General features: G+C 58.2%; 6 protein-coding genes across 10 annotated transcripts in view; 1 reads left to right on the forward strand and 5 right to left on the reverse strand.

Annotated features, from left to right (window-relative positions):
- Nucleotides 1-4,767, forward strand: part of NR2F6 (nuclear receptor subfamily 2 group F member 6) — a 15,351-nt gene extending 10,584 nt beyond the window's left edge. For all 3 annotated transcript variants that reach the window (XR_015747579.1, XM_087955164.1, XM_087955170.1), the window contains 2 exons: nucleotides 1-468; nucleotides 2,933-4,767. The exon at nucleotides 1-468 is cut by the window's left edge and continues 60 nt beyond it. Coding sequence is in view for 2 of the 3 variants with exons in the window: in XM_087955164.1 (XP_087811290.1) it covers nucleotides 1-468; nucleotides 2,933-3,207 (743 nt within the window). In the remaining variant the exon portion in view is untranslated. The remainder of the gene's footprint in view (nucleotides 469-2,932) is intronic.
- A 3,512-nt stretch (nucleotides 4,768-8,279) lies between these two features.
- LOC113428890 (occludin-like) lies at nucleotides 8,280-25,772 on the reverse strand. The gene is made up of 10 exons (XM_087954521.1): nucleotides 25,527-25,772; nucleotides 16,773-17,607; nucleotides 16,218-16,309; nucleotides 15,810-16,003; nucleotides 14,466-14,624; nucleotides 12,411-12,555; nucleotides 11,964-12,147; nucleotides 10,556-10,727; nucleotides 10,104-10,145; nucleotides 8,280-9,467 (listed from the first exon to the last, which is right to left on the reverse strand). The coding sequence occupies exons 2-10, from the start codon at nucleotides 17,471-17,473 to the stop codon at nucleotides 9,366-9,368; spliced, it is 1,791 nt and encodes a 596-aa protein (XP_087810647.1). The 5' UTR covers nucleotides 17,474-17,607; nucleotides 25,527-25,772; the 3' UTR covers nucleotides 8,280-9,365.
- Nucleotides 25,773-26,169: 397 nt separating this feature from the next.
- On the reverse strand, nucleotides 26,170-44,472 carry OCEL1 (occludin/ELL domain containing 1). Its single transcript, XM_087954528.1, has 6 exons — nucleotides 44,293-44,472; nucleotides 31,109-31,789; nucleotides 30,063-30,259; nucleotides 28,400-28,571; nucleotides 28,220-28,270; nucleotides 26,170-26,650 (listed from the first exon to the last, which is right to left on the reverse strand). The coding sequence occupies exons 1-6, from the start codon at nucleotides 44,470-44,472 to the stop codon at nucleotides 26,531-26,533; spliced, it is 1,401 nt and encodes a 466-aa protein (XP_087810654.1). The 3' UTR covers nucleotides 26,170-26,530.
- A 3,378-nt stretch (nucleotides 44,473-47,850) lies between these two features.
- Nucleotides 47,851-72,265, reverse strand: KCNN1 (potassium calcium-activated channel subfamily N member 1). 3 transcript variants are annotated; one of them, XM_087955145.1, is made up of 10 exons: nucleotides 72,026-72,265; nucleotides 61,382-61,507; nucleotides 56,074-56,536; nucleotides 55,730-55,825; nucleotides 54,405-54,823; nucleotides 53,215-53,356; nucleotides 51,504-51,614; nucleotides 50,970-51,097; nucleotides 49,812-49,881; nucleotides 47,851-48,686 (listed from the first exon to the last, which is right to left on the reverse strand). In XM_087955145.1, exons 3-10 carry the CDS (start codon nucleotides 56,131-56,133, stop codon nucleotides 48,405-48,407), a joined length of 1,308 nt encoding a protein of 435 aa, XP_087811271.1. In that variant the 5' UTR covers nucleotides 56,134-56,536; nucleotides 61,382-61,507; nucleotides 72,026-72,265; the 3' UTR covers nucleotides 47,851-48,404. The 3 variants fall into 3 exon arrangements, with proteins under 3 accessions (XP_087811271.1, XP_087811262.1, XP_087811280.1); XM_087955136.1 differs by lacking the exon at nucleotides 72,026-72,265 and adding an exon at nucleotides 63,695-63,873 and having other exon boundaries at nucleotides 48,270-48,686; XM_087955154.1 differs by lacking the exons at nucleotides 55,730-55,825; nucleotides 61,382-61,507; nucleotides 72,026-72,265 and having other exon boundaries at nucleotides 48,270-48,686; nucleotides 56,074-56,227.
- A 2,786-nt stretch (nucleotides 72,266-75,051) lies between these two features.
- Nucleotides 75,052-82,411, reverse strand: CCDC124 (coiled-coil domain containing 124). Its single transcript, XM_026691825.2, is given in 6 exon segments — nucleotides 75,052-76,210; nucleotides 76,449-76,560; nucleotides 76,764-76,838; nucleotides 76,841-76,949; nucleotides 78,939-79,115; nucleotides 82,305-82,411. Coding segments are annotated over 5 exon segments (660 nt in total). The 5' UTR covers nucleotides 79,098-79,115; nucleotides 82,305-82,411; the 3' UTR covers nucleotides 75,052-76,005.
- A 2,423-nt stretch (nucleotides 82,412-84,834) lies between these two features.
- Nucleotides 84,835-101,788, reverse strand: SLC5A5 (solute carrier family 5 member 5). The gene is made up of 15 exons (XM_087955127.1): nucleotides 101,302-101,788; nucleotides 95,099-95,164; nucleotides 94,680-94,731; nucleotides 94,112-94,179; nucleotides 93,796-93,950; nucleotides 92,408-92,548; nucleotides 91,166-91,295; nucleotides 90,467-90,555; nucleotides 90,267-90,379; nucleotides 89,023-89,093; nucleotides 88,381-88,467; nucleotides 87,804-88,015; nucleotides 86,766-86,869; nucleotides 86,099-86,169; nucleotides 84,835-85,103 (listed from the first exon to the last, which is right to left on the reverse strand). Exons 1-15 carry the CDS (start codon nucleotides 101,674-101,676, stop codon nucleotides 84,903-84,905), a joined length of 1,935 nt encoding a protein of 644 aa, XP_087811253.1. The 5' UTR covers nucleotides 101,677-101,788; the 3' UTR covers nucleotides 84,835-84,902.
- Nucleotides 101,789-116,412: the final 14,624 nt, after the last annotated feature.

Below are 116,412 nucleotides of genomic sequence, written 5' to 3' on the forward strand. Positions count from 1 at the left end.
GCGGGGACTACTACAATGGGCAGCCGGTCTCGGAGCTGATCTCGCAGCTGCTGCGGGCCGAGCCCTATCCCAGCGCCCGCTTCAGCTCCCAGTACGCCCAGCAGGGGGGCAGCGTGATGGGCATCGACAACATCTGTGAGCTGGCCGCCCGGCTGCTCTTCAGCACGGTGGAGTGGGCGCGCAACATCCCCTTCTTCCCGGAGCTGCCCGTCTCGGACCAGGTGGCGCTGCTGCGGCTCAGCTGGAGCGAGCTCTTCGTGCTGAACGCCGCCCAGTCGGCCCTGCCCCTCCACATGGCGCCCCTGCTGGCTGCTGCCGGCTTCCACGCCGCCCCCATGTCCGCCGACCGGGTGGTCTCCTTCATGGACCAGATCCGCGTCTTCCAGGACCAGGTGGAGAAGCTCAGCCGGCTGCAGGTGGACTCGGCCGAGTTCAGCTGCCTGAAGGCCATCGCCCTCTTCACGCCAGGTCAGCGCTCCCCCCACGGGCATCGGGCATGGCGCAGGCTCTCTGCGCGGTGGGTGGGGGAGAGAGAGAGAGACCCCCTCCCTCCCGGGCCAGGCTCTGCGCTCCCCCAGCAGAGCTAGTCCTCGACTTACAACCGCCGTTGAGCCCGAAATTCCCATGGCTAAGTGAGACAGTTGTTAAGTTGGAGTTTCGCCTCACTTTACGACCTTCCAGCTCCTCCCCCCACATCAACTTCCCAAAAGGGGATCGCAGAACCCCAGGAGCCTGCGACTGTTGTAACGGTGAGTCAGGTGCCAGGGGCCTGGATTTCGATCACGGGAAGCTGCAGCGGTTGTAAAGTGTGAACAGCGGTCATTGGTCGCTTTCTTCAGAGCCCATGAACAGTCGCTAAATGAAGCCTGTTGTAAGTCGAGGACAACCTGAGAGCCCGTTGGGCTTGGGCTGGCCCTCCGCCAGAGGAGGAGAGGAGGGGCCCGCCTCGGCACCTGGCGAGGGAAGGCAGGCAGGCTCTCCTCCAGGAGGAGGGCGGGTATTCCTCGACTTATGACCCCAAGGACTGGTCATAAAGCAGGTCACTTCATGAGTCAGCAGGCGCCTGGGCAGGGCAGGCTGGACGATTGAAGGCCTGGAGACAGAAACAGAGGAAAGGCGGTTTCAGGGATTGAGTCTGGCAGCCCAGAGGAAAGGAGGATTGGGGGGCGGCAGAGGGCAGCCTTTGAGGGGCTGCCCCAGAGGGGAGGGGGAGGGGGGTCAAAGCACCCGAGGGCAGGATGGAGGGAAGGACGGAGGGAAGCCAAGCGAGGAGCGGAGCCACCTGGAATGAAGCAGGGACTTCCTCACAGGGAAGACAATGCACCGGTGGAACTGCTGGCCACCAGAAGCTGAGGGTGCTCCATCCCTGGGGGGGGGGGTGTTTCCAAAGGGACTGGAGAGCCACCTGTCTGAAATTGTACAGGGGCTGGACTAGAAGACCTCGAAGGTCCCTTCCACCTCTATGCTGATTGGTTGGAGAGGCCACAACCGAGTTTGGCCGGTTCTGAAAAGGAGAAGCCTCAACCTGCAGCCCTCATTTTTCAGTTTGCACTTTGCTTTAGCTCAGGGGTCCCCACACTTGGCCACTGTAAGACTGGTGGACTTCAACTCCCAGAATTACCTATGCTGGCTGGGGGATTCTGGGAGTTGAAGTCCACCAGTGGCCAAGTTTGGAGAGCTCTGGTTGAGCTGAAAGCCAAAAGAAAGGAGGGTCACTCTGGGGGGGGGGGGGGGAGGGGGAGCTTCTTTGGGGCTTCCTCAACCTCCCCCCATGGGAGCCTTGGACCCGGGTGGGGAGGAAGGGAATGGGGTGTGCAACAGCGACACCCTGTGGCCAAAGGGAGGAGGTGCACCAAGGGTTTCTGCCAAGGCCCTTCCGCCCGCCGAGAAGGTGGCCAAGGTTTGGGGGCTTCTCAAAGGTCTTTTCCAGCCCCCAACTGTTCTTCGGGCAAAGACAGGGGCAGCCCGGGGGAGGATTCCTGGGGGGTTCCTGGCTTTGTCTTGGCATCTTCCTGGGCCCTCCTGCCAACCGCAGTTCTCTCACCCCACTGCAGCATAGAGGGTGAAAGGCAGTCCTGGGGGCGCCCTGCCTGCTTCTCCTTTGGTTCCCCCTCCCCAGCTGCTCTTTTCCTGCTGCATCGGAGGCTTTGGGGGGCCCGAAGTGAAGGGGGCAGCCTTCCCTGGCAAAGACCAGCCAGCGACAGCGACCGGCTCTCCTCCCGCCCATCCGCTGGGCACCCTCCTTGGCAGAGGCAGCTGGCGCTTTGGGACTGGCACCGGCAACCCCCCCCACGCCCCCGCTTTGCTCTTCCATCCCAGGAAGGCAGCCGTGGTGGGCAAGGCCTTGGTGCCCCTGGGCTGCCAACGCCACTCCAAAAGCCCCGATGGCCGAGCCGCCTGGGTTGCCGTTTTTCTCTGGCAGGAAACTGGAGCGTGTCGTTCTCAGCAGTGCCAGCCGTGTGGAAGGCCGGCCTGGCCCGGTCCAGCTCTCTGGAACGACCGGGAGGCAAGCGGGCGCTGGATTCCGACATGCCACCAAGGCCAATCTCTCCGTTGGGCATTCAAGCAACGGAGGAGACTATTTAGAGCTCAGGGGGCAACGGTGGGGTGCCTGGTGCGTTCCGAGCCTGGTGGTTTTCTTGCAGGCATTTCATGACCCAGCTAGGTAACGGCATCAGTGCTAGGAGGGAGTGGGGCCACCTAAAGCAAACACCCCTCCTTACCGGCACTGATGCTGTTCCCTAGTTGGTTCATGAAAGGCCTGCAGGAAAACCACCAGTGTGTCCGAAACGCCAGGGACCCCCGACTCTCCCGCCTTCTGCCAAAGGACCAGGAGGACCCGAACGAGGGCCGGGGGGGCCCTGCAGAGGGGGCGGTTGGGGCAGGTGGGGACCCCCGCGGCTGCCGGCTGACTCCTTCCCCTTTCCTGCAGACGCCTGCGGCCTCTCGGACCCGGCGCACGTGGAGAGCCTCCAGGAGAAGGCGCAGGTGGCGCTGACGGAGTACGTCCGCTCGCAGTACCCCTCCCAGCCGCAGCGCTTTGGCCGGCTGCTCCTGCGGCTCCCTGCCCTGCGAGCCGTCCCGGCCTCGCTCATCTCGCAGCTCTTCTTCATGCGCCTGGTGGGCAAGACGCCCATCGAGACCCTCATCCGGGACATGCTGCTCTCCGGCAGCTCCTTCAACTGGCCCTACGGGACGGGGCAGTGAGCCGGTGGACGGACGCTCTGCCCGCGGGCTGCTGCCCGGAGGTCCCTCGGCCCCCACCGAGACTTTGGAGGAGGGGCGCTTGGGCTTGCCTGGGACCCCTTGGGGAGGGGCCAGGCTGAAGAGGACCCCCTCCCCTGCGGCTGAGAACGAAGCCCGACCACCCCCAATGCCAAGAGAGACCCTCCCCCCAGAGGTTGGACCCCTTGGCTTCGTCTGGTTCTCCCAGGTTGCACCACGCCGGCTGTCTCTGTGCCATACGCAGCCAGAGGAGGAGGAGGAGGAAGAAGGCCTGGGGGGGGGCAAGGGGGGCTCTGGACCCCTCCCCCTCCTGGTTGGCTCTTCCCAGCATTCACATCAGCACCTTGGAAGGGGCTCAGGGGTGGCTCCCTGGCTGTCTGGGCGGCCCTGGCAGGAGGGTCCGCCGTGTTACTGCCCCCCACTCATTTCTGCCCTGGGGGTGGGGGGACGAGGGTCCTTTGCCCACACAGGTGGGCAAGTGGAGAGCGCTTGAAAAGGCCCCCCGGGTGGGAGGAGGGAGGGGGGCAGCTGCAAAGGGCCTCTTAAAGGAGGGGCCCCCTCGTGCCAGGCCCCCCCACTTGCATGCTTTCCTCATGCAGTTTCTGGCCCCAGGACCCCCGTGCCCCCCCCTCACAGATTGCCCTCCCATCCCTGGAGGGGAATCAGCCAAGAGAAGGGGGCAAATCGGGCCTGGCACTCGGGTCTTGGGGCAGCCAGGGGCATCGGCAGAATTGTGGCCCCTGCAGTGCTGGGTTTGGGCCCCCCGTCAGCCAGGGCCACACGGAGAGACGGTGCTGGGAAGCGGGTTGCCGAGAGAGGCGGGAGTGCCCTGGCACGTGCCCCGGCCTGGATCCTGGCCTTCCCCAGCGATGCCCCTCCTCCCTCCCCCGGGGCCACGGGGCCTGTTGGGCAGGTTGGTTGCCCCCATGGGCGAATCCCCTGAAGAAAACCCGGGTGGGAAGTGGGCCCTGCAGATTCGAGGCTTGCTGCTCTTCTTCCTCGCCTGACCCCTGCCCGCATTTTAATTTCTGCCCCCCAAAAAAGAGTCAGGCTGTGCCAGCTCCCACGTTTGTGAAGATGCTATGCAAAACGTTGGCCTGCATGCGCCTGCCATCCACACGTGGCCGCCCTCTCCTCCCCCGCCCTGGTGTCCCCGTGCCCACCGGATGTCAGGTCGGCTCACATCTGTTTGATCACTTTGTGGCCTTTTTTCCTCCCCCCTTTTTTTCTTTCTGCTCCCCCTGCTCTCCCTTCTCCGTGTGTGTGTGTGTGTCTGTGTGTGTGTGTGTGTATCCGACGGTCTCTTCAAAGAGCACGTGATGGAGATTCGCCATGAAACCCGTTTTGCGGACAGAAGAAACTGAGGCCACACGGCCGGCTTTTCTTGTCGCCGAGAGTGGTAGGACTCGATCTCAGGTCTCGGAAGTCTAAAGTACCGATTGTAATCTATGCAAACTTTTCCTCTCTCTCTCTCTCTCTCTCTCTCCAAATTCCAGATCAAGGAAGCGCCACTTCTGTGCTTGGAATAAAACTATTTGGGTATTGGATGTGATTTATTTTAGCCTGGTTTGGGGGGGGGGGCTCTCCAGTGGAAAGAAGGGGGGTGGGCCCTACCAGAAGGGGACGGGGGCTATAAGGGCCACCTTCAAAGGCCAGTTGCCTCCCCCAGCCCATCTGTGTTTTTTTTAATTGATTTTTAAAAACAAACAAACAAAACATAAAACATAAAAACATAGAGCATCTTTTTTGGAAGCAGCATAATCCCGGGTTACATCTCTTCATACAGACACAAATTCAAGTTCATGCTCATTTTTATATTCCATTCCATATCTTATTACTATTCTACATTTTCTATATAGCTTCTCCCCTCTTTTAACTTTCTTAATTTTATTTTATTTATTTCATCTCAATTCAAATCCTTGTACATTATATTCTTTGTCTGTCCTGTTTCAACTGTCTACTATCTTTTCTCATTAAACAAAATTTCTCCTGTAATCACTGATTGGAGTATGACGCCTTTATATCTTTCCCCTAAAATTATAACACTTAATATAATACATAACTTCCGCTCGGATTCTGCTTGGCACTTTCTAAAACTACAAACTGTATTTTAAAAAAAGAAAAAATTATAAATGTATAATATAATAAAAACAACAATCCATACCAATTCAATTCTGTCATTAATATTAATATTCATTTAAATCTTAACGTTTTACACATTACTTTTCAGATAAGTGTCATACTTCTATGGGAACACTTATAAACTTTCCATAGTTAATTCCCCCCCACTTCACTTATATTTTATAAAACATTGAGTAATTAAAATGTTCCTGTTCCTTCCTAATTCAATTCTCTCATTTATTTTATTTCATTTATTTTGTTCACAAAAGTTTCACTAAATTACACTGACTATTTTATCCCACTTTTTAATCATACTTTGTTTCCAATTTTCTAACATTATTTCTATTACAAATATAACAATACAATCTTGTGTACCTTCACAGAATCCCTTTTTCAGTTAAATTTTCACCCATTATCTCTGAATAAATCCTGTTTCTTTACATCTTGCTCCAAACCTTTGTAACTTCTCTTCCTTTCCTTTTTCCCTTTCTTCTTCTCTCTCCCCTTTTTACCCCCCTGTCTCTCCACCTCCATTTCCCTCTTCTGTATTCCCTTTTTCTGTTGCTTTCCAATTTTATATCCACTTTTCAAATTATTTTTCCCTTTTTTGGCTGTTTTTTTAAGTCTTAAATTCTCCATTCTCTTCCCCCCCCTTTCCCCTTTCTTCCCCAAATAGAGTTACTTGTTCATTAAAGATGGCTTCTTCTTTGTCCCAATCTTCTAGTTGCGCAGTCTTTTCTTGTTGTTTCTCGTAGATGCAGATCGCCATTTCTAAGAATTGAAAAATGGAGCCAAAGAAGCCCTTCCCTTCTTGTGTCTCTTCTTTATATTTTTTAAATTCCATTTTCAGTTCATCCATAAGTGATGCCATTGTAGAATTCTTTTTAAACAGCCACCCAATTGTTTTTAGTCATTCAAATATAATATCCAAAAATCCCAAAGTCACCAAGCAATCCAAATACACACAAGCTGTTTCTTTTTACACTTTCTTCACTTTCTCTTCCTGGGGTTACTATTTAGTTCCAAAGTTCCAGTTAAAATGTATCTTTTAGAAGTCTTGTTAAGATTTAACTTTAGATTCTTTTGAAGTCCAGGCAGTCTCCTCCTTCCAAATCCTGCCCTTATTCTTTTCCTCTCCCTTCCTCCTTATAGAAAAAAAGGATTTTTTAGTGTCCAGAAATCTTTATTGTCCCTTTGGCATTTAATTATATTTTCAGCTTAATTACCTATTAGTGCCAAAGCGGATTTTTCTGATTTCTTGTTCAGCTCTCTTCGTTGTCAATGTGAGGAAGGAGAGTGAAGAAAAAAAAAACTTTCCCTTTATTTCGCTGCTTCCGACTCTTCTTTGGGAGCGATGTTATCTTTTATAAAATTTAAATTCCAGGGTACCTTAGTTGTTGCTTTTTATCCCAGTCAGCCAAAACTCACTTCTTATTTTCCTCCTGCACATTCTTTTCCGGTCGAGTTCTTCTTTGAGGTGGCCATTTCTGACCACCGCTCCTACCGCCTTCGGGAAAGGGAGTTTGGCCAGCTGAGGAGGAGAGATGCGGCTCCCCTCGACCCTGCTGGCGATCTCCCCCCTCTTCACCACCTCTACGGGGTGGCTTAGCCCCGAAGCCAGCTGGCTCGGGGCACTCCAGCGGCAAGCCCAGGCAGAAACTGCGCACAATCGCGGATTCCTGCCTGCCGCCAAAGCCCTGCAAACCGGAAGTCCCCCCAGCCCATCTGTTGTGGGACTCCAGTGCCCATCAGCTCCACGGGAGATGGTTTTTGTGCTCCCCCTTTTAGGGTCCTTGATGACGGGGGAGGAGACGTCCTTGTCCCTCCCCAGCTGCATCATCAGCTGGGGGGGCTTTTGTGCTCCAGTTGGGAGGAAGGATGCCAGCCTGGCATCCCTGCGTGGGGGGGGCCCCACACCTTCCCATCTTCCATTACCATCCCGAGTCCGACCTTGGCACTTGCTGCAGCTGTGTGGGACTGCTTTCTCTTCCGGGCTGATAGATTACAAAAACGATGGTTCTGTAGTTTTTGTCCAGGGGGGCGCTGAGGGCCCCTGCCTCCCACCCTGTGGGGCCCATCGCCAGACCTGCCCTGCAGCCCCAGCCAGAATGAACTCCGGGCTGGGCTCTGGAGTTCGCCCTTCAGAGCAGCCATGCCCGGTGCTGCCTCCTCCTCGCCTTGCCAGGTGCCAGTCAGGTTCCCTTTCCTGGAGCATGCCAGCCTGGCACGGCCTGATCCTGCCCGCTGGCCTTCTGTGCCAGAGGCCCCCTTTGGGGCTCCCGAGCCGGCTTGGCTCTTCAGGCGGGGCCTGGCCTGGCAAGAAGGCTTACAACCCAAGCCTTGAAAGGCTGCCAGGCTCCCTCGCCATCTTGTGCCCAGGGAAAGCAAAGTGGTTCCTTTCTCGCCCTGGTCTCTCCCCTGAGCCTCCCTGCCCCAATCAGCCCAGGGCTCCCCCCCACCACCTGCCACTGTGGGGGTCTCAGTGGCCCAACCCCGCCAGCAGCAGAGGGAGTCGGGCCAGAGGTTGGCACCCAGGCCTTAAAACCGCCGGAGGTTTTCAAGAAGAGGCGGGAGAGGCCTTCGTCTGCAATGCTTCTGGGTTCTCCTGCTTGAGTGGGGAGGGGGGGGGGTTTGACTAGAAGACCTTCAAGGGTCCCTTTCAATTCTGCTATCCTGTTATTCCTTGCTCTGTTCTCCCAGCTAAGTCCAGAGGCTGCCCGGGGCCTTTGGCAGCTTTGCCCCATGTTCCTGGGTGCCAAGGGGGCCCCTCGGGAGCGAAGGGCCTGGAGCAGCTGGCAGGCAGGCGCAGGGGCTGTGATGGGGCAGCCCGCAGGGAGGTAGCGATGCCCAGCATCCTCCAGGCTCCCTGGCAGAGAACGCAGAAATTCTGGGGGCCCGTTTCTCACGTTGCCAACAAAGAGACAATCCAAAGGGAAATTTCCCCACGTTTATTAAAGGAATAGCTTCACTATATGTATTTTAAAAAAAAAAAGGTCTGCCCCCTCCCCATTTTCACAATATATATATATATATCCCCCAATGGACGGAGATCCTGTTGGGCTGGGACTTTTGGGGAGGGTCTCAAGAGCGGCTGCCTCAGCTCCTGCTTGGCTCCAAAAGCAGAAATCCCCTGGGGGGGTGGGATGTTTTGCTTGGGACCCCCTCCCTCCCTCCCCAGGAGAGCTCTCTGGACCCCCCTGGCTGGCTTTTGGAAGCAACAGGAAGCAGAGATGGCATCCAGGGTGGCAGTGCCAAGCTGGAGCAAGTTTCCAGCTGCAGAGCCTCTTGGGCAGCAGCGTTTGCCAAGCAGGCACCAGTTGGCACAAGGGAGGGAGAGGAGGGGGAGGGAGAAGAAAGGAGGGAAGAGGGGGGAGGACAGGGGAGTGCTGTGCGTGTGGCTCTTCCCCCTCCCCAGGCGACCACCTGCTTCCTTTTTCAGATGCCACTTTTGGTGAGCAATTCCCTCCCCCAAATCCAACAGGCAGGATTTGACCCCGAGACCTTCAGGGCAAAAGCTTTGGCAGAAGGGGCTCTTTCCATTCTGGGCCTTGGGGGCCTGTCCCCTCCCTCGCTGCACATACTTCTTTTGGGGGGGGGGTCTCCCCATCATGATTTGCCCCATGGCAAATCCGCTGCCATGAGTGCCCAACCTCCCCCCCCACCCCCCCACTCCGGAGGCCACAAAAGGAGAGAGATTTGGGCCGGTGCCCACCGTCCTCTCCGCCTCCAAGCATTTTGGCACAAAACAGGAGAAAAAAGCACGAGCGTAAAAATAAGGAAATGTACAACATGAGGCACACACGGACTCTCATCCTCGTCTCTTGGAATGGGGGGCACACAGGCACACACACCCCCGAGTCTCGGCTGGCCTTCGCCAAGCGTCCCCAGGCCCAAAGGGAAGGAGGTGGGCCTTGCTTGGCAGGTTGGAGTCCGTCCTTCTGCGCCCGGGGGACACGCCGGGCCTCGGCCCTCTCTCGGGGAGTGGGGTGGGGGCTCAGTGCCGGGGCCCCTCCCCAGGCTCAGCCGCGGTGCTTGTCGTATTCGCCCACCCTCCTCTTGATGTGGAAAAGCTTCTTCCGCAGGGATTTGGTCTCCATTTTCTTGCTCTGGTACTCCGGCGTCTGGAATGGAGGGGGGCAGAGGAAAGCTTGCGTAAGCAGAGCTGGCCCCCCCACTTGCAGCCCCGGAGGGTGCTGGACTACACCCTACATCATCCCCAGCCGATTCAGGAAGCCCCTTAGAGCAGGGGTCTCCAACCACGGCCCCTTTAAGACGCGTGGACTTCAACTCCCAGAATTCCTCAGCCAGCTTTGCTTGGAGCCATTGATCAGCTTCGCTGGCTGAGGAATTCTGGGAGTTGAAGTCAACACATCTTAAAGGGGCCGCGATTGGAGACCCCTGCTCTAAGGGGCTTCCTTTGCAGATGTGAGGATGGGGGGGGTCTCTTGATCCCTCCAAAGGTCCTTCTGCTGCCCCCTCTGGGTCCCAGTTCTGGAGGTGGGTTGGGGGAAGGAAAGAGGCCCGGGGGTCCCGGGGGGAGGAGAGGTTGATAAGGGGACGGAGCTGTGCCTCTTCCCTCCCCACTGCCTTTCTATTGAAATGAGACCCCCACACACGCACACACATAACGGCTCCCTTTCGGAGCCCTGCTTCCAACCTCGGCATTTCTCACAGGGCTGGACCTCCCATCATCCCGACCCAGGCAGGGTGGCTGGGCTGATGGGACCTGGGGGGGGCAGCTGGGCACAGGGACTCACCCGCTTCAGCTCCTTCAGGCGGTTGTACTCCTCTGCCACGCCCTGCCAGAGAAACACTGGAGTTGGGAGAGGAACAGGCCAGGGCCCCCAAAATGGAGCCTCCCCATTCAGGAGCAGTACACCTCAGGGCAAGGAAAGAGTCTCCTCGGGCAGCTGTGGGGCTGTTGAACTGGACTGCAGCACCCACTGGGGGAGAGGGTCTGCTGGGGGGGGCATGCCCCAGACACGGCCCTCGAAGGCCCCTCACTCAGCTGGCAGCTGCCATGCCACAGAACAGCCTTTCCCGCCATGCCCGGGAAAAGGCGGGCACACCTGGCAGCTCAATTCCGCAGGCAACGGGGCCGACCAACCCTGGCCCTCAGGTTGGGTTGCCTGGGGCCCCAGGGGATGTCTTGGGCGGGGGCCCCTCCCTTTTCCCTGCTCCCCAGGGCCCCCTTTGGCTGGCTGCCCACCTGGTACTGGAGCGTGTCCTCCGGCAACTGGTCCAGCTGCCTGCTGAGCTGGTTGATCTGGTCGTTGGTGGCGTCCATCTCGCCACAGAGCCGCTTGTAGCGCTTGAGGTCAGTGTCAAAATCTTGCTTGTATCTCTGGCGGGCATCGTCGGACATGATGGGCGGGTAATGGCTGCGGGAGGCGGTGGGAGAAGCTCAGCCACGGGTCGGGGGCCCTGGGGCACCCCGAGACACACGCCCACCCCTAGTCTACGGCTGGCAAGGGGGGGTAAGTAGAGGGGAGGGGAGGCAGGGGCCCCTCTTGACGCCCTTTGCGTGTCGAGGGGTCTGGGGGAGGGCCAGGACAGAGGGGGGGGGCTCCCTGCAGGACATGGTCTGCCAGCTCTTGAGTGGGAGGTGCCCCAGCAAGACCCCCAATGGGGTTCCTTCCACAGGGCGATTTAACAGGCACCCCAACATTTAGATCGCCCACAAACTGTGAGCTGTCCGATTCCCTGCCCTCTTTTGGTGCCAGCCGGACATCCTCCACCAGCCTGGGCTGCCCTCCGGGCCCCTGCTCCCTAGGGCCCTTCCCGGGGTCCCTGCTCAGCTCAGTGGGATTTGGGGGGACGACCCCCCCTCCCTTAAGGAGACACTTTCCTTCTCTGGGGGGCTGGAAGTGGCTCTGTGGGCCCCAAAGGCTGGGCTGGCTGGGGGCAGCTGCTCAGGCCGGAGACCCACACGGGGTGGGGGGGAGGGGTCTCCCACTCTGAGCCCCCCCTAATTTCTCACCCCAGGACGTTTGATCGGAAGGTTTGTGCTTCCCTTGATGACTAAAAAGGGAAAATCCATCCTGATGATAAGGGCTGTTGTGGCTCCCTCCTGTCCTGTCCCTGTCTTGTCGTTCTGTGTCCTTCCGCCCCGTCCCTCCCGGTCCCCCCTTGGAGGGAGAGGCCAGGGGACACCAGGGGCCGGGCTGATTCCTCTGAATGGTTCATTATATAGGGAGTCCTCGACTTACGACCACAACGGAACCCACAATTTCTGTCACCGTGAGACGTTTGTGAGTTTTGCCCCGTTTTTCGACCTTCGTTGCCACCGTTCTTAAGTGAAGCACTGCCATTGTGGAGTTAAGTGACACAGTCGTTAAGTGAATCCAGCTTCCCTGTTGACTTTGCTTGTCAGAAGGTGGATCCCAAAGGGGATCGCAGGGTCCCAGGAGGCTGCGACGGTTGTAAGTGTGAAAAGCGGTCACAAGTCCCCCTTTTTTTCCAGGGCCGAACTATGGTCACTAAATGAACGGTCGTAATTCGAGGGCCTCCTATAACGCAGCCTGTGACGATGACGGGCCAGGCGTCTTTTGCGGAGGGGGGGGTCTGGCTTCAGCCTCTCCCCCCCCGGGCCCCTCCCCTCCGGGCCCCCCCCTCACCTGTCCCACTCGTCCGGCTCCTGCTCGTCGCTGGACTCCACGGCCGTGGTGTAGTCTGTCTCGTAGGGGGCCTCCTCTGGGTCGAGGTTCCCCGGCGAGCCCTCCGGCTCCTCTGGGCGGGGGCCTTCCGGGGGCTCCTCCCAGGTGCTGGAGCTCAGTGTCCGGGCGCGCTTGTCCAGGGGGGCTGGAAGGGAGAGCTACGGGGGAGTCAGGCCGGAAGGTCAGCTGCACCAAAGGATGGGGGGGACCGAGGGGGATTATTCGGAGGACCTCTGACTGCGCTGACCCTCCCCCCAGCGAATCCTGGAACACCAGAGTTGGAAGGGGGCCTTGAGGTCTTCTAGTCCAGCCGTGGACCCTTGTCATGGGGTGGCGGGGGTCTGCCTGATCCGATTCCAAGCGTTCTCCGACTCCCAGGAGCCAGGAAAGCCCCCGTCCTGCTCTCACCTGATCCGGGCATCCGCCCTGGAGAAGCCATCCTTCTCGGTGTAGCCGGGGGGCTGGCGGGGGCCTGGACGGGGCTGGTGGGCTTCTCCGAGTAGGCCAGGGTGGCCGTGTCGGTGGGGCTGGCTCGCCCATCCACGTTCTTCACCTGCAGGGGGGCAACAGGCACTCCTCAGCCACCCCCACCCCCGAGGTCGGGGCCCATAACCTGACCTTCTGACCTCCGTCCCTCCTGGTGGAACTACGGAGCCCAGAATCCCCAGCTAGACTGGCAGCCGCAGGCTCCCTCGGGGTGTCCGCTGTCCCCAGGTGGAGTTCCCCCCGTAGGAGGCCCAGGCTTAGCAGGCCCCCTCCCCAAAAACGACTCCCCGCCTTGCCTGCCCACCCCCAGCTGGAAAACGGGGGCAGGGAGGGGGCCAAGAGCTCAGGGCAGCAACATCTGCCAGGCCAGACTCAGCCCCCATCTGGGCTTTCCAGACGCCCACCGCAGAAGATCCCCCGAGATGCGGCTGGTGCCCTCCTGACCAGGCTGGCCCCTCCCTCCCCTTGGCTGTTGCGCCCACCCCAGCTCTCCCCTTATCCACCCCGGCCCCCAGGCCCCCCCGTGCCTGCAGTCCCACAGCTGGAAAGCAGGTGCCAGAGGGGGGTTGTGCAAGGCCAGGCCCTCCCCTTCCTCTCCTTCCGGCTTGGAGCCAGTGTGGGACGCCCCCCCTTCCTGGTTCAGCCCTTCCCTGCCCTCTTGGAGCAGCGGGTTGGACTAGAAGACCTCCCGGGTCCCTTCCAACTCTGCTATTCCCTTATTCTGCCCACCAATCAACCCCCACCGGCTGCCCCTTTCCCGGAGGGGGCAACGGCACCGCTTGCTGGGGTCCAGATGTAAGAAGCAGCTCCCTGCTTTGCCCCCCACCCAGAACGCTGCAGAACCAGGTATTCTGGGGGCATTCTCGCCCTTCATCTCCCCCTCCTCCTCCCTGTCAAATCGCCCCCTTCCCAAAGGCCCAGCAGGAGGCCAGAGTCCCCTCCCCCCATCCCGGTCGGCCTCCCGGGACAGAGGCAGCCCCTGAAATGGGGGTGGGGGGGCAAACGTCCACCGGGCTGGCAGGCTTCTGTGGGGGGAGCAGCCCACCCTGCCCCCCGCTCCAGCCAGGCCCCACGGCCACCAGTCCGGCCACATTGAGGCGGCAGCTCCCAGCCACATTGGCTCCTTTGGCCTCCGTGGTTAATCATTGATGCAACCGAAACCAGAGGAGCGATAAACAGCCCTGTGCGCTCTCGGTTACACACACACACAACAAACACACACCCCGGGCAGAGGGAAGGCTTGTGTTGCTGTTGTTGCAGATCGGGAAGAGAAAATGGGGGGGGGGATTATGGGGGAAAATGCCGGGAGGGGTTGGAAGAGGGAGATGCCTAAAGCCAGGAGCAGGGAGATAAAGGGCCGGAATATATCTAGGCCGGCCAGCCAGAGGCAAGTGAGGGGGGGTCTCCCGGGGGTCTCCTCCTAGCCAGGGGGCTGCCCAAAGGGCCGAGTGGGCGCTGCAATGCCCCCAAAAGGCTCGGCTGTGGGGCAGACCTGTGGCAACAGAATAGTAGAGTTGGAAGGGACCTTGGAGGTCTTCTAGTCCAACCCCCTGCTCAGGCAGGAGTCCTTATTCCATCCTGGACAAACAGCTGTCTGGTCTCTTCCCAAGAGCCTCCAGTGATGGAGCCCCCACAACTTCTGGTGGCCAGGAGTTCCGGGGGTGAATTGTTCTAAGTCAGGCAATTCCTCCTTAGTTCCCGGTTGCTCCTCCCCTTGGCTGGCTTCCAACTCTTGGGCGTTTCCCTCCCTGCCTCGGAGGATCAGCACCCTTCAGGGTCCCAGAGGAAGCCCCCTCCCCAAAACGATGGCCCTGCTGGTGAGGGGAGAGGCGTTGCCCCCGAAGTGCCCCCCCCCTTGATCCCTTCCTGGCCCGGCCCAAATTCCCAGCCTGGCTGGCGGCTGGCACTACCAGAGCAACCAGGGCGCCCAGGGCCGCTGCCTCCCCCGGGGGGCTCCTTTGTCCCTGCTCCACTCACCCATTCCTCCACATTGGGGCCCCCCTCCAGCGCTGGGGGCCGGTCCCAGTAGATGTTCTGCTTGCCAAACTGCCAGATCTTCTGGCGCGTCTTGTGGGCGAAGAAGCAGATGACGCAAAGCAGGACCACCAGGAGGAAGCCACAGACGATGGCCACGGCCTGGGCGGGGAGGAGCAGAGGGGGGGGCAGTTAAACCCGGTCTCCCTCCCGTCCCCCAAATTCCCCAGAGGAGGAGGGGCTCTCTCGGCTGGCGTTCGGGGTCTCCATGGAGGAGGGAGGGTCTCAGTCTCTGCCGGAGAACCTCCCCGCACAGCAAGAAGAGACCCCCCCCAAGCCCCCCCACCCCAGCCAGGCCTCCAAGGCGAGCCACAAGGAGGTTGTGCACATCCACAGGGGACAAATTAGGCAGGCCACGGCATCGTGGCACGTGGGAGGTCCACGGCCTCCTTGCAGAACGCCCCACAGCTGTGCCCTCTGCCCCAAAGTCCTCAAGATGCCCCCCCCATTTCATCTGGGGACAGTGAGGACGCCTGTTTTGGGGGGTGTGGGGGGGGCACCATTCCCTGTGCATCACAGCCACGAAGCCTTTTGGGATTCCAGGGCACACAAAACAGAGACTCAGCAGTGCTTGCTGGGGGACACGAGAATTTGGGGAGGGGGATAACTGAAGGGGAGATGGAAAGGCAGGAACAGGGAAGGGGAGCCTGGGAGAGCATTCCCCCAAAACCCCACCCCCCCCCATGGCTGGATGCAGCTCAGCCCCCGGAGGTCCTTCCCCCAAACCTTCTTTCCCCCCAGGCCAAGAGACCCCACCCCAAACACAGTCTGAGCTGGTCAGTCCTGGGATGGGACACGACCAGGAAACCCGTGGCGTTTAAGTGAAACTAGGGGTCAATGAGGAAGGTTCAGTTACACGATGTCTCCTTTAATGACCACGTGCGTGGTTGGTCCCAATTGCTTTATTAAGCGAAGACTAAGTCTGTTGCAATCCTAACGTTGGCAGAGAAGCCCCCCGATGCCTCCCAACCGAGGCTCCACGCGGGGCCCTGAGGAGGGGTCTCCAGCAGAGGTGGCCCAGCAGGGCAACGGCAGGACTTCCGCTCCCAGAATTCCTGAGCCAGCTGAGCCCACCTGCCCACCCTGGCCTTGAGGAAGCAACAGCCTCACACCTGCCCACCCAGGTGATTCACGAGCCCAGCAGCCACATCCGCAGGCCGGCCAGGCAAGGCGGCTGGGCTGGACGCCTCCTCCGCGGGCTTATCTCGTTTGCTCAAGGGGGCCGTTCCAAGGGTGCCACTGCCGGCCGTGCCCGGCCCACTGATAAGCCTCCCGGGTTGTTCTCACCTGAGCCCGAAACCGGTTTCCTGATAAGCCCCTCTGCTCCCTCGGGCACAAAAGCCGCTCCTGCTTCCTTCCCCCCCCCCCTTGGGGACTTCCAGGGCTGCCTTTTCGGGACAAGCAGGTGACAGAACGAGAGGGGGTGAAAGGCCGTGCCAGGCAGGAGGCCCTGGGGCTGCCCCACTGGGTGAAAGGCCAGCCTCACCCACAGCCAGCACAGTCCTGCCCGAGGCCGAAGGGCTCCTGTCCCCTGGCACGACCATCCGGTCGCTGGGCCGGCTGAGCCAGAGGCAGAGGGGGGGCAGAGGAGGGGGGGCGAGACCAAGTACGGGCACGGCTGAGTCCCATCCTCTGACGTGTAGGTGTACAATAACCCATAGTGTGTGGCTGTAGTATTACTTATCCTTCTATCACCTTCTTCCGCTTCTCCTGGTGGTGCCCTTTTGGCATTGTTGTTGTAGTTCTTGTTGCTGGTTACTATTATTATCATTACCATTCGTATTATTCTGCAATTAAGTCTTTCTGTACCAGACACAGATTCCCTGCGTGTCTACCTACACTTGGCCCAATAAAGCTTTTCTCTTCTGTATTCTAGAATAAAGATGTCCTGACCACGAGAACAGCAAACAGGGGCTTCCCTCCAGACGTTGTGGCTGCTCCAACACCAGGAGCTTTTCAAGGAGAGGCTGGACAGCCATTTGTCTGGGGTGGCTTAGGGTTTCCTGACTGAGCAAGGGGTTGGACTAGAAGACCTCCAAGGTCCCTTCCCTTCCCTTCCCATACTTCTGTTCTGTTCTCATTCCTATTCTATTCTATCATTCTGTTCTGTTCCGTTCTACCCCACCCCATTCCATTCCTAGCCTGGGCCACGGCTGCTCCCCCACCCGCCAGCCGTGGCCCCAAGAGGAAGCAGGACCACCAGGGCAAGGCAGCCCCCCACCTTGCCCCCCACCCCCACCAGACTCCTACCTCCTGGGGTCCACCATGCAGTAGTGGTAGAGGTACTGGTTGTAGGACGCTCCCCCGGTGTAGACCTGGTTGCACAAGGCCAGCAAGGGGTTGGCCGAGTAGTAGCTGCTCCCCATCTGGGCCTGGGGGTTGACCCCCACGATGTAGACGATGGAGGCAATCAGCATGACGAAGGCCAGCAGGGCGCAGACCACCAGGGCCACCAGGTAGAACCGCCTGGACCGGGCCGCACCGGACTTGGTGAGGCTGACGACAGCCAGAGCCAGCAGGGCGATAAAGCACAGCACCGACATGGCGAGCATGAAGCCGCTGGCTGCCCGGGGGTTGGTCATGCCCCCGTAGTAGCCCCCCATGCCATAGCCGCCGTAGTAGCCGCCCAGGCCTCCGCCGTAGCCCCCCATGCCGCCGTAGCCCCCCATGCCGTAGTAGCCGCCGCCTATGCCTCCGCCGTAGAGGCCCCCGTAGCCGTAGTCCCAGGCCAGGGTGGAGGCCACGCAGGCGAAGATGGCCACGCAGAGCAGGACGCCCAGCCCCTCCAGGACCCTCACCACGCTGGGCGGGGAGGTCCACTTGTAGAAAAGCTGGGGCTCGTCCTCGATGTAGTAGGAACCCGGCGGGGGCAACTTGACGGGGTACCCGTAGTCCTCCCCGGGGGGTCCGTACCCAGCGGGAGGGCTGTCGTAGGGCTTCGGGCTAAACATCCTCGGCGCAGAAGCGAGGCAGGGCCGGCGGAGGAGCCCCAGGGGCTACAGCTGGAGGGGGGAGGACCCAAGGGGGGAGCCCCTTTGAGATCCCTGGAGCGGCCGAGAGGCTCCTGCGCTGCGTCTGGCTGGCACTGCCAAAGAGAGGGGAAAGTGAAAGTCAGTGTCCTCCCCGCGGCACTTGGGCAATTCTTGCACCCCCGCCCAGTGGCGGTTGAGGGAAAGCGACCGTCTCCTGCAGCGGAAGTCACGGGGGAGGGGAGGAGAGTCAACCAAGACCACTCCACCTCCCCCCTCCCCTGAGTGCCCAGGAGAGCCGAGGATCTGAGGACCACCCGGGCACCGGAACCATCCACTGGCCCAGGCCAGGCATTTCTTCCTACGTTGTTGGCCCATCTAACGGTTGTGAAAAAGAGGGGCAGCTGGAGGGAGACACCCATCCCTGGGTGGCTGTGGGGTTATACCCTTCCCTGGGTTTCAGCCAAGAGGGCAGAGATGCCCCCCCCCTATGCTGCCAAATAAGAGAGGCTCCTTCAAGTTGACCTTGGCTCCGGTAACCTCCCGGCCTCACTCTGGGTTTGCTGGACTTCCTGGGTGAGTCTACGGCCCCGGGGCGACTGCCCGGCTCCCAGTCAAGCTCCAAAAGCGAGCAGATAAACAGATAACAGGTAATCAGGGTTGGAAGGGACCTTGTAGGTCATCTAGTCCAACCGCCTGCCCAAGCAGGAGACCCTACACCATTTCTGACAGGTGGGAGTCCAGGCTCTTCTTGGATCCCCGATATTTAACCCCGAGAACAGGAGGAAGCGTCCCAAAGACCCACCGGAGGGCAGGTGGGACCCAGCTGCTCTTCCCTGCTGCCAAAAACCCGCTTCCCTCTCATGCAGGGGGTCCCCAACCTTGGCGCCTTTAAGATGTGTGAACTTCAACTCCCAGCTTTGCTGGCTGAGGAATTCTGGGAGTTGAAGTCCACTAGTCTTAAAGGGGCCAAGGATGGGGACCTCTGCTCTAATGGCTTCCGGATGTTTTTCCCCAGCAGAGGGAATCCAACCGTCAGAATCTGATGACAACATGACAAATGGATCTCCATTCGAGTCTATTAGATCTACGGCCGACCTCAGGCCTGCGGCTGCTTGCCCAGTGTTTATAAACTCTGGATTGCAAACAGCCTCGCTGGCTGTCACCTACTTGTCACACGGCTGTCAAAGGTCAGTTTGTAATGTTGTCGATGCTGTCATTTGGAGGGCTGAGCACCCCCTGGCCGCCCGAGACTCTGGGATCTGCTGCCCCCTTCGTCTTCCTGAACTGGAGAAAGGGGGGGATGTATTACAGTTGCAGATGAGACCAGTTGGGGGGGCTAGACTTTGAGATTGGTGTTTCTTGGCCACTTTAAGATGTAGGAGCTTGACTTCCGGTGGCGTTTCCGTCAATGATGGATCAGAAACCGTGATCGTGCGCGGCTTTGATCCGTGTTTCCCTTGTTGGAAGGGTCCCCATGGAACCGGAGTCATCTGACCCTCCTTGGAGGGGTGGGAGAAGAGGGGGAGACCACCAGCTGGGTCGAGGGGAACCGCATCTCCCCTCCCTAGCTAGGTATTACTCCCCTGGAAGACAGGGAGAAACGGCAGTCTAAATTGGCTGCCCTGAAAACGGAAAGCTGCCGGGACCCTAAGTTTTGTGCTGGAGCGGTGAAGTGGTGAGCTACATATAACCAGATAAAAGAACTGATTTTTTTCTTAACAACCCCGAGAAGTTGAAAGAAAGTGCCCTCGTGAAAGAGTATCACAGCGGCAAACAGAAAAGAGGAAAATACAAGGTAAACAAAATTTTATGGAAATTTACTGGACTCATAACTGTTATGAAACAAAAGATAAATAAAATAATAAGAACCCCAGAAATGTAAAAAAAAAAAAAAAAAAAGAGGGAGAAACTACTAAGAGGATATACAAATGCAATTTCCTGGGACCGTTGGGTGTTGATTGTGAAAGAGACAGAAGGATTAACAAGAGAAACAAAGGTAAAAGGAGACTTTTGGCAAAGATTGCAATAAAAGACTTTGAATATTAATAACTGATTATAAAAAAATGGAAGAAATAAGCAAAGACTTTAATTGGAATTGCAAACCGTAAGAGGAATGCTGAAAGAAAGAAGGGAATTATTGGAAATATTGGAAAAGAAAATAATGGCGATGCCAGAAGAACAAAGAAATTCCAGTGAGGCAGAGCTAAAGGAAGAAGAAAGAGGCTCAAATAGTCACGGAGAACAAGAGACACTGCCAAAAGACACTAAAGGAATTAAAACTATGACATTGATGATAGAGTCAATAAATAAAAGAGAAAACGCTTCCAGGATTAAACAATAGAAGAAAAAATTATACAAAAAGAAACTTCGAAAAAGAGAACAGGAAAGGGGTGGGGAGAAGATAGGTGAAATGTTAGAAAGAAAGAAGGAAGATCGGGGAAATTTAGAAAAGGGAAAGTTGGCTAAAATTAAAAGAAATAATAAAGTCAAAAAGTTCAGAGATAAGGGTTAGGGATTCTATAAGGGGGATACCACATGGAATATATATTGGTATTTAGTTTAAAACTTGTTAGGAAATACCTTGGGAATGTATAATTACATATATATATATGAATATGAACTGTATATAAAATGTGTTGTTATGAACCCTTTTCTTTCTTTGAGGCTTAAAAGAAGGGAATGGAAATGAATTTTAAAAATATGATTATTAATGATTATAAATGAAGATAAAATGAGAGATATTAAGAAGTTATTTTAGTGATTCACTGGGGGGATATATAGTTGACTGTATATACAGTTGATTATTTAATGGATATTAGAATTGTACAACGAGAATATTTTATTCAGTGAATATTTTATTCACGTGGAAAATGCCATGTGGATCTGAAATATTGGTTTTATTATATTTTTACTCTTTTTAGATTGTTTATTATATATTGGCTTAGAGAAAATTAAGGACAACAATGATGTGTAATGTAAAATAAAATAGGTGGTAAGCTGAAAATGGAAATAATAGGGGATAAAGAATTGGAAACGTATGGATGAAATTATATTGATATTGAATTAATGAACTGAAATATGAATTGCAAATTTATTTAAAGATGAGTGAAATGGATAATAATATGAGTTAATATTATATAAGATTAATGGAAATGAAAATATGACTATGAACAAGTGTTATAATCTGGAAATATGTTGCTCACATGGAAAGATGCATAAAATTAAAAAAAACAAAAAACTTTTTTACAAAATAAAAAGATGTGGGAGCTTCTCTCTGACCCCATCAACCCTCTCCAGGGTGCCACTGGGGGGGTGGGTGGCTGCTGAAAAGCATTGCCCTCACTGGGGGCACAAGATCTGCCCTGGAGCGGGGCTGCTGCCCCCGCAGGGTGGGCACCAAGGTGGCGCAGAAGAGGCCAGAGGACCCTTCTCGGTGAAACCTGCCTGGAGCTGCTGCTGGTGGTCAGAGGTGGCTGAAATGCCCAGCAAGCACAGCCTCTGATCCCTGGGTCTCTCGGCTGCCCTGCATCCCCTCCCCCCCCCCCGGGACTGGGGGAGGGGCCACCTGGCAAAACGCACCCGGGTCCCTCCAACCAACCAAAGCCGGTGTGCCCACCGGGAAGCCGTAACTGGGATGGGGGGACCCAGAGGCTCCTCCTGGGGGGCTGCCCAGATTATGCCGCCTCCTCTTATTTTGGGGGATGCCAGACTCGAAGGGAAGGCTGTGATTTGGTCGGGGGGGCATGGTAGCAGAATTCCAGTCTTGGAGGGGCTGCCCCAGAGAAGGGGGGGCCAAGCTACTCTCCAAAGCACCAAAAGGCCAGACAAGGAGCAACAGATAGAAACTCATCCAGGGCAGAAGCAACCTGGAACTCAGGAGGAACTTCCTGACAGGGAGGACAGTGAACCAGGGGAACAGCCTGCCACCAGAAGTTGTGGTTGCTCCATCCCTTGATGTCTTTAAGAAGAGTCTAGACCGCCACTTGTCTGAAAGGGTATAAAAGGTCTCCTGCTTGAGCAGGGGGCTGGACTAGAAGACCTCCAGGGTCCCTTCCAGCTCTATTCCAATTTGATTGATTGATTTGGGTGGGCAAGGAGGAGGAGGAGGGTGGGTGGGTGCAAATCCCTGCCCTCAATTCCCCTTCCCTGATTGGAAGAGGGGCAGAAATCGGCCTTGCCGTCCTCCCCCTCCAGTGCCAGTCCCAGGAGACTGAGCAGGGCACATTCCCCCTCCCCCACACATCCCTGGGACCAGGAAGCGGCCCACCCCCTCCCTTCTACCCCAGGAGCCCCGCTTGGCTGCTCCCGCCCCAGGGCTGCTCCGCCCTTGCCAACCGGCTGGTTCCCAGGGGATCCCGCTGCTGCTCCCCACCAGAACGGCGGCTGCCTGCCAAGTCCCTCCAGGCGGCTCTGCAACTCCGGATTTCAAGGTTGTTCCTGGGAGCCAGAAAGGGGAGGCCGAGGTCCGGCCTCTGGCTGGCTCACAACCAGGGAGGGTGGGTTTCAGCCGGGCAGCTGCCCAGGAGCCCCTTGGGCCTCCCTCCCTTCCCTGCGGCTCCCATGCCCGCGAGGGGGGCTTCCTCTGCCCCCAGCCCCTGCCCAACCACCGTGGCTTGAACGGTTCAACCCAAGAGGCGAGGCGGCTGTTCTGCGGCAAGGTGGGCAGCCAAACGCACCAAGGAAGGGATCTGGCTGCCAGCCACCAGCACAGCCAAGGACGAGGTGGCCCCACGGAGCCAGGAAGGGAAGGGACCCAGGGCCGGGCTTGGTGGTTTCCACCCGTGGGGCCCCGGCTCCTCTGGGGCTTGGGGGAGGCAGCCTTGAGATCTGCACTGAGGCCGGAGTCATCGCTTCCTGGGCAGCTTCTCGGGAGTCTCTGCCCGCCACCCCCAAGGCACGGAGGCTGGGCAACCCCCCACCCCACCCAAGGGAGGGAGCCTTGACCACCCCCACTTATCCCCCCATTGCAGATTCTCCCCCACTGTCTCCATCTCTGGGTGGCTCAGGAAGCACCACCAAGGTTACAAGCGAGTAAATACAAGCAAGGTTGCCTTTTAAATTTAGGCACCCATAAATTGGGCTCCTTTGCTTCTGCTCGATCAATCAATCAGAATAGAGCTGGAAGGGACCTTGGAGGTCTTCTAGTCCAACCCCCTGCTCAGGCAGGAGACCCCCAACCATTTCAGACAAGCGGCTGTCCAGTCTCTTCTTCAAAACCTCCAGGGACAAAGCACCCACAGTGTCTGGTGGCCAGCAGTTCCACTGGCGAATTGTCCTGCCTGTTAGGAAGTTTCTCCACCATTCCACGCTGCTTCTCCCGTGAGGAGTTTCCATCCGTCGCTTCTTCTCCTGCCGTTGCTTTGGAGAATAAATTGACCCCCCCTCTTCTTTGGGGCAGCCCTCAAATACGGGAACGCTGCCGTCAGCCCCCCGGTCCTTCTTTTCTCGAGACTGGCCAAACCCCAATCCTGCCACCGTTCTTGATCTGTTTTTCCCTCCAGGCCTTTAATCCTCCGCGTTGCTCTTCTCTGCCCTTTTTCCAAAGTCTCAACCTCTTTTTTGTGATGTGGTGACCAAAACTGGACGCAGGATATTCCAGGTGTGGCCTCACTAAGGCTTTACAAAGCGGCCCTAAGACTTCGCATGCTCTTGATTCTACGCTTCTGTTCATAAACCCAGGATTGTTATATTACACAACCGAGTATCTATCCAGGTTTTCTTCTGGGTGCCTGGGAAACAGGCTCTGAGGGAGGCGGCCAGAAGGAAAAGGCCGGCCTGGGAGCAGAGGGTGGAGGTGGAGGGGACCCACGGAGGAGGCCTTGCGGGGAGAAAGGGCCCATTCAGAGGGTGAGCAGGAGCCGGCTCCATGGGGGTGGGGGGAGGCAAAATCCTGCCAATGCCTACAAAACTGATCTTTCGGGATGAGGCAATAATGCCAATTTATATTTTATTCTCCCCAATTTAGCTATAAAACTGAACGTTGTTTTCATTTGATTTATTGCATGGCTGGATTTGTATTTATAATCTTAAATTCTGCCATCTTTTGGGTTGAGCACAGGATAGAAACCAAGGAAGGAAATGCTCCCAGCCCAGAAAAGCTGCAGGCCCCCCAAGAAGCTGCACCCCAAATCCAGCCTGGGGGAGGCTGAAGTGACCTCGCAAGGCAGCCAGAAGATTGGGGAGGGGGCTGCAACGGGCTTCCCTCTCCCCAATCGCCGAGGCCAGGGCCGGCCCTCCTCTCCCCTCCCCCGTGGAAAGGAAACGTTCCTCACTTCCACCCCCACTTTGCCTGCGCCCCCAGACCGGGGGCCCCGAACTGGGGGACTTCAACGCCCCGAATGCTCCAGACTGCAGAGCGGCGACTGCAACCTGCGGGCCTCGCAAAGCGCCCAACCCGGCGTCTCCGGCGGGGAGATTTGTAAAGCGAGCGGCCCGGCCAAATTCCTGCGAGCCCCACCGGCGGTGCGGACGTGCGCGGCCGGCTGTCCTTGGGAGGCCCCCCGCGGCTCCGGTGCACAATGCCTGGCGGGGCCGGGAGGGTCCGCGCCGCAAGGAAAGAATTCGGGCGGGGCGGCCCGCCTGCCTTCCCAGCCCCCGACGCCCCTTGGGCTCCAGCCGCGGTGGAAGCGCTGGGAAGGGGAGCCCGCGCCCGCTTCTCTCCGCCCGGCGCCCCTCGCCTCCTGCCGGCCGTGGCCCTTCCCGCCGCCGCCGCCGCCGCTTTCTCGGGGGCCAGGAATGGAGGCGGCGCGCTGGTTTCCCTCGAGCGGATAAGCTGCAGGATCGCATTGAGCTGGTCTCCACGGCGAGGAATTTGGGAAGGAAGGAAGATGGGGGGAGGAAGGGAAGGAAAGGAGGGAGAAAGGAAGGAAGATGGGGGGAAGAAGGGAAGGAAGGAAGGAAAGGAGGGAGAAAGGAAGGAAGATGGGGAGGAAGGAAGGAAAGGAGGGAGGAGAAAGAGAAGGAAGGGAAGGAGGGAGGGAGAAAGGAAGGAAGATGGGGAGGAAGGAAGGAAAGGAGAAGAGAAGAGAAGGAAGGGAAGGAGGGAGGGAGAAAGGAAGGAAGATGGGGAAAGAAGGGAAGGAAGGAAGGAGGGTGGGAGGGAGGGAGGAAGATGGGGAAGGTAAGGAAGGAAGATGGGGAGGAAGGAAGGAAAGGAGGGAGGAGAAAGAAGGAAGGAAGGAAAGGAAGAGAAGGAAAGGAAGATGGGGAGGAAGGAAGGGGGAGAAGGAAGGAAGGAGGGTGGGAGGGAGGGAAGGAAGATGGGATGAAGGACGGAAAGGAGGGATGACAAAGGGAAGGAAGAAAGAAAGGAAGGAGAGCGGAGGGAAGGAGGAACGAGAAACGGGGAGGAAGGAGGGAGGAAAGGAAAGTTTGGAGCGAAGGGGGAGGAGGAAAGAAACGGAAAGAGAAAGAGCGGGAGGGCCGAGCAAGCGGGCAGAGCCTCTCCCGAAAGACCCCGCTGGGGACGAGTCCCCCGCGGGAGGCAGGCAGGCAGGGCGGGGGCCCCGGAGCGCCCTTCTCCCGGGGCTGCTGCCCGCGCCAGGGACTCCCCGCCCGCCCCGCCGCGCACCTGCCGCCCTCGCGGCCTCACCTGGCTGCGCCCGTGGCCTGGCGGGCCCTTCGCGCAGGACTGGAGGCCTCGGCGCCGGCGGCGGACTGAGCCAGAAGGGGCGGCTCCGCGGCCCTCCCCTTCCCCGGAGGCCACACACGCCCCACCCCCCCCCGCCGTCCCACCTGGCCGGCCTCCCGCCCCGCCCGCCCGCCCGCCCGCCTGGAACTCCTCAGCGGGGCTGGAGCCCCGGCTCTCCCCCGCAGGCAGCCCAAGCGCTCGACCCAGGAGGCGGCGGGGACCGGCGCCCCTTCGCTTGCACCCCAAAAGGCCGCCTGGGCGTGATGGGCCTTGGAGTCCCAGGCCCCCGGGTGCGCCCGCGGAGGAGGCGCGCTCGGCTCTCTCTGGCCCGGCGCCAGAAAGCGGGGAGCGGCCGTGGGGGCTGCTTTGCACCCGGTTCCCTCGGCTGGATAACGAGGCTACCTTGTTCCCCGGTTGGGTCACGGCAGGTCTGGAAGGAAGGAAGGAAGGAAGGGGCCCCAGTCGGCTCGCCTCTTCTCTTGGACCCGGTGCCTGGCGGGCAAAGTTTGTGCCAAGCCCTAGAGGAGCAGCTGGCGCGATCAGGCTGCACAACCAACTGTATCAAAGGGGCCCCTGCCTGTACACACACACACACACACACACACCCTCCCTCCTCCCCCTCCCCTTTGTTGCCAAGGGTTGAAATCCTCCCTCCTGGCTCCACTTCCTGCTTGGCCAGGGGAAACCCGGAGCTGCCGGTTTTGAAAGGGGGGATAAAAGGTGGGGAGGGCCAGACACCAGAGACCCCCCCCCCGGCCAGCAAGACCCTCTGCTCGTCTCCTGCTTGAAGCCCCTTTGACCACCTACCCCTTTGGCCTCCTGCCTTCCTCCCACTTAGTTTCAAGCGACTTTATTTGGAAGAGGGATCCCATCTGGGGCACCCGTGAGTCGCCTGCAGAAGCCCCCAGGCCCCCCAGAAATGGCCCATATCCTAGACCCCCCCCCCCCCCTCCCTCCCCCCCATCCAATCTTCCTTCTGGGCCTGTTTTTCTTTGAGCAAAGATGGAACCACGCAGAAAGTCGTGTTGGTCTCTTCACTCCACTCTTTATTCTCAACCTATTGGCGCGAGGTGGAAACCAGGCCGGTTCTGGCACTGAGGCTCCAGGGGGGCAAAGAGCCCCCCCCTACGCCCCCCCCTTTTCTGTTGGGGGCAGAGCAAGCAGATGGGGGGGGTTCGCCTGGCATAAACTCCCCCAAAGAGCCACCTGGGAAAGGAGCCTCGGGACGGAGGGGGCACCCCAGCTGTCCATGGGGGCCACGGGATGATGGATCCCAGCCCCCCAGGAGGGTCTCCACTCCATGGAGAGATTTCCCCAGCACTCCCAATAGGGCGGCTGACCCCCCCGTAAGGAGCCCCTCCCTCCTTCCTTCCTCCCCCTTTCCAGGCTGGGCTTCGGGCCCCTCCTCAAAGCGCCACGGACGGCTCGCTCCAGTCAGCATCGAAGGTCTGGATCTGGGCCTTGAGGTGGGAGAGCTTTTTCCTCAGGTAGTCGCAGCGCTCCTGTTTCTCCAGGAAGGAGGGGTCCTGCGGGGGGGGGGGGGAGGAATGGGGGGGGCAGAGGGAGAAGGACGGATCTTCAGCCTGGTGCCAAAAGCATTTCTATTACAACCCCAATTGATCCCAAAGCGTATGTTGGAAAACAAGACAGTCGTTAAGGGAGTTTTGCCCCATTTTACGACTTTTCTTGCCACGGCTGTTAAGTGAATCCCTGCAGCTGTTCAGTTAGTGACACGGTCGTTAAGCGAATCTGGCTTCCCCATGGCTAGTCAGGTCGCAAAAGGGGATCACGTTGTGACCCCAGGACACGGCGACCGTATTAAGCGTGAATCGATTGCCAAGCGCCTGAAGGTTGATCACGTGACTCCAGGGAATGGCCGTAAGTGTGAGAGCCGGCCACAATTCCCTTTGTGCAGCCTGCCGTTGTAAGCGAAGGGTTGTGAGGACGGCCTGAATCGGCTCTGGCTTTGGTTGTCCCCCATGAGCCCCTCTCCTCATTCTTGTGGGCTGAAGGGGGGAGACAGGGGGGCGTTTCCTCAGTGGAGTAAAAGGGTCCCTGGAACGGAGCCTGAAGGGGAGGGGGCACCTAGGAAACCCCCCTCCCCCCAGGGGGACAACTCTTGGGCGTCACAGTTCACAGCCTGAGCCTTTCCTTTCCTTGGGTGGTCTTGGAAGCCTTCCACCCCCTCCCCAGCCCCATTTTAGTGGCATGCATGGAGGGGGTTGTTGGTTTGCAGGGCTGGCACGGCCCCTTTCTCACATACAGGCAGCCCTCAACCAGGAATCGTTTGTTTAGCAACCATTCAGAGTGACCACGGTGGCGCAGTGGTTAGAGTGCGGTACTGCAGGCTGCTGCTGCTGCTTACAGCCGGCTGCCTGCAAAATTTGGCAGATCAAATCCCACCAGGTTCAAGGTCGACTCAGCCTTCCGTCCTTCCGAAGTCAGTAAAATGAGGGCCCAGTTGTTGGGGGCAGTAGCCCGACTCTGTGAAGCGGCACATAAGTCTAAGGGCTATGGCTATTTCCCTCCCTCCCTTCTTCTCTTCCTCCCTGTGGTTATAATGCAGCATTGCAGGCTAATTCTGCCGACTGCCAGCAGTTCGATCCTCCTTCCCTCCTTCGAGGTGGGTCAAATGAGGAGCCAGATGGTTGGGGGCAAATAGGCTGACTTGTGAAGCGGTATAGAGGTCTCAAGGCTGTGGCTACCACAGCATTGAAAAAGGGGGTCGTTTTTCACACGACCCATCCTCCGGGGTCACGGGGTCAAAATCCAGGCCCTTGGCAACTGGCCTGTACTTATGACGGTTCTGCTGGTAAAGCGAGGACTCCCTGGGGCGATTCCAGGCCACCCACAACCCTCTGTGAGAAGGGAGGAAAATGGGGGGGAACAGAGGAGCCCCGTCTTTCCAGCATTCAGGGTCTGCAGCCCCCAGACCCAACCAGGCCAGGAAGGACCCCAGAGGGAGGCAAGCGGGGAGGAGGAGGGAGGGCTGCGCTTTGGCCCTGTAGGAGGAGGAGATGCCCCCCACCCCACCCAAGAGAGCCCCCGCCCCCCCGGAAGCCCCAGCCGTTGAGTGACAAGCCCCCCCCCCTTACCTCCTTCTTGCCCCTGTAGGCCCTCCAGACAGCCGAGAGGCGGCTTTGCTCCTGCAGAGGAAGAGGAGGAGAAGAGAGGGTGGGGTCCTCCAGGGGAGCCTGGAGAGACCCTCCCCAACCCCGGCAGGCTCAGGAGGGGAGGCAGGGATTGTCCTGGGGAGGCAGGATGCAAACAGGGACCTCTTTGCTCTGCGGACGGACGGGCAGCCTGGACATGAGGGCCTCCAGCTCTTGGAACCTCTGCCGGCTGGCGTGGATTTCGCGCAGGAGGGCCTGGTACTCCACATATTGGTCCTTGAAGATGGCCGTGTACTTCTCCCGCTCGGCCGGACTCCCGATGGCCGGGTACCTCCTGTCCGGAGGAGAGAACGGAAAGGGTCAAGGGGGAAACCGCCCCTATTTTAGAGAGACTAACCGCAGTTCTGCAGTTACAGATACAGATAGATGCAGGTGAACAGAGCTGGAAGGGACCTGGTAGGTCATCCAGTCCAACCCCTCTCCATCTAAGCAGGAGACCCTACACCATTTCTGACAGAGGGCAGTCCAGTCTCTTCTTGGAAGCTTCCAGGGATGAACCTCTGAAGGCGACTTCGGTTCTACTAGTTGATGGTTCTCACTGTTAGAAAAATGTCTCCTTATTTCTACATTGAATCTCTCCTGGTTCAGTTTCCACCCATTATTCCTTCTCTGGCCTTCGGGTGCCTTGGAGAATAGCTTGACCCCCTTCCTCCTCTCTGGGGCAGGCCCTCAAATGTTGGAAGATGCTCTCCTGTCTCCCCTGGTCCTTCTCTTTCTTAGACTAGTCAGGCCCAGGTCCTGCAACTGTTCGTTGTGTGTTTTAGCCTCCAGTCCCCTCATCATCCTGGTTGCTCTTCTCTGCACTTTTTCTAGAGTCTCAACCTCTTTTTTATAGTGTGGTGACCAAAACTGGATGCAGGACTCTGGGTGTGGTCTTAGTAAGCCTTTATAGAGTAGTATGAGTACCTCCCTTGATCTTGATTGTATCCCTCTGTTCATGCAACCTAGGATTGCATTGGCTTTTTTGGCTGCTGCTGCACACGGCTGGCTCCTATTTAGCTGGTCGTCCACTGAGACTCCAAGATCCCTCTCCCAGTTCCTGCTATTGAGCCTGTCTCCCCCCAGTCTGTATGTCTCCTTCTGGGTTTTTCTGGCCTAAGTGTAGCCCTTCTCCGTGTCTCCGTGTCAGATAGTTCCAGGGCTGGGGAGGGGGGACACACCGCCTGAGATCCCCCAGAATGACCCCCCCCCCAAAGAGCTTGACGCTGCAGCTTCCTGGATGGCAGCTGGTTGCAGGCAGAAGTTCTCAGGTGCAGCTCAGCAGGAACGGGGAGCTGCAGAAAAGATTGGAATTGGGGCCTGGGCAGAGAGCCCAGCCTGGCTGGCATCGGTTCTGGAGGTGGGCATCCTCGCCCACGTAGCCTTCCTTCCTTCCAGGGCACCTTGAAACATCCCCCCCCCCGCTCAGCTCCAAGGGGTGTTGAGGCCTGGGGGGGGGGAGGTTCTAGCTGACCCCGGATGGCAGGTTTAAAAAATGAAGGACCTGAAAATGCACCTTGGTTTTTGACACCTGCCATGGACGCTTTTGGCCGAAGCCCCCAGGAGTCTCCAAGCGTGGCCACTTTCAGGCTTGTGGGCTTCAACTCCCAGCGTTCCCCAGTCAGCCAGTGAAAAGCTGCTGAGAGGAAGGAGAGTAAGGGGGAAACCCCCAAAGTCTTAAAGGAGAGACTGGACCACCCCTTGTCCTGTCTAAGCAGGGGGTTGGACTAGAAGACCTCCAAAGGCCCCTTCAGACTCCGTACTGTTCCCTCTCTCCAGTACTTACACGATGTAATCGGGGACGATAAGCGGCTTGGGGTTGTGCCCCACCGGGATGGCGTGGTTGAGCACTTCCGGGCCTCCTTCCTCGGAGAACACGACACGCCTGGACCCCCGGCCGGCTGGACGTCCCTTGGCCGGAGGGATCCTCAGGTGCTCAGGGGAAGCCCCCGGCAGGAAAACCGGCCTCAGCTGTGGGGGGCCAAGAGACCAAGAAGAGACCCTCACCTGCAGCCTGGGTAGCCCCACCCCTTCCCTCACCAAGGGTCACACCTGCAGCCAAGGGGGGCCCTGTTTGTTCCCCGGGAAAGGGGGGGCCTCCTCCCTGGTGGCACTGAAGGCCCTGGGGATTGTTTTAAAAGACGGAATATTTTATTGTGTGATTAGATGCACAAGGAATTTAGAAGCCTCCAGTGTACGAGAGGAGGAGGAGGAGGAGGAGGGGAAGAGGAAGAAGGAAGAAGGGGAAGAAGAAGAAGAAGGGGAAGAAGAAGGGGAAGAAGAAGAAGAAGAAGAAGAAGAAGAAGAAGAAGAAGAAGAAGAAGAAGAAGAAGAAGAAGAAGAAGAAGAAGAAGAAGAAGAAGAAGAAGAAGAAGAAGAAAGGAGACCAATCAAAAGGGGAAGTAATGAAGATCGTCAGAGGGATAAACCCTCCTAAGGCAAGAGCCCCACTCGGTGGGTTAATAGACATGAAGCGGCACAGAGGGAAGGTGGGGTTCAGCGGAGCGATGCCCCCCCTGGGTCCAGGGGTTTGGGGGCTTTCAACTCGGAAGCGTTAAAAGGCCGGATGCCCAGGGGGTGAGGGGCCTGCAGGCGTCTCCTCAGCCCCCCTTCCGACCCACGTGCAGACCCACCAACGGCACGGCCTCTGTCCTGGGGAGCGGGGGGCGGGCTGCCCACCGAGGTCTCTCCCACCTTCCTGAAGATGCCAGGACTGCCCCGGGGCCCCTGCGAATGAGGCAGGGGTCTCCCAGAAGGTGGGGGCTTTCCCCCAGCCCCGTCCAGGCCCCAGCCCCCCACCTGTGGGGGTCTTGCGGGGAGCAGCCTCCTCCTCCTCCGGGCTGCTTCGTGCCGCCACATCTGGAGACAGACGAGGGAGCCGGCCAGGTAGAGCAAGGGGGCCAGGAAGAGGAAGGTCAGGGCGGCCACTTGCCCCCCCTCCACCCGGCAGAGTGCCGTGAGGAGGGGCCCGTAGGCAAAGGCCGAGTAGCAGAGGCCCCCCCGGTTGAGGTCGTGCACGTAGGCGATGCCGGCCGCCAGGTAGAGCAGGAACATGGAGAGGTTGAGGGCGAACTCGGCCAGGGGCCACCAGTGGGAGCCGAGCAGGATGGCCCGGTAGTGCGTGGTCAGCCCCAGGGCCAGCAGGATGACCGTCAGCAGCCAGGCCAGGCTGGCCACCACCAGCACGAAGGGGGTCATCGGGACGTAGTAGCCAAAGCCGGCTCCGGTGAAGCCGCTGCTGTACAGTTGGGGCCACTGGTAGTCCTTCTGGACGGAGGTCGCGGTGCAGGCGAAGGCCATCCCGCCCAGGAGGAGCTCGAGGGCCCCCAGCAGCCTCAGGAGGCCGGGCCAGGACTTCAGGTGGCCGTACTTGTGCTTGCAAGACTCCAGCTTCTCCCTGTATCCCGGGGGGGCTGTGGAGGCCTCCCCGCGGCTGGAGACGGACACCCTCTTCCCAGACTCGGAAGACGGGGTGGCCTCCGAGGGGGGTCCTGGCCCCCTTCCTTCCTCTCGCTACTGGTGGAGCCGCCCCTTCCTCCTCCTCCTCCCCGCCAGCCAGGCTGGTTCTCTCAGGGCCCTCCAGGCCTGGACGGACGGGTGGGGGTTTGGGGCCCCGGAGGAGTGGGGTCCCAAGGGGCGGCAGGAGGTTCTTCTCGGGGCCGCCTCCACCCCCTCCCGAAAGCCTTCCGCCAGGACCCGGCCAAGGAACTTCGGAGGGGCTGCGGAGGGGCCCCTTCTGGGAAGGCTGGCTGGGCCGACCACTGCGGGGGCCCACGTGGGGAGGGAGGGGAGGGCAACTCGCCGCCGGAGAGCCGGACCCAGAGCTGCACCCAGGACTAGGGGTCCCTGGGGCCCCGGACGGAGAGGGCTGGAGGGGAGCCAGGAGGCTGGGCCCAGGCCCACCGCAGGCCGCCTCTCTGCCCCAGCCGGAAGGGGTTTCTCCAGGGCCATATGGGTCCAAGTCTCTTGTGGGGAGGGGTCTTGGCTGAGTCTCGGCTTCCGGGCAGGAGCAGCTGATTGGGGAAAGATAAGGAAACCGAGAGGTTGGTCCCAGCAGGGAGGCCCTTTTCTTCAGCCCCACCCAAGGAACGGAAGCGGGGGAGAAGGAAGGAGCCCTTTTGGGGGGGTGGCGCCCATTAAGAAATGGCCGAAAACTTCCTCTCTCCACCTCGAATAGGTAGCCCGAAATGTGGCTCTTACTGGACGGACTTGGAGGTGAATGGTAGAATTATGGGGAGACTTAATTATTTGGCATTTAGGGCTGGGCCCCCAAGGCCCCCCAGCGGTTGGAAAGGGAAGAATCTACCCCCCCCAGGAGGGACCCCCCCACCTCTCGGGGCAAGCCAACTAAGGCAGGAGCAGAGCTGGCCCTGATGCCCTCGCCAGCCTGTCTCCCTGGGGAGGGGACCGAGGGCAGCCAGCACAGGACCTCCGAGGCCCCTCCCTTTCTGGGGTGACCCTGGGACACCCCCCTCCTTCCCAGACTCAGCCCTGTCCGAAGGCCCAGAGATGGACGGGCAGCTGGCAGTGCCAACCGTGCCGATTACTAAGATGGCAGGGAGCCCCCGGCATCTCCCGATGGACGTGAGGCCAAGGCCGACTCTGAAGGGTCTCAGGCCAAGGAAGACGGCTGCCCTGCGGTCGGTTCGTTTGCTCAGAGGGGGCCCCGAGAAAGGATATGGAAAGAGCTGCAGGTGGAGGGAGGGTTGAAAAACAGGTGGCCTTCAAGGGCCCCTCCTCTCCTGGCCCCCCAGCCTGCCCAGGGGGGGTCCAGTGGGCCTGTGCCTCCATCGGGGACCACCCCTCAGGGGAAGAACCCCACCACGGCCTTTGCCTGTCTGCCCGGTGGGAGTCTCCAAGGAGGAAGGCAGAGAGGAAGAGGAGGAAGGAGAGGGAGAGGGGGAGAAGGAGGAGGGAGGAAGACAAAGAGGGAAAAGGAGAGACCCCCTCCCAGTCAGACCCCCTCTGGCTGCCCCTTCTCAGCCCACCTCCGGATGTTCACCTTTCATCCCCCCCACACACACAGCTGAGGGCCCCATGCCTGGAGCCCCCAAGATGGCCCCCATACCTTCCGCCTGCTTGTGGTCCCACTCCGGAGGGGAAGGGGGTGGGTGGGATCAGGGCCCACTTCAAAGGCCAGCAAGGAAGCGTGCAACTTCCTCCTCCCTTTTGCGATGGGGGGAGGGGAGGCTCCGGTCTGGTGGGGCTCTGCCGGCTCTGGCACAGGAAAAGCTTTGGGCTCCAAGCGGGCATCTTATCGGGCTTTGGGAGGTTAATGATTAACCGGAGGCTGCCCTGCAGGAAAGTGCCAGGCCCAGAGCGGCAGAGGAGCCCCCCGAGCCCAGAAGTTCCCCATTTCACTTCAGGACCAAGATGCCCATGGGGCACTGCCCAAGCGCTCTCGATGGCCACAGCCACTTTGCAGGGATCCAGGGATCCCCGTTCAGGAGCAGGAGGAGCAGGAGGAGGAGGAGGCCTCCTTCCAACCTCTGACCCCCCTTCTCAGTCCCATGGGACCGGGGGCTCCTGTCTGGAGGGGGCTGAGGCACCTGTAGAAGCTCCTGCCAAACGGTTCCTCCCAGCCCCCTCCCTGCCCATTTTCCAGGGGTGGGGTGGTATGAACTGGGCACCTGGCAACTCCCGGGGTCCCTGAACCCAAGCCCCCCCAGCCACGGAAGGACCCCGGGGGTCTCTGTGTGGTTCTCTGTGTGGTTCTGGCTCAGCCTTCAGTTGGAATCCTGCTGCCTTCCCAGGTGGACGCCTGCCCTGCGCTCCCAGGTGCGATTGTGTGTTTGTGTGCAGAGTTCCTGCAGCCGGTGTGGTGGAGACACAGCCTTTAAGACTGGGGAGCCTTTTGCCAATGCAGATCATCCCACCAGGATCGCTGCACCCCGGCCAGGAGCAGCCCCCACGCCCGGGGGGGGGACCCTCTCGGCAGGGCCAGGCAGGCAAGAGGCGGAGAGGCCTGAGGATGCTGTGGGGCCGCTCTCCGGGCGGGTGCGGTTAGCAGTGGCCGGGGGGAGCCTCCCTGGGCAGTGGATGGGCTGCCCGGGAGCCCCCAGGAACCCGGAGGGAGCGCAGCCTCTGTGTGCGCGTGTGGTTGTGGTTGTGGGTAGCTTGGCCAGCTCCTTCAAAGGGCATTTGCCCCACAGGTTCTTCTTGGATCTTGCTTTCTTCTGCGACTGTCCCTTAGCTGGGCCCTGAGCTGTCTCACACACACACAACACACAACACACACAGAGGCGTGCACGCATTTTGCATTGGGTCTCTTGCCAAACGCAGCAGGGGAAACTCGGGGGCCACGGGGCTGGTGTTTTTCATCTCTTCACAGGAATTGGCAAGGACACAAAATCACACGCCTCACACCAGACTTCAAGTGCATGGAAAGCTACAAGGCCCACGTTTATAAATGGGAAAGGGTGTCACAAGCACACACACACACGCACACAAACACTGCCCCCAACCTTGAGCACAGCCTACTGGGATGCCATTGGGACACCACCATAACTCCATAAGCAGCAGCAGAAGAGTTAAGGGCATGAGAGCTGGGATTTTCCCACCTGGTGGTGCCCTTTCCTTTTGGTGCCGGAGGGAAGTGCTTAAATCTGCTAAGTGCTTCCTCCAGGGCTGGCATGAGCCCAGTCTCTGGGCACGTGAGGCAGGGCAGAAAAGCACAGGCTCTTCGTACCCAGGCCGGGTGAGCACTTGAACCCAGAGCCAGTCCATTGCTGGGGCTCAAGGAAGAAGTGACCAGCGGGCAGCTGCTTTGCCTGCAAAGTCAATAGGGAAATCTTTCTGAATGGCTAAGCAGCCTCCCACCGAAAGCCCAGCAGCTGGTGTGTACACACACACACACAACATTGAGTTTTAAACAACCATCCTTAATGTGTTTGGAGTAAATCGCCCTTGTAAGTGAAACTCTACCGTGAAAAGAAATAAAATTCTGTGCCAGGAGCGAGGGGGGAAAACCACCACGTGGGCCTTTCAGGTGTTTATTTAGCAAGGAGAGGCTGTTCTGGAGCCTGAAAAGGGCCTGCGTAGAAAAAACAACCGAAACCGACTCCCAGATCAAGGTCAAGGTTGCAAAATAAAACGGAGAATCTGTTTCGGTGCTCCAGGTCGACCACATCATTCTACAGTCCGAGAAGGGAGGCCATTTCGCTTCCTGCCCGTAGTTCTCACGGGGAGAGACGGCGTCTTGCTTTAAGACAGTTCATGAATGCTTGGGGGGGGGGCAGCTTCTGCCTTCAGCCCGGACGGAGACCTCTGGGTTGCCCCAGGAAATCAAATGGACTAAGAATGATCCATCTGGTAGTCCTCGATTTACGACGGTTATTGGGACTAGCATTTCTGTTGCTAAGCAAGGTAGTTTTATCATATGGGGTGGACATGTGTAAAAGCAAAGAAATATTGGACAAAAATGCATACATGGTTGGAGAAAATGTTAAAACAACATATAGATTATGAGCCAGAAATATTTTTGTTAGGCATAACACCTGAAAAGTCAGATAAAGGGAACTTATACTTAATATTACGTATCTTGACAGCAGCAAGAATTGTATTTGCACAATACTGGAAAAATAAGGAAACACCTACAGAGGATGATGACGTAATTAAAAAAAATTAAGTTGCACAGAAATGGACACATTGACATTGAAAAAAATAGATACAGAATATTTTCAAATGTGGGATTTGTTTTATAAATGATGGGACAAAAGAGTTAGAAATTAGGAGTGGGAAAAGTATTATTGTATATAAATAAATTGACCCAGACTTTATGCTGTTCACTGAACACTTTTGTATGTCATGTGAAAACAAAGTGTTAAAAAAAAAAACCCCAAAGAGGTGTTTTACGACCTTTTTGCCAATCACTGCAGTCATTAAGCAAATGACACGGTCATTAAACGAATCCAGCTTCTCTGGTGATCTCTGCTTGTCAGAAGACAGATGGGAAGGTCACAAGCCGCGATCCCCTGGCTTTAGGATACCACGACCATCACAACTACATGAATACATGCCCAGGGCCCAGGTTTTGATCGAGAGGGGGCCGTGACGGCCACTGAGTGAGAACCAGTCGTAAGTCGGTGCTTTTTTTTCAGTGCCACTTTTAACTCGGAACAGCTGCCAAGCGATGGTCGTAGGTTGAGAATTGCCTATGTATGAACCAATAGTTTCCGTATCGCAATAATTTCTTACTATATTCAAGCTCTCCCTAGGCAGAAAATACGATAAAGCGTCGCAGGAAAGTATGACTGCATTTGCACCGATGACAGAAGGCTGCAGAGTTAAGGGTGTGGTTGTGTTAGCTTAGTGCGTTTCCATTTCACGCGAGGCTAAACAAAATGGCCAACATCGTCTTGGCGTAACGGTTACATTTCATTTCGCTGAGATCCTAGGGGTGTTGCGTAACCAACACCACACTGGGGGGGGGTCTCAGCAGAGAAGGGGGGGAGGAAGACACAGGGACCCCGGAAGCGGCATTCAAGCAAAGGGAAGCCCCCCTTAATCCTCTGGGCTGCCAGGATGCTGCAGGAGCCGGCTTGGCCTGGCCAGGATCTCAAACGGACTTTGCCCCAACCCCCATTTTCCAGACTGGGGTGCAGACGGACCCAGCCTGCCCCGTCCCAGTCGCACGCGTCCCATCTACGCAAAGCCCTCCTTGGCTCAAAAAGTATCAAAAGGCATAGAAAAGTCTTGGTCAGAATCCAACGCATAGAAAAGTGGAGTATTCATAAGAAAGTACATTTAAAATTAAGCCTCTAAAAATATTTCGGTGTGGTTGTATAAAATGGACCGAGGCGGAAGGAAGGCAAACAGAGACATGAAAGGACCGGAATGGTTATCCGCCGACTTTCCTGGCAGGGATGGGACCAAACGGGGGGGTTGCATCCTTCCCAAGGGGGGAGGTCAGTACGGTCAATGGCTCAAACTGGAAAGGCACCAGTTTTGCTCCACCTTGGGGAATTGGGATACAGGAAGGAGCCGGAAGGAACCTGTGGATTTAATACTAAGAGGATGAGGGGACTGGAAGCTGAAACACACAAAGAAGAAGAAAGAAAAAGAAAAAGAAAAAGAAAAAGAAGAAAAAGAAGAAGAAGAAGAAGAAGAAGAACGGTTGCAGGAACCGGGCCTGGCTGGTCTGGGGAAGAGAAGGACGAGGGGGTGGCAGGAGAGCAGCCTTCCAGTATCCAAGGGGCTGGCCCAAAGAAGAGGGAGCCAAGCTATTCTCCAAAGCCCCCGAGGGCAAGAGAAGAAGCAACAGATGGGAACTAACCAAGGAGAGAAGCAACTTAGAGCGAAGGAGGCATTTCCTGACAGTTACAGCCATTAACCAGTGGAACAACTTCCCTCCAGAAATTGTGAATGCTTCAACTCTGGAAGTTTTTAAAAAGATGTTGGATAACCACTTGCCTGGAATGGTGGAGGGTTTCCTGCCTAGGCAGGGGGTTGGACTAGAAGACCTCCCAGGTCCCTTCCGACTGTTATTCCATTCCATTCCATTCTAATCAGCTGCCCTCCCACCTGTGCTCCTCTTGTGGCGGGGAATCTTAGCAGCAAATGTGTTTTCACATTTTCGGGTGTTTCATCCCCTCTCTGGGACCCCTGCCTGAACCCCCAAGGCTCAGTCTCCACTCGTCATTGGCCCCCACAATCCCAGTCCAAGTCCAACTGGTGGACGGAGGCTGCTGTGATCCATCCTCTGGACCAGGGGTCTCCAACCTTAGCAACTTTAGGACTTGTGGACTTCAACTCCCAAAGCTGCCTGAGGAATTCTGGGAGTTGAAGTCCACAAGTCTTAAAGTGGCCACGGTTGGGGACTCTGCTCTGGACAGCTGACCAAGTGACCCCCTTCAGCACCAGACCTGCGTCGGCTGTAGGCAACGGACAATTGTAGGAAGTTCCCGGAACGGCACATCCCCAAACCTAAGAGGGAAGGGAGTTTGCTGTGTGAAAGGAGCTAAAAGGGTTAAAACTGGGTTCCCTGGGAGGAGGAGGAGGGGGAGGGGATGAGAGGGTCATAGCAAAGCTGGCTGAGGAACTCTGGGAGTTGAAGTCCACAAGTCTGAAAGGGGCCAAGCTTGGAGAGGACCCACCACCAACCCAGCCAGACCGAGGACCCCTCCCCTCGCCCGGCCTCAGCCCAGATAACCCCCCACCCCGGCGCTTTGACGGCAAACTGCCCTTCAGGGTGACCTCCAAGAGATGGGATTGGCCAGCCTCGCTCCCTTTTCAGACCGCCTACCAAACTGGACACTTGGATCCCTGCAGCCTATGCGACTTCAACACCACCACTACAACACACACACACACACAAAGGAAACTGCTATTCTGAGCACCTGAGCAAGCCTCTTGCTCTCCGCCTGGCTGGCTTGTGCTGGGACCCTCCGGCCCCCCCACACCTCCCCAAGGCTGGACCCATCCAGGCCCCCTCCCGTCCCAGCCCAAGTCCTCCTCCGCAGCAGCCCCTTCCTCGCCCCTTGGAAAATGAAAAGCGCTGGTTTCCTGCTAACCCCCAGCTGCTCCCGTCCATCCCCTCTGCCCTCTGGACGGGAAAAAGCAGAAAGTCCATATTCCAAGTGGAACCAGGAAAAGGCTGCTGGAAGGGGCTGAGACTTGATTGGGGCTCCTCTGACGTCCCAGCCCAGGCGTTGGAAAGATTTCCCCCATAAGCCAAGAGGAATGCAACCCACCCCCCACACCCCGTTTTGGCCCAATTGCAGGAGCCCTGCCCAGGAGGCTGGCCGCTCCCCCCCCCCCCCCCGAGGAAGAGTAACCGAGAAGCCAGCTCCCTTGAGCTCAGCCCGCCTGGGAACCCGTTCAAACTGCAGGGCCAGACCCGGGTCAGATTTCCTCAGCTTTCACTGAGGCTTGCCTGTTTGCACCCTGGCCCAGGAGCCCCATTCAGACAACCTGAAGGGACCATCCCGGCAAGTGGGATCCACCCGCGGATCTCGGAGGGAGCAGAGCTGTGATTTTGTGGCAGCGAGTTCTCCGTCTGCCAGTGGAAATACTCCCTGGAAGTTCATCCTCTCCCTGATAAGATCTACACTCGGAGCCAAAATGCAGCCAGAATCTGGGGGTCTCCTTCCCCCCCCCCCCAAGACCCCCCTTCAAGCGTCACTTGAATGGCATCTTTCCCCAAACTGTGCAGGACGCCGGAGAGCTTTCCTTGCAAGGGGGGCCGTTTCAGGCTGTTTGTGTTGCAATGACCCTAAATCTTAAGGTCATTCGAGGGAGCCCCGTAAACCCCCCCAGAACCACCAGAGTCTCATTCAAATGCAAGTCAAAAGCCCAACTCCGGAACCGCAAATGGCCTTTTATGTGGACTTCAACTCCCAGGTTGGGGGATTCTGGGGACTGAAGTCTGCACGTCTTCCAGTTGCTAAGATCCAGAAAGAGACAGGAGAACATCTTCCAATATCTGAGGAGGGGCTGCCACAGAGAGGGGTGTGTGTCAAACTATTCTTCAAAGCCCCTGAAAGCCAGAGAAGGAACAATGGATGGAAGCTGAACAAGGAGAGATTCAACCTGGAAATAAGGAGGAATTTTTTTCTGACAGGGAGAACAATCCACGCATGGAAGAGAAGTTGCCCTCGGAAGTTGTGGGAGCTTCATCATCCCTGGAGGCTTTCGAGAAGAGACTCGGCTGTCAGAAATGGGGTAGGGTCTCCTGCTTGGGTGGGTGGGGGGGTTGGACTAGATCGGGGTCTCCAACCTTGGAAACTTTAAGCCTCCTGGGGGACTTCAACTCCCAGAATTCCCCAGCCAGCTTTCTGGGAGTTGAAGCCCTCCAGACTTACAGTTGCCAAGGTTGGAGACCCCTGGACTAGATGACCTAAGACGCTAGTCAATGGTGATCAGGGCTTTTATGGATCACCCACTAGAGGGCAGCAAAGGGTTACGATTTGAATTTAATCTCTCTTTTTCCCCTCTTGGGCTCTTACTGATGGTATTATTGACCAGGGAGGTTTGCAGGGAAAAGGGAAAAAAAAACCCAGCTGAGAATAGGGAGACCCCGACCCTCCAACCCTGAGCTCCCCAGTTCCTCTCCTAGGGGAATGGCCTGGCTGCCTTTTGTGGACTTGGTCTGGATTTGGCATCTCGGATGGGATGGACGCAGCTTTGGCCTTCGGGCTCCAGAGGGCCAGAAAGCCGGATCCCCTCGCGCCCCCCCCCCACCCCCACCTGGCTTCAGCAGAGCTTCTGGTTGCCCCTGGGGGGGAGACCCCTTCCAAATAAGGGGAGGGGGGGAATTAGCCCTGCCTGCAGCCACCGTGCCTCGCCACAGGCAGCTGGGGTTTGGGTGGGACGGGACTGGGTTGGAGTGGAATCGAAGGGGGTCTGGAGGACTGGGGGGGGGGGCGGCATCCCGTCTCAGAAGCAGGAAGACCCTCTAGCTCTGCAGCAACAGACGAGGATTCCCCATTTTTAAGTAAGCGTCAACTTTTGACTGGGTTGTTTGCATATTCTCGTGTTCGTCTCCGCAAAGCATTGCGGCGATTCTCACAATACATTCGCCACCTTCACCCAGAGCGATCAAGCCTTAATGGCTGCCTTCCCCTCACATGCGATGCCCCAGTAATAAACCCTGTTATGGCTTACATTGATGGCTTGGTTCACACCCAGAGAGAGTCCCCCACGGCCCCATCGCCCTCCAGCCGGGTCAGTCGCTGTGCGGACGGAGAGGCCCAGCACTGGAGGCTTTCAAGGAGAGACCGGACAGCCACTTGTCTGAAATGCTATATAGACTCTCCTGCTTGCTTGTGCGGGGAGTTAGACTAGATGACCTCCAGGGCCCCTTCCAACTCTGTTATTCTATGTCCTATGGGGAGAAGGGGGGCGGTTAGAAAACTGCGGGCAGGGAAGCCAGAGACCCCCAGGAAGCCGTCCAAGCGGGGAAGAAGGACAAGTTACACAGATCAGGATTTGGGGTGGGGGGGAGGATATGGGGGGAGAGGGGACAGAGAGGGAGGGAGTCCGACAGGAAAGGGGCTTGGGGGCTATGGCGTCATTTGAAAGAATGACAATGTCCGGCTAAGGGAGTCCTGCCCAGATGGAGCCCCCCAGGAGTCCCTCTGGCAGAGCCCCCTCCTCCCAATTCCTCTCCAGCCACAGGGCCAGTTTCAGTGCAACATTTGCCAGGCAGAGCCCAGGGAGGGGTCTCCTCCCCCCCCCTTCCCAGCCTCTTAGGGGCAACCCAGGCGAGGCCTTTGCTTTGCCCGGCTCCCTCCTGGCCCCTTTGCCTCCCGCATGCAACCTTGGGGGGCTTTTGCATCCAGAAAACGTCTGGAAGACCCCTCCCCGGGTCTCCTTCCTCCCACCCCACCTTCCCTCCGGGCAGAGAAGAGCCAAGGGAGGCCATTCAGCCTGCAGGAAGACCGAAGGGGCCGAGAAGTGGCTCGAAGCCCCCCCCCCTCGGTCAGGGGCCTCCAACCTTGGCACCTTTTGGACTTGTGGACTTCAACTCCCAGAATTCCACAAGTCTTCAAGTTGCCAAGGTTGGAGACCCCTGCCCTAAGTGAGCAGGTGGGCTCCGCCCCACATATTAGCTTGTGAAAAAACGTCACTAAGGCACCTCCCAGGCTGGGCACAAAGCTGGTTGGATCCACTGCAGGAGGGCCCCCACCCCCACCCCCCCGTTTGGAGGCCAAGGAAGAACAAGGCCAACTTCCGCCAAGGGGGGGGGGGGCTGGGGGGATTGGGGCGCGGCAGCAGGAAAGAAACCGCACAGGATTTTTGGGCCGTTGCAGACCAAAAGTTGTGCGTGCATCAACGAGGTTGCCAAAAAAATAATAAAGCCAAGAGTGGTTTGCAGCACAGTCTGTAATTATCCAGCCTCCCCCTGGAATGGCGTGTTTAGGGTGAAGTGCCATGAAAAGGGCGGAGGCCGGTTTAAGGGCCAAATGGAGACAGCCGGGATGGGCAGAGGACAAAGGGGGCTCAGGGGTCAGGAGGAGCCCACCCAGGTCCCAGGAGAGGACAGCCAGCGGTGGCTGGACGTGAGGAGGAGCCCCTGGAAGAGAGACGGAGGGTGAGGACGACATCCTTCAGCACCCGCTGGTGGACGACCGCTGGGCCCTCGGACAGGCCCTGTGTGTGTGCATGGCGTGTGTGTGTGTGTGTGTGGACTCAGACCACCTGCGCCTGGGAGCTTCAATCTCACCTGGCAAACTGGAGGCTGCCCCACCCTCGGGGGTGTCCAGTGGCCTCCAAAGCTCTAGGCAGACACACACACACACACACACACACACACACACTGTTTCAAACAAAGGCAAAGTGAACAGAAGGCGACACAACCGCTCTGCACAAAGGATAAACACGTCTCCTTGCAGGCCAAAGAAATTAAAGACCAAACAGTGGGCAACTTCAGCCCCCCCCCCCGCAAGGCAGGAATGAATGACAGCTTCCAAAGGCTCCCTGGAGCCAGGGAGGGTCGGGGTCTCCTAGGCTTGGCCCTCCCCCAACTCTTCCTGGCAGAACTTTCCTAGCTCAGAAACCCCCTCGGGCCTCTTCCCTGCTGGCCACAGCCTCTCCGTGACACGTGGGGTGTGAAAGGCCCCCCACCCCTCAGGCTCTCTTGGGGCGGTTGGTGGTCGATGTGGACGCCTTTCGGGGCTTCCCTGGTGATCTGTCAGATCTGCTTTGGGCGTCCGTGTCTTCACTGCCTTTGAGGTGATGGCGACCTCGAGTGCCACCCGCTCCCCCTTCGCCCTGCCCAATATTTCCTGGGCCACGGGCAGCACACAGCCACCCCTCTTCTTCAGACGTTGCTGGCTCCTTTTTCACATGCCTCACTCCTTGGTCCCCCTTCCCCCAAAAAAGTATCTTGCTCCATTGCAACTGAGCAGTTTTGGCTCTCCGTGTCCCAAAGTATTTCTGGCTCATCCAGGTTTGAATCTTGCCCGAGTCCCCTGGGCAAAGGGAGGGGGGTGGGTTTCTTTTGGACAACCATCCCAGTGACGGTTGAATAAGCGACGGCTGCGCTGTGGGCCAGGAGGCGACAATTCCAGGAGCGGCCAACTTTTCCGCCGGTTCTCTGCAGTGATTTGTGGACTTTTGTTTGCCCGTCAGATTAGATTTCAGGCGGTTTTCGTATTCTGAATCTGTAAATAATTGCACGCAAATGTTTTGATGTGCCTCCTGGCTGATTGAAGGGGGTCCTCCTCCTCTTTGCCCCATCACAGACCGAAGGGGCTGAGCCGACAGGGCTCTCCAAGCCGAAGACTTTGCCGCAGAGCTCCTAAAGACACCACTTAAGCCAGGCCAAGGACGTGAGCTGCTGAAAACGTATCTGGTGCCCAAATCCACACTCGAGGTCATAGCAGGTCAGGCGCATCACAACCCCCTGGAGAAACTGGAGTGGCTGCTTCGCTCCACGGTGAGACCCCAGCTGCAACCACGAAAGGATTCTCTCCTGAGCTACTTCCAACCCATGACAAAGACGGAGGTTTGGGGGTCCCCGGCTTCCCCACCTTGATCCCCTTTGGCAGGAGGCCCCATCTGAGGAGACTGCGTTGAACCCCCTCACAATGTGTGACATCCTGCCGTGACACAACACCTTTCACTCCACGGACGGGAGGCTTAACAAGCCGTGCAAACCAAACTCTACAGTCGTCATCACCGCGGCAGAAGTGCGAGTCGAGGGGAGGAAGCTGCTCTTGAAATCCGATCGGTGGCCAAGACTGGAGTACCCTGGATGTCACGCAGCCAGTCAGGAGTGCCTGTTGTGCCCCTCCTGGGTGCTCTGCCCCCTGCACTTATGGGAAATCCAGCCGAGGGGCCGCTTTCTCCACCCCAAGTAGAGGAGCGTGTGAGGGGTTTGCTGCCACGTCACCCACAAGGGCTGCCGAGGGGTCTGCCGTGCCCCAAAAACCCTCACCTGCCTCCTGCACGTCTGCAAACTCACCCAAAATGCGAGATGTGCACGACACAAGCGTGTCCTTCAGCACCTAGAAGAGCTCCTGTGCAGAGAAAGTGTCCCTTCCTGGGTCGAACCCATCGTCCCATCCGCTTACTCTTTCATCAAACCGGACCTGATTGTGCACAGGAGCCAGCGGTGGGTCCTTGAGACCTCCGTGGTCCCTGGCTGCTGGGTGAGAGGCCAGGACTTCGATACCACCAAATACGGACATCCCGGCTGTGTCGCCAACCTTCATCCCTGGGCTAAAGCTTCCGCTTCCGTTCTGGGACACCATCTGCCCGTCCTAACCTCCAAGTGGGGATTGTTCTATGACTCACCAGGGGTGGACTTGGAGCTTTGGGCTTGAGGGACATTCTGGACCTGTGTTCACTCACCATCGGCCGCTTTCTCTACAAGCTGTACATGCGTCAAACCAAGGCTGAGTGTTCCTGAACTGTAAGAATCTACCTGTGACCTTATATGACCTGCTGGCAGTGACAAACCGCTTTCTCACCTGGCCAGATCCCACCGTTGTCCTCCCTGCTCTTCTTCTGGGGGGTTCTTTGTGGTAGAGGGGGCTGACAGTAGGACAGCTCAATAAAACACACCAGCTGTGTTGGCCACTTAATTTCTGCCTGGAGCAGAGATTCTACACAAGCAGGAGCCGGGTAGACCAACAATTTGCTTACAAATAGGACAGTATCCAAATTGTAGGAGTACCACAAAAGACAGCTGCAAAACAAGGGTTGCACTGAACTAAACCAGACATTCCAAAATAAAATTGCAATCACAGAAGCGCTTACCAGAGATGAAGTTGCTGTGTTTTAGATTTTCAATTAGATGCCTTGTGCGCCGTTAGGTGCGTGGGCCACCAACTTGGTCCACTGGATTTTGTCTCAGTCCTCCTGAACTCACAGTGAGCAGCCTCTGGGGCTAGGCCGATACAACGCAGATGCAACCAGAGACTCTCGATATGGCTGTCTAGCAGCGAAGTATATCGCCTTAGAAGGCTGACTTGTGAGGGGAGGAAAGGTCTGTGTTAAACTATTTATTTTGTGGTTCACCTGCCTAAAAATAAAATGTTACCTTGCCAAGTTTGGAGACTCACTTTTAACGCTCTCTCCGTCTTTCGGGAATTGCCCCCTCCAGATCAGGGGAGGGCAGTTAATTTTCCCAAGGGGCCACATGACAAACTGGAACTGTTGTGGAGGACCTTTCCCCCTTGCTGGCATTGCCCTGCCCCCCTGCCACCCCCCCAGCCAACACCCCACTTCCACCGATGCCACCCCCCCCCATGCTGCAACACCATTGCCCTGCCTTCTGCCGAGACCTCACACACACACCCCACTGCCAAAACACCAACAGCTGCTACTCACGCACCGACGCCAATGCTGCAGGACAGACTGGGACTCCCTGCAGGCCGGACATGGCCCACAAGCCACGAAATGCCCAGATCTGGTATAAATGGTACGACTCTTGTGACAGACAAGGCCGATATCCTGCAGAGGTGGGCTGGACTCTTGGAAGCCATCCTTAACTGATTTGACATCTATTAATGATGAGGCGACAGACAGACAGGGCTGCCCAGGCTGGCACCATCAAGGAGGAGGATCACCACTCGTAGCAGTCATGGAAACTGCCAGCCAGCTGTCCAGTGGCAAAGGCTGAAGGGCAGGTGCCACATCTGCCCAGGTCTACAAAGTTGGTATTGTATTTGTAGAGAAACTTACCTGTTTTCCCAAAAGCAAGAATCCATTCTGCAGGAAGTGAAAGATGCACCCACTGTACACCTCTACAGGAGGAAGGTTAAACAACACGCGTGCGACGACCAATGAGGAATCTCGCTGCTCTCCAAGCCAGGAGAAATCATGGCAGGTTTTTTTTTCTGGTCATACATCTGGAACTGGAGCTGTTGCCAAAGTACCCCTCAGTGTGGCCCCCAGAAATATTGTGGGACTGTTGGTGCCAAGAGGAGGGTCAGGAGCAGAATTGTGAACTCCGTACAATCTTGGTTGACCTCACAAAAAAGCCTTCCATGTGTCACCTCACAAGGCACATGAAAGATCACGTCAGAACTCGGCTACCCAACTTATTCATTCAGGTGGTGCGCCGGTTCCTTGATGGCCAATGGCTGCCGGATGGTGGAGGATCCTCCCAGGCACTCCCAGTCCCCAGTGGTGTTAACTGGGTGCTGTGCTGGCACCCACACCGTTCGGCATGATGTTTACTTCACGTCTTCCTGTGCCTTTCGGGACAGCCACGCTGGAATCAGCCTCAACTACAGAATGGACGGGCCACTCCTCCACCTGAAGATGCGGACGGAAGATTCACTCCGCCGTGTCCGACTCTTGGCGATTTTACGGTCCAGGTCTCTCCCCGTCTTCCAATATTGCGCTACGTCTCCTGAGTTTTCCTATGCTCTGGTTGGTGTCAGCCTGGAGGGTGTCCTGCTCTTCAACCTCGGAGACTTCAAATGGTCACCAAAGTGAAGGAAAGTCTGCTAGGCGGCTTCCTCTCTGCCCACGATTGTGCCCCAAATGCTGCCTCAGAGCCAGAGATGCCAATCAGCATGGACGATTCTCTACAGCTTGTGCCAACTTTGGACTCACCATCCCTATTCGAAGACCCTGTGCCAGCCTGCTCCTCCTCATGCAACGCACACAGAACCCACCACCACAATCAAGAGGCCGTTCGGAGCACTTCAGGCCCCTTGGGTACGCCTGTCCCAAGCAGAGACCGCTGAGATGGACCTCAACGGCAGGAGAGCGAAGTTGTGCTTTCGGTAGATGGTGCCCCACTGGGGGGGGGGGGAGGCCGAGGAAGCAGCTGAGCCGCTTCCAGGTGAGCGGCCTTCGCAGACCACTGGGCCTCAGATGGGGAGAGGAAGTACCAGGGACCCAACTTCTCTCCAGAGCAGGCCTACCATCTGCCCACAGGTGGCTGAGGAGAGCACAGACTGGAAGGCGGCTCATGCCCCCCATGTGCCAGACTACACACCCAAGCAGCTTTTCCGGGGGGGAGGGGAGAAACACCCACATGGAAAGGAGAATCACCTCCATGAGGACACCTGAAGGCCTCCCTGAGGTTGTTGGACACAGCCAACTGGGAAGCGCTGGCACAAAAGCACCCTACGCGGCGTGGCCTCGTCCACAAGGGCTGCCAAGCCTACAAAGCGCACTGCGGAAGCCAGCAGGGGAACCCCTGTGGTGCCTACACGTTTCCCCCTTGCCTAACATGTGCCAGGGCAAAGGTTTGCGGCCCTGTGCCGGACCATAGTCCGTTCAGAACCGGGCCGTGGAAGTGGTGGGCGAGTGCACGGGCACAAAGCAGCATTTGTGAAAGTGGCATCCCCCCCCCCAGCCACTTCTGCCCATCTGCCACGCCCAAAAGGTTGGGGGACGCTGTGCCAAGACATTCTGTGGGGCCTGCACCCCCCGCATTGAGTTGTCTACTAGTGTTGAGATCTATATTGACAACGATGGACAAACACACAACAACCACGCAGAGGCAGCGAGTCACTTTCTCTTCACTCCACTATTCTCTGAAACACCCGAGTCGGTCAGGGCTGCCTCCCCTTTTCATGCTGTTATGTCAACAGACCCGTTCGTGGGGTCCGTCTTGGGCAAGAAATTGGGCTGTCAATCATGCCAAAGGATGCGATGCACTTCCAGGCTGACCCAGGAGGCATTCCTTCCATTTTATTACAAAAAGTCACGTCCTCCTGCGCTCCCTGGACGCTGAGGGATCGGCTTCAAACCAAGTCACGGGACGCACCCAGTGATGCCACCCCCACAGGCGGTGACCCGTTCCCGGCAGGGCTCACGGGGAAGGGGGCGGCCCCCCACTTCCTGAGGGGTCTCAGATTTTTCCTCACTCCTTCCAACTGAAACGCTGAAGCTGCTCACCACCTTCCCTTCTTCCTTCTTCTTTTCCTTCCTTCCTTCCTTCCTTCCTTCCTTCCTTCCTTCCTTCCTTCCTTCCTTCCTTCCTTCCTTCCTTCCCATGAACGTGCATGATTCCTACCAAGACCGCCCCTCCCTGCCCCAAAGCTCTGCCCAATGTTGCACTGGAACCGGCCTGGCTGAGCCCAAGGTGGCCCGGCCCTCCCTCTCTGCCCTCCTCCGCGGGAGGCTGCTGGGCCTCGGGGGCTTTCCAGAAAGAAGCTCAGAGGGATCCGGCCACACGATGGCCATAGGCAGCTGAGCTGCTCGGGGGCTCCGGCGTGCGTCACCCGCTGTTGGAGGACGTGTGCGGGGCGGTGGAGGGGGACTTCCGCCGCTGCGTGGGGGCCCACAGAGCGCGCTCCGAGCCGTGGAGCCGGGGCAGGGCCCGGTGCTGCTGCTGCTGCTGCTGCTGCTGCCGCCAGATGGCTTGGCTCACGAGGCCTGGCAGCGCATGCAGGGTGAACCCCAGCGTGTCAATTTTGCCCTCCAGCGCACTGATGCGCTTCTCCAGGTCTTCGTTGCGCTCCTGCAGCTCGGACACCATGTCGTACATGATGCTCTGGGTCTGCCGAGGGAGAGAGAGAGAAGGGGTTACCTCACCCGGCGTGGCTTCCTTTGGGGGCTCCCCTTGGGAGCAGAGGGGGGTGGAAGAGGGGCAGGAGCAGCAGCTCCCTTGCTCAGCGGGGCTCCCTCCCAGCGCAGCCCCCGGGCTCCGTCCAGCACCCTCCGTGACCTGGACTGGCTTGAGGGCTGAGGCATCCTGTAGCCTTCCCCTGTAGATTTCCCCTAGGCATAATTGCTGGGTTGTCCAATCTGTGACGTTCAGGGCTGGAAGGGACCCTGGAGGTCTTCTAGTCCAGCCCTCCCTGCCCAAGCGGGAGACCCTTGATACCATTCCAGGCAGGTGGTTGTCCAGCCTCTTCTCGGAAGTCTCCCGGGATGGAGCCCTACTGCTCCCCTGGGGAATCGGCCCTCAACAAGAACCACTTTGAAAACACATAAGAGGCCGTTCCACTGACCGGCTGTTAATTAAAGCGGCTTTTGAGAAGAGACTGGATGACCATTTGGCACAGGGTCTGAGCAGGGGGGTGGACTAGAGGACCTCCAAGGTCTCTTCTCACAACTCAAGGAAACGGAACCGTTTGCAGTGAGTGTCGCATCGACTGTCTGCTGCCCCTGATCTGCAAACGAAGATATCGGTGCCTGACACGCTCGACCGCAGGGAGGGGACAGTCGGCTCCACCTGGGAGCCACAAGGGAGGTCGAGGGCGGGGAGAACGGAGTGCTTGAGAAATGGGGGAGGGGGGCTCAGGGGCGTCGCAAAACGGGGTCAAAACCTACCACGGGGGCAGCCAGGAGGGTCGATCAGAATTCCACCTGTGCTTTGTCTAAACGTGGTCGCCCCCCCCCCCAAAGACACGGAACGGGAGGCAGCTTTCCAAGGGATTCGGGGGGGGGCTAAACCTTTGTGACCCTTGTTTAATCAAGGGGAGGAAGACCAATATAAGCGTCCCAGTGACCCTCCCCCCCTCCCGCCTTGCCTCCGACAAAGTCGCTCGGTGCCAGGGGGCCCCATCCGAGGGGGAGCCGAATCCTCCCCAGGCCCCCCTGTGGCCACCCAGGGACTGAGATGGCGGGGGGAGAGGGGGGGGCAGAAACCTCCTCCGGCCTCCCTGGTTCCCCCACAAACCTTGGAGAGATCCACCAGCATGTTGGCCTGGTCGCTCAGCTTCCGTTGCTCCATCTTGACGCTCCTTAACCTGGAAGGCGAAATCCAGGCTCACCCTCCTCTCCCTCCACCCCCCCTCCCCAGCACTCAGCCACAAGCCAGGGGGGAGAAGGAGGGAGGGGGGCTTCCCGGGACCCCTGGCCTGGGAGGGGTGCCCCCGCTCTTTTCTCTGGGGAGGGCAGGGGACGAAGACCCTCCCTCCCTTCCCTCCCCACCAGCTGCCTTTCTTCTTTCCTTTAATTCTCCGTCCTCTCTGCCCCCCCCCCGTTGGGGTCCCCTCCCCCAGGCCGCAGAACCTCTGGCGCTTCTAGCTAGGCAGCCCCAAGTGCTGGGTGGGGAAGGGGACCCTGCTGCCCCCCCGGGAGGCTGCCCACCCGCCCACCTTTAGGGGGCAGTCGCCCCACTGCAGCTTCCTCCCCTGGAGAACCGGGGGGCAGAGTCCTCCATGGCCCCAGGGGAGCCTTCAGAAACAGGTTGCCAGCAGCCCTGGGCCCTCCGGGACCGCCAGGAGGTTCGCCCAGGGGGCATTAAGCCGCGTGGCAGGAAGTGCCAAGGGAGAAGGAGCCGCCATCCACGCCCCTGGTTCGCGCAGGGCCGGGCGGTCCTGGGGCCGAGCGCTGTGCCGGGTGGCAGAGCCTGGCGCTCCTTGGGGGTCAAACTGTGCCAAGGCCGCCAGTGGGCCTTCCTTGCCCAGAGCGACAGAGGGGCTCCTGCCCAGCCACCCACCCCCTCTCCCGCCAAGCCCAGCTGGCCCTGCCCCCCTGCCCCCTGGCACCACAAGCCTCCCCCCACAGCTGCCTCTCCTGGAGACTTAGCCCGAGGGCCCCCTCCTCCACCAGGCCCCTCTCCACTTAAGGCCCATCAGCATAGAGCCCGAAGGGACCTCGGAGGTCTTCTAGTCCAGCCCCTGCTGAGGCAGGAAGCCCTCCCCCACCCCAGGCAAGAGGCTGTCCCGCCTCTCCTTGGAAACCCCTCCAGGGATGGAGAATGGCGCAAAGGCAGGGAGGGGCCTCGCCTGGGACCCACCCCTGGAGGCAGCAGCCCCCAATGGGGGGGAGGGGCTCCCTCCTGGATCCAAGGGGGGGAGGGGCAGGAAGCAGGTAAATGGGGGGGACTTACTGATGGATGGCTTGGAGGAACTTACGCTGGTGTTTCCGCACCTTCGCGTGGTCGAGTTTTCTCACCAGCTTTGTGTGTTTGTAGATGAGCCACGTCTCCCTGAGCACGTTGGCCGCTGAGTTTTTCACCTGGGGAGGTCGGGGGGGACAGACAGGTGAGAAGGAAAGGCCCCCCTCCCCCGAAGGGCAAGGGAAGGAACCAAAAGGGGCTCTTCCTCCCTCGGTCCCCACCCGTTCGTCCGTCTTCCTCCTGGGGTGGGAGAGGTTCCCTTCCCATGGATCCTGGGGGGCTGTGCAGAGACCCCCCCTCAAAAACAGAAGCAGGGAGGAGCAACAGGGGCACCACTCCCCCCAGAGAGACAGGCCAGGGGGAGCAGTGGGGGGAGTCAGGCTTTTGAACCTCTGAGTGGCCCCAAGGAAAGGCCAAGCAGTGGGGCGCCCCACGTTTGCAGACGAGCCCCCTGTCCCAAAGTCAGGAGGGGCCAAGTGGATCTCCCCCGGGGGAGGCAGCTCAGGCGGGGCAAAGGGGTCTCACCCGCTTTGTCAGTTGTGTGTCCATCATGAAGTTGTGGACGTGTTTCTCAGCTTTGGTGAGTTCTAGTTTGCGGGCCACCACGGCCACCACCAGCGCGGTGCACCCTGCGCCCTGAAACACACCACGGGGGGCAGGCGGAGTCAGGAAGGGGGCACCCCAAGCCCATCCACCCCACCCCCCGCCCTCTCTCCTGCCCTCCCGGCTCAGGAGGCACCCTGGGGCGGGTCCCCTGGAGGGCCGGGCCGGCCTTGTGCGGGTGGAGCCTCGCTCCGGTTCCCCAGCCACAGGCTCTGGCGCTGGGAGGGTCGGATCCTTGCAAGGAGAAACCCAGCAGGGCAGGGACAGGAAAGCGGAATCCGGCAGAGCTCTCTCTCTGCACGGGGAGTCCTCCAGCTACGGCCCCAGCTGAGCCCAACCTTTTGGCCACTAAGCGAGACCGTTGTGGAGGGCGTTTGGCCCCCGTGAGCAACCTTTCTTGCCACGGCCGTTCAATGGACCGCTGCAGTTGTGAAGTGGGGCCCCCCAGTTGTTAAGTGAATCCGGCACCCCCACTGGCTTGGCTGACATTTCCCAAAGGGGATCCCATCCCCCAGGGACACCGTGGCCGTCGTAAGCACGGGTCAGCTGCCAAGCGGCCGGGACCCCTGGGGAGGCTGCCACAATGGTCGCAAGTGGGGAAAATGGTCATAAGTCCCTCTCTTCAGTGACGCTGCAACTATGAACAGCCGCTAAATGAATGGTCATAAGTCAGTCTACCTGCATGTGGGGAGAAGCAAGAATATAGATAGATAGATGGATGGATGGATGGATGGATGGATGGATGGATAGATAGATAGATAGATAGATAGATAGATAGATAGATGGATAGATAGATGGATAGATAGATGAGATAGATAGATAGATAGATAGATAGATAGATAGATAGATAGATAGATGATAGATAGGAAAGCAGGGACAGATAGATAGATGATAGATAGATAGATAGATAGATAGATAGATAGATAGATGATGGATGGATAGATGGATAGATGGATGGATAGATAGATAGATAGATAGATAGATAGATAGATAGATAGATAGATGATAGAGATAGATGGATGATAGCCCTGCTAGGTTAGATTTCTCCCTGCAGGGAACTTTGCCTAAGATAGATAGATAGATAGATGATGATGAGATAGAAAATTGAAGCCTGCTAGGTTAGATTTCTCCTGCAGGAACTTTGCCTCTGCTTCTCGTGCACAGAAACCGTCCATGTGCAAAGGGCCGCAGTGCCCCTCCCCCTTCACGGGGCCCTTCAAGCCTCTTTTGGGACACGGGGGGCATTCTTGGAGGGGAAACAGGCCCGGGGATGGGGGGCGCTGGATGCAGGTGGAACAATCGGATGGGTTGAAAACCATCTCAGAAACAAACTTTGGCTCCTGAGGATGAAGAGGATGATCTTATCACACACACACGCATGCACACATGCACGCACGCACACAGAGTGTGCGCCAGTGTCCTCCAAAGCCAAGTTCTTCTGCTCGTGGCGCAGCTGCTCTTACGTCTCTCGCTCAGGGTGAAATTCATGGCTCTTAGCGCGAACCGATGGATCAGGGGCTGCATTGTAGAAAGGGGCACTTTGGGAAAGTCTGGGTTGCCCTAGATGACCTTGGAGGGCCCCTCCCGGCCGGGACCTGGGGAGGGGAGGGGAGCCCTTAAGCGGGAGCCTTACCATAATCCCGGTGAGCAAGCAGACCCCCTTCCCACAGTAGGTGTGGGGCACCATGTCCCCGTAGCCGATGGAGAGGAAGGTGATGGAGATCAGCCACATGGCGCCCAGGAAGTTGCTGGTCACGTCCTGCTTGTCGTGGTACCTGCGTGAGGGAGAAGGGGGGTCAAGCCTCAGGGGCCCCCACCCCCAGCAAACGGGCCCCCACCGCTGCCGTGCCTCCATCAGGGCAAAGTCCTCGCCTCACCCCAGGGTCTGGGCACGCTGGCTGGGCGTCATGGGCACCGGAGTCCCACCCAGCAGCAGGCCCAGATCTTCAAGTAAGAGAGTAACAGAGCTGGAAGGGACCGTGGAGGTCTTCTAGCCCAACCCCCTCCCCTTTCAGACAAGTGACGGTGGTCTAAACTCCTTAACAGCCTCCCGCGTTGGAGGCCGCACGGCGTCTGCAGGCCACTCCGGTTCCCCTGCCAGAAAGTTTCTCCGGAGTTGCAGGTGCTTCTCTCCTGGATGCGTTTCCACCCGTCGCTTCGCGTCCTGCCCTCAGGGGCTCTGCAGAAGGGACGCCCCCCCCCCGTCCTCCTCCCTGGGGCAGCCCCTCAGATACCGGAAGGCTGCTCTCATGCCGCCCCTCATCCGGGGTGGGATTCAAATGGTTTGATCACCGGTTCAGTGGGCGTGGCTCGCCTAACACCTGCCCCAGGTGAGGCTCTGCAGCTGGGAGGAGAAAGGGGAGAAAGGCACGGGGGGTGGGGGGGTGGGATGGGAGTGCCGATCCTGCACTTTTCTCTCCTTTCTCCTTTCAGCTGATCGACGGAGGCATTTTTTTTTGTTTTGACTTCCAGTTCGGCCCAACCATTGTGAACCGGGATCCCACCCCCACTGCCCCGATTCTTCTTTTCTCCAGAGTAGCCAAACCCAAATTCTTCCTGTGGTTTAGCCCCCAGTTCCCTAACCCTCTTTCTCTGCCCTTTTTCACAGAGTCTCAATGTCTTTTTTTATACAGTGGCGACGAAAGCCGGGCACAACCTTCTGCCTCTGATCTCGCCAAGCACAGAACGAAGCGCCACGGACCCTTGAGGGGCCTTGGTAGACAAGGGAACCTTCCTGGCCTTTGCCCAGCTCCATCCTTGGGGGCATGGGGGCCTTCCCCCCCCCCGGCCGGCCTCCCCTGCAGAGCGAGGGGGGGCTCCTACCTCTCGCAGACGCGCACCGTCCAGGCGGCGATGATCCAGGAGGAGATGCTGAAGACCAGCAGGACGGTGCCGGGGCAGATGGTCATGAGGGTCTTCATGACGAAGCGGGTGTTGAAGTTGATCTTGTTCAGGGCGCCGATGCTGCGCGAAGAGGCGTCCGTGAAGAGCTTGCTGTGCAGCAGCATCACCCGCCCGATCAGGTAGAGGCGCAGGAACATGGGGATGGAGAGGGTGATGTCCACGTCCGTGCTGGCCTCCGAGGTGGTGTAGGTGAAGGCCAGGCGGGTGGTCCAGGTGAAGACGTACTGGCCGGGGATGGGGTGGATGGCACAGACCAGCAGCTCCAGCGCGATGAAGAAGATGCGCTCGAAGGTCATGGCGATGCGCCAGTCGTCCGCCCCGTTGTCCACCATGAAGAGCTGGAGGACGGGACATACAGGGGAGTCGGTGGGGGGGGGCTTGGCTCTGGGGTCAGCCGCTTGGCACGCCCGGCACCCCTGGATGCCCCGCCCCTGCCCCCAATGCTTCTCTGGCTCCTCCCAAGGCTGTGGGGAGGGGGAGGAGGAGGAGGGGGAGGGGAAGAGCTACACAAAGGGTCCTCACTTTACAACCATTCCCCTGGGGACACATCGGCCCTGTGAAAAGGGACATGGCGGTTATTCACTCTGATGACCACTGTTCTCCTCCCATGATGGACATTCGTACCCCTGGTCCCCAGGTTGTGTGATTCCCCTTTTGCGACCTTCTAGGGAGCCCCGCCCAGGAGGAAGCCGGATTCACTTAACAACCCCGTTTCTGGTTTAACAACGTCAGGGGCTCCGGGAACAAACGGGATGGGGAAAGTCGTAAAATGTGACAAAACCTACGGAGTGGCGAACAGACCCAGATAGGGCTCAGAAGTGGGGGGGCTGGAGAGCCGGAGGGGCTGACAGGCCCAGAGAGAGGCGGGGGCAGGGCAACATGCTGACCAAATTGCCCCATCAGCCCCTCGGTCGTCCCCCCAGCAAGAGGAGCTCAAACCTGGCTTCTTTCGAGGGGCTCATTTAAAGGAGGCGACGTGGCGGCTTCTTCTGCTTACGGTGCCAGAAAACCCGCCCGCCCCAGCCAGCCTCCCCGGGCACCAGCCCACAGCAGAGGCGCTTCGGTGCCTGCCTGGCAGCGGGCCAAGGGCTTTGAAGGCAGGCCAGCCTCCCCCCACCCTCCCCACAGGCCGGACAGGCCCCGAGGCCCAGCCGTCTGCCCCTCCTGGGCCCCCACCCTGCGAGGCCTGGAGCTGCCCGGCCGCAGGGGCCTTGGGGCTGGGCTGGCAGCCCTGGGGGCCTCACCTGGATCTCCCGGGCGTGGTACATGAGGATGAGCCCCAGCAGGATGGCGGTGGAGAGGCTGATGAGGCATTTGAGGGCAAAGGAGTAGGAGGAATCCTGGCACAGAGAGAGAGAGAGAGAGAGAGAGACGGAGGGCGTCAGGCAGGCAGGAGACAAACCGGCCACAGAGGGGCCCCCGTGGGTGAAACAGGGACTGTCCTGGGGGAGGGGATGGGGAGGGGGGGGTCCCTTCCACCGCTGTCCTCCTGTGCCCCAGGGGAAGCTCCGGAGGCGAGATGGGGGGCTCCAGAACGGCCCCCCCCCGGGGCCTCGTGCGGGGTTTCCGTCCGGTCAGCAGGCCTCACCTTGGAGTAGATGCCCCAGGACAGCTCGGTCTCCGTCACCATCACCACGATGCCGAACATGCCGAAGATGAGGGCGTAGTCGCTCAGCCGCTTGCGCTTCTCGAAGAGCGCCCTCCGGTGGCCCAGCCGGTGCCCGACGTTCGGGTTCCTCTTCCGGGGCGGTGGCGCCCCGGCCCCCCTCTCCTCCTCCTCCTCCTCTGCCCCCCGTCCAGCCGGGGCTCCGGCGCGGCCTTGGAGACCACCACCTCCAGGTCGGCCTCGGGGGGAAAGGCCTGCAGCGGCTGCGTCTCGGCGTCCAGCTCACGCAGGTGGCGGGGCGAGACCCCCAGGCGGCCCAGCGGCCCCAGGGCCCCCCGTTGTGCCGGCAGCTGTTCATGGCTATCTCGGTGAAGGGGCTGCACTCGCCGGCCGCCGGGCGCCTGGACCCCCCTGCATGGCTCAGGGGGGGGCAATGTGCCTTCACCTGGGGGGGGGAGGAGGAGGAGCCCGTCAGCACCCAGTGCGGCCCACGAGGAGACCCCCACCCCAAGCGTTTCAGGCACCCGCCAAATGCGTCCTCAACTTATGACCCCAATGGAGCCCAACACTGATGTTGCTCAGTGAGCTCTGACCCACTTTATGGCCTTTCTCACCACTGTCGTTAAGCGAATCACTGCACATGGCAACAGGGTTGTTAAGGGAATCTGGCTTCCCCATGAACACCTGTCAGGAGGTCACCAGGGGGGGATCACATGACCCCCCCAGGAGACTACGACCCTCACAAATACGAGTCCGCCGGCTCAGCCCACCCAAACCAACCCCCCTCCTCTCCCTGCCAGCCTAGCAAAGCCGTGGCTGCCAACCAGCCGTTCATCACACACACACACAGGAACAGCCAAGCTCTGCCAAGGTGGGACTCCGTCCGGCAAGGCTTCCTCCGTGGGCACAACACCCACCCGCAGGAGCCCCCCCTCCTGGCACAGAGGAGCCAATGCCAGGGGCCTCTCATCTCCGGCACTGACGGGTGGCCCACAGGGCATCAAAATGCCCCAACTAACCCGCAGAACGGCGACCAGCCAGCGTGCCGGCCCTGAGCTGCCCAGACCCGCTTCCTGCACACCTGACTGTGCTCCACCCCCTCCCCTTCTTATACGCCTGTGAATTGGGGGGGGGGAGACCAGCGAATAAACATAAATAAATAGAAAGACAGTTAAAACTGGGCCGTCAGGAAGATGGGAAAATATGGGCCTCCAGGCAGGGCGGTGATCAGCCAGGGTTCCCCCTGGGCCATTGCCTGAAACGTTTGAGGAGGGGTTGGACTAGAAGACCTCCAAGGTGCCCCCCAAGTCTGTTATTGCCAGGTGTTATTGCCTCAAGGGTATGGGAAGGGAGGCCATGGGGAGGAATGGAGGAAGAAACCCCCCCGCACACACACTGCCAGCAAAGGGCCTGCCATGCCAACCAGGCGGGGGGCTGCAGTGGGGGGGCACCTAGTCTGGGCACCAGGGAATCCAAGTCGGCATCCAGCTTGTGCCAGTCCCTCGCGTGAAGAGCAGCAGCCAAAGGAAAGGAAGGGGGCCCTGGGGGCCTAGGAAAGAAGGAGGGAGGGGGCTGGGGGCGCCCCCAAACTTCCTTCCTTTCCCCCACAATGGCCCTCGGCCTCCCAACCCGTCCGGCTGCTGGTAACGTTCTTGAAGAGGGTCTCGGGGGTCTTCAACTGGCGATGGCCGGGCCAAAGAAGGGGCGGGGTGGTGCCAATGGAGGAAGTTGGGAGGGTTGACCCCCCAGGGACAAAGGCCTTCCTTGACCTGAAGGGGGAGGGGGAGTTGAATCTAAACCAGACCAACCAGGTAGCAACGCAGAAAGGGTTCCCTCCCCACCCACCACCCACCCCCTCAGAGGGGAGGTCCAGGACAGCCCTGGCTGGGAACGCTGGACATTGGAGTCTGCTAGGCCAGGGAAGGGGACCGCTGCCTAAAAGGCGCCACTGAGGCCTCGCGGCCTCTTCTGCAGCCGGAAGCGCTTCTGGCCCAGAGCCCTGGAGGGCCCTGGGCCTCCCCCGACCCCCCCATCTCCCCCTTCCCGGAGAGACCAGGGACCCCCGCCTGGGGGGCAGAGGATCCGGGTCTCCTGCTGCTCCTCCTTCTAGGTCTGGGGTCCGCCCCCTCCAGCCCAGGCCTCAGGGGGGGGGGCAACTGGCTTGCTGGCGCCCAGCGCAGGGGGGCTTTGAGGAGGCCAACCTCAACCGCCAATGCCAGGTGCTGGTTAGTAACACCTCAGCCTGGGAACTACAACTCCCACCATCCAGAGCTATGACAGCTGGCTGGGGGTGATGGGGTCGTAACTCATTGCATCTGGGGATCCTGGCTGGGTGGGAAAAAGCTGTTCCCTGCAATTGCAACAGCCCCCACCCCCCAAAAAAACCCTGCAACACCCAAGCAGGGGCCCAATTCAGCTCACGTGTCCTTCAGCCCCAGAGCAAAGCTTGCAATCCAGGGCAGACTGAGCCCCCCTCACTTTTCCACTTCCAAGGACATCTTGACCTTCCCCCCCAGCAGCAGCAGAATTCCCCCCCACACACACACACACACTGGAGGGAGCTGGGCCTGCTCTGTGCCAGGGAAGGGAGGGAGGGAGGGCCAGGCCAGCTCAGGGCGCAGCGCCTGCACCTGGTCGTTGGGGACAAATGGGTCTCCCAGCAGCACGCCTGAGCCGTGGGTGCCCAGAAGGGCATCCAGCTGGTCCTGCAGGGAAGCAGGTGAAGACAAGGCCTGGGGAGGGGCACAAAGAGCCACAGGGGTTTCCACACCCAGCAGCCACCCCTCCTTGACTGGGGAGGGGGCAGAGGGACAGGCCCCTTCAGACCCACTTCAAGGGGCCAAAGCCACCTGAGTCGCAGAGCCTCCTTGTCCAAGGGCAGTCTACCTCGGGCCTCGGAGGCGGCACGCATTTCCAAAGCTTCCCACGGCACCTGAGACGCCCCCTCCCCCGCCTCTGCAGCCCCGGGCCCGACGGGGCTCGGCGATCCCGGGGCAGGAGGAGGAGGGGGCTAGCGGCTCCCGCCTTGTCCTCCAAGGTCCGGACGACGCAGCCCCCCAGCAGCTCCTCCGGGCTCTGCGGCTGCCCAGGCCGCCCCCAGCCGGAGGACGGGGAGAAGAGCGGGACGGCAGGCCGGGCGAGGAGCCCCCGCCCCCAGCCCCGCGGGCGCTGCGGCTCACCTGCTGGGCGCGGCGCGGGGGCGGGCGGGCGCGGGGGCGGCGGGGCGGGGGCCTCCGAGCGGGAGGGTCCCTCCGCAGAGCGCCTGCAGCGACAGGTAGACCAGGTGGCCGGGCGTGGGGCGGGCCGGGACGGGCCGGGGGCGAGCGGCCAGCCGGAGCCCGCCGGGGGCTTCTGGTCCGGCGCGGCAGGCTGGGCGCTGCGGGCGCGGGGACGCGCGGGCGGCGGCGGCGGCGGCGGCGGCGGAAGGAGGGCGACGGCGGGCGCTCGCCACGGCATCCCCGGCCTCGCTGCGCCCCGCCCGCCCGGCCCCTCGCTCCGGAGGCGCCCGGTGGCGTCCGGCCGGTCGGCGGTACTGCTTCGGATTGGCGGGCGGGGCGCCGCCTCCCTCCCTCCCTCCGCCCGCCCGCAACGGGACCCGCGCCCGCCGCAGCCCCGCCCCGCCGAGCGCGCCCCGCGAAGGTCTCCGGCGGCGCCCCTCGGCCGGCGGCGCGGTGGGAGTTGCGGTGCAAGGAGGGCGCCCCGGGACCCCCGCCTGAGAGCGGCCCCCGTTGCAAGGAGCGGGGGGGCAGGAATGCCTGAAGGACCCCCGCCTTGGCCTGCGGGGGCTTCTGGGCTGGGCTTCTCCACACACACGCACACACACACAGAGAGCCGGTGTGCCCCAAGGAGCCTCTTGCAGGGCATTGCAAAAGAGGGACAGAGACCCCCGAGACCCTCGCAGCACTCAGGCTTTGCCCCCTGGCTGAGGAGGGGTCCTCGGTGGCTTTCAGTGGCCCCCTTCCATTCTGGTGTGGGGCGAGGGAGGGGCTTCCCGCCCTCAGATGCTCCTGCCCCCCTTATCTTCCCCTCCCTTGGGTAGCCCTGTCCCCCCTTGTAAGGCACTGAGCCTTACAATTGGGAGGGGCAGCCCCATCTGTAGTGGCTGGAGGAGGATGGCCAGACTTCCCTTGGGAGCAGGAGGTCAAGTTTGTCCTTTGGGCATTTCCCCTTCAGAAGCCTTTTCTCCCTGGGGAGGGACCCACTGGGATCCGTTCTGATTCCTTCCGACTTTGCCCCCAGACAGTGGGGCTTCCTCTGCAAAGGTGGGTGCCCCACTGCTCAGCCTTCCAGGGGGCTCAGAGAGAGGCTGCCCCCCCGCTGCTCCTTCGCCTGTCTCTCTGGTGGGAGGGCGCCCCGTTTTCCCCCTCCGCTCCTTCTTTTGAGGTTGGGGTCGGCCCAGGTGGGGCCCCCCAGCTGAGGTCACCCAAAGCCTCGGCCCCGAGGGTCTCCGCCCCCCCAACAGAATCCGTCCTTTTTGCTACAACCTCCCGACCCCACTCAGCAACGGACAAGTGTGCCAGAAATGGAAGCACCAGGCAGGAGCTGGAAGCAAACCCCTATTTCAAATATTTGCATGAATTTCACTACCCCCAAAAACCAGACCAAGCCAATAACGTCAGTGACAAAAAACAAGATTTAAGTCCTAACCTCAAGCAAAACCGGGCTGTGACTTGGCACCCGAACACCCACAATAAAACGAGCTAATAAAAAGGAACACTTGTGAATGCCGGTCTAAGCAAAGCCCCCCCCCCCTCCCAGTTTTGAGTTGGGCATTCTTCGGGGAAAGGCCAGGCCTGGGGAAGTGGCGTGGGGCTGCCCGCCAGACCCACCACAATGTGGGTGTGAAAAGCCTGAATCAAGCGCCCAGCGGCAGAAGAGCGGCTGAGCTCTTGCCACCCAGAATGCCTTGGGGGCCCGCAGGGGGGTCCTGGGAACGGGGAGGGCAAAGGGAGGAAGGGGTCACCCCTGGGAGGATGCCCCACTGTGGATGACCGGCTGACCCCTCGAGTTCAGGAAGGAAAGCGGGGCCTTAGAGACAGCAGAACCAATTCCAGCTGGAAGGTTTTTAAAAAAGCACTTTCCAAGAGTACTTAGAACTGGAACTCGGGACCCGGATGCACAGGACACGTGGCCCTGCTTTGGAGGCCAGATCCTGCCCTGGACAATGGGGTGGACTGGACGACCTCTTGATGTCCTCAAGTGCCTTTGTAGCCACCTCCCCGCTGAAGGAAAGGCTCTCGGGGAGCACTGGCTGGCTTTCCTTCTATCTGGCTCTGGGGGTGGTGCTTACCTGCTCAACTCCAGTCATAGGGGACCCGTCCGGAGGGGCTCGGCCTGCCCTCAGCCCACCGTGGAGAGAAGCCAAGGCAGCCCGTTGCCTCCCTTGGTCCTGGGAGCCATTGGCTTCAGCGCCCACCTGGAAGGGAAGGGGGAAAGCACCGGTCAGTCACCCAAAATGAGGGGGCTCAGGATCTGTGTGGAGGAGAGGAAGGTCGGGGAAACGCAGCCCCCAACCCACAATTGCAGCAATCTGGAACCAAACCCATCGTAGGGATGTGTTTTAAGGCACCGTCTACCACACAGAGAAGAACCAACTGTGATAAGGACACCCCCCCCACACACACACACACCCCTTTCCTGGCCAAAATCTGCTGAAAAGGAAGGATAACAGAATGAAAGAATTGGAAGGGACTTTAAAGGTCTTCTAGTCAAAATGAAATGCAATGGGGTAAAAAAAATAAGGTTCTACATTTAGGCAAGAAAAACCACATGTGCAGGGACGACATATGTGGCACCTGCCCCCACAGGAGCAACGGAGAGAGGCATCGCAGAGGCCGAGTGGACAATCCCTTAGAGAGGGAGCCAGCCGTGGGCGGCAGCTACCACAGAAGCCCCCACATTTCTAGGCTGCATCAACCGAGGGATAGAATCGAGTTCAGGTGAAGTGTTAATACCGCCTTATAAGGCCTTAAAGGTAAGGCCACACCTGGAATAATGGATCCCGTTTTGGTCAGAGAAGAGCAACGAAGGGGTTTAGGGGAGCGGAGACTAAAACATAGGAAGGAAAACATAGGTGGCAGGAACTGGGCCTGGCTGGCCTAATGAACTGAACTAGGGCGATACGATGGCAACCTTCCAGTACTTGAGGGGCCGCCACAAAAGGAGGGAGTGAAGCTCTTCCAAACACCTGAAGGCAGCAGGAGGAGGAGGAGCAATGGGTGGAATCTAATCAAGGAGAGAAGCAACCTGGAACCAAGCAGATTTTTTTTTTTTCACAGTGAGGACAATTAACCGGTGGGACAGAAGTTGCCTCCAGAAGTTGTGGCTGCTCCATCCCTGGAGGCTCTCAAGAAGAGGCTGGGCCTTTGTCTGAAATGGCCTAGGGTCTCCTGCCTGAGGAGGGGGCTGGACAAGAAGACCTCCAAGCGCTTTCCCACCTGTGTTATTCTGTAGTTAGTCCAACGCCTGCTGGAGCAGGAGACCCTGGAGCATTTGAGACCAATGATGGTCCAGTCTCTTCTGAAATCTCTCCTTCATTCCAACCATTGTTTCTTGTCCTGCCTTCTGGTCCTTTGGAAAATAAGTCGGCTTCTTCTTCTTTCTTCTTTCTTCTTTCTTCTTTCTTTCTTCTTCTTTCTTCTTCTTCTTCTTCTTCTTCTTCTTCTTCTTCTTCTTCTTCTTCTTCTTCTTCTTCTTCTTCTTCTTCTTCCTTCTTCTTCTTCTTCTTCTTTTCTTCTTCTTCTTCTTCTTTTTCTTTTTCTTTTTCTTTTTTTTCTTCTTCTTTCTTCTTCTTCCTTCTTCCTTCTTCTTCCTTCTTCTTCTCCTCCTCCTCCTTCGCAGCCCCTCCAAATACTGGAACCCTGCTCTCCTGTCCCCCCCAGTCCTTTTTTTCCTCTAGACTGGCCAAACCCAAATCCTGCAACTGTTCTTCCCATGTTTTGGTCTCCAGGCCTTTGATCCTCTTAGTTGCTGCTCTTTGCACTTTTTCCAAAGTCTCCACATCTCTTTTTTGTACTGCGGTGACCAAAACTGGATGCAGTTATTCCCGGTGTGGCCTTACTACGGTTTTATCAAGTGGTTCCCATGATTTTGATTCTCTACCTCTTTTTATGCAACCCAGGATTGTATTCGCTTTTTGGGCTGCTGCCGCAACCGCCTGGCTCGTGTTTAAGGGATCAGACTCCAAGGTTCTCCGTTCCTGGTTTTGAGCCAGGTTTCACCTAACCTGTGTATTCATCCCTTTGGCTTTTCCTGCCTAAGTATAAACTGTTCGTGTAAACCAGTTTAAACCCTTAGTTTAAAAGGAGCACAGCAGCACAGGATGTATATAAAGAACGAGACGGTGAAAGTGAAACAGCCCCCCATTGGATGTGCATGGTCAAATCTCACCAATGCAACTAACTACACAGTGGCTTCTGCTGCATGTATTATACCAGAGTGTGAATCGGAGATAACTTAAAAACCCATAGTTCTCAACCTTGGCTATTTGAAGATATGTGGACTTCATCTCCCAGAATTCCCCAGCCAGCAGAGCTCTGCTTCAAACAGCCAAGGTTGAGAAACCCTGAGAAAGAACCAGAAATGTGTGAAGGGAAAAAAATACCTTTGCCATTGGGATTGTGCTGGACAAGGCACCAACGCTGCAGAACCTGCCTCGGAAGACAACACAAGGACCCACAACCGCATTCAAGGAGAAACAGGGCCGCAGGGAAATGCCACCGCCTGGCTTCTTCATCCCCACCCACAACGGGCCCCGGAACGGGGTGGGCGACAGAAGCTAATGGAGCCCTTCCAAAAGTGACTCTCTCTTGGGGTTCCCACGGGCAAAGAAGCCAAAAACGAAGCTGGCAAGGGAGCGTTCAAGCTGCCCCCGTCTGCGTTCACAGGCAGAGAAATTCTCCTTCTGCAAATCTGCCAACTTTGCTGGGGCAGCAGAACCGCAGCTAAGGAGGCTTTACAGAAGGAAATAAGATGTCAAGGCGTGTGGCCTGCGGTTCTTATGGTTTTGGAGTCGCACCAGCGCGGCTCCTTTGGCAAAGAACCACCGACCAGGGGCTTAAAAGCGGTTGAGGCACTCGCTGCGGTATAAACGGGATTGTCACCACAAAACCCGGGTAGGGCAGCTGCCAAAACCTCAGAACAACCTTCCAGAGGATGAACGGAGGAGGGCGGTGTCCTTCGGGGAGCAGGAAATGTGAGTTCCTGGCATGACTTTTGTCTCAACATACGTCCACACAAAAAGAATTCAATTTACGGAACACCCATTAAAGAACCCTTTCCAACAGTGACCACAACATGATTGACTTTTGTCTCAATGGACGACACAATGGAGCCCCAAATGTATGTTGCCAAACGAGGCAGTTGTTAAGCGAGTTCTGCCCCCTTTTGCAACCTTTCTTGCCACAGTTGTTAAGTGGGTCACTGGAGTTGTTTAGTAATAGTTGTCAACCCTGAAGCTGGCCTGACCAAAGCCTTTTTGCCACTTCAGGGTTGCCACAGTGGAGCCAGGGGTCAGTGGGGGGTGGTGGAGATAGCGGGGAGGTTGTAGCCAAAGCAAAATTCTTTCTCTCGGGAACCAAGGACATTCTTACACCCGGTTGGAGGAAGGTGGAGCGATGACACTCAGTGGTTGGACTGCACGGCAATTGGACCGTGGGACGGATGGTTCTGGGAAAGCAGAAAAACGTTTACATTTAGCGAGGGGAAAACCGCGGGAGTTTTCAGAGCCGGTCTCTCCCCAGACGTGGGCCAATGGAGTATGTCCAGTAAAAGCCGTCTTCGAGGACTCCATTGCCTCGGAGTCCGGCTGTCAATGGATCCATTAGTTGGACTCCTGAAAAACAGCCGGGGGGGATCTGGCTTCCCCACTGATCTGGCTTGTCAGACGTGGCCCCCAGGACACGGCGGCCGTCATAAATACGAGCCAGTTTCCAAGGGCCCAGATTTTGATCGCATGACCTTTTGGAAGCCATTGTAACTTCAAACGGTCATGAAAGGAACCGGTCGGAAGTCTGAGGACCACTTGTATTGCGCTGGGACCACCCCTGATACGCAAGGCCCAGAGAAGCAGAGAGAGAACCTTTCAGAATGGGGGGTCAGCCTTGCCCTGGGTGCCTGGGCATCCCCAGGACCGCCCACAAGACCCCTCACGGCCTCTTGGGGTTCAGAGCAGAAATCTCGGGGGGCTTCTCCTTTACAGGGGTCGCATGGGGGGATGCAGGGAGGAGAGGCTCCCAAATGAAGAATCCAAGGATTCCTGGAAGAGCTGCAGGGCTGACCACCCTGGAGGAACAAAGAGGGTGGCAGAAGCTAAGGTTTTTTTTGGGGGGCTTCTCTGAGCTTGGTTGTTTTCTTCGAGATGTAACATCCTCAGTGCTAGCTTGCTAGTGAAACACCTGCAAGAAAACAGCCAAACTCTGAGAGCCCCGAGGCCCCCCCAGTTCAATCCTAAGGCACAAACCTTCTCATCTAATCTGGTCTAATGAAGGGAAGGACGGGGGGGAGGATAGTAGTTATTCCAGTGTTTGAGGGGCTGCCCCAGAGAAGAGGGGGGGGGTCAACTCCTTCTCCAAAGCCCCAGAGGGCAGGACAAGAAACAATGGTTGGAAACTCATCAAGGCGAGAAGCAACCAGGAATTCAGGAGAAATTTCTTAACAGGGAGGACAATTAACCAGTGGAACTGCCAGCCACCAGAAGCTGTGGGTTCTCCATCGCTGGAGGTTTTCAAGAAGAACCTGGAAATGGTATAGGGTCAGACTAGAAGACCTCCAAGGTCCCTTCTGTTACTTGGGTCCCATAAGCCAAGGACTCCCTGTATCCCAATCCTTCCACCTACTCCTTCTGTGTTCCCTCTCGGAAGCCCCTCCCTGCTTGTCCCCCATCCTGCCAGCCTTCAGGTGTGTTTCAGAGAAGGGACCCCCAACCCGCGTGCGAAGGGGAACGGCTGCCTCTGCCGCAGTCCAAGGCACAAGCGGAGGGGGCATTCCAGGGAAGGGTCACGGGTACACGTGCAAACACACGCACACACAAACGGTTCCTGCTTTGCCACCCCTTGTTCCACCCCCAGGGTTCAACAGGCGGAATCCGCTCCCTCCACGAACAGCCCAGGAGACGTGGCTCCTCCGTGGCTCTTCCACAGGCGGATGAAGCCGCCTGGGGGCATCTGGGAGCCTCTCCGGCCTGATCTGGGCATCTTGGGCCAGGCAGCCCCTCCCACCGCCCTGGGCCCGGGGGGCGGGCAATGCAGGGGAGGCAGGCAAGGGGACCTTCCTGCCCAGTGTCCTTGGCTGCCTTTCTCGGAGCCTCTGCTGGTCCTGCAGGCTCCTTTTCCCCATTTCCCTGCCTGACAAGGGCCTCAACCACCCGGAGCGCGGGAATTGCACAACCAGGAGGGCAAAGAGGACATTTCGGGTGAGAACGGCTCACAGCTCCGAATAGGAGAGTCCTTGGGTGAGCCTCCCCCCCGCCGCCAGGAGGGCCACCTTCACAAAAATAGCCTCCCCGCCCCAAGAAAAGGTCTGGGTGAGTCGGAAAGAGGCCTAAGCAGGGGAGGGGGTCAAGTCACAGGACAGGTTAAATGAAGTGCTGCTTTGTCCATAAATCTCTTTGCGGTGGAACATTCTGGAGCATAGAATAACAGGGTTGGAAGGGACCTTGGAGGTCTTCTAGTCCAACCCCTTGCTCAGGCCGGAGAGCCTAGGCCATTCCAGGCAAACGGCTGTCCGGTCTCTCCTGGAAAGCCTCCCCTGATGGAGCCCCCACAAGGTCTGGAGGGAAGCCGCCATTCCACCGGTTAACGGTCCTCCCTGTCAGGAAATGCCTGTGGGGATGCTCAGGCCACGGTGGTCCCCAAGGGGCTTTTTCAAGAGGCAACGGGACTTTCTGGTTTTTCTCTGAAGATGTTTCGCTTCTCATCCAAGAAGCTTCTTCAGTTCTTCAGAAGCAGCAAAGAAAAAGCAGAAAATCCAGTTGCCTCTTGAAAAAGCCCCTTGGGGACACACAGTCAGGCAATTTCTCCTTGGCTCCAGGTTGCGTCTCTCCTGGATGAGTTTCCATCCGTTGCTTCTTGTTTGGCCTTCTGGCGGAAACAGGTTGACCCTCTTTATGGCCACCGCTCAAGTCCTGGCAGGTTGCTCCGGTCAGGTTCAACCAGACCCCTCCATGTGGGGAGAGCAGGTACTTGTGGCTCCGTATTTATGGGCGCCTGGGAGTGGGGGGGGAGGCGGCTGCTTTAGTGCCCAGCGGAAGCCCTTTGCTGGCTTTCAGGCAGCGGCTCCCGAAAGCCCATCCAGACAGAGACGAAAGGTAGAGCTAACTCTCATCCCTTTGAATGGTGCCAATTCTAGTTTTGACTTATTTATTCCTGGCTGGTCATCTTCTTCGCATATAGTCTTGATGGAGTGATTGGTTTTAAAATGTGCTGTGGACGTTTGAAATGGTGACTCCCTGGCATTCTCTGTAAGCAGCCAAGAGGCATTCAGATCGCCGTGGGGTGCAAGTTTAAACAACAGACACATTTGGGGCATCTGCTCTGGATGGAGTCCCCCGCCAGGCAATATTTCTCAGCCTGACCCAGTTGAAGGGGTGGAATTCGACTCCCAGAATTCCGCTTCTTCAACTTGCCCTGGTTAATGAACACGGCTGGATCCGGATATGAAGAGCTGTATCAGCCCCGCCTCTCTGGGCTGAGACCCCACAACGGGCGAGGTTTTCCTGCTGGCACCTGAAGGAAGGAAGGGGTTTTTCATGAGCTCCCCAAGAACGGACCGCCTGTAGCCAAATCTGATTCTCATGTCCTTCCCTCTAAGTTCATATCAGCGCCATACATTTTACATCCTTCGGATCTGTCTTTAGGGGACGTTTAAGGTGCCTTCGGTCTTTCGGCTGGGCAGCCATAGAGGTAATGAACATTTAGTTGAGAATTTCGGTTGACACGATATAAAGAAGATGCTGAAAAGAGTGCAGAGAAGAGCAATGATGATGATTAGGGAACCGGAGGCTGAAACACACGATGGACGATTGCAGGACCTGGGCCTGGCTAGTCTAGGGAAGAGAAGGACCAGGGGAGGCAGGAGAGCAGCCTTCCAGGATCTGAGGGAGGGGCTGCCCCGGAGAGGAGGAAGCTGTTCTCCAAGCCCCCCGAAGGCCAGACAAGGAACAACTGATGGAAACTAACCAAGGAGAGAAGCCATCTGGTATTAAGGAGACATTTCCTGCCAGTGAGAACGATCAACCAGGGGAACCGCTTCCCTCCAGAGGTTGTGGCTGCTCCATCCCCGGAGGCTTTTAAGAGACGGGACAGCCAGCTGCCTGAAATGCTATACTAGGGTCTGCTGCTTGAGCAGGGGCTGGACTAGAAGACCTCCAAGGTCCCTTCCAACTCTGTTATTCTGTTAGTTTAATTGTATTGGTTTCTTCCATCTCTGGGATTCTGTGAATCTGTGACTAAGTCAATCCACCTGCCCTTGGAGAAGGAGAGGGGCTAACTGGCCAGGATGGCCAAGCGCCTGGGAATTTCCCAGGCCAAAGAGCAGGGAGAATTGAGGATTCTTCCATGGCAAATCATCTTTGGGGGCTTTGGGGGCTTGGAAACTTTCTGGGCTTTTTAACCGAACCAACAAAAGGCAGAAGGCAGAAGGAAGGACCCAAAAGGACGGAGGCTCCTCGACCTACGACCACAACTGAACCTGCTGCTAAGCAAGACATTGTTATGTGGGGTTTGCCTCCATTTTACGATGTTTCAGGCCACAGTCGTTAAGTGAAGCCGGGGTTCCCCATTGGCTTTGCTTGCCAGAACTGGCTACGTGACAGTGCAACCGGCATAAGTCCAGCCAGTTGCCAAGCGTCCAACTGGGGAGGCTGCAGCGCCACGGTTGTAAGTGTGGGAAACGGTCCTTAAGTCCCTTTTTTCAGGGCCTCTGAACGGTTGCTAAACAGATGTTTGTCAAGTGAGGACTGCCTGGACTGGTGTCCACTGTAAGGACTGGAAAGCAGGGGACCCCCACTGTGGCCCCTTGAAGCCTGGAGGGCTTCATCCCCCAGGACTCCCTGGCCAGTTTGGCTGAAGTCCTCCGGGCTGAAAGGGGCCACGGTGGGAGGGGGGCTGCTTTCCATCGGTCCCCTGTCCAAAGGCCGGTGACCCTCACCCTCTGTGGGGAGCATTGGGGTTCCCCTGAGCAAGGAATGGGAGGCACCCCTCCCTCCGCCAGAGCCCCCTCTCCCCCATCGTCCAAAGCCTGAAGGCCGGAAGGGTCTTGGATCTTTCCCAGGGGAGGCCCCCAAGGAGACCCTCCCAGGAGGGTCTTTCCCAGCCACTTCTGCCCCCCCCTCCCTGCCCACCAGGAGCTGCGGAGGGGATTCCCGTCACTGCCACCATCTGCCAGCCATTCATTCAAAGGAACAAAGGAACAGCTATTTATAAACCCGCTGGAGAGGAAATGGGGAGGGGGGGTCTATTGTAGCCCTGCTTGGACACCGTCCCTGTGGAAACGCAAACACTGGCCGAAAACAGCCCCCTCCCCCGCTGGCTGCCCACCTGCCCCTGGCTGGCAGGGGGATTAAAAGGGCCTCTTCCTTGGGGGGCGCTAAGGGTGGTCTCGGCTGGACAGAGAAGGGAGGGGTCTCCCCTGCCGCTGGAGCAGGCCCTCCCCCTTTTCCCAACCCCAGGCCGAACTCCCCAGGGGCCGGGAGGGGCTGTGCCAGGCAATGCCGGAAAGGCGGCTGGGGCTCCTGGCTGGCACCTTCATGCTGGCTTTCCTCCCTGCAGGACTCAGAAAGGCTCTTCCCCCCAAAGGCAGCTGGGAGGCGGCCTTGTTTTTTTTCCCTCCAGGGAGAAGAACAAAGCGCTTCAGGTTTCTTGGATGAGGAACGAAATGTTTTGTTCCAGGAAAAAACAGCCCCCCTGCCTCCCGAGGAAGCCCTGTGGAGGCTCCACGGCCACCGCTCTCCCCACGACGGAATAAAGCCGGATGGCCCGTCATGGCCATTCAGAGCAGGGAGCTGGCCCAGCCAGCAGGGACTGAGTCGGGTGTGGCGACACTGGCCAACCCCGGCTTCTCTGCTCGGCCTCCCTTCCTCACCACTTCGGGGATCAGCCGGATCAAGCGGGCGCTATGGAGCTGCCTGGTGCTGAGCAAGGCCTGGTGCTCCAAGGCCTCCCTCCCTCCCTCCCTCCCTCTTCCAGCTGTGCCTGGCATCCCCTGGCCAGACAAGGGCGCCACTCGCCAAATGCCTGCCCGCCCACCCTTGGCCCTCGGGTCAAGCCTTGCTCCCAGGAAGCCTCCAGCTCCGTTGTCCGAGCTCTCTCAGGGCAGCCCAGATTCCAGGGGGCGAAAGGAGGGTCCAGACCCCTCTGCCTTCAGAAGGAGACCCCCCCTCCCTTCCGCCGCCCTGCCGCGTTCGCTGCTTCTACTCAGGAGGTTCTGAAAGGGGGGGGTCCTTCGTGCGCCCCAGGGGGCATTTCCCTGCCAACCTTCCGTGTCCCAAAGGAGGAAACGGTGCCACTCGTGTTCTGGTCCCGGGCAGTGATTGGTGTCCCCCAGTTTAGCTCCTGAGACGCCTGCGGGAAAACCACCCGGCTCAGGGAGCCCCAAGGACCCCCCAACCCTGAGCTGCCAATGTTCCCCTCTATTAGAGCCCCCAAAGCCAGCCTCAGGGACCCTCCCGGGAAGGCATCTGCGCCTCCATCTCCTATGGGGCCCAAAACTGGCAGGAACACGGTGCCAGGGATGAGAGGCACAAGGGGCCCAGGACATCTGCCCCATGGGGGGGGGGGGTAAGTGGCCTTCCAAGCCCCCCAGCAGGGCAGGAGAGACCTGAAACCAGAAAGATATGAGCACGAGGAAGGCCCCCCCCTCTCCCAAGGTGGGGGGGGGGGAATGCCCTACCCAAAAGTCACCCAGCAATTCACCCCCCCACACACACACACACATCCCAACCCAGGGGTGTGTAATCTGGCATTGCCAGTCTGTGCTAGTGAACCTGCTGGCCCCCGTGGGGAGGGGGCCGTGACAGACCCTCCAGGCCAGACGGGGCGTCATTCCATGCGCAAGAAGTTGAAGGTTGGTTTGTTGGGCCTGAGGGGTAAATAATGAAACGTAGGTGCCCCCCTTCGCGCTGTGCAGAAGGGCACGAGGTTTTAAAATGCTTATTAGCTTCTGCTGGAGATGCTCTTTCCTTGCATGTGTATTATATTATATTAGACGGTGTCCTGGACTTTTTCCGTGAAGGGAGGTCAGGATTCAATCAATCCACAAAGAGCAAAGGACCAAATCGCACGACTTAGAACCAGCCCCCCACCCCACCCCACAAAGGGGGCCAACTCACCCAGCCCCAACGGAACGGCGGCTGCTGCTGCGGCGGCCTCGAGGAAATAGTCCGCGGGGGGGGGGGGTTGCCCTGCCGTGTCCGTTTCCTGCCCCCCTCCGCGCAAGGGACGGGGCGGCGGCTGCTAAGGGGGAGGCAGCGAAGAGGACGGGAGGGAGTCATAAGCGGGGGGCTCTCAGCGGCACCCCCGGAAAGACGCCCGGCTCCCTTCTCGGGCCTTTGGGCTGCTTACTGGCCCCGCCAACTTCGGCAAACCTGAGACCCCCGAAGTGCAAAGGCGACGCCGCCTGCCCACACAAGTGGCCCGCCGGCCCCTCCCGCCATAGCCCGGGAGAGCTTTTGGGGGCCCGGACGCCGCCCCGGCCGGCAGCCGCGCAGACCAGCAGGCGTCCCGCAGGCAGAGCCGGAGTCGCGCGGGGACAAACGCTGCGTGGCCGCGGCCAAGGGCAGAGCCGGCGGGGCGGGGGCGTCGCCCCGCCGGAGTCTCCTGGGCGGCCGGAGCCGCAGAAGGCCGAGGCGGCTGCTCGGCGGAAGGACGCGCAGCCCCGAGCGCACCTGGGGCTGCCGGCCGAGGCTCCCCCGCGCCCCTCCGGCCGCCTGCGCAAATACCTGCTCCGTCCTCCGCCAAGCTGCACCGCCGCGGATCAGCCCCGCTCCGCCCGGCAGCCGGGAACAAAAGCCCCGCCGCGCCCCAGCAGCCGGGATCCCGCCCTGCCGGAGAGGAAGCCCCGCCGCCGGGGGGGCGCGGGGGCGGGTCGCCTTCCCGCCAGCCAGGAAGCCCAGAGAGGGGCGGGGGCGGGATTTCCCGAGACCCTCGCCCCGCCCGCCCTCGGGAGCCGCAGCGGCAGCGCCGGGGAAGCCCCTCGCCCCGCAGGAGGCTGGCAGCCAGGGGAGGAGCGCCCAGGCGGGGAGGGCGGCGGGGAGGGCGCTGCGCCGGGGTCCCCTTCGGGGCGGGCAGGCTGTTGCGAGCCGCGGCACCTACAATCCGCTCCGCGGAACGAGGGAGACCCCGCCGGTGGGCAGCTCCGAGCCAGCGACCTGGGGCGGCCGAGGCCAGGCGTCTCCCCGCCGTGAGCCGCCGGAGAGGGTGGCGGCGAGAGGGGCGCGCGGGTCGCGGTGTAGGCGGGCTGCAAGACCGGGAAAGGAGCGCTGCGGCCCCGAGAAGGTCTCCGCCGTGGAAGGCGAGGGGCGAAGAGGCGGCTCCGGGACCTCCGAGGGGGCCGCCCGCAATGGGTCTCCCCTGGGAGATGGGGGCTGCCCCTCCCAAACGGCCCCCTTTCCCCCTCCATGGCCCGCACCGGGCGCCCTCGGGGCCGGCTGAACACAGGGGCTAAGCCGGACGGGGCTTGGGCGCGGCGGAGGGAAGGGACGGAGCCCAGGCGATGAGGCTCGGCCGTCGCCCGCCCCGCAGAGAAGCACCCGCGGGATCGGGCCTCGCAGAGCGGACTGTAAAGCGCAAACGGCGCCGTCAGAGCCGAGTTCCGCCCGAGCCCAGCGCGACCCTCCCCGCTAAACGGAGGCCGGCAGGCCGCGCTCCTCCCTCTCAAAACGGGCGAGCAGAATTCCCTCCCTCCCATCAGCCCCGCCCAAGCAGGGGAGCGGAGAAGGCGCGCGGGGGGGAGGCACGGCGCCTGCAGCCAAAAATACCGGCGGGCTATTTTGGGAAACCGAACTGAGGAGGAGAACCCCCCCGCGCCCCTCTGCCCGGGACCGTTTCCCAGAAGAGGAGAACGTGACTTTGGTCGGGAGAAAATCGCTCCTCCTCCTCCCTCAAACCCAGAACGAGTCAGCCGAGCGACGCGGCCGGTTCGGCCTGTCAGCCCGAGGGGAGGCGCCCCATCACCCCCAGGGCGGGGAGGGCGGAGAGTGAAGGGCCGCCGCTGAACCCCGGGAGCGCAGCGCAGAGCAGCGGCCCAGGCGGCTCCAGCGCCCCCAGGGCAGCCCCCTCAGACCCGCCGCTCGGCCGCCCAAAGGGGGCCCCGTCTGCAGGACCTGCCGCCCCCTGGAGAGCCGCTGCGGGGAGCGGGGCGCGCGGGGCTCCCAGGATCCCGCCAGCTTGAGCGGCCGAGGAGGACGGGACGGGCCGCCCGAGGGACCCGCTGCCGGCTCAGGCTTGGGAGACGCGGCTGGGGGCTCCCGGGGTGCCCAAGGCCGAGCCGGCGGTCCGTCCCTTCCAGGGCAGAGGCTGCCTCGCCCCACCTGCCCCCGGCGTCGCAGACCGTGCAAGGAAGGCAAGGGCGGCGGCGCGCATCTGCAGCAGGAGCCCCGCGGGTGTCCGTGGGCCGAGGAGAGAGGAAGGGCAGCCTCGGGGTCGACAAGCCGAGCGCCGGCCCCGCCCCAGCCGACCTCCGGGGTGTGTGAGGAAGGGAGCCTGCAGAGCGCCGCCCTCCCAGCCGCCTCCACGGGCCGGAGGTTCCGGGGCCTTTGCCACCAACGGCAGCGGGTCTCCCCCTGGCCGGGGTCTGCAGCTCCTCCCCGCCGGGGCTTCCTTGGGACCTCGAGGGCGGCCGCCGGGCACCGCGACCCTCTCCCGGGCTTCCCAGCCCCGCGCGCCGCCCAACCGAGGGCCTTTCCTCCCGCAGCTGCCTCGGTCCCCGGGGTGGGACCCGCGCCGGCCAGGCAGGGACCTCCGGCCCTTCCTCCCCCCCGCGCCAGGCTCCGTAGAGGCCCGAGCCGGCTCTCCCCTGATGAGCCCCTCCCGCCCCCGAGACTCCGCTTGCCGGGGACCCGTCGAGGTGGACGGCGGCCTCGCGGCCCCCGAAGTCCGCTCTCGGGCGGGGCTGCTTCTGGGCCGCCAAGGTGGGTGACGCTGGGCAGGAGGCTGCCCGGGGATCCCCCTCCCCCGCCCCAACACAGCCTCGGTCGAGGCAAGGAGGGCGGGAAGCGCCTCCTCCCCGCCCAGGCGCCGAGAATAGCCGCGATACGGGAGGTTCCTGCGCCCCCGGCCCCCCCCCCCTGCATTCCAGGGAAAGGCTCGGGGAAGCCCGGCTCTGCGGAGGGATCCCGCCCGCCCGCCGCGTGACTCCCCAACCCCACGGCTCTTGCAGAGGGAGATGCCCCGTTGCCATGACGACAGGGCTGGCCTGGACCACTCCGCCTTCCTTGGGGGAGGTGGGGGTAGAGCAAAGCTGCCAATCACCATCGCAGATACACCCACACAATCCCAACAGCGCAGAGGAGGGGCTCCTCCCAGCAGCCACGGCTGGGGGGTGTTGGGAAGGCTGAGGTCCTGGGGGGTGCAGAGTCCCCAACCCCTCCACCCCACCCAGTAGTTTCACATCTGCAGAAGAGCCACAAGGGGGGATGCCCCCAGGGAAGGACGAACCATCCAGGAGCTGCGGGGGGGCATTAAGAACTTCACCCCCAGAAAGGCCCTCCTCCGTGCCAACTCCAGCAGCTGCTGCCCTTGACCCCTTCTGCATTGAAGGCCGCTTTGCCCTCTGTTAGGTATAACATTGATACCCTCCCCCTTCTAGCACTGCAGGGGGTTGTTTGGGGGTGTTGCTGGAGTGGGGTCAGGCCTGGGGGCAGGGGGGCTATGCTGCCTGCCTTTCAAGCCGTCCGATGAGCCCCGTGAGACCGGCTGGGCCAGTCCTGCCCCGCTGGGCGAGAGAGCAGTGAAGGAAGGGCAGCGGTGGGCACAATTCTCTTTATTTCCTGGTGGGGTTGAGGTATCTGTCCGTGGTTTAAAAGTCCAGAACTTTCCCTGAACACGTGGGAAGGGGGGGCAGAGTGGGAGGGGCCAGCTGGCACGGCCCCTCCCCCTCCCTGCAGGAGGCCCAAGCGGAGGAGGAGGAGGAGGAGGAGGAGGAGGAGGAGGAGAACGGCTCTCTTGGCCCTGCCAAGGCCCCCGTGGGGAGAGGAGGGGAGGGTGGGTGGGGGGCACACGTGGGCAGGGCCTGTTCTGATGGTGGGACAGCAAAGGCTGCCACAGGGTTTTGTGGTTGGGGGGGCTGCCTGGCATGGAGTGAGGCGGCTGCTCCTCCCAGCCCCGCCTGGCACAGGGTTCAAGTCAGGCAAATGGCACTCGGTGGTCAAGAGGGCAGAGGCCCAGTGACCTCTGTTGGGGGGGGGGGGCCAGGAGCAGCCAGAGGTGGGAGGAGGGCTGGAGTGCAAAGCCCAATCGGAGGAGGAATAGGGGGCCCCGGGGAGTCCCCAGACAGAACCGGAGCCACGGGGGTCTTGGGGGCAGCGAAGGAGCAGCTGCATGGACCCTGGGCTGGGGGAGGCAAGAGGGGCCCAGGCCAGAATCCTGACCCCATTTGCAGGAGGGGGGCATGCCTGCACCTCCAATGGGGGGCTGGAGGCTGCTGGAGCACCCAAGGGGCCTCCCGAGTTGGGGGTCTTCGGGAGGAGAGAAGGGGAGGGGAGCTGCGCTGGGCTAGATATCTGGACGGGGGTGTATGCGGAGGGGAAGCAGAGCTGCCCCCCACTTCAGGGGTGGGGGCGGTTCATGAGACTCCAGCCCAGGAAGGCAGCCAGGAAGTGGGGGGCCTCCGGTCTCTCGGGGGCCCCCAGAGCAAGTGGGGGCAGAGCGGAGGGGAAAGCGGGGGGAGGGCAGGAGGGGGAGCCGCCCCCCACCCGCCCCCTCATTTCTGGCTGTTGTAGGTCGTGTGCCGCTGGTTCAGGGGGTTCTCGGGGGACTTCATCCACTCCTTCTTCAGCAGCTGCTTCAGCTGGGAGAGGCGCATATTGGGGTTCTCCTGCTTCAGGCGGGGCAGGCTCCCCTCTTCGAAGGCCGAGAAGGCCGCTTTCATCCGGCGCTCCGGGTGCCGGTCGGGGTCCTCGGCCACGCTGTAGGGGGCAGCCAGGGTTAACTGGGGGTGGCCCCTCCCCTGCCCCCCAGGGCTCCTCCGGCAGAGGAACCCCAAGGGCCCCCTTCTTTGGGCTGCGGAGGGTCCCCCAGGTTCTCTCTCCCCCCCAGGAGCAGCGCTGACCCCCAACTTGGGCTCTTTGGAAAGGAGGGAGGGGCTGCTCCTTCTCCTGGGGTGAGAACGCCTCCCCCAGCCCCCGGGAGCCTGCCCAGCCCCACCTGAGCACCGCGATGGCCTCCTCGATGGTGCGGGCCTCCACGGACCCCTCCTCCAGCACCCGCCGGTTCAGGTTCTCCTCCAAGGGCACCTCCAGGTGGCTCTTCGGCTTCTCTGCGGGGGGAGGGGGGGAGGAAGGGCAGGTGGGACCGGAGGGACCGGCTCAGGAGACCCTCCCCGGGCCCCAAGAGGGAGCGCGCCTCTGGGCGGGGCTGGGGACCGACCTCCCGCTGCCCCCTCCCATCTCCTGAGACCTCCCAGCCCCGCTAGGCTCCGGCCGTCCCGGGAAGGCGCTTGGGGATCCCGGGGGTGCTCACCGCTGCCGGCAGCGTCCGGTCCCTCCTTCATCTCCTTCCGGAGAGCCTCGTCGATCTGGGCCCGGGTGACCTTGGGGCGGGGGCCTTGGGCGCCCTGCCCTTCAGCTTGGCATCCTCCTCCTCCAGCAGCCGCTGCAGCTCCTTCTTCCGCTCCAGCTGCTCCAGGCGGCGCTTCTCCCGCTCCTCCTGGGGGCAAGAGATGGGGGGAGCCCGCGTGAGGACCCGCCCCCAAAGGGGACGGCTGGCGTCCAAGGCGGCTGGAGCAGATGCGCCATGAGGGGCCCCTTGGGGGAGGAGGCCGGGGTCCCCACTCCAAGAGCCCTGGAGGGGAGGGGCAGAAGCCCCCAAGACAGGCCTGGCGGGCGCCCCCTGCCTCCCCCAGGCCTCGCTCTTGGCTGCAAGGGCCCCGCCTGCCTCTCTGGCCCCGCAGAGGCTGGGCGAGATCTGGTCCCAGCAGACCCTCCACCTCCCTCCCTCTCTCCTCCGGCTTCCCTGGGTGCCCTCCCCCCCTCCGTCCTTGCCTGGGGCCCCGAGGCTCCCGAGACCCCTGGGCAGTTCCCGGATGTCCTCCTGCGCCTGAAGGCCAAAGGGGGGCTTTTTCTCCTCAGGGCCCCGGATCAGGAGCGGCCCCCACGGAGGAAGCGTCCGCCTGGGGCTCCCCAGGAGGCCTTGAAAGCCCTGCGGCTGGATTTGTCCTTCTGGCTGGAGGGGCTCAAGGGTCCAGCACAGACTCCCACACACCCCGGTCGCAAACCTCCTTTAACCCCATTTCTTTCCCAGCTCTCCCACAGACATGGTTCTGGGTTCGAGTTTCCCTTTCCAAGGGTGCCTGGACAAGGCTGGCAGTGGGGGGGGGGAAGGAGAGGAGAGGGGACGGTGTCCAGGGGTCCAGTGGGGGGGGGCAGCGCCATACTGTGAACTGGGCAGAGTCTCTCCTCCCCCCTGCGGGCATCCAAGTTCTTCCACCTGCCCAAGCGCCAGTGTGGTCAGCTGGCCAGGGCCGCCTCCCTGCCCCCTGGGCCTGTTGGCACGGATGCCAGCCTAACCTGGCCCACCACCGTGAGGCGCCAGGCTGCGGTTCTTACTTTGTTTTTGTTTTTTATTAAATTCCTATGGCTGCTTATCTCACCCAGGGGGACTCAGGACAGCCTGCAATAACCCCAACAATGAACACCTATTACACAATTAAAACGTAGCATAAAAATAACAGATGAAAAAACCCTGAGAACAAGACTGTGTGTGTGTGTCTGTGTGTGTGTGTGTGAGAGAGAGAGAGTTTGGTTAGTGGTTAAGGCACCAGGCTGGAAAGCAGGAGGCGATGAGTTCCAGTCCCGCCTTAGGCAGGAAAGGCAGCTCAGCCCAGCCCACCTCACAGGGCTGTTGTGGTGGGGAAACAGGAGGGAGGAGGGCTGCTGAACGCGTCCACCGCCTGGAGTTATTTCTCAGGCGAAGGAAGGCGGGATACAAACCCAGGGGATAAAGCCCGAATGTCGGGGCAGGCAGGGCTTCCTCTCCAGGCCGGGTGGGAAAGACCTTCCCGGGGGGGTGGGGGGGCGTGGGACCCTCCGTCCTCGGGGTCAGGGCTGCCCCTGGGGGGCTTCTGGAAGAGGCAACTGGAGTCTCTTTGTTTTGCCCTGAAGACATTTCGCTTCTCCCGCTCTGAAGGAAGAAGCTTCCGTCAGAACTGGAGAAGCTCCTTGGATGAGAAGCGAAAGGCCTTCGGGGGGAACCCAGTGGCCATTGGGGGCACGTCTCGAGGGCCTCCCCAAGGCCGCAAAAGTTCGGGGCCAACCTCACCTGGAAGGGAGGGGGGGTGGGCACAAGCTTTGCACTGGGGCTCCGTGGGGTGGGGCTGCATTGGGAAAAGGGCCCAGGGTGGGGCCCAGGGAGGGCTGGCAGAGCCCCCCGCTGCCTCCTCTTTTTTGGCCCCTGCCAAGCAGTCCAGACTGAACTGCCTGAGGGCCAGGCCGGCCCCTCTGGAGCCCTGGATCACTTCCACATTCCAGAGCCAGCCGGGTTCAACCCAGACACGCTCCGAGGATTGTACAGCACGAAACCCCAGCGCTCTCCTCCGCCCAGCCCCCACACGGGAAAGGGCCAGGTGGGCTGCCTTGGGTCCGTCTTTGGCCGCCAGACATCCACGGAGCCCCCTTGCCTTCCCTCCGGCCGGCCTACCTTCCTCTGCTCCTTGCGCAGGACGTGCTTGTCCTCCTCCTTCCACAAGGCATCCTCCAGCTCCTTCTGCCGCTTGGCATCAGCCGCCGCCTTGGCCTCGGCCTTCCTCGCCCGGGCAGCGGCCGACTTGGTGTTCTCCCCTTGGAACTTCTTGGGCATCCCGCAGGGTGCTCGCGCCTGTGGCCCCGGGCAGAAACAGCCGTCGCTCAGAGGGCTGGCTGCGTCGGAGCTGCCACCCTTTGCCCCCACCCACCCTTTGCTAGGTGCCAGTCTGCCGTTCGCTGGGGGGCAAGGAAGGAGGACCGAGACGAGGGCAATCCTGACCTACAGTCCAGAGGCATCCTAAGGCCAGAGTCCTGGGGGGGGCATGCAACCCCTACCCATCCGAATCCAAGCCCTGCGGGAGAGGGGCCAAAATCTCTTCCCTGAATGTGGCTGGACCACAGGGAGATAAGGGGGGGAGGTGGGGGGGACCAGGGAAGGGGAGTTAACTAGGGGGTTTCCCTCCTTCTGGCTTCGCTCACTGGAACCGCTTGGCTTCTTTATGTCTTGGAAAGAAAGAAGTAGCGATTTCGGTGCATTTTAACTTAAATTATGTGGCGTAAATATATATAAAAACATAAGCAATACTGCTGGCCCCTGACTTACGACTACAATTAGGAACAGAATTTCTGTTGCTAAGTGAGTCACACCCAATTGTACAAGCTTTTTTTTTTTTTTTTGCTACAGTTTAATAGATTAACAGAGGTGGAAGGGACCTTGGAGGTCATCTAGTCCAACGTCGTCCCCCTCGCCCAAGCAGGAGACCCTACACCATTTCTGACCAATGGCGGTCCAATCTCCCCTTGACAGCCTCCAGGGATGAAGCCCCCACAACTTCTGTTGCGTCGGTTGATTGTCCTGTTAGAAAAATCCCTCCTCATTTCCAGGTTGAATCTCTCATCCTTGTTCAGTTTCCATCCCTTATTCCTTGTCTGGCCTTCAAGGGTGCCTTGGGGACTAGCTTGGCCCCCTCCCCCCTCCTCTCCGGGGCAGCCCCTCCCTCAAATACGGTCTCCCCGGGTCCTTCTCTTCCGGAGACCAGCCAGGCCCAGTTCCTGCAGCCGTTCTTTGTTATGTTTCAGGTGCCTTTTCAAGGGGCAACTGGACTTCCTCCGTTTCTCCTTGAAGATATTCCGCTTCTCATCCAAGAAGCTTCTTCAGCTCTGGCTGAATGGTGGAGGATGGGAGGACTCGTACTCCTGGCTGTCCTCTGGTTGCCAGCACTGTCTCCGAGAGTCCCCGAGGCCACTTGGGGGTTTTACCTGGGCCCTCAGGGTCACCTGAATCAGGGTGCAAATAGGCGTGGGACCTTCTTCCCATCTCCCACCATCCAGTCAGAACCAAAGATGGGAAGAGAAATGTCTTCAAGGAAGTCCAGCTGCCTCCTGAAAAAAGCCCCCCATGGACAGCCCCGGCCTGGAGGGCGGAGAGTCAGTCAGCTGGATGCCCTTTGGGACGACCAGGGTCGCTAAGCGAGTCCTCCCCCCCCACTGACTTTGCCAGAAGCCAGCTGGGAAGGATGCAGGGAGGAGCCCAGAACTGCCACAAAGTACCCCCGCTGATGGTCAAGTGCCTGAGTTTTTATCCTGTGGTCGTGAGGATGCCGCCATGGTCGCAAGTGTGGGAAGCGGTCCTAAGTCCCTTCTTTCCGTCTCTTTGTAACTGAATGTATTGCTGTAATTCTATGGGCAAAAGAGAGGCCGCCTCTATCACAGGGCCGGCCCATGGCGCCTAGGCTGGCGAAGACAGAGGGGGCCAAAAAGCACATCGAAGGGGAAAGTGTTTCCCCTTTTGCACCTGAGCATGTAAGAAGGGGCAGGAAAGGGGGAAGGAGAAAGGGGGAAGAAAAGGAGGGAAGAGGGGAAGAGAGCAAGGAAGGAAAAATAAGGAAAGAGGGGAAGGAAGAGGCAGAGAATGAAGGCGGAGTGGGGGGGAGTCCTGCCTTAGCACTTGCCCACCCCAGGGGCCTCCAAAGGAATGACGCCCTCCTGGCCACACACACACACCCCCCCCCAGATCAAACACAATCCTGGTGCGGCTCCTGTGGCCTTTCCCCCAGACGTGGGCCTGGAAATGCCTGGAGGAAAAGCTCCGAGGAGGCAGGAGAGGCAGGAGAGCTGCGCTCAGGGCCCTCCAGGGGAACAGAAGTCGTAGCTGCTTACGCCTCCCTCAATCCCACGGAAGCCTCTCCTACCGGCGGACCTGGACGTAACAGCCATTCGCTTAGAGGCCATTCAAAGTTACAACGCACACGGGGGAATGGGCCGGACTTATGACCGTTGCTCACACTGACGGCCGTTGCAGTGATCAAAATTCAGATGCTGGGCAAATGGCTCATACTTACGACGGTTGCTGTGTGCTGGGGGGGGTCACATGATCAGCTTCTGAGACCTTCTGACAACAAAGTCCATGGGGTGAGCCAGATTCACTTAACGACCGTGTGACTCACTTAACTGCAGGATTCAGTTAACGACAGCAACGAAGGTCGTAAAACACAGCTTAAAAATTCAATTTAACTAAGGTCTCCCTTAGCAGGGGATTGTGGGGCTCCATCGTGGTCGTAAGTCAAGGACTACCTGGGCAGGCACAGACTACCTGCCAGAGGGGGCCAGTGTTTCCCCAGAGAGGTGGGGGGCAAGAAGAGGCCGGGTGTGGGGGGTGCAAAACTGTCTTTCCCGTAGGATGCAGGAGTGACTTGTGGGTCACCGCCAACCCTACTTAATCGCCCCCCCACACACACAAAATCATTCTCCTCACAGGTGGGGAAAACGCCCCAAAGTCAACCAAGTGGGAATGGCCTGTTCTGAGTTCGAAACACACCCACCCCAACCCTTCTAAAGCGACTCTTGGCTTCAGGCCCCAAATAGGGGTTCGAAATGGTTTATTTCCGGCTCATCCGAATCTATTTTAATCCGGCTTTAAGCCTTTCTCCGCCCCTGCGGCTTTAAGAGCCGTGGACTACAACTCCCAGCTAAGTTTATCTGGCTGGGGCATCCTGGGAGTTGTAGTCCACGGCTCCTAAAGCCGCAGGGGCGGAGAAAGAGGGACCCGGGTGTCTTTGGGGGGTCTCCCAGCCGCCCCCCGAGGCCTTCACGGCCCTCCAAGCGCCCCCCGAGGCCTCGAGACCCCACCCGGGCTACGTATCGGGGCTCCCCGGGGAGGAAAGAGGGTCGGCGGGGCCCGCAGAAGCCCCTCCGGCCGCGCCCAGTCCCTCGTTACCGGGCCCCGCTTCACCGGCGGAGAGGAGGCCGGGCGGGCCGACGAGACAGGCCGCGCCTTCCCTCCTTTTGGCCGGGGACAGGCTCGACCCGCCAGAACCCCTACCTGCCGCCGCCGCCGCCGCCGCCGGGGGAGTCGCAGCCTTTGGACGTCACGGCGCTCACCGCCCTTCAGGGCGGAAACGGCGGTCGACCCTTCCGCCCCTCCACCATGTTTGATGAGGGCAACTCCCATCTGACTTCAGGCCCACGTTCCCCTCTTTCCCGTCTGTCTCGCACTTTCCCGATGGGAGGGCGAAACAAAACTGCCGCGACCCCCAGCCTGGGCAGGCTTTTTCAGCGTTGCTCCCCTGTAAAGATGGATCGGGAGTGAGAGGAACAAAAGGGCTGCCCATAGCCAAGATGGCCGCCGGTGCGGTCCTCCGCTGGATTTCGGTGCGCTTACGCATCTCTTGCTGCGAAGTCCTGTCCGTATTCATGGGCGAACCCAAGTAGATGACGTATGGCCTTGCCACCTGGTGGCCAATCCTCTCTATCGTATGAGGACCCGTTGTCACGGTAACGGATTGGTTGCCCGCCGGGCGGCTTCACCGACAGGGCAACCACCTCTACAAAGATGGCGTCTTTGGCTTCGAAGCCCGCGAGACGTGCAGAATCCAAGGGGCCGGCATAAAGGGGCCCGGCCTGGACCAGGAAGGGAGGCCACTAGGAGATCCAATGGGCCAACATTTTCCGTTTTCCTGCTTTTGCAGGTTGGAGAGGAGAAAAATCAAGCCCTCCCATTTTCCTGCTCGTCTTTCTCCATCAGATCTCATAAAGAGACAAGCAAGCTGGAGGGCTCAACTTTTTAGGGGTTCAGATGTCTCCCAGAATTCATCTGTGAATATTCTGCCTGACTCAAGGAGGGCATCAAATATCCAAGACCCCAAGGACCAATTATGCCCATTTGCAAGTTACAACTACCCAAAGACACACCTGGGCAACTACACAGAAAAAACACAGGACGACCAAATTTGTTTTTAAAAGATGCTTATAATTTATTGCACTTCAGGCTCCCCAAAGGCCAGGAAGGAGCCTTGAGAGTTGGTAAAGAGAAAGGGGTGTGTGTGTGTGTGTGTGTGTCTGTGCCTGTAGAAAGGAAGGGAGATTGGCTGGAGGAAACCTGGCGATAGCCATCATGTGAAGCCATGTTTGACACATTATTTTAAACATCAGAATTTCCTCTTCCACGAAGTAGGTGGTTTCCAATAAAAATACTTCCAGTAAGTTTCTTCATAGCACCCCACCTCATCCAGGGGTGGGATTCAAATTTTTTAACAATTGGTTCTGTGGGTGTGGCTTAGTTGGTGGGTGTGGTTTAGTGGCCGTGTTATTGGCTGGGTGTGGCCAACTCAATATCACATCGAGGCATGCATCTCCTTGCCTGGCCTCTCATGACTGTGGGGATGCTGCAACAGTTGTAAGTGTGAAAAATGGTCATAAGTCACTTTTTTCAGTGCCATTGTAACTTTGAATAGTCACTCCACACAAGCAAAGTACCAGCAAAGGAGGGGGAAAAAACTAATAAGGGTTAATGGAGAGGCAGTTTCTGTAAGCAACACCAGAATGTTTCCTTCCTGCCTTCCTTACAGGATTAGGCCAGGAATTTCTTCTAAAAGCCGGTTCTCCGAACTGTTAACCGGTTCTAGCTAATAGGTGCGAACTGGTAGAATCCCACCCCTGACCTCATCCCTGTGCTTTTGGGGGGTGGGTGGGTTTCTAACTGGCCTTCATTTGTCCGCTGCAGTTTGGGGCTGGGGGCAGCAGGGTGGGGGGATTGCACAGGCAAAACTCTGAATGGGAAAGCAGGAAAGTTCTCGGGTTCCAGACCAGGATCCAAGGTGAATCAGGAAGGTTGAAGCATCCTCTTGAAAAGTGGCCAAGGATCCTCAGAAGACACCAAGCAGGAGACCCAAAGCACCCCAGGCCCCACATTGCGGCTGCCCCCTTTTAAAGCGAGACCCTCCTTGGATGTAGCTGCTCCTGTGCTTCCAGCCAGGGGGGCTCTGCAATCCCCTTCCAACGTGGTGGAGACTGCCCGGCTTCCACCCCTCTCCTGAGCCTCAGCTCTGCGGCTTCTGAGGGAGGGTCCCCCTTGGCCTGGCCTCTGCCTACATTTCAGGGGGGTCCCCAGCCTCCTCCTGGGGAAAGGAGAGAGCCCCTGATGTGGCTTGGCTCGCCTCTTCTCCCTTCCTTCCTGAAGCGGGGTCTCCTTCCTTTGGGGACAACCCCACCCCCAAGGACCAACACCCACATGGGCAGAATTCTCCCAGGTGTCCAAACTACAATTCCCAGCCTTCCTTGGGAAATCCCGTGAACTGACCACCAAGGCGGCTTCTGCATTTCTTCACCACCTGCTACTTCTCAGGAAAGGGTGAGCTATGGACTTGGAAAGAGTCAGCGGGGAGTGTTTCCCATATTCTAGCACATGGGGGGCTTTCCTCTTTGCTGCGTGTGTGTTTTGCACAATGACACACCCACACCCACCCGTGTCTGCTGGGAAACGGGGCCCTCAGGAGCTGCTGGTGTAAGGCAGATTCGGGGGAGAAACAGCCCCCGGGTGAGGAACGTGTCGGTCCGCTTGGGGAGGGGGCGGGTTGCGTTCATCCCCTGGAGAACCGGCTCGAGCCCGTCGGGTGTCCTGCTCTCCCGTCGCCCTCCGGCCCTAAACGCAGGTCTCTCGAAGGAGGTGGAAGCAGCCGTGGTCGAGAGCGTGGCAGGCACAGATGGACTCCGCAGAGCCTGTGACCAGGGTCACCTCCCCCTTGGCCAGCGGGGTCTTCTCCTCCTCCTCGAAGCCAAGAGCCAGGGAGGCCGAGTCCAGCGCCTCCTTCTTCTGGGGTTCTTCAGCCGCATCCTCGGGGGTCTGTGCGGGGGACAGGAGGAGAGCGGGGTCAGGCCTGGGGCCTCCCCCACCTGAGTGAGCCGGACCCTCCTTCCGCTGGCCCGAAAGCCAAGAGCAGCTCTGGAAAGAGAGCCAAGGGAATCCCCCGGGATCCCCTGCCTCTGGGCATCCCGAGCCAAGGAAACTGCTAAGGCCCTGGGCCGCTTCCCCAGCCCTCCCTCGAGATGAAGACTCTTTGACCTCGCCACAGAGGGACAGACTTGGCCGTCGTTTCAACTGGGGAATCGTGACCCTCCTGGACCAAGCCAAGCCCAAAAAGAAAGGCCAGGGGGTTTCCGGAAGCCTGGCACTCTGGCAAATGGGCACAGAGACCTCAGGAACATCTATACAGACAATGAGCCAGGCCAAAAAGGGAACGGAAAGACCAAAAGGCCCCTCTGGACCGGCTATCGGATGAGCAGAGGATTCACGCCAGGCCAATCATCATCAAGAAGGAAACCATCCCCCAATCTGGGAACTGCCAGACAAGCCAAGAGTAAACAGCCCGACCAAAAGACCCGCAAGACGGCAGACAGGGAGGGACTCTAAGCAAACCCTTCCTCCCTACTAGTGCTGAGGGTGTTGTCCAGTTGGGTCACGGAACGCCTGCAAGAAAACCAGCCAAGCTCGGAGGGCACCAAGGACCCCCTAATGAGCTATAGTCTCCATTGACTTCCCAGCCCTCCCCATCAGCAGCAGCACAGGGGGGCCACCCAGGGAACGGCGGGGCAGCCCCGTTCTTGCCCCCCTCCAAGAGAAGCAAACTCTGCCTGGGGCGTTGTGAGCCCACAAGCCCAAATCTTCTATGGGGATCCCCAAGGAGCCAGAGGGAGGTGGCTTCTGCGTTCTCAGGGACCTTCTGGGAGGAATGACGGACGCTCCGTCTCCCAGAGCAGAGGTGGGCTTTGTCCACCCCCCCCCAGAGCCCTCTCCCCTGTTGCTGAGCCCCCGGGCGGCACTCTGGTCCTCCTCCCTACCGTGTCCAGTGGCCTCTTCATGACATCCCACCACAGCACCGCTGGCCGCTTGCTGTCCTCGCCAGCAGAGCCTGAAACGAACCCCAGAGAAGTCAGGAAGTGAGTCCAGGCCGAGCGCGGCCTCCAGGCTCAGCCCTGCCCCACCGAAGACTCACCCATCAGCACCAGCCAGGTCTGCTTCCAGGACATGGGCAACCCCCTCCTGGCCCTCAGACCCAGGGCCCCGCACCAGGGGTGGCAAAGGGGGCCGGGGTCTCCTCGTGCAGCTAAGCATGGAAACATTTGCTCTCACCCCAACCCTTTGGACTCAAGCTGAGGGGAACCGGACCTACGGACCTCTCGCGGGCTAAGGATGCCCCATCGGCGAACCTCCCCTCCTCTTCATCATAAAACCTAAGGGCTGGATGGGGCCTGAGAGATCATCTACACCCACCCCTGCCTGGAAACACCCTCCGGCCCTTCTGCTCCCCCGCCGGGAGGGTCCTTGACCACGAAATGGGGAGGCCTCGAGTGCCCCAGAGAGGCAGGGCCTCTCCCTCTTGTAAAGGACACCCCCCACACACACCCCATGGGCTCTATCCAGCCTCAAGGCAGGTGAGATGTCGCACCCCTGAAAGGGGGGGCCAGTCCCCGCCAGAGGGACCCTCGTCCTGCCGGGCCTGCTTACCTTTCAGGCAGCTGGCCAAGAGGCCGACAGCCACCGTGCTGAGGGTCCCCAGGGCGCCGTAGTAGAGGTAGGAGATGGCATAGAAGTCGTCTGCAAGGGCCAGCCTGCAAGGGAGCCACTTGGTCAGCTGCCTCGGGAACGGCCGGATGCCCCCAAGATGACCCTCAGCACTGCCACCACCCACCCAGCCGGGCTCCTCCTGACAAGGGTATCCCTCCCCTGGGCACTCTGCATGCATCTCCCTCCCTCTCTCTCTCCCTCTCTCTCTCTATATATATCTATATCTATCTATCATCTCTCTATCTATCTATCTATCTAAAAGAGGTTGAGACTGGAAAGAGGGCAGAGAAGAGGAAGAAAGGAGGGGACTGGAGGCTAAAATATACGAAGAACGGCTGCAGGAACCGGGCCCGGCTGGTCTAGGGAAGAGAAGGACCAGGGGAGGCAGGAGAGCAGCCTTCCAGTATTTGAGGGAGGGGCTGCCCCAGAGAGGAGGAGGAGGGGGGGGCCAAGCTGTTCTCCAAGGCACCTGAGGGCAAGAAGAGAAGCCACCTACAACTAAGGAGAAACGTCCTAATAATAAGAAAAATTAACCAGTGGAACTGCTTGACTCCAGAAGTCGGTGCTCCATCACGAGATTTCTAAGAAGAGGCTGGACATTCACCTGTCTGAAATGATTGAGCAGGGGGCTGGACTACAAGACCTCCAAGGTCCCTTCCAACTCTACGACTCTGTTATTCTGCTTTGTTCTGTGCATGGAAACTCCTTATTTTTTGACTCCTCTGCTCCCTGCCCCCCCCCGGCTGGGGGTCCTGGGGATTGCAGTCCCCCCTGGATTGGGAAGTGGGTGGAGGGATTGGAAGGGAGGGCAGAGGAGGAGGAGGAGGAGGAGGAGGAGGAGGAGGAGGAGGAGGAGGCCGCCCTCAAGGGTGCGCCAGTCCGGCTTTGAGCCTGAGGAGAAAACCAGGAGGAGGCCCCTGGGGGCGAGGGGGCTCTGAAGGGGCATCCAGAGGAAGCCAGCTGAGCCTTGCTACTCACCTCTCCGGCTGCTGCTCCAAGAGGGCCTGGGGGGGCAGCGGCCCATAGAGCAGGGTGCTGCTGTTGGCCCCCCAGGAGACGTTGAGGAGGGGGCAGAGGCCTGCGTAGGAGGGGAGGACGCCCATGGTGCTGGCACTGGGAGGGTAGAGGGTGCCCCCCACAGCGACCCAGAAGGAGAGGAGGAAGCCGAGGCCGAGGCCGGAGAAAACGCCCTGAAAGAGAAGAGGCGGCCGGGGTCAATCCTGGCCAAGTCCTGGCTTGCTCGGGAGCAGACTGGGGGGGGGGGGAACCAACGTATTCCCAAGTCTGTTTCTGCAGAAATGGGCTCACGGAAGCTGCTTCTCCCAAGCCCAGGAAAGAGAGAGGCAGGTGGCCAGGTTGGCCTCCCCCTCCCCCAGGAGCCAAAACGGACCCTCCTCGGCTGCCCCCTGCAAGCCCAAGAGCCACACCTGGAAGACTGCGAGCAAGAGCAGGTGGAAAAAACCCCCAGGTCTGGTCCTCCCTCCCCTCCCCCCAGTTGGTGCCCCTCAGGAGCTGGCCCACCACACGGCCCCCTCCCTCTCCAGGTGGGACTCACCAAGGTGTTGCAGGTTGGGAAGAACATGCCCAGGATGAAGGCGCCCAGGAGGGGCCCACTGATCACCCCCATGACGGTGAAGGAGCCCTGCCGGAGAAGCACAGGGGGGGGACGGGGGGGCTGAACAGCAGCAACCTCTCTGTCCCTGCCGGAGCCGGCCCCCTCCCCAGGAGACAGACGGGGGCTGGGCATTGGGACAGGGGGGGGTCCTGCGGGGGAAAGAGAGGGGCCGCACGCACCCTCCCCCTCCAGCCACTTGCCCAGCCCACCCATTCGCCAAGAGGTACGGGGGGTGGTCTCCAAAAGGAACAGCCATCATGGGGGGGAAGGGGGGCAGGAATCTTTAGCACTGCTCCCGTCCTTGCATTCACCTGTCCATAATTCGCCCCCAGATCCAGGTGAATGGAACCCCTCCCTCTGACACCCCCCCACCCCTCCACACACAGAAGGGGGCATTTCTGGGGAGGGCAGTTGCCTTTCCTCCGGGGGGGGGAGGGTCTCTGCTGCTGTTAGGAGAGGAGGGAATCATTGGAGGGGGTGCAAATGGGAAAGGGAGGAGGGAGGCAGTGCGAGGCCCACCATGGGTGCAGGGGGTGGGATTTCCTCGGGGGGGTGGGTGGCTGGCTTTCCAGAGTTGCGTACCTGCAGCACACCGCCTCCAAGCAAGGACGAAAGAGCCGCCACGGTAAGGCAGGCCGTGCCGTAAACTAAGCCTGGAAGGAAACAGCAGACAGACAGACAGACAGACAGACACCTCTTAACTGAAAGCAGAAGAAAACGGGAGGGGGTGTTTGTGGGGGGGAATACAAATGTGTGTATGGTGGGCCGTTTTGGAACAAGCCCACCTCCAGGCCGTTTGTGGGTCTTTGACTGGAGATTCTCAAATCTTGGGAGCAAGGAGGCACCTTAGATGCCATCTAGTCACCCCTCCGTTTAATGTCAGATCCAGGAGAGAATCTCTGCCCCTCTGCATCCCTGCCTCTGTTGGGAGACCTGCAGGGAAGGAGAGCTCAGAACTTCCAATTGGCAGGCGGTTCCCCTGGCTACCGGCTCCCACGCCCAGGAACCTCTGCTTTTGACCCACTGCCCTGGTCCTGCCTTCAGATACGGAGGCCGTTATCTCCTCTCCCCTCTGACCACTCTTGCCTACAGGCAAACGGGGGCCGCCCATCGCTCTCCTTCCCTGGCACGGGATAGAATCAAGGCGCCACGCGAGGCGCCCAGGCCCTTGGCAAGGCCGCCCTGGAATCCTGCATCCAATTTTGGTCCCCACGAGAGGAAAAACATGGCGAGACTTTGGAAAGAGTGCAGAGAAGAGGAGCAAAGATCCCTGGGGGCTAAAACGTAACTGGGTTTGCCTGGTTTAATGAAGAAAAGGACTCGGGGGTGATAGGATGGCTGTCTTCCAGTATTTGGGGGGCTGCCCCAAAGAAGAGGAAGGGGTCAACCTCTTCTCCAAAGCTCTGGAAGGCAAGAGAAGCAGCAAAGAATGGAAAATAACCCGGGGGAGACTAAGGAGAAACTTCCCAATGAACCAGGGGAACTGCTGGCCACCAGAAGTTCATGGTGCCCCATCACTGGAGGCTTTTAAGAAGTCACTGGACACCCATTTGTCTGAAATGGTCTAGGGTCTCCTGTTTGAGCAGAGGGCTGGGCTAGAAGACCTCCAAGGTCCCTTCCAACTCTGTTATTCTGTGCTTGGTTCCATCCCCAAAGTAGGGTGTGGTTCCCAGATGATCTCTCCTGGCCCCCTCCCCAGAATCTGGAAGGGGGGTGTCTCTCAATCCCCTGGGCCTTGATGCTTGCACCCCTCCCTCTCCTGATTCCCCCCCAAGAAAGGAAAGGGTGGGGCTCCCCCTTTCGATGGCTCCCCGCCTGCCACTCACAGAGCCCCTTGGAGACCAGGGCGAGTTTCCGTGGCGACAGGGTGGGCATGTTGGGCTTGATCAGGTCCTCCACGGTGACAGCCGCCATGGCGTTGATGCTGGTGGAGGCCGTGCTGCGGGAGAGGAGGGCGAGAGGGCATCAGAAAGGCGGGGCAGCCGGTGGCCTGGCAGCGCCTCTGCCCTCCACACCGGAGACTCACCTCAAAGTGCCACTGTAAGCGCAGGCCAGGAAGAGGCCGGGCACCCCTGGGCAGCCCTCGAAGATGTCCAGGACCAGGTAGGGCATGTACTGGGATGGAGGAAGAGGAGGAGGAGGAGGAGCAGCCGTGAGTGGGGCCGATTGGCAAAGCCCCCCTTGGCCACAGGGCACAAGAGGGAGGGAGGCAGTGCCAGCCGAATGGGAGGCCAGCTGAATTCTCGGCTACCCTGCCCTGCCCAGGGCTCATCCAGTTTTGGGACAGAGCAGACAGGGCGGGGGTCTCGGGGAGGGGTCTGCACAGGGGCAGGAGGAGGAGGAGGAGGAGGAGGAGGAGGAGGAAGGGGCGTCTGGGGCCAGGTGGGGTCGGTGATGCAGGGGTTGGCAGCTGGGGGGGAAGAGGTCGCCCTCCCTGCCTGGCCTCCGGCCCTGGCCTCACGCCTGGTCTCGTGTCCCACCTTTGTTTCATGGGGGGCAGCAAAGTCCCCGACAGAGGGAAATGAGCGGCCTTGGCACCCACTTGCTCTTGAGCCCCCAAAGCTCCTCCCTCAAGGCCTCCCCTCCCCTCCCCAAGAAAGAGAGCTGGCAGCCCTGCTCTGCCCTTTGGGGGTTCACGTCACTCTCCTCCTCGCCTCTCCTCCCCTGCCCAATCCTCCCCCGCCTCTCTCCCATGCTCCACTGCCCCCCAGCTCAGGGGCCGTACCTGGTCAGGCGCCGAGATGTATCCGGCCAAGAGTGGGTCGCAGTCCTTGTAGAGCGCAAACATCACAATGCCACACCCCACTGCGCAGGAGACGATGACGAAGAGACCCACTTGGTTGACCAGGAGGGCCCTGCGGGGGGGCAAGAAGAGAGGTCAGGCCCAGGCGGGAGGGAGGGGCACAGCACTCCTTTCCCCCAGACACGCCAAGCGCCTCTGGGAACGGGGAGGGGGTGTCGAGGGGCCGGAGAGTCTGCCCTGGCGTGGGAAGGGCCCGCTGGGCACAGCCCTCGCTCGGACCTGGGTGTCAGTGGGAAAAGGGGGCATCGCACGCCCCTGCCCACCGTGGCCCGGCCCTAGGATGTGCCCCCCTGCCTGTCAATCCTACAGACGCTGCTCCCGTCGGCCCAGGGGTGGCAGGTCCTCCCCCAGCCCCTGCCCACCTGCCCAAACTGGACCCACCAGAGCCGTCCTGCATCCCTCCCCTCTGGCCAGCTGCCTTCAGAGCCGCAAGGACTCCAATGACAAGGGGGGTCAGGCACAAGACGGGCGGCAGAAGTCAACAAAATAAGTAAAAATAAGATGATGCCCAGAACACGGCCGGAGGGTCCAGTCAGACTGTGGGAGGGGGGGCAGCTGGGAAGAGAGGCCCTTTGGAGGCCGGAGGGAGGGAGGCCGCTCTCCCTCAGCCCCTCCTCTCCCCTCCCTCCAGCCAGCTGACCCACAGCCCAGAGCGCCTGGCCTGGAAGGAAAACATGCCTTTGTGGGCGGAGGCCGATAGCCCGTGACCCCCATGACGGGCGGGGTGGCTGAGGGGGTCTTGCCTGCGTTTGTATATCCAGGCGGAGGGGGCCACTGGGTGGGGCCGGCCACCCTCTGCTGATACCCGCAGCAGCAGAAGGAAAGATTGGAAGTGGGGGGCTGGAGGCGATAAGGAGGGCCGCAATCTCACTCCTCCCTGGGCAGACATGGCTGCCTGGCCTCCAGCCAAGCCACCCTGGACCTGGCATGGCCCTTGGCCCCATTCCGGTGGCCCAGTGACAGCAAGGGGGGGGCACCACGCTCGACTTTGCCACCAGCCACGCTGCTTCTCCGGAGCAGCCCCAGTCGGGGCTGGCAGGTGGCTGGTGACCCTCCCAAGACCACCCGGAGTGTGGGGGGAGGGGCTGGGGCCCACCGGCCTCTGGCCCCAGGGGCTCCCGGCTGATGCCGGGCAGAAGCAAAGCTCCTGGGGCTTTGACTCACCGCTTGGCCTCCTTCTCCGTCTTGCAGGCCACATAGCGCTGGACCTGGGCCTGGTTGACCCCGTACATGGAGAGCCAGACCAGCGTCCCTCCGAAGAGGAAGGTCCAGAACGTGTAGCGGCTGCGGGGGTCCGGGTTGAAGCTGGGGGGGCCCAGAGAGGGAGGGAGGGAGAGTCAGGAGGATGGGGCGTCTCCAGGGGCGTCTACCGAGCAACCCCATTGGAAAAACAAATCTAAGGGATCCAGCTTGAAATGTGACCCTCCGATCTCCTTAAGATTCAGGCAGAAACAAGACAATGGTCTTGCACTCATTCACTCTCACTCACTCACTCACTCATTCTCACTTTTATAAAAATACTTTATTAAACAATTTTATACAAATACGATAAAACCAAACATGCCGCTTATCGCAACGTGAGCAACACAGTGTTCACTCAATCCGGCATCTCTCAAATTATGTAGAATAATCATTCACACTTATTACATTAATATATAACACAAAATTTCATCTAATTATATATTACATAGTTACATGTAATGTTGCTAATTTCCATCAGAAACCACTGTACCAAAAATTCCAGATCTCATAGTACTCTGGCTCCTCTATTGACAACTGTCTATTTCTGCACATTCCAAAATTTTCTTTATAATCATGAAGTTGGGGGGAGTATTTTTGCATTTCCAATTTTGAGCAAAGGCAAATCTTGCTGCTGTTAATATATGGAGTATAATATATAATAATTTTTTACTATTTTTTTTGTTTTAAAACTCCTAATAAAAATATCTCTGGTTTCAGTTCAGCTGTAACTTTTGTAATTTCTTCTAGCCAATTTCTAATTTTCCACCAATATTTTTTTTGCTTTTGGGCAGTTCCACCACATATGATAATAGATTCCCTGCTCATAGCCACATTTCCAACAGCTTGCCAAATTATTGGGAAACATTTTTGCAAGTCTCGCTGGTGGTTAAGTGCCAGCGATAAAACATTTTATATAAATTCTCCTTATAAGTTGCTGATAGAATTAATGTATAACCCTCCAATCTCTTTAAGATCCAAGCAGAAACAAGACAATGGTCTTGCATTCATTCACTCACTCACTCATTCTCATTCATTCATTCATTCCATTCATTCCATTCATTCATTCATTTCTCCGCCTCACCTAAGTGACCCCACTGAAAACAAACAGGCCCACCCTCCCTCCCTCGTTCCAGCACTATGTCCGACCGAGCGGAGCCCCGTTTGCTCAGCTGCCATTACGGCAGAGGTGTCCCCCCTCTCCCAAGCCCACCCCAGGCGGAGGGACAGAAAGGGGGGGAGGGGGGCTGGGGAGCTGTTGCTGCAGGCCGGCATTCGCCCCAGTTCCCAAGTGGGGCAGCAGCTCCACCTACTCTCCGAAATTGATCCTGGAGTGGTTGTAGGCGATGGAGAGGACCTGGCCTGGCCCCCCCACCAGCAGCGTCCCCTGGATCAGGATGGCCACAAAGCCGGACAGCATGACGAAGACCTGGAAGACGTCCGTCCAGATGACCGCTTTCATGCCCCCCTGGAAAAAGAGGGGGGTCCGGCTCAGCCAGCCTCGCTGGGGGCTTTGGGGGCAGCGAAAGGTTCCCAGCAGGGGGAAGAAGGGAGGGCAGATGCCCAGACACCCCCCCTCGTGAGCCTCTGGGGCGGGGGTCAGGGGCAGGGGGCTGCAAGGCCACTCACGATGGTGGTGTAAAAGGTGCAAATGGTGCCCGTGGAGAGAAGCGAGGCCCAAATATCCAGACCCGTCACTGGGAAAAGAGAAATAAATATCTTTATTCAGAGATTTCCCCACAAAAGCCTCCCTTTTCCCCCCACGGCGTCCACTGCCTTCCTGTCTGGGGCAGAGGGGCGGCGAAAGGGAGGCGCCTCTTCCCAAGGGGGGCTGGGGGGGCACGTCTGGCACTCTCGGCCGAGGGCGGAGTCTGATGGAGCCCCTGAAGCCGTTCCCAGATCAAAGCCATCCTCTCAATCAGATCCCCGGAGTCCCAGGAGGGTTTGGTCTGGAAACCCAAAACGGGTCAGATCCGGCGGAATTGACCGGCCCCCCTGCCCAGGAACTGCCTTCGCACAAGGCCCGCCGCCCGTGGGGAGGGAGCCGAAGGAGCGGGGGGCCTTACACCAGCAGGCACATGCGTGTGTCACACCCGTGGCCCAGGCCAGCTCCGGGGGTCTTCGGCTGGCTGACGGGATGGGGGAGGGGCTGTGGGAATCCAACCCCGGTTCCGAGCGGGGAGCAGGTGGGACCCACCTTGGTTGAGGATCAAGGCCGGGGCGTAGATGACGATCCCCGTGTACAGCACCTGAGGGAGGCCAGGAGGCTCTTAAAACCTGCAAAGCTGCGAACGGAGGGAGGGCCGGTGCTCCATTCCCCCCCAACAAAAGCACCCCTTGGGGCAGCACCTCAACCCTGCAGCGTCCTCAGCGGCTCCTGGCCAGCCGCCCCCATTCCGAGCAGGTCACCTGTCTACCCTTCCGCTCCTAAGACCCTCCAGGCTCCGAATGTTACTTTATTGGGGGCGTTAGGGAGCCCCGGGGGGGGGCACGCTGGGTGAGGGGGGCGCTTTCTTCTCTCCTGGTTTCAGCCAGCTCTGATCAGGTAGCAGGGAGGGATTTTGGGCGGGGGGAAATGCCCACCGCAGGCCAGGCACAATCCTCGGTGGCACTTACCGTGGCAATGATGTACTGGACTGTGCCACACAGCCGGACCTTCTTGGAGAACCGCAGCTCCAGGTACTGCCAAGGCAAGACGGAGAAGGAAGAGCTAAATGTTAGAGCCCACCAGCCCCCCATGCCCCAAAAGGGGGCCCGGCCTTCTGAAAAGTAGGACACACACACACACACACACACACGCACACACACACGCATTGGAGCTTGGCCTCCCGTGCTCCTTTCGGCCTCTGCCAGTGAGAGGCCCCCATCTCGCCCAAAGGGGCTTCTCAAGAAGCAGCTGGACTTCCTTGCTGTTTCTTTGAAGACCTTTCGCTTCTCATCCAAAAAGCTTCTGTCGGAACTGAAGAAGCTTCTTGGATGAGAAGCGAAACGTCTTCAGGGGAAAACCACGGAAGCCCAGTTGCCTCTGGAAAAAGCCCCCTTGGGACAACTTGACCCGGATGGCGGCGGAGCGGAGGCGGTGGGAGGCCGAATCCTCCCCCTCGGCCCCCGCCCGTATTTGGGGCGCGCTCCCCTCCCGGCCCGCCTCGGCCTCCGCCCGCCTGCTCTCCCTCTGGTGCGCAGAGCTCTCGGGGGGGCGTCCCAACGGCACAAGTGGACCCCCAACGCCGCGGGGGCTGCAGCCGGCCCGCCCCGTCCGAGGGTCTCCCGGGGGCTTCGGAAGGGAGACGCAGGAGGCCGGACCCGGCGGACTCCCAAAAGCCCGCCTGCCGCAGGGACGCCCCCTCCCCCTCCGGTTCCCTTGGCCTTCGGGGAGCTGCTGCCCCCCGCTCCCCTCCCCAACGCCGAGGGATCGGAGCCGTTTCCCGCCCAAGGCGGATCCTGAAGTGAGACGGGGGCGGTCTGCAAAGCAAAGCAAAGCAGCCAGGAGGCTGCACGCCCCTCCCAGGCTACCTGTGCGCCGCCGCCGCCCGCCCCGCCCTGACCCAGAGATTATCTCGGTTTGTTCCTTGATAAGCCTTGGTCAATCGGACCCTGCACGTCTCCCGCCCGGCTGATCCCAGAGGCTCAAAGGTGGTTGCAGACCCGCCCCCTTCTCCCTCCCCCAGGGCAGAATCCGGCCCCAGACCCCACCAGTCCCTCAGCGAAGAGAAAGCGCCCAGCTGTTTCCTCAACCAGGTCTCCCCCTCCCACATAGGGGGCCTGGGGTTCTGCTCCTTCCAAGCCCCCCCGAGAAGCAAGGGGGCTCTGGTTAAAGCCCAGGAGGGAGCCAGGAAAGGTGGACTTGCTGGCCTCTGCCACGAGGGGCCCCCTTCCTCCTTTAGAGACCCCCTCTGGCTCTCTGCCATGCCTGGGAAGGGCAGCCACACCCCATCCAGAGCAGGGAGAAGCCAGGGGGCTGGCAAGCAGCAACCTTGGGGGCAGAAACCCTCAGGGGCTCCAGGGTGGGGGGAAGGGGGCTGGCAGGCAGGTCTGTCTCCAGGCTTGCTCTATCCCCCCCGCAACCCCTCCCCCAGCCTCTGCCCCTGGAAAGCCCTCCAGGGCTGCTGCTCCAGCGGGCAGAGAAGTGGCTGGAGAGGGCCTGGGGACAGGGCCAGCACCCAGCCGAGAGCCCTCTGGGCGCCTGGCCCCGTCCTGAACCGGGGGGGAGCCTCTTCCCTGCCTCCAGCCTCTTTGGGAAGGAAGCAGCCCAGGCAAGGGCCGGGACAACAGCGGGAGGGCAAGGCTTCCTGGCAAAAGCCCCCTCCGGCAACCTGAAGAAATGGGGGATACAGCCCTCAAAATCCCCCTTCCTGCCTTCCTTTAGGTGTCTGGAGCACTTCTGAATGCACACAGGCAAAAGGCGGGCAGGAGGAGGGAAACCTGTTAAGCCAAATGGCAATTATTCACCCCCCCAAGTACCCGAGCTGGGTCTCGGCTCCCATCATCCTTGGTCCATCTGTTTGTGCACCATGGGAGTTGGAGCCCCAGCTTTGCTGCTCAGGGGGTGCAAGATGGGACCCTTTCTCAGTGGCTGTCTTGGGGGGCACTCGGAGCCCTTCAGATCCGTTCGCCCCCACCCTGAGCCCTTTGCCCACCTCCCACCCGCAGGACGCCTGGGCTGCTGGGCCCACAGGCTGCCTCCCGGCTGCCTCCTCCGCTGGGACTGGGCGTCAGTCTCCCAACCTCCGCTGGGGCAGCAGCAGAGCCGCCATGGGGCTGGGTGGCCGGAGGGGAGGGGGTGGCCGCTGTAGGCCTTGTTCTGGTGCTTGGCTCAAACAGCCCCTCCCCGGGGGCTGAGGGAGGAAGCAGCAACGGTTGGGGGGTGTAGGGGGCGACCTTGGCTGGCCAAGGCTGGAGCCTGAAGGGGGCTGGGAGATTTCAAACTCCCGCAGGAAAAGGGCTGGTTTGGGGGAGGAGGAGCTCCAGGGCGGCTCCTCTGCTGGGGCTCCAGAAATTGCAGGAGGGGCCTTCCGAGAATCCCCCCCCACCCCGTCCTCTGGCTATCCCTCGGGGCCTCTTATTATTAATGCCCCCGCCCACTGACGTTGCCTGTGGGTGAACCCCAAAGGCGCAGAGGAGGGGCCCCTTGGCTAAAACAGGGAGGAAAGTTGGGGGGACAGACAGGCGCCCTCTTTCACCCCCAAAAAAACCCCAACCCGGGCAAAATACCTCCAAAATACCTTCTTGGTCACCTCTCCACCTGCACCGAAGGGGTGAGGGAGAGGAGACGTGCCAGCCTGGCCATTTCCTGCCTCTGCCCAGACTGGCAGGAGACCCCCTGAAGTGCTCAGGGCCAGGCAGGGGCCTCTGCAACAGCCCTGGGGGAACCCCCAAGCAAGGCCTGAGATGGTTCCTTCAAGGGGCTCCTTTCTGGGGCTTCTCTGCTGCTGTCTTGTGGGGGGGGGGGTTTCTTCCTGGGGCAGCAGGGCCAGAAGAAGCCCCCTCCCCGCCCCCTCTGGCTTGCTTCCTGCCCAGCTGGACCCTTGGCCACAGGGGCGATGCCAGGGGCCACAACGGCCCAGCAGGAGGGAGGCGCCCAGGGTTCCCAAGGGAAAAAGCTGCCAGGCCCTCCCACTGCCCGGACAAAGCAAGACCCGTGGGCTGTGCGCGTTGCCTTGCCCCAGACCGCAACCGCAGGGCCGCGAAGGCTGCAGGGCAGAGGCTGTTTGCAGCCGGCCTGACGCTCCTTCAGGGCCAAGAATCCGTTTGCTCCCCGAGGGAAGATAAGCTGGGAAAACATCTGGCCTCTTCCAGGTTTATCGCTCAGCGGCTCAGCCCAGGCGGGGAAGCCCCAGTGGGTGAAAGGCAGGCAGGCACTGGGGAAGGGCAGCAGCCCCCTCCCCAGGCCAGGGTCCTCCGGGCTCCCCAAGGATGAACTCTGACCCCCCCAAACTTCAGAAGGGTGGGGCACCAACTGTTTCCCAGCCTGGGCGCCACACGCAGCGCAACCCCTCTGGGCACAGACCGCCCAGGTTCCCCCTGGATCCCATCACGCTTCTGGGAGGGGGGCATTTCCTGCTCCCCCCCGCTCAAGATTTCTCCCGTGTTGATCTTTCAAGTTTCCGAAAACAATTTGCGCTTCTTGCTGTGTCAGCAGAAAGCCAAAATAGGCAACGGTTGAGGGTGAAGGGCGTCTTTGTAAGCTGCCCAGGGTTACCTGGAGGTGAGATGGCAGCAAATCCATTTTACAAAGAAATAAAAGTTTTTATTTAAAAAAAAACCTTGGATCTACTGCAGCCCCTCCCTCCCCTCCACCCTGGGCCACCCACCCCGAGGGGAGCTTCCTGCGGCTCAAGGGGCGTCCCAAAATGCCAGCCATGGCTCTCCATCTCCCGGTTCAGCTGGCAGCGCCAGCAGAGGGGAAGCCCCTGGTTAGGCAGCCTGGACCCCCCGGGGGCCCCCATGGGGAGAGGCTCCCTGGGGGTGAGCAGCTTGCAAGGTCTCCTCGTGCCCCCCCCACGGGATGCCCGTGTTGGGCAGGGAACCCCAGAGGTCATCTCCTGCCTCGGCTGAAAACAGGACACGGTCCGGCCAGTTTGGTCTACGGGTTAAGGCACCAGGGCAGAAACCAGGAGATGGGGAGTTCTAGTCCTGCCTTAGGTGTGAAACCCAGCTGGATGACCTTTGGCCAGCCCCGCTCTCTCAGCTCAGCCCAGCTCGCAGGGTGGTTATGGTGAGGGAAACAGGAGGAGGAGGAAGGCGTGTTGGGTGTATTGACTGCCTTATTGGTCAGCTATCATAAAGGGGGGTGGAGATCAAGACAGAAAGGAAATAGAGATCCACACGCTCCCTGCCCCTGCCTCTGTTTCCCCCCTTGGAGAAGGACGCCCCAGGGAGATTCTCCTCTAAGCCTTTCTCCAACTTCGCTTGTTGTGTGACGCTTGTGTACACCTGGGTGGGAAATACGTCCCTCTGAATAGAAGCTACATTCAGAAGTACCTGGCTGTGGCTTCACCCAGACTTGCCCGTTTGGTGTTGGTGCGATTTCCTCTTTCTTGAGAAACGCTCTGAGATCATTTGGGCTCTTCCCATGAAAGTTTGCCCAGTGAGACAATTGACATTGTGGTTAACCTCAGAGTGGCACCTTCTCTGCAGAGATCAGAACAAGCCCAAGCAAGACCAGCTGCGAAGACCAGCTGCCTCTCCTCCCCCCCATTTCTCCCGCCCCACAGGCACTCCCCGAAGGCCTGGAGGCCCCCTGGCCACGAGGGAGAAGTTAGGTCCGTGGCTTTAGGCTGCAGGAGAGATGGGGCCCAAGGGGCGACCCTATTCCACCACCACCCACGCAAAGGCTGCATCCGATCCTTGGCCGGTAATTCTGCCCAGCTGGCAAGTGCCCCCCCCTCCCCGCTGCATCTATGGGGGGTTTCCTGCTCCAGGCCCAACTGAAAGAGCTGCTGTTACTCTGGGCAGTTGTTGGCTGAAGAGGGCATGAACCCTCCCTCCCCCCCCCCGAGACCCCCTCCCCGGTTCCATCTCTGCCGGGGTCTCTGCCTCGCCAAGGCTTCCCTGAAGGGCTGGGACAAAAGGTTGGCTGGAAGGATTTCGTGCCTGGTTATTTATTTTTTAAACCGGCCAACGAACACTACAAAAAAGTGAAAACATCCACAGTGTGATTGGCAATAAACAATAACATCACACACACAACCCTGAGGAAAAGAGCAAAACCAACAAGCAGGAACAACAAAATAAGAGAGAGGGGAGAAGGATGCAGTCAAGAGAAACAACTCAGCATCTCCCCCGAACCCCCAGCAGGGAGGGAGGGAGGGAGGGGGGCGCCTGGCCGGGCAGGGAGGCCATTCCAGGGCCCTGGTTCCACCCCCCAGAAGCAGACCCTCCTAGCCCCCCTCCCCCTCCTCCAGGACATCTGGTGCCCTTGGCGGCTGCTCTCGGTGGAGTCCAGCAGGCTGGCCGCTTCCTGCAGGTTTTGAGGGGGTGGTCTTGCTCCAAGGTGGAGAAGCCAGGAGACCCAGGGCCAAAGGACCTTCCCCTTCCACAAAGGTTCCCCCAACCGGCCTTGCGCCCCCAGGAGGCTCTGGTGGGGAGACCCCGGGGAGGGGCAACCCAGCCTTCTCTGCAGCAGGAGGAGCCCCTTTTTCTGGGCCCAGTCAGAGCGGTCCTCTTGCTCTGGCTCTGAGGCCTTGGTGGGGGTGGGGGGGGGGGGTGTTAATTGGCACCTTGTCCCCTTTACTGTGAGCCCCTAGAAAGGTGAGAAGGGGGTGCTAGAAGCTTCCTCAGCTGAGGCTAAGTGGGAAGGGGCTTGGGCAGCCTGGGGGTCCAGGGAGGGGCCCTAAAGAAGGGCTGGAGGGGACCCCACCCAAAGGCAGCCTGGGAGGAGAGAAGGGGGAAAGGGACTGAGGAGGAGGAGGAGGAGAGAAAGGGCTGCCTGGGATGCCAGGACCCCAAAGGGAGGGGGGAGGACGTGGGGAGGGGGGGTCAGCAGCATCCAGAAAAACCTCCCGCCACAAGAGGAAGGGAAATTGGCCTGGGGTCCGAACTGGAGATGGGGTGTCATCCCAGAGGGGTTACCAAATTAGGAGACCCCACCACCACGCTATTGGACACACACACACACACACACACTGTCTCAATTACTTATTTGTTAATTTTAATATTTTACTGTTTTCATCTTTTTTCCCCGTATCGTTTTATCACATTGGAAGCCTCCCAGAGGAGGAAAATCAATGTCCTCGAAATAGATATTGAGAGATGGGGGGCAAGCCGCCCCCCACCATCCCCTGCTCCCCCGCAAGGGGCCCCGAGGGAGGGCGCCCTACCTCGTAGGTGCTGGTGAGCCCCAGGCGGTAGAAGACGGGCAGGAAGAGGCCGGCGGTGAGCAGCGAGTTGAGGAGCTGGCCCAGGCACATCCACAGGAACTTCATGCCGTAGCGGTAGGCCTCGGCCGGGACGCCCAGCACCTGGATGGCCGACATGAAGCTGGCCGAGAGCGACAGGCCCACCGGCAGCGCCGACATGGCCCGGCTGCCCGTGAAGAAGTCCTCGGCGCTCTTGTGGCCGCCCCTCGACAGGCCGTAGAAGAGCCCGATGCCCGTGGAGACCAGCAGCATCAGGCCGAAGACGCCGTAGTCCCACAGGCTGAAGGCCCGCGGCGCCGGCTGGAAGGCGGCCAGTTCACCTGCGGCGCCGTCCATCCCGCCGTCCCCTCCTCTTCCTCGCCCCGGCCGGAGAAGGCAGCCTCCCCTGGAGGGAGAAAGCGGGCGGGGGGGAAGGGTCCGACTTCAGCCCGTCGGGCAGAGGAGCCGCGGGGGCGAAGGGGCCGCCTTGGCGGGAGGGGGAGGGAGCCTCCGTCTCCCCCAGAGGGGAGGGATTCCAGAATTGGGGGAGGACAAGGGAGGCCAGCGGACGAGTCAGCGGATCGGCCTGGACGTTCGGGCCGGGGGGAGAGGAGAGACTGTGCGGGAAACGGAGAGAAGGAGAGGAAAGACGAAGGCGACAGAAGGGACGAGAGGTGGTGCTTAAGAGAGAAGCGAGAGAGACGGGAGTTGCTAGAGATGCGAGACCGACAGACCGACCGACAGACCGAAGGTAGTGAATGAAGAGGAGAGAGAGAGAGAGACGGACGGACAACCAGCCAGGAAGCCACCGCGGCTCATCCGGACGGGAAGAAAAGAGTTGAAGCAAGCGGGGGAACCTCCGCGCAGCTGCCCGCTCGGCCTGCCCGGGGCGCGGGCTCCCTTTTGGCGGAGCCCGTGAAAGCAAAGCCCGCGAAAGCACCTGAGCCTCAGGTGGCGCGGCTGGCCCTTCAGGCCGAGGGGCTCGCCGGCCGCTCCGCTCCCCTTCCCGGCTCCGGAGCCCGTTGAGCCTCCCGAGGGCGGAAGGCGAGAGCTGCGCCCGGACCCGCGCGGCTGCCTGAGCGGAGGCTGCGGGCGTCCCGGGCTCGGCGGCGCCTTAAAGCGCCCGGCCGGCGGCCCGAGGAGGCGCCGGAGAGGGCGGGCCGTGCGTGGCTGGGACGGCCGCCCTTCCGAGACGGGAATGGGCCAAGTTGCGGCCACCAACGCGCTGCGGGACAATGGAGCCACCCCGTTGGACGAGTCAAAGCAACGAGCCTTCTTCACTCCGCCTCCTGCGCCCGTTCCTGGACGGCTCTCGGGTCTTGGAGGTGAGCGCCGCTCTTGTCCCGCGGCCAGTTGTCCCAGAGCCCGCAAAGGGCAGCGCTGCGCTCCGCGGCCACCCCAGACGCCCCAGAGCCATTCGGGTCCCGCAGCCCCCACCGGCCAGATGGGCGTTGTGGTCCCAGTCAATGAGGCCCGCCTGGATCGAGGGGATGGGGGGGTTCGCCAGTGAGGGGGAAGGTGCCAGTGGAGCCAGTGAGGGGGGAAGGTGCATTTGTTTTTATCATCCTACAGGTAGTCCTCAAATTACACCCATCGGTTTAGTGACCATTCAGTGACAATGGCATTGAAAAAAGTGACTTATGGCCGGTTTTCACACTTACGACCGTTTCAGACCCCCCCAGGATCACGGGATAGAAATTCAACACACACACCCCATGGATCCCTGTGTTGGACAGCCGCCCTGTCCAGGGGTCACATGGTCCCTTTTTGCAGCTCTCCGGCCAAGTCCACAGAGAAGCCAGGTGGGATGACCGGAGTCTCCCAAAATAACCCCAAACCCAAAACATACATTAAAGTCCCGTAAAGCCTTCAACTTAACTTCACTGTTTTATTAGGCACAGTTTAAAGTCACAAAAGTAAATAATGAGGCAAAAAGAAAACCAAAACAAACCGCGTTGACGAGAGTTCCGAAGAAAGCCAAGATAATTAATCATACATTCCAGGAAAATACCCGAGAAAAGTCCATGGGAAGAACGCCAGCAAAGATAAACCTCTTTCAAGATGAACACTAAATGGACTCCTGCAAATTCTAACTGCGCAGTTGCAAACTTATATACCTAGCTGCCACCTGCCAGCCACGAGGAGGATCATGGTAATCTCCTCCTGAGTAGACCTGGCTTTTCCCTGATCCTCTCCTCCCTGCGTGCCCTAGGATGGAGAGGGGACGGGCCTGGGTCCTCCTCTGACCGCTCAGCCGGCCTCTGCCCTTCCCCAGCCTCCTCCACCACCTCTGGAGCCCCACTCCCAACTCCCTGTCGGCTGTTCCTCCTCTTCCTCAGAGTCCGTCTCCACCAGGGGCAGGACACCAGGCTCGCTTAACAGCGGTGTTACTAATTGAACATCCGCAATGATTCACTTAACAGCCGCGGCAAGAAAGGTCGTAAAATGGGGCAAAACTCACTTAACAAATGGCTCGCTTAGCAACATAACTTTGGGGCTCCGTTGCAGTCGTAATTCAAGGAATACACGCAAAGCCAGGAGGCAGTTTCTGCTATTTGTCCTTTACAGCTTCCAAGGTGAACTTTTTAAAGGGGGAGGGTTAAAGGGCCGCCTTGGAGGGGAATGTGAGAGCCGCCTTATTCTGAGGCCTGTTTAGGTATTGGGGGTGGGGGGGGGGGGGCAGACAGCAGAGGGAAATGGGGAAAGAGGGTGCAGTGGGGGAGAGGGAAGAAAGGAGAGGCAAAGAAAAAGGGGGGGATTTGGAGAAGAGTTGACAGTTTTTTAAATTATTATTTTAATTTTTCCATCATGAAAGAGACTCTTTAACAGAGTTGGAAGGGACTTTGTAGGGCATCTAGTCCAACCCCCTCCCACCCTACACCTTTTCTGACTAGCCAGGCCCAGTTCCTGCAACCGGTCTTCATGTTTTAGCCTCTGGCCCCCTCACCGTCCTGATTGATGACTTCTGTTGTTCTTGGTGTTGGAAAGGAAGCTAGGAAAGGTGAGATCTTGAGGACTAGTGTCCTACTAATAATGGAGACTATTGGTAGCTCAGGGTTGAAAGGAGGCGCTCCCTGAGCCTGCTGGTTTTCTTGCAGTCGTTTCATGACCCAACTAGGAAACCTCATCAGTGCTAGGAAGGGGTGGGGTTTGCTCTCAGTTTATGTCCCCGTGTCGGCCGGGGTGTGTGTGTGTGTCTTAGGGAGTCTTTGGTTGGGACGTTTGCTGATGGCTCTTTGGCAGTCCCTTCATTGGGGAATCGCTGGGTGCTGGGGGGGGGGCGAGGGGGGGTGCTGGAGTCTTCCTTCTTTGGGGCTGGTCGGTGGTCTCTTTGGCATCGTCTGCAGGTGTTGCTGGCGTCTATCGATGGATGATTTGTCCGAGGGCCAGCAGGCTTCTAGAAATCCCCTGGCATTCGGGGACTTGGCCTGGTCTAGGATGGTCACATTTCCTCAATTGAAACTAGGGTTAAATCTATATATATATATATATATATATCACAATAGCCCTTAGACTTATATACCACTTTATAGTGCTTTACAGCCCTCTCTAAGGGGTTTACAGAGTCAGCATATGTGCTGTGACCAGCGTCCTAATTTGAATAAATATTTCCCACTGCCTTTTTTTTGTTCTGACGGCTGAGCACCAGCCCCCTCCCTCCCCCCCCCCAGATGCAGGGAGCCCCCAAGGAACCTGCACGGGGGGGGGGGGGGAGACTGCAGAAAGCCCTTGGCTCCCCATCCATGGCAGTGGGGCTACTTCAGAACGTTGCAAGCTGCAGAAGGCAGGATCCCCTCAAACTGCTGAGATCAGAGCTGTCTCTCTCCCTCACACACACCCCGGAAGGAGCTTGGTCCCCCACCACACCCCAGGTCTTCCAAGAGAGGCTGGGCGGTGGAGCCTGCCCTCAGTCAGGTGGACCAAGGGATCCATGAGGTCTCTCCTTGCCGTCTGCTGAGTCAAGGTGATAAACAGGCCAGAAGGAAATGCGAGCGGGCAATTCCCTTCCACACAAACACTTAGTGATTCATTCTCCTTAAGACTCATCTCAGCTGTGGTCACTCCTTGGTCTCCTGGCCTGTCTGGCTTGGGGGTGGACCAATCCGAGGAGGGGCCTTGGGGCCCCCTGGAAAGCCCCCTGACCCACAAGCCCAGCATGCAGAGACTCCTGTGCCGGAGCTGAGACCCTGGGGTGGGGAGGTGGGGGGTGAAGGCAGCTGGACTGGAGCAGAGCCCTGCTAGGAAGCCAGGAACGGCTGGGGGGCTCATGAAGCCCCTCGGAGAAAGGGCTTTGGTGGCGCAAAGGCCGGTCTGAGGGAAGACAGCTGGCCATGGAGTTGAGGAGCCCAGGGAGATCCGCTCTCCTGCCCAAGAGAGAAATGCCAAAGGGGTCTTGCTGTCTTGGACTCCGGCTTAGACTTTATAAAGGAACAGAAGAACCGAGCTGGAGGGGACCTCGGAGGTCTTCTAGTCCAGCCCCCTGCTCAAGCAAAGCTGAGCTGAGTCCCAGCTGAGCGTTCCAGACAAGTGGCTGTCCAGGCTCTCCTTAAAAACTTCCAGTGATGAAGCGCCCACAACTCCTGGTGGCAGGCAGTTCCCCTGGTTAATTGTCCTCCCTGTGAGGAAGTTTCTCCTTGATTCCAGGCTGCTTCTCCCCTGGATTCGTTTCCGTCTGTTGCTGCTGCTCCTGCCTTCAGGGGCTCTGGAGAATAGATGGACCCCCTCTTCTTTGGGGCAGCCCCTCGGATACTGGAAGGCTGCTCTCCATCTGTCTGGGGGGGTGCGGGGTCTCCTGTCTGAGCAGGGGTTGGACTAGAAGACCTCCCAGGCCCCACGCAACTCTGGGATTCCCTGCTTGGGGGCTGCTGTGGGGCCCAGGAGGCAGGGCGTGGTGAGCCTTCAGCCGGTGCCAACTCTGTGCAGGACCCCCGTCTTGGGGAGAGAGCCGTGGGGAGGGGGGAGGCTCCCTCCTTCCCGGAAAGCCTGTGGACTTCCTGACCCCGGGCTCCCCCTCCCCGAGTCCCTCCCTGCCCTCTTTCTCTTTCCGCCTTCCCGCTGTCCTTGGAGCCTCGCCTTTCTCCCTCCCTTTCGGCTTGGGCGCTTGGGGAATGCCCTGCCTGCCTGCCTGCCTGCCTGCCTGCCTGCCTGCCTGCCTGCCTGCCTGCCTGCCTGCCTGCCTGCCTGCCACCTCTTCTGCTTCCTGGGGTCAGGAGGATTCCGGGCCTCGTGGTCATCCGGGGGGGTTGTTGCCTTCTTAGCCCCCCTGCAAAATTTGGGTCTTCAGTTCTGCAGCATCCCGGCTGAGGAAGGGGGGTCCTTTGGGGGTGTCTCACCCTGCTTCTTGAAGTCCACAGCCCCGGAGGGAGGCCAGGCCGCTTCCAGGGAGCGCCGGCCTGCACACGTGGGGGATGGGCTCCCCAGGCCAAGGGCCTTTGAAGGCCGAGTCTGACTCAGGCTAATCGTGCCAGGAGCCCCCTCCACTCCACCCTTTGCACCCCTGGAGGACAGCAGGGGGGCCCTGAGGGGGCCTGTGACGCCTCCCCGTGGGACAAGAGTTACACTGATAAGATCGAAGAAAGAGTGGGACAGAAGCATGACAGGAAGGATGCCAGGGGAGGGGCAAAATGAAATTTGAACGACAAAAATTCAGATATTTTTAAAGCTTGTTTTAAGTAATTAAATGGAAGTGTTGAATTGTCCCGTCTTAAGTCATGCGAGTTGGCCGTGGCCAGTTGGGCCATTCTGGCCAGAAGGGTTTGGGGAAAGAAGGGTCCCTGGCGTGGAGCGCTTGGACTCCCGGGAAATGCCCTGGGCGTCCCCAGGGGGCAAGTGCCGGGAAGGGGGGCTGATGGGGGAAACGGCCACCTGCAGATCTGACGCCAAGGATGCCCGGGAGGCCCAGGCTGCAGGGAGGGGAGAGAGGCTGAGGCCACACCTGGCTGCCCCCTTGGAAGAAACGGGGCTGGGAAGCCCCCAGGGAGCTGCAGAACCTCAGGCAGGGAGGCGGAGGGGCTCCGGGCGAGAGAAGGCCAGGGAAGCAGGGGCCCGGGGGTCAATTGCTGGCTGGAGGGATGGCACCTGGGGGAAGGCTGCCGGGGAGAGGGGCTGCCTCCCCACAACAAAATTAGGGCATTTGGGATCAGAGGCGGAGGAGGAGGAAGGAACAACCAGGAGCTCCTTCATCGGACATCTGCGTGCAATAAGTCTCGGACGAAGTTGGGGGTTTTGAAAAGGCAGAAGCAGGAGAGGCAGCAGGCAGAATAAAGGGGGCATCCCATGCTTGCCCCCCAGGGCACAGGGGGATGGCAGGACGTGACTGGCGCTCCTGGAAGCCACTGGGACCCAAGTGGAGATTGGAACACAGTCCTGGAAGGTTGTGGTTTGTTCCCCCAAAAAGCAAGGGGGGGGTTGTGTTGCACGTACACAGTGTCTACATCTCTATGGAAATTTGTGACCCTGCAGGAAGCACCTGGGGATAAAGAAACATCCCAGGGCTGTCGTTGTGTGCTGCACACCGGCCAGCCAAGCAGAAAGGCTGCCCGCCTCCCAGCCTTCCTTAAAGGAAGCTACCCGGGCACCGAGTGAGCCCGTGCCCACCAGGCCAGGCCAGGCCAGGACTGCAGGGCAGGCGTCAGGAGGCCGGCCCCCGAGGGAGAGGCTGGCCCTGGTGTGGTCTGCAGCCCTGGGGGGCCTCCCGAGAGAGAGGGAGGGTCTCCGGTGGGTCCCAGCCCAGTGGCCTTTCCTCTCTTCTGCTTGGAAAGGGACACCAGGGGCACCTTCTGGGTGAGGCACATGGGCACACCCTGAACTCTTGCGACAAATGCCAGGAATAACAGCAGGAATAAAATGTCTGTGGAGGCTGTCCGTCCTCCAGGCCAGGGCTGTCCCAATGGGGCTTTTCCCCCCAAGAGGCAACTGGACTGCCTGGGTTTTTCCTTTGAAGGCGTTTCGCTCCTCTGCCTGGGTCAAACCTGCCCGGGTCAAGCAAGAGGTTCCCAGAACGGTCCCGTCAAGCCAAGGTTGGTAGGCAGCTTCCTTCCTCTCCCAGCCTCTCAGGGAGAGAGAGCTGAATCCTGGGGCTGGAAGGGACCTCGGAGGTCTTCTAGTCCAACCCCCTGCTCAAGCGGGAGAGCCTATAACATTACAAGGGGCTGTCCGCATTTTTCTTGGGAACCTCCAATGCTGGAGCCCCCGGACCTTCTGGTGGGAAGCAGTTCCACTGGTTCATAGTTCTCCCTGTCAGAAAATTTCTCCTCAATTCCAGGGAGCTTCTTTCCTGGAGGAGTTTCCATCTGGGGTGCCATCTAACCCACCTTTTTCTACCTTATCCAAGTGCAGGATATGGACTACTTCATCAACCGCCGTCACGGAAATCAAAGTAAATTAGGTCCACAGCATTTGGCCGGTTCACTAATTTTGACACCTGGGCAAAGAATGCCATTAGAATTGTCTGGCATGATCTGTTTCAGACAAACCCATGTTGGCTTCTGGTTATGACTTTGTTTGCTTGCTTAATAATCTTTTCCAGAATCTTCCCAGGTACTGAGGTCAGCCTGATCGGTCTGCAGTTTCCTGGATCTCCCCCCTCCCCCCCCCCCTTTTTTGGAAGACGGAAACCATATCAGCTCTGTTTCCTTCCTCTGGCAGTTCCCGGGATGCTCCAAGATCTTTGAAAGACAAATTCAGTGGTTCTGAAACCCTGCCTGCCGGTTCCTTCAGTGCCTTGGGGTGTAATAATCCATCTGGTCCTGGTGATTTGAGCTCAGGTGTTCTCTTAGCCATTTGCTTGTTTTATTTTGACCGGCATTCCTACATGACCATACATTTTATGGGTTCTTAAAAAAATAAACTAGACTATTTCTTTGTTCTTTTGTGTAAAGACAGATGCAAAAAATGAGTTAAGCAGTTTCACTTTCTCCCTGCTGCTTGTCACCTTCTTGCCATTTTCTCCCATTAATGGACTGACCATTTCCTTGATTTTCTTTTCCTTGTTTTTTACATGCTGATATTTCTGATATTTTTTGCCAGCCTTAGTTCATTTTGAGCCTTACCTTTCCTGTAGGTTCAGGCTATTTGCTGGTATTCTGCCTTAGTTACGTGCCTCTCTTTCCACTTTTTATACTTGTCCTTTTTCTCTTTCGCTTTATCAGAGGGTTTCTTTTGAGAGCTGTTATTTTTCTTCTTTTGTTGGAATTGTGCTAGACTGGGCTTTTATCATCTCACTTTTCAAAGTTTCCCAAGCTTCTTGGATTGTTTTCCCCTTGAAGATTCTCATCCATGGAATCCTCCCAAGTTCGCTCTAAGTGTACTGAAATTAGCTCTCTTAAAGTCCAAGACTGTAGTTTATTCACCCCCCCCCCCACCCCCACTATTCCTTGTGCTTGCATTATGTTGAATTCCAATATTGCACGGTGTGTCCCCACGGTGTATGAATCAAAGTTTCTGTGACTTCAACACCTGTTAGTGAGAATTAATGAGAATTAAGTCTGTTGGTGAGAATTAAGTGCAGTATGACTGACCCTCTACTTCTCCTCTCTACCTTTTGGGAGACAGAATTTGTCTGCCAGGTTGTCAGGAACCTGTTTGATCTTCTACTAGGTGCAAATTTTGTCTCCCAGTTGATGGCAGGGTAGTTAAAATCCCCCATTACTATTGTGGTTGTTTTCCTGCATACCTTAGTTAACTGACTAGCAAAAAGTTAATCTATTTCCTCTGGTTGGCTGGTTGGCTTATAATACACCCCATAGCGATGTCATTCTCCACCCCTCACCTTTGATATTGACCCAAATCCATTCAAGGCAGTTTTCGTCATTGTTCTGTCGTATTTCTGTAGAAATACGTTTCTTATATAAACTGCAATTCCACCTGCTCTTTTATTAGGTTGGGGTTTTTAAAACAGTCTAAATTTCTCTAGCTGTATATTCCATTCATGGGTTCCATCCCACCAAGTTTCCGTAATGGCAATGATATCATATCATCTCCTTGGATTGCAAACAGACCCAGGAAACTATAGACCAAACAGCCTAACATCAATACCCGGGAAGATACTGAAAAAGATAATAAAAAAACAGATCTGACAACATCTAGAAACAAGTACCGTATTTGCCGGCGTATAAGACGACTTTTTGCCCGAAAAACATGCCTCCAAGTGGGGGGTCGTCTTATACGCCGGTATATCCACTGCCGGCGTTCGGATGCTTGTTGGGCGCAGCGAAGCGCCTCTGGCTTCCTGGATCCCCTGCGTCGCTTCCACTTCATCCCGCTCGCCTCGCTCCGCCCGAGGCTGCAGCCTTCCTGCTCTTCCCGGCCCTGGCACTCTGCCCTGCCGCTGCAGCCCCGGGGATTTCTGGAGGCGTTCCGGTGGTGGTGGGGGTCGTCTTATACGCCGGGTCGTCTTATACGCCCGGCAAATACGGTAAAGTAATAATTACCGTGTTTCTCACAAAATAAGGCCGGGCCTTATTTTTTTACCCGAAAAGACGGCTAGGCTGTCTTTTCGGGGGTGACTTAATTTCCTCCCCCACCTAGAGTGGTCCATGTGCACGTACCTCTCCACGAGGCCGTTTCTATCGGCCGACAAAAGCTCCCCAAAGGCAGAGTCACCAGCCGCTTCGGGGCGAGGCGTGGCTGCCCGTGTCCCCTCGCCATTAGGCAGTGTCTTTCGGGCGATGGAAGCTCCCCAAGGGCAGTCACCAGCCACTTCGATCGGCCGGTAGAAGCGGCCTCGTGACGAGGGGAGTGTTTGTGTGCGCTCGCCCCGAGGCCGCTTCTACCGGCTGATCGAAGCGGCTGGTGACTCTGCCTTCGGGGAGCTTCTATCGGCTGATGTTCTATCGGTAGTAGATCGGGGTATTCTAGCCTAGGCTACCTGCAGGGCCCTCCTAAAGGCAAGTTTTCTCCCCACCCCCCACCCCGCCCTTCCCCCCATTTCTCTCCACCTCGTGTAGTTCTAACGAACGATGTGAGAAATGGCAGGGAAACGCATGGTTTAAATAGGCCTAAATTTTGGGGGTGGGGCTTAATTTTACCTCATGCCTAGAAATCATGCTGGGCTTTCCTATGGGTGGAGGCCGTATTGTTGGAGAAACACAGTAGCAGTCAGCACGGGTTTGTTAAGAACAGATCATGCCAAACCAATCCTATTTCATTCTTCAACACGGTGACTAAGTGAGTCGACCAGCAAAATACTGTGGACATAATATCTTTAGATTTCAGCAAGGCATTCGATAAAGTAGACCACAACCTACTTCTTAGTAAGCTAGAAAAAAGTGGAATAGATAGCACCACCACCAGATGGACTCGCAACTGGCTGGCAAACCGTGCTCAACGAGTAGCCCTTAATGGGTCTAAGTCTACATGGAAGGAAGGAAGCAGTGGGGTGCCACAAGGTTCCGTCTTAGGCCGAGGACTCTTCAATATCTTCATTAACGACTTACATGAGGGAATAGAAGGGGAACTTACCAAATTTGCAGATGATACTAAGCTGGCAGGAATAGCTAACACCCAAGAAGATAGGTTCAAGATCCAGATGGATCTTGACAGACTAGAACACGGGCCATATCTAACAAAATGAAATTCACTCTATAAAGCCTTAGTAAGACCACACCCAGAGTACTACATCCAGTTTTGTTCACCACATTATAAAAAAGATGTTGAGACTCTAGAAAAAGTGCAGAGAAGAACAACCAGGATGATTAGGGGACTGGAGGCTAAAACATACAACGAACAGTTGCAAGAACTGGGCCTGACTAGTCTAAGAAAGAGAAGGACCAGGGGAGACAGGAGAGCATCTTCCAATATTTGAGGGGCTGCCCCAGAGAGGAGGAAGGAGTCAAGCTATTTTCTAAAGTGCCTGTAGGCCGGACAAGGAATAATGGACCGAAACTGAACAAGGAGAGATTTAACCTGGAAATAAGGAGAAACTTTCTGACACTGAGAACAATCCACCCATGGAACAGAAGTTGCCCTCGGAAGTTGTGGGAGCTTCATCCCTGTAGGCTTTCAAGAAGAGACTGGACTCCCCTCAGTCAGAAATGGTGCAGGGTCTCCCGCTTGGGCGGGGGGTTGGACTAGATGACCTGTAAGGTCCCTCCCAACTCTGATTATCTGTTACCTGTTAAGTTCACCTTGTTTGTTCCTCATACTTTGTGTGTTGGTGTACAGGCATCTGAGCCCTTTGTGACTGACCCTGTGTTTGCTCTCTACGTAATCTGCTTTGTGTCCGAGCTCCCCTACTTCCTCACCGCCTGTTTGATTAGGGCACGGGGTAGGTGGACTCTCTTGGAAGCCAGGATTTCCTTGAGAGCAAAGTCCAACATCACCCAAGACGAGGCACGCAGGCCCCGGACTACCTCAATTCCAACTGCAGCCGGTCTTAAATGCAAGCTACTCAATGCAAGAAGCCTTGTGAATAAAATACCTGAATCTCTCCTCTTACTAAATATGGCTTAATTCGACATCATATTTGTCTGTGAAACATGGCTCAACGCATCTCTCCCTGACGCCATTACATCAGTAAGAGACTGTCATGTTTACCGATCAGATCGTGAAATCCGTAGAGGAGGTGGTGTTGCTATCTTTTATAAAAAGTCCTTACATCTAAAAAACATCCAAGTTACCCAGGAGCTTGCTATTCCTGAGACCATCATCTGTGAACTGTCCTTAAATATCACATTTCGGTTCTTACTATGTTACAGAGCCCCTGATTATGACATCGAACATGTAAACAAGCTGAAGGGGCCGATCCATTACAAATTAAGAACTATAGACCTATTTCTTTATTGAATGCAGACTATAAAATCTTCGCTTCAATCTTGGCAGAAAGACTTAAAAAATACTTAAATAATTTTATTCACCCTGATCAGAATGGATTTTTACCAAAGAGACAAATTAAAGACAATATGAGGGTAATTCTGGACACTTTGGAATATTATGAGGCGCATCCTGAAAAACAAATGGCTTTGATATTCCTAGACGCCCAAAAGGCATTTGATAATGTGAATTGGAGATTCATGATACTATTATTGGAACAGATGGGCTTTGCTAGAAAATTCATTCAAGCAATAGAAGCCATATATTATAAGCAAACGGCAAATGTAATGATAGAGGGAGAATTTACAGACTCTATTAATATAAGAAAAGGCACAAGACAAGGATGCCCATTATCACCTTTGTTATTTGTACTGACTTTGGAAGTGTTAAATAGAAATATTAGAGAGGACAAAAATATGAAAGGAATGAAAGTTAAAAAGGAGGAATTTAAATTGCAAGCCTTTGCGGATGATTTGGTTTTCATTTTGGAAGACCCTCTAGAGACAGCTTTAAAACTATTGGAAAAGATAGAGATGTACGGTGAGATGGCTGGTCTGAAAATAAATAAAGATAAAACAAAGATTCTGACAAAGAACATGCTATTAAGACAAAGAGAAGAGTTGGCAGACCTATTAAAAATTCAAGTTACGAACAAGGTTAAATATTTGGGGATACACTTGACCTCAAGATGTATTACATTGAAAGAGAACAACTATATTAAACTTAAACAACAGATAACATCTGATCTGAAGAAATGGGAAAACCAACAATTGTCATTGATAGGTAGAATTTCAACAATCAAGATGAATATTTTACCCAGAATTTTATATTTGTTTCAAATAATACCAATTAGGCTTGGCAAAGATTATTTTGAAGAATTAAATAAAATTGTGTTGAAGTATATATGGCAAGGTAAGAAAGCGAGAATAAAATTAAAACTCTTACAAGATGCTAGAATTAGAGGAGGATTTGGCCTTCCTAATTGGGAGTTGTATTACCAAGCTGCAAATTTAATGTGGGCTAAAGAATGGATAACATTAAGAAAGACTAGATTGTTGACATTAGAAGGACATGATTTATTACTGGGCTGGCATGCTTTTCTGTGGTATAAGGGAACTAAATCGCAGGGCTATTTTAGAAGGCATTATATACGGGAGTCTTTATGGTTGAACTAGGAGAAAATTAAGAGACAATGTTATTTGAAAATTCCAGTCTGGTTATCAACTATTGAAGCTTTTTCTTATCCTATAACATATAAGGAGGAACAAACAGTTAGATATGGGGAAATATTGGATGAAAAGGGTGAACTTAGAACGATGCAAAATCTAGAAGAACAAGGTATAAAGATGAACTGGTTTTCATATGCGCAAATACACTCAAGATATCTTAAAGATTCTAAAACAGAGGGATTTTATGATAAATTGACTGACTTAGATAGGATTTTGACAGGTACTGATGAAAAAGTGATTAAAAAATTATATAGTTATTTATTGGAAATTAAACTAGAGGAAGAACAAGTTAAAGAAATGATGATTGCTTGGGGGAAGAATTTTAGATATGGGATCGATTTGGAGAAATGGCAAAAACTGTGGTCTCAAAATTATAAAATGACAATGTCAACAGCATATAAAGAAAATTTGTATAAGATGTTTTACAGGTGGCATTTTCCCCCGACAAGAATAGCAAGAATGTTCAAGAATAAATCCGAAAAGTGCTGGAAATGTCATCAGATACCTGGCTCATATTACCATATGTGGTGGACTTGTGAGGATGCTAGAAAATATTGGACTAGAATTCGCATATGGTTGGAAAAAATGACAAAGAAACATATAGATTTGAAACCAGAGATTTTTTTATTGGGAATCTTACCTGATACATATAATAAAAATTTGAAGTACTTGATTGTAAATGTATTAACAGAGGCTAGGATTGTATTTGCTAAAAATTGGAAGAGCGAGAAAATACCATCAGAGGAAGAAATTATTAAGAAAATATTGGAATGTGCTGAAATTAGTAGATTGACATTTGAAATTAGAGAACAAGAAGATAAACAATTTTATGAAATTTGGGACCTTTTTTATCAATGGCTAGACAATAAAATATAATAATAGAATATTTAGAAACTTAGGAAATAATGAATATATTTTTCTTTTTTCTTTTTTGATACTATCTTTATAAAATGTTATTAAGAATAGACTTGGTATGACTTTATGACTTGTTATAAAATAAATTAAGTAAATTAGAGTTATCTCGTTAAAGTATGAATTAACAAAATTATAGTCAAATGATTGTTTAATAATGATATTAGGCTATATAATTGTTGATTGATAATATGAGCTATTAGGTAATATAACTACAATGGAGACTATGAAATGGATGCACAAAAGAAAAGTGGTATACCAACTGATACACTGTTTGTAAATTCATGAAGGAGGATGATGTTTTTATGTTTAATGTTTTATGTTCTATGTGTTTTTGTTTGTTGTTAAAATCAATAAAACTTTTTTTCAAAAAAAAAAAAAAAAGAACATGTAAACAAGCTAAATTCACTAACATGGGCAGCATCCTGCCCACACGCTTTTATCTTTCTTGGTGATTTCAATCTACCTCATATTGACTGGACCCTTAATGAATGTACAACTGAACCCACACATGCAACCTTCTACAATGCAGTACCAAATCTGGGACTAGAACAACTAGTAACCAACAACGCTAGACTTAACAACTGCCTCGATCTCATCTTCTGCAATAGTTTGAATTCAATTTATGGAATACAAATTAAAGAACCCTTTTCCAACAGTGACCACAGCATGATTGACTTTTGTCTCAACATACATCCACACAAAAATCAACACAATGATGTGATCCCCAATTATAACTTCAAAAAAGGCAACTATGATCTTATAGACAACGATCTCTCATCCCTTGATTGGCAATTTCTATTCACTAGATGCAATACTGTAGAAGACCATTACAACATATTTTTACTTGAAGTCCAAAGAGTCATCAAACTATGTACCATTAACAACTCCCAAAACCAGAAAAAGCAAATTACCCATAACAATAAGGAAGCTTCAATCTGAAAAGAAATCACTTTGGCGGAAAAACAAATCTGGTCACATTGCCAACTTCAAAAGCCGATACAAAAATTTATGCCATCAGATAAAAACTGAATGCACCAAATATCACATTAAACAAGAAGAAAACCTTCTATGCACCAATTCCACCTGTGCTTTCTACAATTTTGTAAAAAACAAACTAAAAGTCCATTCCCACCCCTGA

Source organism: Notechis scutatus, chromosome 1, assembly GCF_049901735.1.
Source record: "Notechis scutatus isolate UNSWTSFEM ecotype Mainland chromosome 1, rNotScu1.2, whole genome shotgun sequence".
In the NCBI taxonomy this organism is placed as follows: domain Eukaryota; kingdom Metazoa; phylum Chordata; class Lepidosauria; order Squamata; family Elapidae; genus Notechis; species Notechis scutatus.

Bases quoted from the DNA above. Each gene is read 5' to 3' on its own strand.
- LOC113428890 (XM_087954521.1), bottom strand. From the start codon at position 17,473: ATGTTTAGCCCGAAGCCCTACGACAGCCCTCCCGCTGGGTACGGACCC. The intron at 14,625-15,809 runs GTGAGAACAACC...CTCCCCGCCCAG, and splicing joins GAAACCGGTTTCGGGCTCAG to GCCGTGGCCATCGTCTGTGG. The intron at 10,146-10,555 runs GTGGGCAGCCAG...TTTCTCTGGCAG, and splicing joins AGGACACGCTCCAGTACCAG to GGCGTGGCAGAGGAGTACAA.
- OCEL1 (XM_087954528.1), bottom strand. From the start codon at position 44,472: ATGGTGTCCCAGAACGGAAGCGGAAGCTTTAGCCCAGGGATGAAGGTT. The intron at 28,572-30,062 runs GTAAGTACTGGA...TCCTCCGGACAG, and splicing joins ATCGTCCCCGATTACATCGT to GAGGTACCCGGCCATCGGGA. The intron at 26,651-28,219 runs GTAAGGGGGGGG...CCCCCCCCGCAG, and splicing joins CCTACAGGGGCAAGAAGGAG to GACCCCTCCTTCCTGGAGAA.
- KCNN1 (XM_087955145.1), bottom strand. From the start codon at position 56,133: ATGTTCGGCATCGTGGTGATGGTGACGGAGACCGAGCTGTCCTGGGGC. The intron at 53,357-54,404 runs GTAGGAGCCCCC...TCCCTCACGCAG, and splicing joins ACGGTGCGCGTCTGCGAGAG to GTACCACGACAAGCAGGACG. The intron at 49,882-50,969 runs GTAAGTCCCCCC...TTCGCCTTCCAG, and splicing joins TTCCTCCAAGCCATCCATCA to GTTAAGGAGCGTCAAGATGG.
- SLC5A5 (XM_087955127.1), bottom strand. From the start codon at position 101,676: ATGGACGGCGCCGCAGGTGAACTGGCCGCCTTCCAGCCGGCGCCGCGG. The intron at 95,165-101,301 runs GTAGGGCGCCCT...TTGCCTTGGCAG, and splicing joins GGCTCACCAGCACCTACGAG to TACCTGGAGCTGCGGTTCTC. The intron at 92,549-93,795 runs GTAGGTGGAGCT...GGGCCCCCCCAG, and splicing joins TCCAGGATCAATTTCGGAGA to CTTCAACCCGGACCCCCGCA.